This window comes from Magnolia sinica, chromosome 10 (genome assembly GCF_029962835.1).
Source record: "Magnolia sinica isolate HGM2019 chromosome 10, MsV1, whole genome shotgun sequence".
NCBI lineage: Eukaryota > Viridiplantae > Streptophyta > Magnoliopsida > Magnoliales > Magnoliaceae > Magnolia > Magnolia sinica.
The window spans coordinates 19,457,078-19,601,256 of NC_080582.1; the positions used below are offsets into that span (position 1 = coordinate 19,457,078).

The following is a 144,179-nucleotide window of genomic DNA, read 5'->3' on the forward strand; positions in this document are numbered from 1 at the left end:
GTTGGCTGTAGAGTGAGTCTGTTCGAGTATGGGTTAAGACCAGCCCCTATCTGATCAAGTTGTGAGAGAAATTAGAAGGAGAGAGAGAAGAGTAGAGGTTGCGACCAAGTCCCGCTATTGCGCCACACCCTGCTGTCAAATCTGCTAATACAGGTTGCTTCGAGTTATGAGTTCGAGTCGGGCCGAGTTACTGGTCGAGTTTTGGTCCAGTGATCTTACTGGATAGGTCTGAAAAAGGAGAGAAAACAAAGGAGAAGAAGAAGAAAGAGAAGCATAAGAAGGAGAGAGAGAGAGAGAGAGAGTGCGTGTGTGTGTGTGTGCGCGTGTGAGTGTTGGTGTGGAACTGAGTTTTTGTGGTGCACTAGTCAGCCTAGTTGAGTTGTCGAGTTGTGTTGTGTGTTTGAATCTTGTCAGAATTTAGAGAGAGAAGAGATGTGGAGGAGGAAGAGATGAAAAGAGGGAGAGAGAAGTCAACTCGGTTGAGTCGACTCATTGTGTTGACTCAATTAGGTTGGAACTGGACCTCGATTGAGTTCAGTCCCTATTGGGCATTGCAGGGAAGAAAAGAAGAGTGATAGAAGAGGAGAAAGTAGAAAGAGAGAGTAGAAGTGTTGTTGAGTCGTTACCGAGTTGACTCAATTGAGCCATTGAGTCTATGGTCGTGGTTGATCTAAGTTCACTTGATTCAACCCATTTTTATAGATGTTGGTTCATGACATCAAGTTCTCACCGATTCACCACTATGCTCGAGATCAAGTTGAAGTCACATTAAGTCAAATTGAAGCCTATCAAGTTAACTCGGATTCAAGGTGCAATAGCCCCTACTTCTCAATTTGGAATGTTAATTTTAGCGTAAGCAATAGCTAATCTAGAGTTTTTGAATTGCATATTTGATTGGTTAATGTAGGGTTTGATCTTTTCCTAAATAGCAACATTCAAGTCTGGCTAGTTGTGTTCAATTGGATCTAGATCGAGAGCACATTTAAGCTACTCAAAGTAGTAAAAATTTTTGTTTTGATTCTGCAGTGATCTCAGGTTAAGAAAGAAGAAAATCCACTTCGAATGTGAGGATTCCCCCTTTAAGCTTTCCACTTGAGGTCATTAATCTTGATATATGAGATATTTTAATCTCTTATGTTCGGAATCTCTTAAGTTAATTAATCTACTTGTCGCCGTATACGAATATGTTAATCTGTTACGCAATTGACTCTTGAATTGAATAATTGATATGTCTCTTTAATTCTAGTAAACATGAAGATTTGATTGCCATATATTATCTCTAGTTGAAAATTGGTCAATCGATTAGATGTTAGCTACTTGTAATTAGTCAATGATATTTTTGGAGCTCCTCGAACTAGGAGACATTTTGATTTGATGAATCAAATAAAATTTGTTGTGGACTTACCATCTTGCAGATCATTTATGCCTATGTGCTTTTGGGGATGACCCATTGTTATCGCATCCTTTGACGTACTATTTACCCTATGTTGCTTTGATTGAATATTTATCATATGCGGTTTTGATGAAATATTTTTTCTTTTATAGCTTGATGATTTAATTTGTATAAACTTGCTGATTTCTGAGTTATTATGCGGAGTTCTATATGATTTACAGGTGAAGCTGAAGTTCAGTTGTTGATTTTCTAGTCACATTGCGGAATTTTATATGATTTCGAAATAATGTTAGAGTACACGTGTTGATTTTGTATTCACCTTACAAAGTTCACTTGTATTGTGATTTTCGGGTGAAGCTAAAGTTCATTTGTTGATTTCTAATGAGTTCATGAGATTTTCGGGTGAAACTGAAGTTCATTTATTGATTTTCTAGTCAACTTACGAAGTTCTATATATATAATTTTTGGGTGAAACTGAAGTTCGCTTATTGATTTTCTAATCATTTGCGGAGTTTACGTACAATGTGATTTTCGGGTGAAGTAGAAGATTATACGATGATTATCTTATTATCTTGATATGTTCACTCGTATTGCACCTTCTGCTATATTTTCTTAATAGTGGAATTATGTTGGTTGACTATATTTTTTATGTATATGATCATGAGTTAGAATTTTATTGTTAAATATCTCTTTCTGTGTCTTACGAACTATACTTGATTATGAATATTGGATGTGTTATCTTAGAGGGTGTCCTTCAATGTAGTAGTCATTAACGCTATCAAAATATATTAGTTGATGCAGGTGTAAAGTGAGCTGACGCTATCCACCTAGAGGTTGGAAAGGAACGGGTAGTTTGGGAGCTAAACGAAGTTCCAGTGGAACATATTAAGCTTCATCATTAGTTGTTAGATTTCTATTTTTTTATTAGTGTACTTTTGGTATTTGGGTTGTATGATTCCTCTGTGGGCATTACATTTGAATTTTTATTATGAATGGAAAACTTTCACTCAATGCACGGTTTACTCCGCTAGTAATTATTACTAACTCTGATTAATAACAAAATTATTTAAATTTAGACTTGAATTTTAAAGGTTAACATGGATTTTCGGAAAACAAATAATATACTCAGGTTTCGAGAACCGAGGTGTTACATGTTTGCTCTCCTACTCTTGTATGTTGGGTTATTCTCACACAATAGTGTGATATTCGGATCAGTAGTGTCGTGGTGTTAGAACTGAAACCATGGAGTGTGATTGTTATTACATAGTGTGTGAGATCAACGAAGGTGTTTTTCATTCATCTATTGGGTTGTGAAATCGGTAATTTGTGCCACAAAAACACCCTGCCTTGGATTAATCATCCACGTGAATCCTGGGTAGGATTAGGTGCGGCCCTAATTGTGGGGCCCACCCTATTTATGAATTATATATCCACGCAGTACATTTATTTTTCTAGCTCATTTTATGTCATGAGCGCAAAAAATGACGCGTGGAACAAACCACGGGAAACAGTGGTGATGGACCATTAAAAACTTGTTATGGGCCAAGAAAGTTTTGGATTAAGTTGAAATTTGTATTTTCCCTTAATCTAGGTCTATGTGGCTTTACCAATATATTGGATGGAAAATAAACATTACAGTGGGCCTTAGGAAGTTTGAAAGAATGCAAGTCAATCCTATTGGAAGTAAATGGAAAACTAAAAACTAACCTGAGACAAGAACCAAAGATGTACACAATGTGGATGCAACTAGCAGTGAGAGTGATTTATATAATTATCACAGAAAAATATTGAACTGCTAATATTGCTCGAGCAGTTCGTATCATAAAATCTTCAAAAGAATCACTTGGAAGTAGTTTGGGAAGTGGATTGCCTATGACCCAAGGGCATAGAGATATTCCTATGGCAGGGCCCACCAATATGTCCATGATAAATTCACTTCGTTCATTTGTTTTGCGATAAAATAATAGGAAAGGAACTTAAAAATCAGCTGGTAAATCCAAAACTTATGTGAGCCACACCAAATGAAACAGTGGGAATAGAAATGTTGACTATTAAAACCTTCCTGGAGTTGACCATAATGTTTATATGACATTCATACTGATCATAAGGTTATTACCAGTCAAATAAACAGTAGACGGAAATATCATCCTCATACAAAACTTCTGCAGCCTCGAGGTGTTTAATGACCACTGTTTCATTAGTATGGGCCACATTAGATCTACCTCAATTTTACAACCCTATTGTGGTCAGAAGCGGATTGGCTGGTGTACCACACACCAGCTATATAGCTGGTGTATTAACATCAGCAAGTTCTGTGGGTCCCATCATGAGGTATGTGCTATATCCAAACCGTCCATCCATTTCGCGAGCTCGTAGTAAGGCTTGAGACAAAAAATAAGACATATATAACAATCACGTGGACCACATTGCAAAAAGCAGTAGGGGATTGAACGCCTACCATTGAAACCCTTTTAGGGGTCACAGAAGTTTTGGATCAATATGAAATTTGTTTTTCCTCTTCATCCATATATTTTTGACCTTATTAACAGATTGGATGGAAAATAAACATTATGGTGGGCCCTACGAATATTTTAATGGTGAAAATCATTATCCTCGCTACTATTTTTGGTGTGGTCCATTTGAGCTTTGGATATGATTCATTTTTTTTGTAATGCTCTAAAATGATCTTGAAAAATGGATGAAGTGGATATAATAAATACATCATTGTGGGGTCCATATAACTTTGATCTCCTTTAAACCGTTCGTACAACTCGAAGATCGAGTAGCATTGGCACTCATCCTAGCACGACACGTATCTACACCAGCTATATAGTTGATGTTTGGTACACCAGCCAATCAGCTTCCATTGTGGTCTTGAAAAACATATGAATGAAGTGAATTTGTCACAGACATCTCTATGGTCCCCACACAGCCGTAGGCACAGGAATATCTCTATGCCCTAGTCACAAGCAATCCACTCCTGGTAGTTTAATGCATCGTAAGGCACACAAAAGGTATAATTGATTATGAAATTCTCTACCTCATACAAAAGGTATAATTGATTATGAAATTCTCTACTAATGAGGTATCATATGTAAAATAGTTGAGCTCTGTGGTGTAGATCGTGCCAGAGTTCATCGAATCTTAGCTCAACTATTGATTACATGTTTAGTTTGGCATTAGTTGCAATCTCCATGTGTAGTAAAAGTCAGCCCACAACTTCCTCCTTATTGTAAAATAAAGCTGATATAAAGAGCCATAGCAATGATAAATAGGGGCATGTGTGGCTTTGGTAGTTAATAAAGGACTTCAAGTATAATGAAGACTAGAAAGTAAGGATATACTATGATAACTACAGTATAATACTTTCAACAGAGAGTTTACTATTTCATGCGAGAGAAAATATGTCAAAGTGTACCACCGTTTATTTAGAAAAATGTATTGCATGAAGATTAAGTCAATCGCTGCTTTTCAATACAAGGGAGTGAGTATAGATGTGTTTACTGAGGGATTATCTTTTTCAAAGTTCTTATTATTTCAAGGTCAGCTTAGCATGATTAACAGAAAATCGACATTGATGGGGAGTAGTCGTAGAGTCATCTCATACTTTTACACGACATTAGAGAGGTCACACCAGTGTGGGGGCTATGACTGATATAGACGTACCTACTACCATGGCATTGAAATCTTCTCCAAAGGAAACACAAAGGTCACCAGCAGATGGCTATTGTGCTTATGTCTCATAATTCAAGGATGGATATTTATCGTCGACAAGACATATAACATTAACAATAAGGTAAGAGTGTTAAATATTAAAATTGGGCTCTAACACCCATTTGTTTCATGTCAAATCATAGTAATGCAGTTTAATGTGTAGTAATAATTACATTTACTATTATATTTAGAATTAAAACTGAGTACCCACTAATATGTAAAGTACTTTAATTGGTTAGGTATACTTGGATGTAATTTCATCCATGTGTTATATCAATGTGGCCATCCATTTTGCAATATCGTTTTGGGGCATATCCCCAAAAAAGGAAAAAGATCCAACACTTCCGTGAACCCCAGGAAGTTTTCAATAGCAGTTATCCTGTTCTTATTACTAGCTATGGTGTGGTCCATTTCAAATTTGTATCTACCTTATTTCTTGTCTCATTGCATAAAATGATCACACAAGATAAGTGAACCATGTGAATATATATAGCACATACATCATGATGTGGCCTATGAAACTATGCCACATCAACCCACCTATGCTTATTCACACCATGTGGTAATTCCAAAGGACTTTGGTAATTTGACAGTTAGCAATATTCAATCATAAAAAATAATAATAATAATAATAATTTAAAAAAAAAAAAAAAAGTGATGATGTGAGTTTTAGTCCACATTATTATCGTAAGCCATGAAATAAAGGGGGCCTAATCTCTATGGTTCCTGTACTGGATCCCTTTGTGTAAATTCCATCAAGTTTTACTCTTTTGTCTTTTGTTTTGTTTTATGTTTTTAATTACCATCTTAGATTCTCACAATAAATAGTCAGGCGAACTTAGTCTAAAGAGTGCACTTGTGTGGAGGAGTCCTTTTTTAATAAGGAATTTATTTTCTGTCCGGCGCCTTATGCCTCTTCTTCTTCAAACCTGCAAGCATGGATACTTTCACACACGTGTGGTCTCTGGTTCTTGGACGCTGGGTTATTCTTACAGAATAGTGTAATATTTTGACCTATTAGTGCGACCATGTTAATTAGTACCGAAATCATGAAGTGTGATTGTTATTGGAGTGTATGAGATATACGGTGGTGTCTTTCATTTATCCAAAAACACCTGGCCTTGGATTAAAGCTGCCGCCCGATCCAGCTGGAGATGGGCGGGGTAGGACGCAATCCGCGTCCGACCGAACCCGCTGTTACCGACGTCACCGAATCCGCCCCCGCGTAGACATGGACGCCGATTCCTGCCAAAGCCCTATGCTGGGAAGCAGGTTGGGCCCCATTGTGACGTTTGTTTTAAATCCACCCCATCCACCAGTTTTATCAGCTTATTTTAGGACATGATATTACAAAGAAAAGAAAGGAAAAGAAAAAGGAAAAGGGAGAGAGGCGAAACAGGGAAGATTGAATGACCATAGTTGAAACATTCATACGGCCACAAAAGTTTTATATCAAGCACAGTTTTTTGTTTTTTAAGTTCATCCCATTTGGGAATGACCTTATAAACGAATTGGATGGCATATAAACATCAGGTGGAGCCCAGAAAGGTTTCAACTGTAGACATTTGTTTCTCCACTTTCACTCTCGTGTGACCTACTTTAGTTTTGTATCCTACGTATTTTTGGTCTCAGGTCCTAAAATCAGCTGGCAAAACAGGATGAACAAAGTAAATTTATAAAACACATCATGGTGGCCCCACCTAGCTTCCCACATGACAAGGTTATAAAATAGCATCCAATCAGAACTTGTGCAATGTACATATAAACATGGTTTAAGACTCGTCCGAGTCGACTCAGTAGCGGTTTGGTACCACCAGTCAGGCTAGTTGACCCGACTCAGGCCCCTTGGGTGAATCCGAGTCAACTCATTACCGAGTCTTTTAATTTTTAACCCCAACCACCATGGTCACGAATTATGGCCGGACTTTGGTAAAGACAACTGGTCCGTTATGTCTGGATTGATCATGACTATAAAACCCCTTGACAGGACAATCGAAACCTGGCCGACAAATAGATGCACCAACGGTCCACATTCAAATTCAAAAGTTCCAAATATTAGTGGCTAGGATAACCCGATCCTAAATATTTTTTATGCATGGTCTATCCATGCCGGGAATAAAAAGACAACGATCCGGATTTTAAAATGATGGGCTAGGATGATCAGAAAAGATATGGGTGTATACCGTTTAAGAAAAAGACCCGACGCGCATCTGACATAACCTCTGGGTGTTGTAACTATCAAATTGGAGGGTGTAAAAATCAATTTCCATAAACTCCGTAGACCGAAGGACAGTTTCCAGTGCCCATCAAGGACAGGAGACTCTTCCCCGGCTCCATAATCACCGACGTACATCTCACAACATATTCACGTGTTGCAACGGGGATTTAGTAGCCGTTGGATCGGCTTCCTTTTTAATCGGATAAACCATTCATATGATGGACCCATATTCGATGAAGGATAACCCAAAAAATATTTCCGATTGAAATATTTTTATCCTTTGATTATTGAAAAATTACTTAGACCATGTATATTCAGAAGAAAATAGAAAATTATTCAAATAAGCTATAATAAGTAACTATTATAAGTTTTCTTTTTATAGATACCCAATAAAAGGTGGGTCCCATCACCTAAACAGTTTGGATCGTTGGAATATGACCCCAGATTGAATGATTAAAGTGCATTCGATTTGAATATGCGTGGATGTATTCAAGAACACGTCTCTTCATAACAGCTCTCCGTCTAAACTTCAGTAATTTTCTAAAATGTGAAGGTCATTTTCGTATTTTCTGAACCAAAATTGATACAAATAAATTTTAAAAAGAAAATAGAAGGAAAATAGAAGAAATAAAGGAAATGGAAGTTATTTGATACTCTGGAAGAGTATGATAGTTGATACGCAGCCACTAAGAAATTGTACACGCAACTCATATGTACTGTCGGACCCGCTGTCAGATAGCTCATTATCCCAAGATTAACAATCTTAACATCTGGATAATGTAAAATGGTATTGGATCTGAACCGTTAACTAGTTTTCATCTCAGCCATTGCTAAATGCACACAAAAATGCCCATTAGATAATGAAGTTAGTGTAAACATCCATCTAAAAGATACGCCTCCAATTTAGATGGTGTGATTTGAATTAACTTTACGCCAAGTCCACAGCTTATTATAGCGCCTGTGTATCAAGAATCACAGTCTGCCAGAGTATCAAAGTTTCTCTGTAAAGGATATTTCCCCAACCCAAGCATATGGATGTAAACAAACCACTTCTGTTTTCAGACAGAGACTGAGAGTTAGAGAGAGAGAGAGAGAGAGAGAGAGGGAGTCTAACCTCTTTTGCTGCCGAAGCCATTGGAGAGAGGGAGGGAGACAGATGCAGAGCTCTGATCCATCAACCCCCACCGGAAAATCCAGGCCGTCCATTCGTAGAACCTTCTAGAAACCCCCTTCACATCCCAAATTCCCTTCTTCCTTCTTCTTGAGAGAGAGAAAAGAAGATGCAGAGTTCTTATCCATCAAACCACAGGGGAAAATCTAGGCCGTCCTTTTCTAGAACCTTCTAGAAGAGATCCATCTCCGCAAATTCCACTCTCAAGCACCTCCAATTCTCTCCTTTCTCACTTATTCCACCAATCTTCCAAATGCAAGACATCCATTCGATGTCGGGGGCCGCGGGGAGAATCTACGGTGGGGATCGTCGGATAAGGCCCCACCCCCACCAGGCCCTGAAATGCCCGCGCTGCGATTCTCTCAACACGAAATTCTGCTACTACAACAACTACAACCTCTCTCAGCCACGCCATTTCTGCAAATCCTGCCGTCGCTACTGGACCAAGGGCGGCGTCCTTCGCAACGTACCGGTCGGCGGTGGATGCCGCAAGACCAAGCGCTCCAAGCCCAAATCCAACGGTTCAGATGACACCACCACCGCTGCCGATGATGCCGCGGTCCACCGCCGAGATCGCAAGACCGCCCCCGCGTCCCATTCCAGCAGCGAAAGCTCCAGCCTCACCGCAACCGCTGCCGCTGCCACCGCCACCACCGACGCTGCAGCGTCGGTCGCTTCTTCGTCGGCGGCAGCGCTGCTGAATTTCCCAGACTCAGCGCTTTTCCAGAGCCCGATCGCGTCGAATGCGAACGCGCAATTCGAGCCGGCGGCAGTGTCGATGATCGACGACTCGACGATCTTCCCTGAGACCGGGAGCTTCACGAGCTTGATGACTGCTTCGAATCCTGCACTCCTGGGGCTCAATTTCGCTGATCTGGCAGCGTCTGGACCGTTCAGATACAACCAGCAACAGCACCAGCAGCAGCAGAAGATGGCGGGTTTGATGGAGGAGATGAAACTGCAGGAGCTAACGGCAGGGTTTATGGATCAGACGGTTTCCGTTGAATTGCCGCCATTGCAGGGCAGAGGGATTAACGGAGGTTTAACGGCGTTAGACTGGCAGGGTAACGGCGATCAGGGGCTGTTTGATTTGGCGGGTGGGGTCGTTGATCAGGGGTATTGGGCCCACAGCCAGTGGGCCGACATTGATCAGACGCTCCATCTTCCTTGATTTTTCTTTTTTTTTATTTTATTTTCTTTTTCTTTTTTTAACTGGAAAAAATCTGAAATAGAAAAAAAGGGAAAAGGGGAAAATGTGATTATCTCCGTCTCTGTAAATTTTTATTTTTATTTTTATTTTTTGAGTCTTTTTTTACGTGTTTGGTTTGTTGAATTTCGTTTCGTCCACACGCGCAAGTGTACTTGCCAACATGCCGTACGTGTGTAGGATCCGAGCTTTCCATCATGTGGGCCACACCGTTCACATATTCATACTAAAAAATCTATCCGTTTCACTCTCTCCTTATGTGGGTCGCAGTGCACACAGCAAACGAACGGCCACCAACCGTTCTGTACACATGCCGATCACCAGATCCGAACATTGTGGCCCAATCAAGGAAATGTATGATCCATCACACGTGTGCCATGCTAGCACGTATGATAGCGTGTGGATTAGGGAAGGTGTTCGTGTCTGCAACTAACTTGTATGTTTTTTTTTTCTTTTTTTTTGAATTTTATTTATATTTTCCTTTTTAGCTATTTTTATTAATGAAAATATAAAAGAAAGATCGGCGTTTTATTACTGTGTTGTTATTCTATTAATCTGTCATTATCTCGGGATTAGTTCGTTAATCAATGTATTATTATCTTTAAGGAACCGGAACATTGCTGCTGCAGAACTAGATCTCCACCACTGTGCACGTGGCACGATTATTATCAATCAGGGCCGTCCATCTTCTAGGTCTCGGATCTAATTTTCGAAAATAAACTTCCATCAGATGATCCTAGCCATTTGATAATTGGCCTTCGAAAGGACGGTGAAAGTTAAGAAAGTGCAAATTTAAAGAAGATTGATGGTTGGGATTTTATGATGGTAGTCCCAACAAAAGATGGACGGTCCTGATTAATGGATAAGGATGTACGGTAGAGATTTTGGTGTACGTTATCTGGGTCGTCGCGATTCTACTGAATCGCCTCTGCTGCAGTTATCTGTAATCAGTGGGGATGATTACTTCAGACACGTCAGCGTCTAGATGATGACGTGGCGAGGTGTACGGAGATATGGCGAGGAGAGTGGGAGATCGTCCTGTCGCGAGGCGTGGGACCGCGCCTCTCACAACCCCACCGGCCCATGCGCCAGTGACGACCCACGTGGCTCTGTCGCGCTCGCGTTAATGCTCGCTTCCACGTGTCGGTCTTCCATTGGCGAGTGTGGCGAGTCGGTTTGTCTTCGTCCTGACATTGAGTGTTTGGCGGGGCATGACGTCATCTGCCGTGGATAGGTAGCGACGCGTCCCCCCCTTGCATGTGCGGGAGCAGTTGCGCGCTGCGCACGCTGGACTGCCACGTCACAGTCCCTCGCCCATATGTTCGGCTATCCAGACCATCCAAATTGTGCGGCCCATATCCAACGTTCATCTGATCACGAAATCCTATCCATCAAATCAAATGGACGGTTAAAAGTAAGGAGATAATGGTAGATCCATTCCTAACTGTTCAATAGGCCAGCTCAAATTACACGACCACACTTTCATTTCGCTAGGTGTGGCCCACCAGACTGGTAGATGGGGCTGATTTTTGTACCAGATGATCCTGATGGTAATCATATCCAATTGGACAGATTCGATGTCTCGATAACATCAGTGGTTGGAAATTATCCGGACCTGTACTCGTAGCCGTTGGACCAGTGGTCCAATTTCAGAGGCAGCAATTCCGAGGGCAAAATCAGAACCGTTGCTGTCATATCGTGGGTGTCGGAGTTCCCAGGGAAATGAGACGTTATGTTACCCTGACAATAGGGTCAGATTTGGACGGTGTGGATTTCATACAACTATGCCACGTGTACGGTTAAAAGTAACCAGTTAGAATTCGCGAATGTACGCGCGTCATTCTTGTCAATGGAGATTACGGTGGATAAGGGAATTTCTTAGATATTGTGGATAATTTCTTCTTTGTTTTTCTCCTCCTATGCAGCCAGTGGCAGGCAATTCAGGACACCGGATATTGTATTGTGGGGCCCACCTTGATGTATTTGTTTTATATCCACGCCGTTGGTTCTTTTTGACAGCTCGTTTTAGGATATAAGGTGGATCTAAATCTCAGGAGATGGATCATACCGTAGGAAATAGAAGTGATTGAACGTCCACCGTTAAAGACTTTTGGGGGCTAGAAACGGTTTGGATCAAGCTGAAATTTGTGTTTTCGCTTCATCCAGGGCTGTTTGGCATTATCAACAGGTTGGATGGTAAATAAACATTACGGTTGCAGCCTGGGTAGTTTTTAATGGTAGGCGTACAATCACTACTGTTTCCTGTGGTGTGGTCCACCTGAGATTGGGATCTGCTTTATTTTTGTACCCATTTCCTAAAATGAGCTGGAAAAACAGATGGACGGCGTGGATATACAACAGATGTATCAAGACAGGCCCTACAGTCATAGCCTGACCTGACTGAATCCACTCCCTTGGCTGTCTTTGAGTCTAAGGTGGGCCCACACTGCCTCTACTAAAGTAGGGCCCACATTAGATTTAAATGAGAAAATCCCACCAATATCACGTATGGATATTTGAGTTTGGTGATTGAAGAGAAGTCGTCCATCCATAATGGGCCCACAAAATAGTTGGGAGGATCTGTTTTGGGTCTGGTTTTATATGGCAGGCCCAGAGAATAAATGAATTGGAGGTAATGCTTAGATGAATTAGGACTGTGTGACCAACCTAAACATTTGCACAGTACTCTAATCGGTTCTGATAAGTGGGTCTCACAACTCAGTAATCCAGACCATTGGCTAGTTGGACCCTACTGTGGATTGACCATGAACAATGGTAAAAAGAGTCTAAGATTCAAGACTCATCAATCCAACGCTGGGGCCAAGTTGCTCTATGGGGCCCACCATGTTGTCTATGTGAAATCCACTCCATCCATCTGGCGAGCTCCATTAAGCTCTTATTGCTAAAAATCAACCAGGTAGACAACTTGGGTGGGCCACACCACAGGGAAAAGTAGAGATGGTACACCAATCATAGATTTGTATTTGGGCTTATGTATTTTTCATCCTAAAATATAAAAAAAATCAGCCTCATAAAAAACTAAAACAGGCCACACCCAGCAAACACATTTTTACATTGCTCCCAATGTCATGGTCCATCTGAGATTTTTATCAGGTTGATCTTTCTTTTGTACCGTCCACGTGATGGATGGAGCAGATTCAACAAGTTAATTGACACTATGACTGCGTATGCGCTTGATACAAATGTACTCAGATATCACTCATTAGGCATAGCTTGATAAAAATGCACCCGGATATCATTCATTATACATAAGTCAACTCAAACTAAACCTAACCTCTAAACTATGTTGAAGTTCAATTTGAAATCTCAGTGGGTTCCAATAACTGAGTTAAAGTACTTAATCAACAACAATCCCGATATTATTATTTTTAGATTCTTTAATAATAAAATTCTACTTATTTTTCTTTACTGTCTTCATTGCATCCATCTTTCTTACTCTTATTTGCTCTCTTTCTCTTTTTTAGTTTCTTTTACAAAGCCCACAAGTCCACTTGACAAGGGAAGACTATGCTGAAATTTTGATAGCCATCTACCTCTATTACAACTCATTAAAGCTCTCAAAATCACTTTCATTTCAATCCATTAAAATCCTAAAATCAGCTCTAATCCAGGTCATTAAAATTCCAAAATCAACTTCATTCCAGCCCATTAAAAACTCCAAAAATCAGCCATATTCCAACTCATTAAAATCTCCAAAATCAGTCCTATTTCAGCCCAGTAAAATCCCTAAAAATCAGCCCTATTAAAATCCTAAATTCAGCCTATTCAATCCCATTGAAACCGAAAAAAAAAAAAAAAAAAAAAGCTAGTCATATTACAACCACTAAAAACTCTAATCCAGCCTATTTCAATCCATTAGAGTACAGCATCTCAACCCATTAGCATTTTTCTATTCTAAAATAAAAACAGCAATATATCATGCCGATTACTTTCTGACATCATGATGTCTACCCATAGTGTCTTTTGAGGGAGTCTAACCAATCAATGGCGAGACAATTGCATAACCGAATAAGGATGACCAACTACATTGAGAACAACATAGTGAATAGCCTGATCCTATTGAAGATCCTAATGGTGAGCCAAACCACAACAAAGGTTCCAACCAGAATCACAATGATTTGGGTCATCGGGAGGCCGACGCCACAATAGAGACGCCGAATAAATGATACTACCAAGAAAGTATCGCTTGAAGTTTCGGACTTCACTGGTTGCCTTGATGCAAAGACTTTGTTCATTGGATTACAATGCTAGTAGATTATTTTGCAAGGTAAGACATGAATGTTGCCCAATTAGTGGGCTTTGTCAAGGTAAAGTTGAAGGGCCCAATAAGAATTTGGTGGCAAATCATTGACAACAACGATTTCATCATTGGTCATCTTTCAATCACGAGGTGGGTTGATATAATTGAGAAGTTGGAAAGTATTCGCCTTCAGATTACATAAATACTCTTCTTTTAGAGCTTCTTGCGTTCAAACAGAAAACTTTATTAGTGGATGAGTACATTGAAAAGTTCAATGAGCTTTCTGTCCATTGTAAGCTTGCAAAGACTATGTGACAGCTAGCCGCTATCGCGCAAGGTTACACCAAGAGATCCAGTACGAGATAGTCATGTATGATTTTGAATCAATTGATGATATTCATTGGAAGGCTCGACGAGTTTAACAATAGCATCATACTCCCCGACGCTTAAGTTCTCGAGTTAGAGAACCTTTCATGAGAAAGAATTTGAATCCATATCTTAATCAGACTCCACCGCAAAGCTACTGACCACCTCTTCACCATTTTTCAACTGTGTCCAATGCAGATTCTTATGAGGAAATCTCAACCTTTGTAATGCCCTCCGCCACAAAATTCGTACCAAAAGCAACCAACGGTGCAGGAACATGATACCATGGAGCGAGATCCTAATCTTAATCATTCTCTTAGAAGAGAACGGCGAAACACTGATTATTACTATTGCGGACAAATAAAGCACATTTTTAATGAATGTCCGCAAGCCAAGAACCTTCATTACCACGGTAAAACAATCAACACTATGTTGATTGTTAGAAAAGCCCAATAACAAGATTGGGTGGACAATCCTACCTTCTGATCTGTGAATACTTGTTTTGTTGAAATAAGACTTTTGGCCATCATTCACTTTTGAAATGTGCAATGTCCACTAATATGATGGAATAATCAAATAAATTTGTTCATGATACATCTAAATTAAGATATACTTCATTGCTTGTATGCCACATAAGCAACATCTAAGTAATTTACATGTGCCCGCGCATCATTCATTACACTATAATCAAGTATTAAACGGATCCTTGCGCATCATTCATTACACTATAATCAAGTATTAAACGGATCCTTACTCTTGCTCGGGTGGTAGACTCTCAGGGTTTTCAACACCTGGTCAGGGGTTCAAGTATCCATAGGTGGTGAAATCCCACTATGGGGTGAGTGTGTGAGGTGTGTGCGTGAAAAAGTATTAAACTAATTTTTAAAAAAGAAAAAAAAATTGAGAACTCTGATCTCCCCTCTACCATTGCAGTTTAGAGCTACACCTACGGATATCTCACTTCACCACCATCTTCCAAATAGCATGACTCGTCCACCCCATGGTCAGCATCTAGGCTAGTACATAGTCAAAGACTAGACGGAGTCTTTACTTGACTCAAATCAGTATTCAGTGATTAAATTATTTATTGTGTGGCAGTAAATGTTATAATAGTTATCCAAAGGGCTAAATATATAAAAAATAAATAAATAAAAACAGCCATTGGTTGTCATTAGTTTTCGGTCATTTAGATGCAGTGCTAAGCAGCCAACTCAGAAATCTTGCCGACCCACGTTGATTTGGTTGAGTTCGACTCAAGCCCCCAAACTTCAGAGCTACGACCAAACCATTATCTGACAAACCATTAGGGCAAAAATCATACATACCAGATTATCAACCATTTTCTTGATAGTGCATTCATTAAACAGCCACCAGATGGAATGCCAGGTGGGCCCAATTGCTGCCAATCGCCACAACAGGGCCCACCATTAACAAACATGCCACATGCATTGTGGAGAAAGCTTATTTGGAGGAACTGCTGATACTTCACTGAAATATGGAAGTTCACTTGAATACAGCATACTCTTTCATGGGGATAGAGAATACACAATATATAACAGAAATAACGAGGAAAGTGTTTCTTTTGCCTGATTTTGTATATATAGCTACTCTTCTCTACACTCGAAAGCTCGATTAAAAAGCCCCCATTTCTGTGCTCTCATCCTGTATGCTGCTACTTAGCTTTTCCCGGCTGCAATGGCCGCTTGCACAAACTCCTCGCACCGTGAAAACCCACCTGATAATGCATCACCCAACGCCCCCATCACATCAAATGCCTCCTGCAAATCCAGGGCAGATGTCATGTCCTCGAGCCACGAGAGGAGCTCCTTTGAGAACCCCACCATCTCCTTCACATTCACCAATCTATCCTTCATCATCACCTCCCACGCTTCCAAACCGTCCACAGCATCACTGACTTCCCCGGTCGCACCTTTAGCCCTTCCAGCCACTGCATCTGCAGACTTGTTGACCTTGAAAAACCGCTGCAGCTGCTCAATCAGGCCCGTGTAAACGAGCATTGGTTGGATGATGGAAAAGAGGTTGTTGTCGCCGGCTTCCGTGGCTGCGTTTTCACTGCTCCGTTCACCATCGGACCTGACAACAGCTGTTGGATCAGAGGAGAGACGGAGCGTTGAGCGGCCGTGGGTATGCTGCATGTAGGCATGGTATATACCACGCTGCAAGAAGGCACGGCGGTGCTGTAACCAGCCTTCATATGACTCAGAAAGGAGTGAATTAACCATCATGAACTGGACAGTCTCTTCGGTTCCAGCAGAAGAGCGAGCGCCAGATGGGCCAGAAGGCTTAGACTCTGCTGGAGAAGTGGAGGCTATGTAGGTAGAAACGGCCTTCGCCATGGCCCGGCGTTGGTTGGAGCTTCCTTGCTCGAGAAGATGACAGGCCATTTGGATCATGAATGGCAGAAAACGGGAGTTGCTTTCCCTTCCCCCACCTTTGCAATCCGTGCTGAATGAAGCACCGGTGGCAAATCGGGCTAACATCTGCATGACATAAAAACATGAGGATAAGATAAATCGTCAACATTTGGACACAAAATCAAAATGAATCCCAACTTCAAGTGTGACGAAGCACTAGTAACTAGCATGCAATCTCCTGGGCATTCATGTTGTGAGTTTGGGTGCCACTCGCATTATTTTTGAGTTGGACTCGAAAGGAAACATAGCTGCCATTTTGACGGCTACTTCTCAATGTGAACAGTGAGAGACATTATAAATTATGTAACCATTGTTATTCCCAAGACAGATGCTAGTTCTGACAGGAAAAAAAAAAAAACAAAACAAAACAAAAACCAAAAACAAAAGAGAGAGAGAGAGAGAGAGAGAGAGAGAGAGAGAGAGAGAGCCTCCAAGCAAGATTCCTTCAACATCTAAAGCTCAGAAAACTAGCAAGATTGCTTCAACATCTAAAGATGAAAAAACTCACAGAGACCTTTGGTAACATATTAATCCAAAGAAATAAACAGAAATTTAGAAGAGGCACCGTGGTGTACATTGTTTGCAGATGACAGATTTAATTGACGGGACAAGGGCGTAAAACACTAGGGCTGCAACTTGGGCTCAGGTCCAACCCAAACCTGACCGACCCAACCCGAGATCAAGTCGGGTTGGCTTAGGGTTGGAAAACTACAACCCGATTTGAAATCATGTTTGGTTCAGGTTGGTTGGGAATAATCAAATGTATTTGGATCGGGTCAGGTCAGTTTAGGGTCGAGTCTATAGGAATTCAGGTGGGAAACTCAAGTCGGAATTCAGGTCAGGTCAGTTTGGTTCTTTTGAAGTAGACTCAGTCTTGAGTTGATCCTCAACCATGGTATTAAAAAATGGTTTACGGCTAAAGGCCGTACATAAAGAAAACAGTCACCCCTGCCCGTGATGCGGGAGAGAATCAGTCTGTAAAAAATGGGCCATATCGGCACCGTTACAGGCTGATATGCCCTGTATTGGCAACATTATGGGGCCGATACACCATTACAGGCCAATATGACCATAAAAGCCCCATTTTGAACATTTTTATTTTCAATTTTTCTCTTGTTTTTCCACTTTTTTTTCATTTCAACCTCGAAGGAAGTTTAGAAACTTAAACTAGATGCAAAACTATTTTAAGGATCAAAATACAACAATGAGTGGGATTCAACAAATCAAAGCGAACTGGACATTGTTGGGAAATATCGGAAGGGGTAAACTACCACTTTTTTTCATCACTCCATTTTCGTTTTTGGTTGTACTTATATGCAACAACAACTCTAATCCACCAAATCATGCATGACTTGTGTTCGAATTATTATATTTAGTCTTCAAACACAAGTCATAATCGTCAGTAGATGTCAATAATAGATATTGAGAAACCTAAATATAGGAGCTTTACTATTTCAGAGTCGGACTCGGAATAATTGTATCAGGCAGCCCGAGATAGCACTGCTAGGGGCCGTTTGGAGGGGAGTAAATGGAGGTAAATGGGGGGAATTGGGAGTAAATGGATGTAAATGACATTTGAAGTGTGTTTGGATGGGAGTAAATGCATGGAAATGAAATGATATAGGAGTAAATGGGCTTGCAAATGAAATCCTCTCTATGGGTTGAAATGCCTTTTTGAGCTCCTTGGAGAGTCACACGAGTAAACAAAAGTGCCGCTATGTACATGTCTACCATACATGTGGCACACTAATGATACTCCAAAACAAGCTAATTATCGGCTACATCACTAAAATCACACCAACAAAATGATCCAAACTGTCCAAAGGTTGACCATCTAAATGGACGGTTAAAAAATGTTGGCATGTTGCTTGTTCGTGATCCTTACAGTTGTGGCCCACCGAAGCTCAAAATTTCCTCTTTTTTCGGCTTAAGCATATATTTCAATGGCTTATTATAATCATTATATTAAATATCACATATGTACACTGATTTGCGATATTAAAGCTGATTTGGGATATCATATACATTCCAATTGAATATGTTGAAAACTTCCAATGCATTCCAATTCCTCCCATTTTTACTCCCATCCAAATAGAATATTTGGATTTCAAATGCTCATTTACTCCCATGCAATCACAATTGAGTAAGCCCTTTACTCCTAATTCACTTACCTCCAATTCCATTTTCCATTTACCTCCATTTTCAAGCTCCCAATCGAGCCCTTACTAAAAAATGGCCCATTTCACCATCACATACATGTCCAAAACCAAAAAAGAAAACAAATTTGGAATCCTCGCATTCTTCTGATTTTTTCCATTATTTTTTTTCCTTTTGAAAAATTGAACATTACAAGGCTGTAACGAAAGTCAAGGGGGGTGTAAAGGCCCTTGTGGCTCGTATCATAACAGTCACACAGCCAGCTGTCATGCCAGGCGTTACCATTTCTGAATACCTTGTCCTCAACCCGCCCAAGTTGCACTCCTAGTAAAAACAAAGCTAGAACTATGGAGCATGTCCAATCAAGGTTTTAAAAATAGTCGGAATAAGTTCAGATTTAGCGACAGTAGAACTAGAAACAAGGAATTAGTTAAGATTGCTTCCCAAGTACCCCAAAATGAATGTCTAATATCTTGGGTTGATAATTCATGAGGGCGGAGAGATCAAGAAGGGTGTTGCTGCCACGTCGAAGAAGTGGAGGTGTGCCTCCAAGTTTTATGTGACCATCGCCTACCAATCAAAGCGAAGGGGAAATTTCATACGATAGCTATAAGACCAACCATGCCTTATGGGACCGTTGGACTGAACAACATACTCAAAGGACGTGTGTAATTGTCTGATATCAGAATGTTCAAATGGCTGAGTGGCAAGACAAGGAATTAGAAATGAATGCATTCAAGAGAACTAAGGAGCATCACCAGTGGGTAATAAGATGACAAGAAGTAGACTTACATGGTTCAGCCATGTGCAACTAAGACTAAAAAACTGCACCAATTAGGAATGAGTTGAAGGCTCAAAAAGGCCAGCAGGAACACCCAAACAGACACAGGTGGAAAAAACTTGAGGACCAATGGTTTAATTGAGGACATGGTCCGTGATAAAGTGGAATACGCTGAACAGGATCCGCATAGCTGACCCCAATCACTTGGGATAAGGCCTCGATGATGATGATGATGATGATGATGATGTAATAAACATCGATTCCAGTGCATTGGAATATCTGAACATTTCAGGAGAAACAACAGAGCAATCCAAGGATTTCAGGGAATAGTTATGGATGAAATGCTGCAACGCATGGTGACTTACCAATCAAACCTAAGCTAACAATGCTACAGAGTTGAAAATTGAAGAAAATATCACAAAGGGAGTAAACTATTCAGGGCCCCACCAAAGATTCTAGAAACGCAATTTTGAAAAAGGGCAGGGACCAATCATGAGGCATGCTGTTGAGGTTTTGCAACAAGAGGAACTCCTGTCCTTGGATTTGGAAGAACTGCTAACAAAAACAGTAATTCTTGTGTGTGAAAAATCCCTGGGATGTGATTGGACAGGTGCTCACTTCTGCATGGAAGATAAGCCGGAACCACTCATTAACATGCAATGGCAGAAGCAAACCAATCTCTTCTCAAAATCATCACACGTTCACGTGGAATCTATCTCATCCCTGCTTCAGAGGCCCTCATCAACAATATAGAGGTGGAAGTTCCTTATCCAAAATCTTTTGAATAGAGCTGAGGATTTCCCAAATGTGAACTTCTAATCCTCAATTTGCTCATGTCATGCAGAATGGCATGCCCAACTGCAATTTGCATTTTAGCTAGCCACACCCACAATCACAGGATGACCGAATGCTGATGTAGCTAGTTTCACATGCAAAGAGATGAGCAAACTGGATAGAAAAACAAACAAATAGATAAGAAAAATGAAAATTTTCCATACCAGAACAATGTCATAGGTCAACAACCGGAGCCGGCTCCCATCGGCACGCCCAAGGGCATTGAGATTGTCCCAGTACTGGTCAACATAGCGAACATACTGTGCCAAGGGAACAGATGGGCCCTTCAAGGGGAATATACAGTTGCAGAGGGTCTCATTGTTTCTTAGAGTAGCTCCCTCCCATTCTTTCTTCGGATTCTTCAGAGCTGCATCTGCTCGTTTGGCCTCTTGATGGCACTGGAAATGTATGATGTTGAAATGGCTGACAGTTGTGTAAACACACTCCCCACGGGCACTTCCTGAAGTACCCACACCCAGATTCACTCTCTTGCTGTACGAGTAGACACCCAACATGTCTGTAGGCCTCAAACTGTAGCCTTCTCGGCATACCATGCACGCAAGCCCATCCTCTTCCTCTTCCACATCTTCCAAACCTTCGATGACCGGCTGTGAAACAACGATCCGCTCACCCCCATCCGACGCCACCTCCTGTCGCATTCCAAGCCCCTGTTTCAAGATGCAGAAGATAGAATGCATCAATTGGCCACATTCTTGGGAGAGAAGAATTTTTTTCACTGTTCTCTAGCTAGGCAAAATGTAAACTACATAGAACAAAATTTGCTACCGAAAGAACCCCTCGGAGGTCAAAATCTTACTGCTCATGCTAAAAGCAGCCCTCGGGTAGTCTTAAAGCCCACATGGTCGAAGATAAAACAAATCAGTTAAGCCATGATTAAATTACAAAAGAAATCAATTAGCCTGTTCCTGCATATGGCCTACAAATATACAGCTAAAGGATTTTATTTTTTATTTTTTTAAAGGTGATGGTCCAAATTCAATGGCAATCCAAAGATCAAAGAGTTGAGATCTTCCAATATGGACAATTTTTGGGGCAACCCCTTGCAAAACTGGGCTGATCACCAAAAAAAGGGGGAAGTGCTGTAGCCATTGGTTAAGTGAATTAGAGGCCTCCAAATATACAGATAAAAGCAAAAAAGGCAATGGTCCTAATTCAACATAAGTCCAAAGATAAAGAGTTAAGATATTCCGAAGAAGTTTTTGGCATGGCCCCATGTTTATGGGATTCCTTCACAATTCCTCGTGCAAAATTGCTGGTTTGAAATGCTGGGATTATTGAATCATATTCAAATAACATGGGGGTTCTCAAAAAAAAAAAAAAAAAATCACAGTGAGGTTTTCTTCTTCTTTTTTTCCCTTTTTCTTCTTGTGGGATAAGCTGAGATGAATGAATTTTTGCCATAAAATAACTCCCTCTCTCTCTCTCACTTTCTTTTCCACAGATGGACTTCATTGCTCAGAAATGACAGTGGTGCAAGTCATTTGTATCTGGTACATCATCACCATCATCATCATCTAAGCCTCATCCCTTTCAGTTTGTCCCATAAAGCATGGCTGGTCTTATAGCCATCCTACAAAATTTCCCCTTCAGTTGCGGTACACAACAGTCACATAAAACTCCAGAGGCATATCTCCATTTATTCCATGCTGCTTGAATCCTATGGACAACACATCCTTCTCAGTCTCTCCACTCTCATGAATTATCAACCCAAGATATCGAAAGTGATCATTTTGGAAACTTCTTGGTCAGTAATCTTTACTAATTCCTTGTTCTCCCTCCTATTGTTACTAAAATTGCACTCCATATACTGTTTTAGTCCAACTAATTTTATATCCTTTAGATTCTATCTCAATCATCTAGATCTGCCACACAATAAAATAAGTTGAAATTATTCACAAACTACTTTCTGTTGAATCAAATTAATTAATCCAATATAAATTTTGATTTGAGAAAAAGATATGCTACATTTCTGCACCCACAATTGAAATCTTCAACAGAAAATCATCATTAAGTTTTGAAGAAACATCAGAATATTTAACTTTCATGGGCGGTCCAACAATTTATGTAAAATATTGGCAGTGTGAAATATAAAAGCAGAACCATGTATAAGATAGAGAAAGTAGAATACCTGGAGCAACTCTTCTCTCCTCCTCAGAGCCCGACGCCGCATCTCATCCCTGGTAGCATGCCGCAACATATGTACCTTCTCCCCTAGGAACCCATCACCTTTACCCTCCTTATCAGAGAGGGTATCTAATAAGTTCTCAGCCCTTGCACCTATCTCGTTTTCCCCAGAAACCCCCTCCAAAGCATGGAGCAACGGCAGGATCCCTCCCTCATCAATACACCTCTGGGTAGCTAAATGTCCCCTCGACAGTCCCCTCAGCATTGACAACATCAATGGGACTGATGACAATTTCAGTCCATGTGCCCATTCTGCAGTTGATTTAAACCCAGCCTGCCCTGCAAATGCAAAACTCTCTTTCAAGTGTTTAACAGCAACTCCCGTAATTCCCTTTTCTAGAATAATGTCCTTCAGTCTCTCCCCACAGGAGCTTGTCTTGAGCGACTCTGAGACTCTCACAAAGTTCTCCAACGAAGACCTCTGCTTGCCTGCTTCTTGAGCAAGGCTCTCATCCTTTGGATTATCCTGATGTTGTTTCTGCAGCCTATCAAATTCACCCCAGTCTTGCAAGTAAGGATCAAAGTGCTGGATGAGTGCTTCCATTGCGGCTGGTTCTCCATAAGTCAAGTAAGGCAAGATCCTCGCTACCATCTCATTGTTTCGCTGCTGTTTGTTTGACTTCTTGAGGCCTGAAGGGTGGCAAAGTCTCTCTAGGAACATGAGGACTATCTTCTTGGCCTGTTCACCAGCGCCAGTTTCTTCATTTGTGACTGTGAGCACGCTCTGAGTAATGCCGATGTCGCTCTCGTTTGCTTCCATTGTCAAACTCTCGACAATCAAAAGAATGCCTTCAGCTGGCTCCATGGCATCTACCGAGAAAGCGCGCCTTGCTGTCTCAAGGAGAAGCCCCAGAGCCCCTAGTCGTAACAAGGCCCGCCTATTCTCCCGTATCTTGCAGCAATACATGAGGAGATTGAGCACTGAACCCAGCTCTTCTTGGTTGGATTTCAACTCATCATCTCGCAAACGCTGTCCATGTCGATGCAAAGTCATGGTAAACAATGCCAAAGTCAGGGTAACCAATAACTAGATATGAAAAAAAACAAATAGAGAAACAAGCAGCCATTTGAAGCAACAGAATAACACCGTACTCAAGACACTCAAGAGTCTCAGACATACAAATGGAATGTTGTCATGGCACTTGTAGCAAACATAATGTTCCATAGAACTACTACGAACAGAGAGGAAATATATTGCAGAAACTAGGGTTGTCAATGAGCTAGGCCTGAATATGGAAGATTAAATTTCTTAATATGCCGGATTAACTGGTTTAAAATCCAGGTTGAGACCAACCAACACGGGCCAGCCTGTTGCAAAGAAAAACAATCCTCAAACTTGAAAACTGTTAAAAATGATCCAGGCGATGCTAGGAAATGGGTCCTAAAGGTAACTCATAAAATTATTGCTCAGAAATTACCACAAGAAAATATTCCAATAAAAAGGCCCCACAAAAAGCAAGGGCTAAAAAAATCCCCAAAAAAAAAAAAAATGGTCTTTGAAACATAAAGGTCAGCAGGCATGGACCAAAAAGAAAATAGGATTATAAAATCAATAGAACATGAAACTTTTTATACCTGACATAAGGAGGTAAAGTTGTGTACCTGGATCATGCTCAGAATAATTTCTAATCCACCGCACTCCTGGACAGCACCTGCTATTGCAAATTCAACTTCAGGGTCCTGAGATTCCTCCCTTTCCTCCTCCAATTCCTTAATCATAGGCTCAGTAGCCTCACCATCTAGTCCCTGCCAAATAATAACATGACAACAAATTCAGACAGTGTGAGGAATCTTTAATAAGACCTGCTTGCAGTAAAAGCTCTGAACAGAGGTATCTACAAGCAGCAAAGCAAACTGAGATTGAGCGAGCGTATTAACTACTCTTACAGGGAGCAGGAGAAAGAAAGACAGGAATGCAAACATATCCTACAAGAGCTCGCCAAATTCCAAAAATGAACATATGGGAATTTGGGGACCATGAGTAAGATTTCCATATCAGGATACAAAGATTACCCATTTTCTGGCCTCAATTAGCCAGGCACTAATGCCCATGGTCCGATGGAGGCATAAAATGAAAAAACCTTCAAAATTAAGAAAAGGTTTGCAAAGCTAGGAGTAAATTCAAGATGAATTTATACTCTATCCAGAGTCCAGTTACTACTGTCGACCATTCATGAAAAGAAGGGGCCAGAAATCCTGAACGACCAGAGGGATCTATGAATCTCAAGTGTCTTCAACACGCTCACCAATGGGGATTATAACCGGAAGTAATGACAAAAACTTGAAGTGCTGGGAATGACGGTTTTAGTATCTCATGGGATCTTTCCATGAGCCATTATTTGCGGATTTTACCATCTTTTACATGTTTCTTAAGGTCTTTGACAATTGTGTGGACGACCTTTTTTCTTTTCTTTTCTTTTCTTTTCCCTCTCATTTTTTTTTTCCTGAAAGGCAACAAAGTTTATTGAGAAGCCACATCAAGAAGATGAAGGAAAAGAGTACAAGCTCCAAAAAAGTCGGAAGCCCAATTGACAACCCAAGATGCAATCCTCCAAGAAACCGAGCAAAAATATTCAGATTTGTTCTCGAAGCACCTGTGATTTCTTTCACGCCAAATGGCCCATAGAGTCGTGATGCCACCAAATGGCCACACAAGCTGATTGATCAAGATTTAAAGAAAATGCCCACATCCCACACGTGCACACTTTGCATGTGTGTACAAGAAAAGGACCACTTTCCCTTTTTAGCCCATCACTACTTTCCTTTTCTTTTAAATCTCTAGATTAGAAAATTTCCTTTTTCTTTCATATCTTAGCTTTAGGCCGGGAATAATTTTATAATTTTTTTTCTCATCTAAGTATATCTTCCTATTTAGGTTTACAATGCTTTGTTATTTCGGTGCTTTCCTACTTTCACAAATTTTTATATTCTATAGCCTTTATTACAAATTATGAGGGTTGATTATAAATAGGGCCTATGGCGTTATGAAATAAGACAAGTTTATTGATATTATCTTTATGAAACTCTCTTATTTTCTTTACGGTAGTTATTGGGGGGGGGGGTGTGTGTGTGTTTGTGGGATTGATCTCTAGTTCAAGACTAGACTGTTGAGCATGCTCAGTCTTGCATTCATGATCTCTAACATTCGGCTAGAGGATTGTTGGGTCTTTCCCGCAATCTCTTTCTTTTCTTATTGATTTATTTGCTTAACCTTTTGGGATTTACATCAAATTAGTATCAGAGCAAGTTCTACTAGACTAAAATCCCAAGCCCCATAACCCTCATAATCTTAGATCTAAAATCCAAGCCTATAGTTCAGCCCATGTTTTTGTTTGGAGATGTCGTGGATAGAAAGATGTTCATATGCCTTCTTCAATTATCTCCATCTAGACTTTCCTACCCATCCATATCTATCGTGTTATTCTTATCTGGCTCATTCTGACTATTACGATCATCATCCCTATCGTCTCGAGTCTCACCCATCTTCATATGGGTTTTCTAGAGAATCCTTTCAATGGCCCTCCAGATGTTATGAGCAGCAACAACCACATGTCGGCTACTCAAAAACATCCCATTGCACAGAAACATCAATGATGGCCAAGAATGTTCAAGAGACATGGGAAGAGAATTTGCAAGAAGTCGAGAAGGAGATTAGGGCATTCAAGGAAGATGTTGCAAATGAATTTAAGGAACTCAAATGTTGAGATGTGGAGCCACATCTAGACAGGGCCGCTCGACCAGTCGAGGGTTCGCTCGACTCAAAGTCCAGCGAGCTGCAATTTTTGGTGTCTGAGGTGCTCGACCGGTTGAGGGTCCACTCGACTGGTCTAGTAGGCGACTAGTCGAGGAGCCTACTCGACCAGTCGAGGTTACGCAGATTCATTTCCGGATTTGGTGCAGACTGCGTAAATTTGAGGCGGTTTTCGCCAAGGTACGGAAGGGAAGCTGGCTAAACTATAAATAGGGGTCCTAGGGTTATTCTAGGGTATGAGAAAGGGTTTTCTAAGCTAGGCTAAGGGTTATCTCTGTGCATGGGAGCATCGAGAAGGTTAGTATATTGATTGTAATCTCGTTTTTCTTCATAGTGGAAGTTTGCACCCGTAGATTTTTACCCTTGTTGGGGTTTTTCCACGTATATCTTGTCTTGTGGTTTATTTGGAATGCTTTGATTCTTCTTCTAGATTATATTTCTTTCTGTTTATCGTTTGTGAGTGAGACCAGAGATTGGATCTCAGTTCACTGCGTTGTTGGCATGCTGCGCAACAACTGGTATCAGAGTTATTGGTTTAGTTCAAGTGGGAGCAAGGTATCCCGTATCGGTATCGGTTGGCATAACGGTGTCCACCGATACCGATACGGATACGGGGGTGTATCGGCGATACGGGGGCATAACGGCCCGTAACGGTGCAAAAAAAAAAATTTACCAAAAAAATATGAAAAAATATGGATTAAATCCGGAATATTCTAAGCATTCCTAATATGCATTCATTTATAAATTAGAACATGTTTATGGTGGTGTAACGGTCCACTCTTTGGTGAGAAGCTGTATCGAAGTATCTGATGAATTTATGAACCAGACAACCTGGTATTGGCTATAGATATTTTATATTTAATTATTTAACTATATAATATCAATATGAATTAATTAGAATGAATCTAATACCAAAATATCTCATATTTGTAGGTTTGGTGTATTACATACCTTGTGACTTGTGTACATTTTATTTCAACATACAATCTAGGGACTTTTATGTCCAATTATATAATTCATATATCTAACAAATTAATATAATTTTTCCCAATAAATCTTAAGAAAAAATTGAAATTATATTCAAGTAAATAGCGTTGTTGATTTAGAACTGATTTGGTGGACCATTTGATGCCCCAAATCAATGTTAAATTCATGCAATCTATTGGCACTTATCTCACTAATGGATTGGTGGATATTTCTTAAACAGTGATAAATAAAAAATATCAAATGATCCTATTTCAGCAAAACAAGTGTTTGCAAATTAACGGTGAAAATCATTTAAATAATTTAATTTTGGAATTGTGACATGGCAAGAATAGTGCCATAATTTAATTTATTAATTTTGAGATAATGTATGCCTCATGGACAATTTTTATGGCCATGTACATAGGGCCCAACACGAAGTATGTATTGTATATCAATGACATCCATCTGTTTTATCAAATTATTTTAAGGCATGGTCCAAAAATGAGGTAGATCCATATCTAAGGTGGACCACACGGTGGGGATTGAATTCCCACAATTAAAACTTTTATTATTATTATAATATATTTTAAGCTGTGACTTTTGTTTTCCTTGATCCAAGTCCATGCAACGTTATCAGTAGTTTTGATGGTAAATAAACATTACAGTGGGCCATAATAAGTTTTTAACAGTGGGCATTCAATCCTACTGTGTGGTCCACTTGAGATCTGGATCTGCGCCATTTTAGGGACTATGCCTCGAAATGATCAGGAAAAACTAATGGGTAGCATGGATTGGTTGGTGTACCTCACCTATATAGCTGCTATATTGACGTCAGCAAGTTTTGTAGGTCTGATTATGAGGTATGTGTTATATCCAAACCGTGCATTCATTTTGCGAGCTCGTCCTAAGGCTTGAGACGAAAAATAAGACAGATCTAACTATCAAGTGGACCACACTGCAAAAACTAGTGGGGAATTGAATGTCTACCATTGAAACCCTTTTTGGGGTCACAGAAGTTTTGGATCAATATGAAAAAAAAAAAAATTTCCTCTTCATACAAGTCATTGTGACCTTATGAACAGATTGGATTGAAAATAAATGTTATGGTGGGCCCTACGAATTGTTTAATGGTGAAAATCATTATCTCCGCTGCTATTTGTGGTGTGGTCCACCTGATCTTTGGATATGATTCATTTTTTGGATAATGATCTAAAATGATCTCTAAAAATAGATTAACGGTTTAGATATAATAAATACATCACTATGGGGCCCATGTAACTTTGATCTCCTTTGAACCGTTCGTACAGCTCGGAGCTCAAGGAGCATCAGTGCTCGTCTTCGCATGACACGTACCTACAGCAGCTATATAGTTGTTGTGTGGTACACCAGCCCATCCGCTTCCAGCGTAGTGCTCATCTTCGCACAACACATACCTACAGCAGCGATATAGCTGGTGTGTGGTACACCAGCCAATCCGCTTCCATTCTTTTCCCAACCAAGAGAGAGGGAGAGTGAAATGAGAGGGGAAAAGAAAAAATGAGAGGGAAAGAAAGGGAAATGGATCTTCTCCAGTTTGTCAGACAGTTGGGATGGTTTGGTGATTGCTGTGAGTAATTCTTCAGGGTTGACAAAACTGAAATTCGATGATATGGCCGGTTTAATTCTCAGCGAAGAATCTAGAAGAAAGACATTAGGAGTTTCAGGGGATTCGGGGAATGCTCTAAATGTTGAAGGAAGAGGAAGATCGCTGAACAAAGAAGGCAATAAACACGGATGTTCTGAGTTGAGGAAGAAGTCCGAGGGACCGAAAGACAAAGACGGGTGTTGGCATTGCGGGAAGAATGGGCACATGAAACGCGACTGCAGGGCGCTTAAGAAACAAGAAGGAAGCTCTCAAGGCAGGAAGGATTCAGTGAATCTATCTGAGGAGAGTGACACAGAGGCATTGATCTTGTCTCTTGATGCGAGGAATGAGTCTTGGGTCATAGACTCGGGTGCTTCGTTTCATGCTACTTCGTGCAAGGAAGTACTGCGTGATTATATGTTAGGTGACTTCGGGAGAGTCTACTTGGGTGATGATGAGCCGTGTAGTATTGTTGGAAAGGGAGATATTCATATAAGTTAGAAAGACGGAACGGCTTTGAAATTGAAGGATGTCAGGCATGTACAGAGTTTGAAACGGAATTTGATCTCAATGGGGCAGTTGGCCGATATTGGATATGTGACGACATTCACTAGTGATTCCTGGAAAATCACAAAAGGTGCCTTGGTGATATCTCGAGGCAAGAAGGAAGGTATTTTGTACGTGACTTCAAGATCGTATAATTCACTCGCAGTCACATCAACTGGAGCGAATGGGCAGTTATAGCATCAGAGGTTGGGACATATGAGTGATAAGGGGATAAAAGTGCTATTGTCAAAAGGGAAGCTACCAGAGCTAAAGTCTATTGACTTGGAATTCTGTGATGACTGCGTGTATAGCAAGCAGAATAGGGTAAGTTACAAGAAAACAGGAAGCGCTCCAAAGACGCATCTGTTGGAGCTTGTACATACTGATGTGTGGGGACCGACACAGGTATCATCTCTTGATGGCTCACGTTATTTTGTTTCTTTTATTGATGATGCTAGTAGAAAACTATGGGTCTATTTCTTAAATCATAAATCTGATGTATTTGATATATTTAAGAAGTAGAAAGTAATGATAGAAAACGAGACAGGTAAAATAGTAAAATCTCTCAAATCAGATGATGGGGGAGTACTGTGATAAGAGGTTTGAAGAGTATTGGCAGCAAATGGAATCAAACATCAGAAAACAATTCCAAGGACATCACAGTAGAACGGTGTGGCTGAGCGCATTAACAGGACCATCCTTGAGCGCGCCAGGAGCATGAGGTTACATGCAGGGTTGCCCAAGATGTTTTGGGCAGATGCTGTAAATACTGCCGCATATCTCATCAATAGAAGTCCCTCAGCATCATTGGATGGTAGGCTACCAGAAGAAACGTGGACTGGGAAAGAAGTGAACCTTGCACATCTCAAAGTGTTTGGTTACACTTCATATGTTCACATTGATGCAGAGTACAGAAACAAGCTGGATGCGAAGTCCAGGAAGTGCACGTTTATAGACTACGGGAAGCATGATTTTGGCTACAGGTTTTAAGATACAGAAAACAGAAAAATCATCAGAAGCAAAGACGTATTCTTCAATGAAAAAGTGATGCATAAGGATAGTGTGCAGCAAAATAAGGCCGATGAGAAAGAATTCGTAGAGTTGGAAGAGTTACCAGACACGAGTGGTACAGCGCCATAGGATGAACATGCACAGGAGCATAATGAGGCAGAGCCGCAGACACCAGTTGTGAGGAAGTCTACTCGGGAGAGGAGACCCACGGTCCGATACTCACCCTCCTTACATTATCTACTGCTAACAGATAATGGTGAACCAGAGTGTTTTGAAGAGGCATTACAGTCAGATACACGGGTTAAGTAGGAGCAGGCCATGGATAATGAGATGGACTCTTTTAAGTTTAATCGTACATGGGAGCTAGTCACTCTACCAAAGGGTAAGAAAGCTCTTCATAACAAGTGGGTTTACAGACTAAAGGAGGAGCATGATAGTTCGAAACGGTACAATGCTAGATTGGTTGTGAAAAGATTCCAACAAAAGGCAGGCATCGACTTCACTGAAATATTTTCACCAGTGGTGAAAATGTCTACAATTCGCATGGTCTTGAGCATAGTGGCTACAGAGGACTTACATCTAGAGCAGCTAGATGTTAAGACGGCCTTTCTTCATGGGGACCTTGGAGAAGAGAAATATATACATTAGCCGACAGGATACGTGGTACCAGAAAATGAGAACAATGTGTGTAGACTGAAGAAGAGTCTATATGGCCTGAAGCAGGCCCCGAGGCAGTGGTACAAGAAGTTCGACAATTTCATGTCGGGAAATGGTTTTAGGAAATATCATGCAGACCACTGTTACTATTTGAAGAAGTTTGATACGCCGTACATCATCCTTCTTCTGTACGTTGATGATATGCTTGTGACTGGATCAAGCATGAAGGACATCTCAGATCTCAAAAGACAACTGTCGAGAGAATTTGCCGTGAAGGATTTAGGAGCTACAAAACAAATCTTAGGCATGAGGATAAAGCGTGACAGGAAAAACAAGAAACTGGTTTTGTCACAAGCAGAGTACATAGCCAAGCTACTTGATCGATTCAGTATGGGAGGTGCTAAGCCGGTTAGCACTCCATTAGCCAATCACTTCAAGCTTTCTAAGGAGCAAGGTGCAAAGACGCAGGAGGAACGGGACTACATAGCTAAAGTCCCATACGCGTCAGCTATTGGGAGTCTCATGTATGTTATGGTGAGCACAAAGTCAGACATTGCTCAAGTAGTGGGAGTTGTTAGCAGATTCATAAACGACCCCGGGAAGGAACATTGGGAAGCTGTGAAGTGGATCCTTAGATACCTGGTAGGTACTAAGGATGCAGGGTTGTGTTATGGAGGATCAGAAATCAAGCTACAAGGCTACGTAGATTCAGATTTGGCAGGAGATATCGACAGCAGAAGAAGCACTACAAGTTATGTCTTTACTCTAGGTAGTGCTGCAATCAGTTGAGTCTCTCAGTTACAGAAGATAGTATCTATTAGTACAACAGAAGCAGAATATGTTGCAGCTACGGAAGCGTATAAGGAGATGGTGTGGATGCAAGGTTTTATGGGAGAGTTGGGAAAGAAGCAAGCAGATTGCAAGCTGTACGGTGACAATTAGAATGCAACACACTTAGCTAAGAATTCAGCCTTTTATTCAAGGACCAAGCATATTGACATCAGATATCACTTCATACGTTCGTTAATGGAAGATGGATCGATTGCTCTGGAGAAGATTCATACAAGTGAGAATCCTGCAGATATGCTGACCAAGGCGGTCACACGGCAGAAGATGAAGCTCTGTTCAGCTTTTATTGGTCTTCAGGCTTGAAGACGGGGAGGTGGTGCACTCCGGATGTAGAAGAGGAAGGTTTATGGTGAGGTGTCTCCAAGTGGGAGATTGTTGAGATGTGGAGCCACATCTGAACAGGGCCGCTAGACCAGTCGATTGGACTGCTCGACCATTCGAGAGCTAGCTCGACTCAAAGTCCAACGAGCAACAATTTTTTGGGTCTGTTATGCTCGACCGGTCGAGGCCCTTGCTCAACCAGTCGAGGATCCACTCGACCAGTCGAGGTTACGCAGATTCGTTTCCAGATTTTGCACGGACTGCGAATTTTTTAGGCGGTTTTCGCAGAGGTGCGAAAGGGAAGTTGCCTAAACTATAAATAAGGGTCCCTAGGGCTTTTCTAGTGCTATGGGAGTTATTCTAAGGTGTATGCAAAGGGAATTTTCTATACATCCAAGGGATGAGGTTAGTATATTGCTTGTAATCTCGTTTTTCTTCATAGTGAAAGTTTGCACCTGTGGTCTTTTACCCTTGTTGGGTTTTTCCACGTATATCTTGTCTTGTGGTTTTTTTGGAATGCTTTGAATCTTCTTCTAGATTATATTTCTTTTTGTTTATCGTTTGTGGGTGAGACCGGAGATTGGATCTCAGTTCACTGCGTTGTTGGCGTACTGCACAACATCAAAGAGTTTGTGAGGGCTTCCTTTGAGCCCTTGATTGAACAGGAAAAGCTTTATAGGCTTCAATACATTTTATTGGTTTGTCCTTTGACCCAAAAGGTCCTTACCATAGATTGACAAATGACAAGCTAGTTTTTTATTGGTTTAGTGCTAAGTTAGGTTCAAATTTGTAGGCTCGACAACTAATGGTAGTGATGCAGGACATGAAAATTAAATATGATATGTGAGATTTCAGGCTTAAGATCACGTTAGTTCAGAAACAATTACACAAATTCCATATCCCACATGAAAGTCCAAACATTCAATTAAGGGGAATCTGTGCGGGTCCAGGCTTACACATGATAGGGCTGGATCAATAAAAATTATGAACCAAACAATACTCAAAGATAAGAAATAATCATCCACGCATGCATAGTAATCAATCCCTAATCCAAGGGATTCAGAAATTCCAATTCGGGAAACCCTAGGGTAAGAAAATTGGCAAATAACTTACGGAAAACGTAATCTAGGACTAGGATTCATGAAAAACGGCTATGAGAGGATAAAAGATGATAAAAACCTGAGCCAAAAGACGATCCCGCATGTGGACAGCAACAATGGCCCAGGCGGACGTGCGTATGATCCCGGCCGCACGTGTGGGGGGCCCACTATTCAGAAAAAGGCCACCTTGGCCCTGGTCGGCCAGGGATGGTCTCCAAAACCCCCAAATCGCAGCTCGATCCGATGGACTGTTTGTGAGTGATGCTCCGCCAAAGTTTCAGCTCGCCTGCGAGCCGAAATCTGGAAACCTGCTGTAATGAAGAAATATGATGCAACAAAAGGACGAATTCGAAGTACGGATGGTGGGAGAAGATGGAACAAAAGATGATGGAAGATAGGGGTGAATCGGGATCGATATGGCTTCGCACCACGGTAGTTAGACCTTCAAAAAGGGAGGGCTTCGCACCCACTTTTGAATTCTTTCACAACTCACGAAGAGAGCAGAAAAATAAAGCAGGAATTTTTTTTTTATAAACTTCAATGAATCAAAAGAACTACAAGGGGTGCCTATTTATAAGAAAAATCCTATACCCCAAAACTCGCACCATGTGCGCAACCTATTACTTGGCGATGAAGTAAACTAAAATAAAAACCAAACAGAGAAATCTAAAGCATTCACAATGTTCTAAATAATAACAATAAGCAAAACCTAAAATATGAAATCAATCCAACGAGTGGGCCACAATCATGAGATCCCATGATGAAGCTTCTTGATTATCGGGCCCAATCTTTTGAACCAAACTTCGTCTTCTAGGTAGGAAGCCCTCCCTGGACGTCGTTATCGAGACAAATCGATGGTGGGGCCCTCCCACTCTGTGCGTACGTGTGTAGGTGAGGCGGCGTGCGTGCGCGTATGCGCGAGATGTCCCCATCAATTCTCCTCGGCTGCGAAGATTTCGCCACTGGTGAAATAAAACTCATGAACCACTCCAGGATGTCAAGATCAAGTCTCTGAAGCTCCTCCGCAGTGAGCCACATGCTGTCTGAAGCTGAGCGTGACTTGCACTTGACCAGGTACTTCTAAAACTTGCTGTCTGACGTTAAAACTATCTGATGGTCCAGGATATCCTCTATTTCCTCTCTGGGTGTGTGAAAGTTAGGTATAGGAGGGAGTGACTGAGAAGAAATATCAGGAAGAATAGGTATGGGAGGTAGAGGCTGAGAAAATGGGTTGGGACGGGTAGTTATGGGACGTAGATGTTAGAAAAATGGGTCGGGACGGGTAGGTATGAGACGTAGAGGCTGGAAAAATGGATCGGGAAGGGTAGGTACAGGACGTAGAAGTTGAGAAGATGGGTCAAGACAGGTGGGTATGGGAGGTAAAGGCTGAGAAAATGGGTCGGGACAGATAGGTATGGGAGGTAGAGGTTGGAAAAATGGGTCGGGAGGGGTAGATATAGGATGTAGTAACCGGGAAGATGGGTCAGGACGGATAGGTATGGGAGGTAAAGGCTGGAAAAATGAGTCTGGAGGGGTCATGGATCAATGAAAAGGTCTGATGAATCAGGATGGTTAGGCGAAAGGCTAGACAATGCATCAATGGCCCCTTGAAATGCAACTAGATCCTCCACATTGAATGTGGAACTAATTCCCATGGAGGGTGGAAGATTTGCCACATACGCATTGAGACCGTTTCGTTTTATAATTTTGACGAGTCCAGCACTACGCACGTGTAACTTACGAACGGCCCCTGGAAGATACCGCTCGGGCCTGATGCGGACCATCACAGTCCCTTGCATTGAATTCTTTGAAACATTTATGTTGGTCAGCAGAAAATTTGTAATGTTCATTACTAGTAGTGATCTTCTGCCTGATTTCTTGATGCCATGAATGAATGTGATGCACAAAAGACTCTGCAGGCTCTGACGGCTTGTGGGACAGTGACATAGGGACAAGATCAATAGGTTTCTCAGGTTTATAACCAGTAACGACTTCATAAGGACTGAGACCTGTGGACTTATCGACGGAACTATTAAACGCAAACTAGGCTGTTGGTATTACAGTGTCCCATATTCTGGTGTGCTCTATATCCCGACTACGGGGAGACTCATCTGGTAAATCATCAGGAAAGACATCACGAAACTCATCTACTACCGGAATGGCCTCAGTGGGTAACTCTACACTAGCCTCTGGGGCACTTTCTAGCCACAAGGTCGTACGTGTTCTGCCACTCAAAATAGTGGTCTTGGTGCCCCTGTTGGGGTGGGTGCACGGGTGCATGCCCATAACCGATTCCTTGGCCACCTTCATTCATTGGTCTATCCTCCTGGCCACCTGCCTGAGATTGGACATCTACCCCAATGCTGGGATTTGTCCTGGCGGAGGCCTTTAGTTGGGTAATGCGCGCATCAAATTGATCAAAGCGTTGGTCTATATATTGTTTATAGCACTTACCCAAATACTCGATTTGCTGGCACAACTTGTTCATTGACTCTAGCAGTTGCTCCATGTTTAGTGTAGGGTGCAAGCCAAAACCATGACCCGTACGTGTGGGCATACACTGGCTAACTCAACCTAAGGACTTTCTATGACGACTATATGCGTCTAAAAACTAAATGACCCTACGAGACTCTATATGAAGGAGACTACACACCGTTACGAAAATTCAGCTATATATATCAGGGACTACGGTTTTCTAGCAGCTATATATGATACACTGGATGCATGAATGACTCAAACAAACTAAATCCTAAATATGTGGTGAATTTCCCTACAAGAACCCTAGGCTCGGATACCAAATTTGATGCAGGACATGAAAATTAAATATGATATGCGAGATTTCAGGCTTAAGATCACGTTAGTTCAGAAACAATTACACAAATTTCATATCCCACATGAAAGTCCAAACATTCAATTAAGGGGAATCTATGCGGGTCCAGGACTACACATGATAGGGTTGGATCAATAAAAATTATGAACCAAACGATACTCAAAGATAAGAAATAATCATCCACGCATGCATAGTAATCAGTCCCTAATCCAAGGGATTCAGAAATTCTAATTCGGGAAACCCTAGGGTAAGAAAATTGGCAAATAACTTAGGAAAAACGTAATCTAGGGCTAGGATTCATGAAAAACAGCTATGAGAGGATAAAGGAAGATAAAAACCTGAGCCAAAAGACGATCCCGCGTGTGGACAGCAACAATAGCCCAGACGAACATGCGTGTGATCCCGACCGCACGTATGTGGAACCCACTATTCAGAAAAAGACCACCTTGGCCCTGGTCAGCCAAGGATGGTCTCTAAAACCCGCAAATCTCAGCTCGATCCGATATACGGTTTGTGCGTGGTGCTCCGCCGAAGTTTCAGCTCGCCTGCTGGCCGAAATCTGGAAACCTGCTATAATGAAGAAATCTAATGCAACAAAAAGACGAATTCGAAGTACGAATGGTGGAGGAAGATGGAAAAAAAGATGATGGAGGATGGGGGTGAATCGGGATTGATGTGGCTTCGCACCACGATAGTTAGACCTTCAAAAAGGGAGAGCTTCGCACCTACTTTTGAATTCTTCCACAACTCACGAAGAGCAGAAAAATAAAGCAGGAATTTTTTTTTTATTAACTTCAATTAATCAAAATAACTACAAGGGGTGCCTATTTATAGGGAAAATCCTATACCCCAAAACTCGCACCATGTGCGCAACCTATTACTTGACGATGAAGTAAACTAAAATAAAAACCAAACAGAGAAATCTAAAGCGTTCACAATATTCTAAATAATAACAATAAGCAAAACCTAAAATATGAAATCAATCCGACAAGTGGGCCACGATCATGAGATCCCATGATGGGCTTTTCTTGATTATTGGGCCCAATCTTTTGAACCAAACTTCGTCTTCTAGGTAGGAGGCCCTCCCTGGACGTCGTCATCGAGACAGATCGATGGTGGGGCCCTCCCACTCCGTGCGTACGTGAGGCGACGTGCGTGCGCGTATGCGCGAGATGTCCCCATCAGGTAGCATTTGAGCCCTTTCGGATTCATTTTGGTGAGCATTTTTGGCCTTCCCAAATGAGTTGTCGAGATTTTTAAGTCGGGATTAGAGATTTGAATAGAACTTTCAGAAACATACTGATGGGGACATCACGCGCGCACACACGCCCCCCTACGCACGTACGCAAGGAGGAGAGCCCCACCATCGATCTGGATTGACGACGACGTCCAAGGAGGGTCTCCTAGTTAGAGGACTGCGTTTTGGTTCGTTGGAGTGGACCTGATAGTCATGTGAATCCCACCATGGGTTCTCATGATCGTAGCCCACTATTCTAATTAATCTAGTACTTTGAGTTTTGCTTATTATTATTATTAGAAATATCATGGACGGTTTAGATTGCTTTGATTAGTTGTTATTTTTTATTACTTTGTCTCCAAGTAATAGGTTGCGCACATGGCGCGAGTTTTAGGGTATAGGGTTTTATTATAAATAAGCACCCCTTGTAGTCTTTTTTTTCTCAATGAAGATTAATAAAATTGTTGCGTTTTTATGCTCTTCTAAATTCCTGAGTTGTGGAGATTCAATTGGGTGCGAAACCCTCCCTTCCTCGAAGAGCTGACTACTGTGGTGCGAAGCCACATCTATCCCGATTGGCCCCCACCTTCTTCCATCCATATTTCTCCTCCTACAAGCATTTCATCTGCAAATCCATCAATATTTGCAGGCGTCTCTCTCTACAGCAGATTTCCAGAATCTGGCCCTGCAGGAAGGCTGAAACTTTGGCAGAGCACCACACACAAACCATGCATCGGATCAAGTTGATATTTGAGGGTTTTGGAGTCCATCCCTGGCCGACCAGGGCCAAGGTGGCCTTTCTCTGAATAGTGAGCCCCACACAAGTGCGGCCGGGATCACACACACGTGCGTCTGGGTCATTGTTGTTGTCCACACGTGCGGCACTTCCCTGGTTCGTCTCTCCTCTCTTTCGCTCCTCTTTCACCCAAAATCCCTAAACCTAACCCTAAATTACTCAAATCCCCAATTTTATGCCCTTTCTTCAATCTTAGGGTTCCCCGAATTGAAATTTCTAAATCCCTTAGATTGGGGAATTATTTCTGTGCACGTGTGGCTGAACTTACCCTCCTTTGATTCTTGTTTGGTCTATAATTTTGATTGATCTGGCCCTAGCATGTGTAGGCCTGGATCCGCATAAGATTCCCCTTGATTGAGTGTTTGAACTTTTGTGTATGATGTGGAATTTTGTGTAATTGTTTCTGAACTAGTGTGATTTAGAGCCTGGAAAATCTTGCACATCATACTTGAATTTCATGTCCTGCATCACATACCTATCCTAATTCTTATCTCTGTTATAAGCCAGTTCGTTGTCTTAAAGTGATTGTATATTTTAGGCCGGAGTTCTTCACTATTCAATTGAGAACTAGGTTCACTATCAAGGTGTAGAGTTTGAATTTGTCATATGGCATTTCGTATATGGAGTTAAAACTGTATCATAATCTCATCACGTTGATGCTCGATTACATCCAGTGTTGTCATGTGTGATCGCACATTCGCATATGCGATCGCAATGCATACACTTACGCTTGGATCGCATATGCGATAGTGGCATATGCGATCAGTGTTTTAAATATTGACGATATCGACCGATATATCTCACGATATATCTTGTATCCCACCTGTGCGATACGAAACGCACAGGTAGTGTCGATATATCCCACATGTTCGATCCGGAGAGCATTTTCAATTTTCCATCCCCTTTTTTTGTTGAGATTATGTTAAATCAGTGTTAAATGATTATAAATTCATTAGTTCTTCATATTTTGCATGAAAAATCATGGAGTTAAGCTTTGATTTCGATATCCATTGGTTCATGTTCTCCATGTTTGTTTTTTTTCAAAATTTTCTTTCAACCAGCTGTCAATTGAGACTAATTTTGAAGTACTTCGGAGTATTTGATAAAATGATCATCGCAAACACTTCAATTTCAAATTTTAGTGTAGGTGGTCCGATTTGGGGAAATTTTGAAATTTCTCCAAATTGCTTGCAATGTTGCACTCCAAAAATGAAATCAAGCATGTATGAGGGCTGATATATTGATTTGTCAAGTCCATGTCAATTTTTTACATATAAAAAACATTTTTAATTAAAAATTATTTTTTAAAAAAAATTCAAAATTTCCCTTCAACCAACTTTCAATTGAAACTAATTTCGAAGTATTTAGGAGTGTTTGATGAAATGATCATCACATACACTCTAAATGTTATGCATTCAATTTGAATATAGCTGCATTAATTCAGTCAGACGACGCATAGCTTATGACCCAATACAAAGGAAACCTATTATAGGCACTTCTTTTTTGAGATGTTATGATTCAGAAGTGTGTATTAAGGTCTTTTTTTAACAATCCCTGAAGTTCCATCGAAAAATTCAACCATTTCCCCAATGTTTCCCCATGTCTCCCAAAAAGTGTGATAAACTACCTGATACAAACGATATATCCCATGCGATAATCGATACATATTTATATCCCAAAGATGCGATACATAATGCGATACCGATATTTCGAACATTGTATACGATCACTGCACATATGCGATCGCATATGCCACATGTGCGATTATATGCGATCGCATATGCGATGTATGCGATTGCACACAGCATATGCGATCGCATATGTGCCAACGGTCAGAAATCTAACCATTTTCTGATCGTTGGAAATTATTATTTTTTTTAAATCTCGATTTTTCTTCTATAAAAAGGGATTCTAAGCACTCCTACATGCACTCAAGCTCAAACTCTCTCTATCTCTATTTTGTTCTCTCTTTAGTCTTTACACTCTCTCTTACATAATTCCAAGCCCCGAGCTCCACTCCTCCATCCATATTTCTTTCAAGATTGAAGTTTCAATCAAGGGAAGAGACAAGGATTTAAGAATCAAGATTCAAGAGCAAGACAACCAAGCATCATCCATTGAACTCTCTTTCTAGTTTCTAATTTTTTCCAAGTTATAAAGAATTAAAGATCATAAATTCATAATCATATTCACACAACTCTCTTTCTATCTCTCTTTTTAGTTTCTATCTCTCTTTCTTGTATCTATCTCTCTTTCTAGTTTCTATCTCTCTTTCTTATCTCATATTCTAGTTTCTCTCTCTCTTTCTATCTCTCTTTCTTATCTCATATTCTCATCATCTCTTAAAGTTTCAAAATCATATCATATACATATTCATATCCAAGTTCTAAGTTGTAAGTTCTAACTTCTAACATTTTTTTTTTAGTTTGTTACTGTCTTACAAGTTACTTACAAGTTTACAAGTACAAGTGTACAACACAACTTGTTACAAGTCTACAATATTCCACTACTCAGGACTCCAGGGTCAAGGACCAAGGCAAAAGTGAAGACAAGATCAAGAAGACAAGAAGTGAAGAATTTTATTTTATTTTTTTGTAAATTTGTAAGTGTTGTGTTCGTGTGTAAATCTCTCTCTCTCTCTCTCTCTCTCTCTCTCTCTCTCTCTCTCTCTTATCTACTACTAAGTGTGTAACTCTCTCCCCTCTCTTTTATCTACCACTAAGTGTGTAACTCTCTCCCCTCTTTTATCTACTACTAAGTAACTCTCTCTCTCTCTCTCCCTCTCTAACCCCCCCAAGTCCCATCTCTTTAGTCTCTCTCATCTCTTTACTCTTTTAGTCTTTAGTCTTTTACTTTAGTAATTGTACTTAAGTTTTTAGTTTACTTTTTATACTAGCAATCAATACACACACACACCACCAAGACACCAACATAATGTCTTCTTCCCAATCCTCCTCTTTGAAACCCAAGTCGAATGACCCGGGTTGGAAGTATGGGCACTATCGTAGTGTTTCGGATAAGACTCACATAGTGTGTAAGTTATGTGGGTATGTGGGTTCCAGTGGCATTGCGAGGCACAAGCAACACCTTGCACATTTACCAGGGTCAAATACAAAAGCATGCGACAAAATTACTCCAGAAATCCGAAGGGAGATCATGGAGTATATGGAAAAACAGTCAAAAAAGAGATGCGATAGTGCCCTACGTCAGGAGGAATATTTGGAACAAGACGCGTATGAAGATATAAACATAGTTAATGTAGATGAAGCTAGTCCCACTCCCCCTACTTCGACAGGCCAGTCTAGACCACAAACGGCCTCGAAAAGACCTCGAGGGCATGGGCCCATGGATAGATGGTGCAGACCACACCCCGAGGATGTGATCGACCAAAGAGGTCGAGGCAAGGGGTCGGCTCAAACAACTTTAGAGAACTGGTATAAACAAAAAGATAGGAAAACCACTATTCAATATATTGCTAAGTGGTTTTACCAAACCGGCATTGCTTTCAATGCCGTTAAATCGAGAAGCTTTAAAGTAATGGTTGAGGATATAAGTCAATTTAGACCTAGACTTAAACCTCCTTCATATCATAAAATTAGGGAGACATGCCTAAAAACCGAAGTTGAATATACACAATCCTTTATAACTGAATATACGGAATCGTGGAAAACATATGGGTGTTCACTAATGGCCGATAGATGGACCGATAAATCCAGTCGGTCTCTCATTAACTTTTTGGTAAACTGTCCAGCTGGGACAATGTTCTTGAAGTCCGTAGATGCATCGGGTCATTCACACATAAGAGAATATTTGTTTTACTTACTAGATAATGTAGTTGAAGAAATAGGTGAGGAATATGTTATACAAGTAATTACAGACAACGTAGCCTCGTATGTAATAGCCGCTCTTCTTCTTATGGAGAAGAGGCAACGTTTATTTTGAACCTCCTGTGCGGCCCATTGTGTTGATCTTATGTTAGAAAATATAGGTAGGTTATTTATAAATGTGATTGCAAGGGCTAGAAGAATCATGATCTTTATGTACAAACACGCCCTTCTTTTCAGTCGAATGAAAAAACACATTGGGGGTAACTTGCTACGTCTAGCAGTCACCCGTTTCGCTACAGCCTTTTTAACACTACAAAGATTACATGCAAAAAAATCAGAACTTAGAAGCTTTGTAGTGTCGGCCGATTTTACAAGTGGGCCTTGATCAAAGAAGGTTAATAGGAAGCAGGTTTAACAAACAATCATTTCGCAAAGTTTTTGGACACAAGTTGTAAAGGCGCTAAAAGCATCCGAGCCCTTAGTCACTATGTTGCGATTGGTGGATGGGGATAAGAAGGCTGCAATGGGCTACATATATGATGCGATGGAGAGGACGAAGAATAAGATCATTGACCATTTAAACTATAGAGACCGTAATTACAAGCCAATTTTAGATATTATAGATAGAAGATGGGGCAGCAAAATGTCATCTCCATTGTATTCGGTTGCTTACGTCCTTAACCCAGCCTATTTATTCGCTTTTGCTGATCTAGCAAAAGCACTTACTATACATATGGTTGGATTTATTGATGTCTTGGAAAGAATGATTCCAGATAGAGAAGAACAGGACAAGATCTCAAATTTACTGAACTTCTATACAAAAAAGTTAGGGGATATTCTCAAGGGATATTGTAACAAGGCATCAGACAATGAAATTACCCAGTAAGAGATAATGTACTATGAATGTCAGTCCTAGTGTCTTACAAATAGTTTTTCTACAAAGTGTGTCTAACTTACTTAAACTCTTTTTCTCAGCTAACTGGTGGGCTGCCTATGGAGTGGACCCGAACAAGAAGGATCTAGCTCTAAAAAAGCTGACTATGAGGATTCTTGGACTCATGTGTTCTGCCAGTGGTTGCGAGCACAATTGGAGTACGTTTGAGGCGATAAGTTTGTTTAGTAATTGTAAACTTCATTTTTTTAGTGTAAGGCATAAACTAAATTAATTACCTAGGTCCTAAATAGCTAATGTCAAATGCACTTTCTTTCATGCAGATTCATACCAAAAAAAGGAATCGCCTTAAGCAAAAAAAACTCAACGACTTAGTTTTCGTTTAATACAATCAAAAATTGCGAGAACGATTCCAATCTAAGAAAGAGAAGTCTGGTTTCTTTGACCCTATGTGCTTAGATGAGTTGAATGCAAATAACGAGTGGCTCGTAGAGACGGAGGACCCGGTATTTGCTGGAAAGGACCTCACATGGGCGCAAGTTGAAGATGTTGCATACGGATCAACACCTGGAAAAGGTACCACTCGCAGACGAAGGATTGGGGGGGGGAGAGCCGGAGGGCGAGTAGTAGCTGTCAACCCGTTGAAGAGATCGACGAGATGGTGATAATGATAAAGCCGCCGAAGATCATCAACCATTGAATGTTGATAAAGTATTAGTACATACAGATGATGAAGAAACGGAAGAAGAAGAAGTGTATGTGAAAGAAGGAGATGACTCGGATGATGATGGTGGTGGTGATGGTGGTGGTGGTGATTCGCCACAATGGCAAATAGATCAATGCATATAGCATATGATTAGATGAATAATAAATAACTTCTTCATTTTGTTTACTACGTGCCTTGATGTTAATTGTTGATTGTTGATGACATGTAGTAGTGTAAGTTGAATGTTGATATTTCATATTTGTTAACTATATTGTAGAATGTAGAATTGTTGATGAATGATGACTCACTCAATATTTAATTCATTATGTAATTGGTTTTATTTTACTTAAATTAAATGTATTGCAAGGGCCAAGGGCATATAATAATTTATTCATTTTTTTCTTAATTTCTCCCTATTTTTCTGATTTCTTTTAATTTTTTGAGAAAATTTATAAAAATAATAATAAATAAATAAATGTGTGACCGCATATGCGATTGTGCGATCGCATATGCGCACAGGCATATGCAATCGCACACGATCACATATGCGATTTGACAACATTGATTACATCGTCTATATTGGTCAACAACCTGGAATATATTCCTACAACAACAGAATCTATTCATGCACACATTAGAGCGATGCCATTGATCATTGAAACAAGTGGCAATCACAATCAAAGAAAAGGGTGGAATGTGCGCGATGTGGTGCACTTTGCTACTAATCTTCTTCAGCTTCGGTTTATATATTATTTTTTATCAAACCTGCATTTGTTTTTGGATTGTTGTTGACTTTGTATTACTTTTGTGAGCTTGTGGAGCATAGTATATTTTGCTTGTGGGACAGAAGACACAGTGGTGTTGACAACTGTGTCATAATGCATCAATTTTACATCATACAACTTTTTGGACACTGAGTTTTCATAAGCTTCGTTGTAGGATAAATAGAACGGAAAACATTATCATCCAAACGACATTTCCAGATAAAATGAGTTTTCAGAAACTACTTTCCTAGGATCACATTACCATGAAATGGATTTTTCAAATACCAATGTCTGGACTGTCAACCAAAGGGGCCCAAGTTAACCCACCCCAGAATGTCGGTGAGTACTGAGTAGTTCTTACGTACAAACATAGATACATAAATAAACTAATTTCTGAACTGTCATCCAAATGGAGCCCAAGTTAACCTACAGTGGATTTTAGGTGATTAATTCTCACATAACATGCATGCATACATACATATATACATGTTCTCAAATAAGTACATACATAAACTAATTTCTGGAGTCTCATCCAAACAGGACCCAAGTTAACCTACAGGTGATCAGTTCTCACATAACATAACTGCCAGCCAAACAAGACCTAAGTTAACCTTACAAATGATCAGATATCACATAGCATAGCATGACATACATACAGACCAGTGTTTTAAATAGTAAATAGAATGTGGTGTAGCATTCACCCTGCTGAAGCGTGAGGTGTAAGTTACATAGCATGGAGCATAAGCTACACAGTACTTCCAGATTTTTATCAAGGCTGCACTTGGTTGAACCAAATCATGATATTCTGCAACAAATTAGATTGATTAATAATGAAATTTAACAAAATTTCATGATATTTGGTGCAACCAAACACAGCCTAAAGTAATAGGAAAGGGCAATGATTAAGTATGAAGGTAAAGAAAGAGCAACGAAACTGATTTAATACTGTTACATGTATTATTTTACTGAAAGCATTAAAAAGATTAGGTAATTTTTATTGAAAATAGAAAATTGTAACAAATCATTGAAAGCATTAATTGATTTTAATGTTTTTTTTGAAAAATAACTTGTAATGTGAGCTACGTAGCGTGTAGCATAGTCCATGTAGCATGCAACATAGGCTACATGTGACTTGAGCCATTTTCATGAGCTACATAGTGTTAAGGGCTTAAGGCTAAGCTATGCTGCATAGCATAAGCTACAAGCTAGATAAAGTGGCTATTTAAAACACTGACACGGACATACATAGGCTATCATGATGCTAATGATGATGATAATGTCAGCAGTAGTGTAACCACAAAACTAAACACAATAAAGTGCAACTTCGAATGGGATAACTAACCTGAAGCCTGTATGTCACTGTCATAGGCGGGAAATCTCTGACTGGTGTGAATCCACCAGAAGGCAGTAAAGGAGAACTGGCTACAGTATTTGGTGATTGACTGTGTGACTTCTTCCAGACTTGCTCATAAACTTGAGAGATGCTCAGATCAAGGGAAATTATATTGCCAGCTACTAGTAACTCCATTCCATAGTCATCTTCTAGAAGACCTAGCAGATCCAACTGATGGCAAATTTTATTTTTGACATCTCTCATCAGGGGACCTATCTCAGTACTAGAATAAGGGTTCTTAGTCATTGATCCCCGGATGAACTCTTCTTGCGTGTGTGCCTTGTTCAGAATCAAAAGATAAACGGGCTCTGGCTTTGAAGGACAAATCATGTTACAAAGTTGCTCCAAAATGAACTGCATATAAGATTGAAACATGGTAAGACAAGTACAGTTAGACCAATACTAATATAATATTCTATATTTCATATGTTTGATAGAAAAATAATGCAGATATAATCACTTTTAGAAAATTCAAGCAACTTCTAGCAAAATTTAACATTCTGTAACTGAAGAAAAAGACCCATGTTTCTCATGGTTTAAAATATTGATTGATGCCAATTCAACTCAACCAACATAGATGAAAATTTAGGTGCCCAATTTGGAAAAGAGGCCTTTACCAGATGAGTCCCAAGTCACAATGCAACTTGTCTGTATCAGTGATATACCGTGTGACTCATTCATTTAAGTAAATACTCACAGTGCTATTCATCTGTATCAGCTATGTGTACCATCCATAGCAGCAATATGCACAGCGCAAATTGACCGTATCAGCTGAGTCACACAGGAACCATGTATATCAAAATTTGTGGGATGACTCATCCACGTCATAATGGTATCATCAATAAGATCTGGATTTGGCAGAGTTGAGCACCGAATTTGGTATCTTAATCCATATGATGCTTCTAGCTAGCAATTTCCAAGGAATGCAGAAGCATAAATAAATAATTTTAGTCGCACAGATCCCCATACCAGAGATGTCCGTCCCTTTCTCTCCTCTCCATGGATTTGCAGACCAGAAATACAGGCCCGGATGAAATGACGCTTGTTTTCACTGCTCTCAAGCAAAAGACTATCTAGAAGATCTTTTAGAAGCTTATTGCAATCACTTATCAATTTTGTCTTTTGCACTATCAGGCCTCGAATAACCAGAAGAGCCTCCAGTACTTCAGATAGCAACTCATCTCTAATGAATCTGGAAATAAAATCATTATGGTTAACAAATGGAGAACAAATCCAAAGGTAACATTCATCACAATTCACAGACAGATGGAAGTGTATATACCTGGATCGGATATTGGGCACCTCTAGAAACTTGCTGAGGAGTTCAATTAGCTTGTGAAGGATAAATCCCTGTGAGATATCAATATGAAGACTCCTCTCTTGCGATTCAACATTGCCCACCTCTTGTGTAATCAACCTACAAATTGTAGTTAAACATCCTTTTGCAGTCAAGAACAACCGTGCCTCTTCTGAATCTATCATTTTGAAAAGTAATTCAAAATACTCTGCTGCACTTTCACCAACAGATAGTGTAGCTGGCAGCAGCACCATTAATAAGTTGAGTAACCGGAAGCGTCTGGATGAATTCTGCGAACACAGTAAATTAATCAGCGTGCATATCTCCGATCTGATTGATTGTGAACAAGCACTCAACACCAATTCCGAGACCCAGGACCCCAGCTCAAACCCTGAGAAGTCACTCTTAGCCGTCCTTCTACAAGCACGGCGCTTCCATCGAAGTGCATATTTAAGAGCTAGGTAGTCAAACCTCTGTGGATCTCGTCTAGATCTCTGCATGGTAGCTTTAACAGCCTGGGAGACCTTGTACTGTCTCCTGACAAAATCCAGATATGAAGCTCCCGTTTCCCACTCAGAATAGCTCAATAGTTGAATATCCTGACCCTTTCGAGAGCTATCCCAATGTTTTTCTGATAACTCGGATGGAGACTTACTTCCATTTGAAAGGCCACTCAAAGATACAGATGGGCTTGTATTGTTCTCATCTTTTAGTTGGGGATTGGAAGCTGGCTTTCCCACTCCTTGATCTTTGTCTGTTGTGTCAGGTTTTGGAGGAGTGCACGCTTGAGATATAATCCTCAAACAGGGAAGAATAACATGCTCGGAGATGGCAGGATGCTTAGCACCTAGTTTAATGGAAGAAAATAACAACTGAAAAGCAACACGTAGCCTTGCCTCCCAAAATTCATCTGCTACCGAACACGTCTCCGAAAGTAACAACAACTCCTCACGGGTGGCTACTGCAATGTCCATGGAACGATGGTGCTCGAGGCAATACATGACTTTCTTCTGTATTAAACTGTTTAGCTCAGCCACTGCATTCGTGTCACCCTCAGAGAAGGCACAAAGAACCGCCCTTGCCTGAACACGAGCTGTTTTAGGGCCTTGATGAATATTGTTCTCAAACAACTCAGACAAGATGCCAGCAGCTACGAGCTGTTTCTTACAAGTTGGATGCTTTGACAACACTTGTAACAGCTCCAGACACTGTGTAACAAATGTAGTAGCACAGCCATAGCAGTTATTTGGTGACCGAGGAACAGCAAACCTTGATGAAGCCACAGCACTGTCAGAATGTTTCTGATGAAGATAGCTCATCAGAACCCGACGGAGCCCTTGCAGAGTCTGGACACTTTTGCTGACAGAATCAAAAGCAGCTTTGCATTTCTCACCATATAGAACACCTAGAAGTGCAATTTTGCGGTTTATCTTACATGAAGGACCAGGCATGGAGACCATCATTTGCTGTACAGAATCCTTCTGTTGTGAGTCTATCTCATTCTCACCTATGCTTGATACCAGCTTAAGCAAAGGTTTCTTGAACCCCAAAAGCTGCTGATACCTCCTATGAGCATTTTCTGATTCAGATTCGATAGCTGCCAGCCCTTTCTTCATGTCCTCATCATTCTCCATGTTATCAAACAAGAAACTCGGCTTGGCCATAAAATTGAACTCGAAACGACCATATTTGCTGTAACCACACTCATTGCAAAGAAATGAATCCAGATTCTCATAATTTATATTACGGCATTGCCTGCATTGATATGCATTCTCATGACAGTTGCCACAAATACCATGCTTATCAGTGACAGACCGGCTGCAACGGGGGCACTGCAATGACTCAAGGGAGGAAGCTTGAAGGTTTTCATAAAAGGAGTCCAGCTCAATCATGAAATTGCAAGCAGTGATTGGAATTGGAAACTCCACTTTCAGCTCCGTTTGGTTGAAAGCAAGATGACAACTCTTTGCACGCTTCCACAAGGACCAGTTGTTCTTCAATTCTGACAAATCAGCCACAGGCCTGTTGTTATAATACAAGTTCAAAACTTTCACTGATTTAGACTTACGAGCATCATGAACATTCATGGTCACAGTCTGAATGGTGTAGCTTCCAGTGCATTTCACTATTATACGGTTGTCAGTGAACTTTGTCTCAGATTTCAGACTTTCCAACTTCATCCGGCTGTAAGGCACCTCTGGGCAGCTACAAGCTACACAAGGCTCACTTTCAAGATAATACCCATCAAATTCAACCAAACAACTCAAAGTGTTGTATATTCGGGAATTCGGATGATTGGCCAAAAGCTCATTTTGAGAGTGAAGTGTCTCAAAGATGCACTTTATCACATCAGGAGTTAAACACCGCATCACAAGTTCCTTATCCTGCTGCTTTGAACTTGTATCAGGCACCTTCCCCAACAGCCAGGTCAGTAGTTCAGTGTACTCCACAATATTCTGACCATACATAGGCAGACTCTTCACTTTCTCTAGGAGAGCCACCAACATGGTCTCTTTGAAAGGCTGCTTTCCGTGATGCCAGATACCATAAAGAACACACTTGGCTTCGATGCGCACAGCAGACGAGTTCCATTCCAGTAGAAAAGAATCAATGAAATGCCTTAAAATGCTGGCATCCTTGTCGCTGAAGATTTCAACGGCTTGCTCCATATCCAAATAAGATTTCTCTGAACTGGTTTCATTCCCATCCTCACCTCTTTTCTTCTTCTTTGAGTCTAGTGATTGTGTACCTGCTTTATTAGAGCTTGTTCCTGCATCTCCAGCTTCAGCTTTCTGTACAAAATGACCCATGTCTTTTCCTGTGTAGAAGGCCAAATTCAAAAGTTTAAGAGTCTGAATCACCGACTCTTCTCCAAAATAGAATATCCCACTCATCAAAAAGGACAGAACATCTCCATGCCTTGAGCAATATTTTTGCCAATTCCGAGGCCTAGCCCCAGCTACATCAGATATGGCTGACAAGCACTTCACCAGTTTAACACTTCTCTCATATGGGACAGGGTTTTGAAAGCCGCCAGATTTATCCACAAGTTTGTAAAGCTTCTTAACTTCACTTGACAACTGCCAGGAATCTCTAACACTGTAATAATGAGTCTTGCTTCCACACAAATGCAGAAATAGTCTTCTCGCATACCTCCGTACAAATTGTGTGTGTGGATTATTGATATAGCTGCAGAGCACATCCTGATATCCATCAAGCTTCAAATCCTTACCAACAGAAGTTTTGTAAACCTTATCCTTTTCCACGGACTTGTCTTGCTTTTCTGGTCGAACCAGGCTGTATACCAGACGAAAAGTATTCTCTAGCAACAGCCTGTGGTAGTCCATGAAAAAATCTGCACGGTGAGCTTTCGCATATGAATCCGAAAAGAAAGGTGAAGAGTTCCCTGCTGGTAACTCTCTTCGAATTGTTAATAGAGCACCACACCCTGAACCTGGAGTTAAACCATGACCTGAGTCAAGATTTGCAGGTGGAGACTTGAAAACTTGCACCAGCTGCTGCAAGATGTCCATCAGGTAATTCACAAAAGCTTGCTGCCTTAGAGCACAGCAGGCACGAAGCAGCTGAGAAGCAAACTCATTTTTCTCCTGATCAGCAATGGATGGAGAAGCTGAAGTGGAAGATGGAATTTGGACAATGCCTTTATCTTGTGTATCTGTAGTCACACCTGATTTTGGTACAGAGCTGTCACTGCCAGGCTGATGCCAGTTGCGAAGCATTAAGGTGAAGAAAATGAAAACTAGGATAACGACCTCCCCGAAAGAAGAACGGGTTTTCACTGCAAGTGGTTTGCTCAGGTTGATCTCATCCAGAAACCATTTAATAAATTTTTCCAGATCCAGGTTTTCAGGTTTCGAGCTATCCATAAAAGGCCCACCAACTGCAGAGGACAATCGGTAAAACAGTTGCATAACAGGGATTGCCCGAACTCCAGAAGTTGTCTCCATCCATCCTTTAAGCTCACCAACCAGCTCACGAAGTAGCAGTGAATTTACTGTCCGCTTTGAGGCAGATATTGATACGATTCTCTGGTCAATCGTGGAAGCAGGGAATTCTCCAGATTCATTGGACTCCAAGAGATGAATTGAAGGAGGTGAATTCTGGATGCTGATATCAGCAGCAGCTCGTATTAAACCTGTGTCACTTAACTCATCCATCGAGAATTGAATTTCATTGCCATCTCCACCTACTGAATCAACTTCAATAGGAATTGCTGACATGGGATGATCCCGAGAATGTGGTGGGGGAAGCCGATCTGCATCCATTACTTCATAACAGGCCTCACATAAATCAAAATCTGGGCAAATATTACAATGCCAACGGCGTCGAAGTATAGGAACAGTTGAGCAGCCATCACAGCAGTATTGAACAGATGATGTAGCAGCATCTTCTTCAATCATGACCTGGGTATTTCCACCAGTTGCACTGGTAATATCAGGAGGAACAGTTGCCGATGAGGTGTTCTCCATTATGTCATCTGTAGCTAACATAGTCTGCTTTGGAAATGGAACCTGGAGCAACCTCGAAGAAATAGCCAAGCTGAAACAAGAAAGAAGTCAGAAGTCTTCTGAGAAGACTCGAAGAGGAATTATAGGGTCCTCCATATCAGCAAACCACACAAGGTTACAAAGCGTATTCAGCATGAGGGACCAATGGTTTACTGATACAACCAACCATAGATCTCATGGGTTCCCTTGCGGATGGGGATACCCCAAAAGATTAGAGGACATGAGTTGATCATATGAGAAGTAGGAACTCAAAAGAGTAAACATTCCCCTCGAGTGTCAACCCTTCTAGCTTCAGCATTTTCCAATTGAGTTAACTGTTGCAGTGTCGCTTCTTTTCTTTTTTCCCTTAAACATCTATTTTCAGGTAAGAATCTTCAAAAAAACAAAAAATCTATTTTCAGGTAACTAATCTAAGGGTTGATTCTGCAGGCATCCCCCACAATGGTGGAGCCCACCAGATCTGGATCGCTGAACTATGGGCCCAACATATATGGAATCCTGTAAAAAAACAACAAACTTGCTGATGCACAGGACCCTATAATTCCTCATCATGGAAACGACAAAGTATTAAAGAAGATATACTGAATAAAGAATAGAGTGGCAATAAAAACCTGCTGGAAGTCTGAACAGCTTCATATGGAGCAAAGAGCAGTTTTCTGAGTAATACAACAGCAGGTGCAACAGAGCGACTGGATGCATCATTTCCATGCAAAGCCAAGCATTCAGCATAACTATAGATGAGTTCCACAGAGGGTACAACAATGTTGTTTATAGTTTGTGTGTCAGGTTGCTCCAAGTCCAAAATCCCCCACAGGACTTGCATCAATCCATCCACTACTCCAGAACCTAAAGCAGAAGAAATGACAATCAATGCGCTATCCACTGAAAAAGCAGGATTAACAGCACTCTTCAATACTGGCAGGATAAAGCATCTGAAATGTCGTTTTGATGGGATAAAGATATCAAACTAGAAGGTGACCTACAATTGAAACATGATTTAACGTAAAACCTAATAATACTTTCAATTAGATAAACATCTAATCATACATGTGGCGGAGGTCCCAATGATCTCCCAATACATATGAAGGATACCCGTTTTTTAAAAAATTAACCAAGATTTCAAACTCAGGGCCTGTTTGGTAAAACTTATTTTCAGCACTTATCAATGAAATAGGCTATTTTCAGTGATTTCCCTCATTCATTTCAGACCATTTGGCAAATCCAAAAAATTAAGTGCTTAATTTGGATTCTCATTGAAAAAGTTGGTTTTTTTTAAGCTCCCATCTTTCAACTTAAACTTAACATAAAATGCAGCAAGTGATTTTGATTAAAATCTTTAATCACTTTTGGCCAAAATATCCTTAATTTTTTTTTTTGCAAATGACAAATTTACCCTTTTTAAGTGACTGTCATGGAAGCTTTGAAAGGACTCGGATTGCAGAACACTTGGCAAAGTTTTGTAGGCCCCATCATAATGTATGTGTTATATCCACACGGTCCATCCACTTTGCCAGATCATTTTAGGGCATGAATCCAAAAAATGAGGCAGATCCAAAGCTGAAGTGGGCCACACTACAAAAGGCAGTGGGAACAGTGACATCCACCATTGAAACCTTCCTAGGGACCAGTGACCACCATGCTGTTTATTTTCCATCCAACCTATTCATAAGGTCACACAAACCTGGATGAAGGGAAAACACAAATATCAGCTTGATTCAAAACTTCCATGGCCCCCAAGAAGTTTCAATGGTAGGCATTCAATCCCCACTATTTTCTATGGTGTGGTCCACTTGAGCTTTGGATCTACCTCATTTTTTGGGCTCATGCCCTAAAATGATCAGACCAAATGGATGGACAGTGTGGATATAACACATACATCATGGTGGGGCACACAAAACTTTGCCACATCAACACAATATCAAGGTGCCTTCTAGACTTGCAAAATCCAGTCCGCTTTGAAAGGGAGCAGATTAGGTGTCACCGGTGGCACTCACCTTGATGTATGTGTTGTATATCCACGTTGTCCATTAGTTTTTCTAGCTCATTTTAGGGTGTGGTCCAAAAAATGAAGCAGATCCAAATCTCCAATGGTCGGATCATTTTAGGGCATGAACCCAAAAAAAGTGGTAGATCCAACGCCAATGTTGTCAAATGGCATAAGCCATCTTGTGAGCTTACTAAGGCTTCCTCATGAACAAATCCCCTAAAGGCTTCCTCAAAGCATCATAGGGTCTTCGACAAGGCGGCCCGCTCTCCACGTCCCTTTTTGTGGTAGTAACTAAAGCCCTAGTTAAAATGCTTGAGAAAGGTGTTGCAATTGGCCTCATCAAAGGGTTTAGGGTGGCAAACATTGGAACAAAAATCACTCACTTGCAGCTTGTCAATGATACTATCTTGATTTGTGAGGTTGATGAGGTCATGGCATCCTAGTACTTTATTTTGTTGCTCATTGAACCGTTGACTACTTGCCTCCATCATGTTTATTTCAGACTTGTTGTGGATATGATTTCATCGAGCTTCTAGCTCACCGGAATTTAACATCTTACAGGTTTACAAAAGATGAAGAATACTTAGATGGCTACTTTCATTCGAAGTTAGGTTCTAGATGTTTTTATTTTATTTGAGTATTGTAATAGACTTAAGTAAGAAGTGAGAGTAGTTAAGTGAAAGTTGAATTCAAACTTGAATTTAAATGTTAGGTTTAAATTATCATGGTAGACGTTTTAATTATGGTTTGGTTTAGATCAAAGATGATTTGGATGTTAGTGTGATGAATGAATACATGAAACATTAGTTCACACCCTAGAACTTGGGATTAGGGTCACCGTGCTTGGGTTCTGAATTTTCAGGGCGTGACAAAGCTCGTTGAAAGAGTCGAAAGGAAGCTCTCTCAGTGGAAGAGTCGTTATCTTTCCTGGGCAATCAGTTAGGACTTGTAAAGTCGACACTCTCAAACCTCCCAATCTATTTTTTGTCCCTCTTAAAATGTCAAAAATTGGTTCTTGGTAGATTGGACAGATTCCAAGGTATCCTGATGCGGTAACGATGGGCGTAACGGTGCCCACCATTACGAATACATTGAATCGGCATAACGATCGATACACCCTTGCATCCATAAAAAAATTGCTCCAAAAAATCTGAAAAATTATTCAGAAAATCCAAAGAAAAAAAATTTGTAAATATTCCAAATATGATCATTTATAATTTTGAACATGTTTATGGTAGTGTAACAGTCCAATCTTTGGTGACAATGTTGTATCAGGCTGTCTGATGAATTTATGAATTTGACAACCTAGTATTGGCTATAGATCTTTTATATTTAATTACCTAACTATATAATTTCAATATGAATTAATTAGAATGAATTTAATACCAAAATATCTCATATTTGTAGGTATTGGTGTATTACATACCTTGCGACTTGCGTACATTTTATTTCAACATGCAATCTAGGGACTTTTGTCTTCTATTATGTAATTTATATATCTAACAATTAAATATCATTTTCCCCAATAAATCTTAAGAAAAAAAAATTGAAATTAAATTTAGGTAGATAATGTTGCCGATTTAGAGCTGATTTGGTGGACCATTCGATGTCCAAAATCAACCTCAAATTCATGCAATCTCTTGGCACTTATGTCACAAATGGTCCTATTTCAAAAAAAAAAAAAAAAAAAAAGAAGTCTTTGCAAATTAACGGTGAAAATCATTTAAACAATTTAATTTTGGAATTGTGACTTGGCAACAACAGTGCCATAATTTAATTTATTAGTTTTGAGTTAATGTATGCCTCATGCACAATTTTTAGGACCATGTACGTAGGGCCCACCTTGATCTATGTATTGTATATCAATGTCGTCCATCCGTTTTATCAACTCATTTTAGGGCATGGTCCAAAAAAATGAGGCAAATCCATATCTCAGGTGGACCACTAGGGGGTGAAGCCTTGAAATTGGGGCCCACCTTGATGTATTTGTATATGCATGTCATCAATCTATTTTGCCAACACATTTTAATGCATGGTCCAAAAAGTCAGGCAGATCTAAACCTCAAGTGGACCACTAGTGAGTGACACATTGAACATAGGGCCCACCTCGACACATTTGTTGTATATCCATGTCATTCATCCCTTTTGCCAACTCATTTTAGGGCATGGTCCAAAAAATGAGGCAGATCCAAATCTCTAGTGGACCACAGTAGGGATTGAATTCCCACAATAAAACTTCTATTATTACTATTTGGATAAGTTGCGATTTGTGTTCTCTCTTAATCCAAGTCCATGCGACCTTATCAACAGGTTCAATGGCAAATAAACATTACAATGGGCCATAGGAAGTTTTTAACAGTGGGGATTCAATCCTACTGTGTGGTCCACTTGAGATATGGATCAGCTTCATTTTAAGGACCATGCCCTTAAATGATCAGGAAAAACTGATGGACAGCATGGATATACAACACATAAATCAAGGTGGGACCCATGCACCAAAATAGTGCAAGTGCACTAAGCAGCATACGCCACAGACTACTTAAAAAAATAGTGTGGTTGTTTTACAGCCACGCCACCCATTCGTTTTTTTTTTCAAGACAGGCAAAGAGAGAGAGAGAGAGAGAGAGAGGTAAAAAGAAAGAACGAGAGGGAAAAAGTGAGAAGGAGAAAACTAGAGGGAAAAGGGGGGGGGGGGTGGTTGTCGCACCAGAGGGGGAAGAAGAAGAAGAAGAAGAAGAAGAAGAAGTAGGAGGAGGAGGAGCCGCAACAGCGCCACGAAAAAAGAAGAAGAAGAATTGCATTTTTTTTTCTTTCGTTTTTTCTTTTCTTTTCTTCTAATTTCTTTTAGGGTTATTACACGAAACGACTATTACAGGACCATAACAACCATTACATAACGGCCTTTATGGCCTCATAACAACCATTTTGGTTCTTTGTTTTTCTAGACCTCCCCGTTTCAGCCCCGTATCATGTAACAGTGACCATCATTACCGTTACATATAGGTTGTTACGACCGATACATAAACGATTTGGGACACCTTGACAAATTCAAACGAGACTTCGTATGGCGTGGTACTGAAGAAAAACACAAAGTCCACCGCCTAAATTGGGAGGTGTGTAAGCCTCTAGCGGGAGGGGCAAGTAAAAGGGATGTCTTCCATGAACACTGCTTTGCTCAGGAAATGGATATGGCTCTTTGCTGCATAAGAAGGTGGAGAGAAGTAGTAGCTTGCAAATACGATGTCCATGATCGAGGATGGCGAACATAACATTCCTCCCTGTATAGGGCTTCGTTCTCATCGAGGGCGATAATGAAGGTGGCCCCCCCTCCTAAAGGAAGGCATATCCCTCTCTGTTGGAGCAAATGCGCAAATTCAGTTCTAGAAAGATGAGTGGTGCACTGATTGCTTGTTCTAATCAAAGTTCCCTAGATTGGCCCGAATTTTGACAAATAAGAACATTCTTGTGGCTCTGTTGTCTCTTTATTCCCAACCCCCCGAAAGGTACCTATTGCATGATGAGGTGGATGAGCTAATTCATCACCTGGAACTCCTAAATGGCTATCACCCCTCTTGTAGAAAAGGACGTGATTGTGTTGACTAAAGATGATCACTTCACAATCTACTCCTACTACAAGATGCTTGAGGGCCCTATCTTGAAAGACACTCAATTTAATACATCACGGCGTCCCTCTACAAGATACAATATGGCAACTTATATTATTTTCAACCTGATAAATATCTGGGTGAAAGGAATTCTCGTTGCCTTTGAAACTCTCTCGGTTTGGTAGTCGAAGTGGTTAGGAAACAAGACGTGGTGGGTTGGGCATCCTGCTTAATGGATGTTGATGATTGTAAATTGCGTTTCCTTTTAGGCCTAACATTCTTTTTCTTTTTTTTTCTTTAAGAGATTCTTTTTCACCTTTACCGGTGGCTTTCTAATAAAAAAATTTGTCATCTTTCAAAAATAAAATAAAATGTTAGGCCTAAAGCTGAACATTCAGAATAGTAAAAAGCTCAATATCGATATCCATAAGGAAGAAATCGAGGAGCTTGCAAGGGGTGTTCAGATGCAAGGCAGGATGGTCTCCTTCTTTATACTGGAGCTTACGATTTGTATTGGCTAGTTTATGCTTTCAGGTATATCTCCTCGTCAATGGATTCGGGTTCATTAATATGGCTTCAAGATAAATATGGGCAATTACAGTTTGAACTTTTTATAACTCAATAGGTCATCTTCTACAAAGGAAACGGTGCATACTTTCTTCTCGTGGTCATACAGGGGCCACTCACAAGGTAGCAGCGCTGGCTTGGTTGGTGGGATGGAAAAAAAGGTGCTCAAAAGTAATAATCTCGAGGAGCGGGGGAAGGGCTTAAACAATATTAGCTTGCTTTACATGCGGAGTGAGTCGTCGGTGGACCATCATTTCATAAATTGCAATCTTCACGACGAAAATGTGGCAAAGATTCTTATGCATGTTCAAAACGGCCTGGATGATGTCGAAATCCATTGAGGGCCTTCTTCGATCATGGCATAGAGGTGGATTTGGCAAGAGAGGGAAGAGATTATGGAAGATGGCTTTCTTGGCCATCTTATAGGCCTCATGGGGGGAGAGGAATAATCGATGCTTCCACATTCTTAGCGTGTATGCATCAGAGGTGTTCAGATGAGCTAAGTTGGACGCGGTGGAGTGGGCTTTGATCTAAATTTTTTTCAACATTTGTCATCTTTCTGGTATTTCTCGGGCTTCTTTATAATTCTTTGGCCTTTTAGGACCTAACTTTCAAAAAGGAAACAATACCAAACATCTCAAAATGCTAATACGAAGTTAATGTGGAATTATCTCTCAGAACAATGTGCATCTCCCCCCTCCCAAAAAAAAAAAAAAGGTTAGCTCCAGTGTTGTCATGTGCGATCGCACATTCGCATATGGGATCGCGTATGCGCACAAATGTACATGGATCGCATATGCGACCACTGCACATGTGATCGCATATACCATATATTTCATAATATGCAATCGCATATGCAATGTATGTGATCGCATACAGCATATGCGATCGCATATTAGCCAACGGTCAAAAATCTGACCATTTTTTAACCGTTGGACATTTTTTTTTTTTTTTTTTTTAAAAAAAACCTAATTTTTTCTCTATAAAAAGGGATTCTAGGCCCTCCTACATGCACTCAAAGCTCAATCTCTCTCTCTCTCCCTATCTCTATTTTGCTCTCTTACACTCTCTCTTACACAATTTCAAGCCTCAAGCAAGCTCCACTCCTCCATCCATATTGCTTCAACTTCAAGAATCAAGATTGAGATTGAAGTTTCAATCAAGGGACAAGTACATACATCCACAAGGATTCGAGAATCAAGATTCAAGAGACATTACAACATACAAGACAACCAAGCTCTCCATCCATTGAATTGAACTCTCTTTCTAGTTTCTAATTTTTCCAACTTTCCAAGTTACACACAACACCACTCTCTTTTTCTAGTTTCTAATCTATATTATTTATCTCTCTATCTCATTCTCTCTTAAAGTTTTATAATATCCAAGTTCTAAGTTTTCTAACAACTTCTAACTTTTTTTTTAATTTGTTTATTTGTTACTTTACAAGTTACAAGTTAGTGTTGTGTAACTTGTGTTAGTGACTCAAGTCAAGGGTAAAGGACTCAAGGCAAAGGTGAAGAGAAGACAACTTAGACAAGAAGTGAAGATTGAACTTTGAAGAATTTGGAACCTCTTTTTAAATTTGTAATCGTAATTTTGTTTGTGTGTAACTCTCTCTCTCTCCCCTCTCTTTTCTACAAGTCTACAACTACAAGTGTAACTCAACTCTCTCTCTCTCTCTCTCCTTTTCTTTTCCCTCTTCTTCTCCCTTTCTACAAGTGTAACTCTCTCTCTCCATCTATCTCCTTTTCTTATCCCTCTCCCTTTCTAGTTTCTACTAGACTACTACTAGTCTACTGCTAGTGTAAGTGTGTAAGTGTGTGTGTGTGACTGTGTGTCTCTCTCTCTCCCTCTCTCCCTCTTAGTCTCTTACTTTAGTTTTTACTTTATAGTTTTTAGTTTAATTTCTAGTTACTTTTTAGTACTAAACTACTAGCAATCAATATTCAATACACACACCACTACACACACTACTAATGTCTTCTTCCCAATCTTCTTCTTTGAAACCCAAGTCGAATGACCAGGGTTGGAAGTATAAGCACTGTCGTAGTGTTATGGAAAATACTCACATAGTATGTAAGTTATGTGGGTATGTGAGTTCCGGTGGCATTGCAAGGCACAAGCAACACCTTGCACATTTACCGAGGTCAAATGCAAAAGTATGCAACAAAATTACTCCAGAAATCCAAAGGGAGATCATGGAGTATATGGAAAAACAGTCGAGAAAGAGATAGGATAGTGCCCTGCGTCAGGAGGGATATTTGGAACAAGATGCATATGAAGATATAGACGTAGTTAATGTAGATGAAGCTAGTCCCACTCCCACTACTTCGACAAGCTGGTTTAGACCACGAGTACAACCAACAGTCTTGAAAAGAGCCCGATGGCATGGGCCCATGGATAGATGGTGTAGACCATACCCCAAGGATGTAATCGACCAAAGGGGTAGAGGGAAATGGCCGGCTCAAAAACTTTAGAGAACCTGTATAAACAAAAAGATAGGAAAACCACTATTCAATATATTGCTAAGTGGTTTTACCAAACCGGCACTGCTTTCAACGTCGTTAAATCGAGAAGCTTCAAAGTAATGGTTGAGGATATATGGGTCAATTTGGACATGAGCTTAAACCCCCTTCATATCATGAAATGAGGGAGACATGCCTAAAAACGAAAGTTGAGTATACACGATCCTTCATAATTGAATATAAGGAATCGTGGAAAACATATGGGTGTTCACTAATGGTTGATGGATAGACCGATAGATCCAGTCGGTCTTTCGTTAACTTTTTGATAAATTGTCCAGTTGGGACAATGTTCTTGAAGTCCGTGGATGCATTGGGCCATTCACACACAGTTGAATATTTGTCTAACTTACTAGATAGTGTAGTTGAAGAAATAGGTGGAGAATATGCTATATAAGTAATTACAGATAACGCAGCATCGTATGTAATGGTTAATCGTCTTCTTATGTAGAAGAGGCGACGTTTATTTTGGACCCCCTGTGCGGCCTATTGTGTTGATCTTATGTTAGAAGATATAGGTAGATTATTTATAAATGTGATTGTTAGGGCTAGAAGAATCACGGTCTTTATGTACAAACACGCCCTTCTTCTCGGTCAAATAAGAAAACACATTGGCGGTAACTTGCTATTTCCAACAGTCACCCGTTTCGCTACAGCCTTTTTAACACTACAAAGATTACATGCAAAGAAATCAGAACTTAGAAGCTTTGTAGTATCGGCCGATTTTACAAGTGGGCCGTAGTCAAAGAAGGCTGAAGGGAAACAGGTTCAACAAACAATCTTTTCTCAAAGTTTTTGGGCATGAGTGGTAAAGGAGCTAAAAGCATCCGAGCCCTCAGTCATTGTATTGCGATTGGTGGACGGTGATGAGAAGCCTGCAATGGGCTACATATATGATGCGATGGAGAGGGCAAAAAATAAGATCATGGACCATTTTAATTATAAAGACCGTAATTACAAGCCAATTTTAGATATTATAAATAGAAGATGGGGCAGCCAAATGTCATCCCTATTGTATTCGGCTACTTACATCTTTAACCCAACCTGTTTATTCACTTCTGCTGATCCAGCAGAAGCACTAACTATGCATATGGTTGGATTTATTGATGTCTTGGAAAGAATGATTCCAAATAGAGGAGAACAGGACAATATCTCAACTTTGCTGGACTTCTACACAAAAAGTGAAGGGATATTCTCAAGGGATATCGTAATAAAGCATCGGACAATGAAATTACCCAGTAAGTAGTGTACTACTATGAGTCTATGAATGTTAGTCTTAGTGTCTTACAAATAGCTTTTCTACCAAGTGACTCTAACCTACTTAAACTGTTTTTCTCAGCTGAGTGGTGGGCTGCCTATGGAGTGGACCCGAACAAGAAGGATTCAGGTCTAAAGAAGCTGGATATGAGGATTCTTGGACTCACGTGTTTTGCCAGTGGTTGCGAGCACAATTGGATCACGTTCGAGGCGGTAAGTTTAAACTATGTTTAGTAATTGTAAACTTTAGGGCATGTTTGGGGCATTGTATTGGGAAGGATTAGGTGGGATGGGATTCAAAAAACATAATTATTACCTATGGCAGGGATTGTCCCCCGTTACCATGAGATAAGCTTAATTCCATGCTTTATTTGTAATACGGTGGTACATTGAATGGATATACCCACCATCATTTGAAATTATTGAGAATAACATACATGTGTTATATCTAAACCGTTCATTTGTTTTGTAACCTCATTTTATGGCATAGGCCTAAAAATGAGGCAGATCCAAAACTTATGTGGCCCCAAAGAAGTTTTCAACAGTAAGTATTCAATCCCCGTTGCTTTTTATGGTGGGGTCCACTTGAGCTTTAGATCTACCTGATTTTTTGGCCCATGCTCTAAAATGATCTCAAAAAATGGGTGGACGGTGTGGATATAGCCCACACATCATGGTGGGACCTACACAACTTGCTAACATTTGAGTGAAATTGGCACAAGACCCAATGCAATTCCATCTCATCTAATTTCAAGCTTTTTCATTCTTCCCAAACATGGAGTGGAATTGGCATAGGACCAGATGCAATTCCATCCCATCTAATACCATGCGCCAAACACCCCCTTAATTTTTTAGTGCAAGGCCTAAGCTAAATTAATTACCTAAATAGCTAATGTCAAGTGTGCTTTCTTTCTTGCAGATTCATACCAAGAAAAGGAATCGCCTTGAGCCGAAAAAGTTCAACGACTTGGTTTTCGTTCAATACAATCAAAAATTGCGAGAATGATTCCAAATTAAAAAAGAAAAGCCCGGTTTCTTTGACCCTATCTGCTTAAATGAGTTGGATGCAAATAACGAGTGGCTCGTAGAGACGGAGGACCCGGTATTTGCTGAAGAGGATCTGACATGGGCACAAGTTGAAGATATCGCATACGGATCGACACCTGGTGAAAGTAGTATCACTTGAAGGCGAAGGATGGGGGGAGCCGGTGGACGAGTAGTCGCCGTCAACCCGTTGAAGAGATTGAGGAGATGGAAGAAGGAGATGGTGATAATGATGATCAAGCTGAAGATCATCCACCATTGGAGGTTGATGAAGTATTAGTACGTACAGATGATGAAGAAACGGAAGAAGAAGTGTATGTGGAAGAAGGAGATGACTCGAATAATGATGATGATGGTGGTGGTGGTTGTGGACCTAGTGGTGATATGCCACAATGGCGACTAGATCAATGTATATAGTATATGATTAGATGAATAATAAATAAATAACTTCTTCATTTTGTTTACTAAGTGTGTTGATGTTGATTGTTGATGTATATGTAGTGTTGAATGTTTAAATTAATGTTGATATTTCATATTTGTTAAATGTTAAATATATTGTAGATTATAGAATTGTTGATCAATGATGACTTAATATTTAATTCATTATGTAATTGGCTTTATTTTACTTAAATTAAATGTATTTCAAGGGCCAATGACATATAATAATTTATTCATTTTTTTCTTAATTTATCCCTATTTTTTCTGATTTTATTTTTATTTTTTTGAAAAAAGTTATAAAAAAAAATTTGTGCGATCGCATATGCGCACAGGCATATGTAGTCACACATGATCGCATATGCGATTTGACAACATTGGTTAGCTCTCTACCACACCCTTTAGAGACTTTAATTTGCCAATTTAATTACTATGCTCCTAGCCCTTCAAAAGGTTGACTTTGTTCTGTTACACAACTTATTATTGCATTCTTTTCATATCAACCAAAGCCCCAAGCGCAAGATAAGGCAGCATAGAGAGTTCTTTTTGTCATCCGAGCATTTGGAAGAAAGTATCAAGCATCATCATCCTAGCATCACCCAGTATTCTGAACAGATAGAAACATCTCCGCCAAATGAATCCGCAAAAGTTGCTATGTAGGAATGTAAGTTCCAGCATTTCTCATTTTAGAGACCAAACATACATAATTAGGAATGACTTCCAGGGTGATTGATAGTAAGCACCATATCTCTCCCAATAACCAATCCTAAAGCCATCGCCCTCAAGGTCCAAGATGGTTCCATATGTGTGTCATTGGACAAAAATCTGCCCGCTGGAATCCCCTGAAACCTTGAATAGCACAACTTCAATGAGAAATTCCCTCCCCCATTGAGAATCCAGCACCATTAATCTCTCAACACAGAGCCCCACTTCAATGATCCAGATATAAACAAAACTGTAATCTACAACATGATAAGAAGCAAAGACCTGAATCTTAAGAAATGATAAACAACTATAAGTGAGGAAGGTGTGACATGCAAGCTGAAGAGCAATTAGTGGTTCAGTGACCAATGGGAAGGCATCCATCTGTTATTTATGCGTAGATATATAATTGTTCCTATTCTTTTTTGTCCAAAGTTTGATTTTACAAAGACCTGTTTTTACCCATCAAAAAAAAAAAAAAAAATCTAAAAATGCTTCTGAAGGCTTTGGAAGTGTATATTCACTTCAATCGTATGCTATCCATGTTCCTGAAATTTAAAATAACATGTAACAACACAACTAGCATTTCAATGAATGGCTGAATATTTAAAACCATAGGCTTCCAGAAAATACCATGAGTTTCCAGAAATGTGGCCATGTTAGATCTACGCTGTAAAGCAATCTTTGATACTGCACGCATTTGGGTTGTAAACTCCTGAATCACCCATCCAGCTGTTGCACCACCAACTCCTAACCTTGAAGCAAGCACTGGAGAGGAACTTACCACCCCAAGAAGGCGCATGGTGTCTTTCACCTGAGAGAGACTTCAAATTATTGCTGATCTTAAAATGCATAAGAAAGCTCAGATTAATCATACAAAATGAAAGCATAAGGATGTTACATGGTAGTAAATCTCCCTTTTTGGGAACACAGCCTGAAGAACATGACAAGCAGCAGACTGCAATAATGGTTCCCTGTCACTTTCAAATATTGTTTCTAATATCTTCCTGCATTTAAGCTTATTCAGCTCAATTTTTGCTTCCTCGATTTCTGAACAGGCCTGTGACCTGCACAATGAATAAAACCTAGACAGAAGCTTGAGCCCATCTGCGACCACTTGCTCCTGAACAGGAGCAGTTTGCATGGACCGACACTTCTTCCCAGCCCCTGCAATCCCAGAATTAGAACCAAGTCCATGGGCTTCCATATCGAGCACTGCATCCATTTTCTCTTTCCATCCGAATTCATCCTTAGCTCGACCGTAAACTTCCAATGAATCTATTCTGGGCAACGCAGAGCCATTGAAGGTTGGACCGACAGAGATGGTAAACTCTTCATCGGCAACAAGTGACTCGGCAATGGTAAAAGGAATATCATACCATGACCTCATGCCTTCATCCAGTTTGACCACTCTCTGGAATATGGTAATATCAGAAGGAATATGGCTCGCTGACGTATTACCCACATGTACACGGAAACCAACCATGACAATATCAGGATTTGGATTTGATACAGTAACCTGACAAGAGCAAATAATTGTATCAAGTTAATATTTCATGATAATGTTGCCAATGAGAAGAAAACTCACAGCAGATAGACCAAATGTGGTCTATTCTACATGCACATAAGACAGAGAAAGCAAACAGATGAAGTATGAAACAAATTACAAGTGGACTGGAAAACCATTTAGCCAGGTTCGAAGTAATGATACCTTGAAACCTGCAGGGCTGGGACTCTCTAAATACCCATCATCTGATGCCAAGCTTTGCTTAGTTCCTTCGGAGTCACTGTTTCTGATGGCATCACCACTCAGCTTCACATCCGCTGTAATGCAAACTGTCTTCTCAAAAAAATCAAGAGGAAACTCTGGGTTTGTACCAGCATAAGCTCTGTTGCTAAGAATGCCAGAACCCAATTTCTTTGCTTGATCTGAAGTCACATTCGCTCCAGCATCAACCCCCACGGGAATATGTGAGAATACCTGAAGACTGCCATCATCGTGTAAAACAAGACAGTGAGTTTTGTCCTTGGATAAAGGCCTGTAGGAAGTGATTCCAACCAACGGCACAGCTGAACCTACTGTATTGCGCACGTTCTGTGCAAATACCTCTTGAGAACCCAAAGAAACAGTAAGTACAGCATTTGATTTCAGGCTTGAAAAACAAATAAAGGCCCCGCTGCCAGCAAGCAACTCCTTCCAATGATGCAGTCCAGCCGGCCTCAGTTTACCATCTTGCTCATCTTCATAGACAGCAGATATCTCACTTAGAGATGTAGCATTGGCATCCAAGCGTCCAATCAGCGTAGTGCCATCTTGATAGGACAAGAAAAGTAATCTGTAAGTTGAAGAAAAATACAGAGACAGGCCTTTCGACTGCATATCTTTTCCCTGCACCTGGATGATTTCTTTCAATGGCTTTGCCCCAACATCGCCTTCAATTGACAATTCTAGCCTGAATAAGCAACCAAGCTCTGATAGAACAAGAAGAAACATCCTTCCTTGAGGAGCTATAACCAGTGTTGCATCCAGTATCAGATCATCTGGCAATGTGAAATAGTGCATGGGACTAATGTTATCCTGGGACAAGTCATAAATCTTGACAAATTTGTTAGTAACCACCATCAGTTGAACCTGAGAACCTGGAACCCAGTCCACCCGTCGAATATAGGCACCTTGCAATGCAAGTTCAATGGCAAGACGATCAGTCACTTCTCCACGAGGATTCACCGTTAGGACTTGGCATTCTTCATAGCCTGCCACGGCAAGATAATTTTCTACAACAGGGTTGAATATAACATGAACTATTTCAAAGCGAACGACATTCTTGGAGAGAGGCTTAAAATTGGTCTTATCTGCCGTCACAGGTGCAACAGTGGGCTGTCCAATTATCTGGTCTACATCATATATGGTAACTTTGTCACCCTCTCCAGCTGCAAGCTTACCTCGAATACTGATGCTGAGTAAGGATTTGATCAGAGAACCTGTAGTCAGATGAGATTTGAGTTCCCTGCCATTTGAATAATCTGCCTTAATCTTCAGGTCCAGTGATCCACTCTTGTATGGCTTCTTCAATTGCAATAGATCAACATTGTAAGAAAGAATCTTATCTTCACCCAGTAGTACTTTCTTATCTTTTGAAAGGTTAGAGTCTCTTCTGCTAGTTATTGCTGGCAGCAGTCCACTACAAAGCTCATGCACCCGACCCTCCACATCAAGATCTTCAAGTAAGGATGGGAGTTCCTCTTGCACTTCTCTTGGAATACATAACTTGAAGGAGTTCTCAACGTCAGCATATACATCATCATCCAGATCAGAATCACTGTCCGGCAGCTGCTCTCCATCTTCTGCAAAGGGCAGGAAAGCCTGAAAATTACTAGTACCATGGGCAGGTGCACTGTTGCCTCCAGTAAACTTTCGAGGCTTCAGGCACTGACAACTGCTTCCTCGGACACCACCTGCCCCACAGTCACAGAAAAAGCGGCTTGAACGAGAATAGACAACACGATGACCTCGGTGACAAACCTTGGCACATACGGAGCAACAGCCTTTCGAAACAGTTAGATCACAAGTATAACAAAAATACCAGTGCTGTTCCATGAAATTGCTGCCACTGGATGTAAATGTACAAACTTTGGAGGCAAGTGCCTTTTCACTGCTACTATCCTCCTCATCATCCTTGTCTATGCTAGCCAACTCCCCATCAGATGTACCATCATCTTCATCATCATCTACAGATGTTGCATCACAATCAATTGAGGTAGAACCACTTTCTTGGTTAGCAGGAAGAACCAATGTCTCTGAATTTTTCCTGGATCCAACTGATCTAGAAATAACAGACCCTGCCCCAAAACTATTGCTCGACAGATGCTTTCCTGAAAGCTTATCCGAGACACTCTTATTAGCCCCACAAGCACTCAAAATTGCCCCAAGAAAACCAAACAGAAACTTCAGACCCTGAAGCAGGCTCTTATCACTGGCCAGTTTCTCCATTAGCATCACTGTTCTTTCCATAAGCTGCTTTATTGAAGGTTCCCCATTTGAAAGCTGAACTATAAAATTGAAATATGCCTGAGCTGTATGAATATCATACACGATAAATGCACTATCAAGAGAAACAAGCAATGCTTCAATAAATCGACCCTTGAGTTCTCTTGATTGCATTTCAGATGTTGGGGACACAAGGCATAAAACAAAGTTCATGGTCAATTCTCTGAGCGAAGCAGAACTTCCTTTTGCAGATGAAGCTTCTGTTGTGCATCCTAAGAGCCTCTTTGCCAGCCACTCAGACAGACATGGCAATTCCATTCCAAGGAATTTCTGTTGTACCTCCTCTTTGAGGCCAGGACAAAGCTCTCCAGACAAAATATCAACAAAGAAGTTAAGAACCTTTAAGTTCACAGATTCGGAGTAACATTTATCCAGTGCATTGATGAAAACCAACAGATCACCACGTTGCCGACCATAAAGCTGCCTGTCCTGTTCGCATATATCTTCCTCAACACCAAGATAAAATTTGAAAATGCCAGCTTTGGAAGGGTCTTTCTTGAGGCCCTCAATAAAATCAACTGCACTGCCAATTATCATTTCATGGGTAACACTGTCAATTACCTGTCTTGAATAGACATTTGTTAAAAAGCCTTCCATGTGCTTAATTACAAACAGATAACTGCAGTCTAACCTGTCCTTCTCTGATGTGCCCAATTTATCATAAATAGCTTCACATTTACCATGTATGGATTGAAAGATCCGGTCAGATTTAATGGCCATTACCGAATCAAGAAGCTGGCGGCGTACCTCAATCTCCACATGCAACCCTCCGGCATCTTTGACTTTAAGAAAACCATGCAGAGTGCCAATGATCTCCCATATAGATAGAATGCAAGAAACAAGACGCCCACTGCTCGTTCCAGGATGAGACGGAAAACCATGCAACAGAAATCTCAGAATTACTTGAGTTGTGGTTCCTGAATCATCTTTAGTGAGTATTTCATCCAACTTTGGCAAGAGACCATAGACAGATTCCAGCATAGAAGAACTGGACCCACACTTCTCAAGCAGGTCATCCTGCGTGCATATGTTAAATCCCGTGTGTTTAAGAAGCAACAGAGGAGAAAATTTATCTGCACTGCCCCTGCTGTGATCGAGGGTAGAAATAAAAGCTTCTTGAAGAGCCTGCAAGTAAACCATCAACAAAGATGACAGTACCTTGAACAGCCATGCAACTCTATTACCCTGAAATACAGCTGCAACAAGGCTCTCAGCAAGAGCCAAAAATTCCCTATCCTTAGAGGTGTGCTCAGTCCAGAATGGCTCCACTCCAGCGATTGAATTCTTCACAGAAAACCCCCAAACACCTGCATAAAGCAGAGAAAGTACTAAAGACAGCCAAGCACCGTTCCGTAAAAAGTCCCACCCTTGTTCTTCATTTTTGTGTGGCACATTCATGGAGTGTAACTGCTGCAGTACACTAACTGTGACTTCTAAGAGATCAGCATCGGGACAGACAACACCACTACTGCTCAAGAGAGCATGGCTGAAGCAGAAGAAAGATTCTGTACTTGATATATCAACATTCTGCAAGCTAACGCCCAGAGGGAGCAGATGAGATGATGTGAAGGTAATGCCACAGGTGTCCCAACAAAGCATAAAGATGTATCTTTCAACCATGAGGTCTTCCACTGCTTCAGCTTTCTTGCCCCTCCAGAAACCAAGGGCCCATGAAAAGGAAGCACACAAATCATCCAAGCGCAGGCCCAAGAATCGGGATGCTTGATCATCTCTACACAGTGAAGCTGGAAGCATAGAACTATCAATCAGCTGAAGAAGCAAGCTTGTAACAACTGGCTGTTCTTTCACCCATTCACCCATAACATTCTCTATTGCAACACATGCCCATGATGACAGATGATCATTCCCAGAATGAGAATGGCATGATTTTGAGGGGGACTCCCTCATCTTGGACCTCAAACGAAGGAGTAACCATGAAGGGCAAGTAGATGGGTAGAAAATCATATGACGCAGTATCAAAACCAACCTCGAAACTAGTAATGACCAGCACGACAGAACCATGCTGTTACATGCAGCAGGAGGAGCATCGATTGCTTTGAGTGAAGAAAACAAGAGGTTTGCCAAAGTAGTCTTTTCAGCCTCGGTAGATGAATGGAATGCCATAAGAAGAATTTCTATGTGGAAGATCCTAGGAAGAGTCACAAGAAATTCCTTGAGGCTGGGATATTTTGAACAGGCATTCTTTGCCTTCTCAAGGATAAAATGAATGAATCCCTCATAAATTTTGGTTCTTATATGGCTACCAGCCAAACCCATCTTGCAAATAAGAGCATGAGCTAACAGAGAAAGGGTATGATCATTGTAGATAAAGATGCCATTCTCAACCTTCAGGACTTGTTCAACAAGGTGTTCTTCAAGAGAATCAGACAAAACATGGTGCACAAGAATACTGTGTAGCAGTTCAAAGCAGACCTCATTAATATGCCCAAGTTTCCTCGGGGAGGACAGAACTGCACCACTCTCGGAGACCCTTTCATCAGATAAACAAGCTTCACAAAGAAGTACCGAGAGTAACACATCGATATGGCTCTTGGTTAGCTTTTTGCAGGCATCCTCATAGACCGCTGAATGCCATTCAGGAGAAAAGATGTGCACTTTTAGAAAGCTAAGCAGTTCAGTTGCCACCTGAATAGGCATGTTGCAACATGTAGAGGTACTATTAACTGCACCAGAAGGTTGTTCATGCCCATCTGCGATCCCCACAGCACGACCTGCTTCAGAAAAAAGGTTGCCAAAAAGGGCTTCATCTTCATGGCTAACTACACTGTCTATGTCTGATGCAACATTAGTTTTTGCACAACTTGGACGTGATCTATCAACTTTTGGCCTCAACTTTACTCCTTCTGAGTGAAGGAAAAAAACAAGATGTATTAAATTATCCACCCATTGATTTGATGCTGGGAACAACATTTTAAAGTTCTCCTCACTTGTGTACTTCTTCAGCAAAGAAACCTTCTCTGAACGAATATGGCATGAAGGAGCATTAACCTCGGGATCAGACCCACCAACACAAGGATCTATGTCCAAATTCTTCCAATTAAGAATCTGACTTGTCCAATTTTTTACATTTCCGACAAGCTTTAACAGATATGTAACAATTTGAGGAAAGTAAACCACCGGAGGCTTTATGGTAGCACTGGATTTGTCATACCTCCACACCTCAGCATCCAAAATGTCGAGTATAGAAGCAGTAATGCATGTCTGGATATTCTGAAAGATGTTTCCATCACAGATCACAACTTGGACAAACTGAAGAAACTCTTCCAACAGTGACAATAAGAGGCTCTCAAATCCAACTTCAGCTGCAGCAGAGTCATAGATAACAAACTCAAACCTGAGTCTGAACAAGTTAGGCATCCTATCAGCATAGCATGCGACTGCATGTAACAGCTCAGAATCATATGCAACATAAGGCATGTCCTTTGTAAGACTTCCAAGTAACCTTAAGATCCTTAAACTCAAGGATAATCTTGAGCAAAAATGAGGATTCTCCGTCTGCTCTTCAGACAACTGCGGTGGGTGGACCAATTCTGTACAGAGCGCAAGGAGGCGGGGTATACATCTCAAATGAACCACTGCCCAATGTTGTGCAAGAGCCATCATGCTATTTAAATCCTTGCGAAACTCAAGTTCAGTAAACCGGGTAACCTGAATATCTGGTTGCAGACTCTCAGAGGCTAAGGTTATTAGAACCCTGTCCACTGCCTTTGGTTCCTTCGAGCAATTGATCCCTTCACCAATCAGTCATGCAAAACTAGCAGTTAGTTTCAAAGGAAAATGCTGAAAAAATAAAGATGAGCCAAGCTCAAACAATGTTTGGTGTTACCTTGCAGATTGCATTTCATGTTCTTGTCCAAATTAACTGCTGATTTAATGGGCACAGCTGGCAAAGAGCCTACAATTGTGTTTAGTGGATGTGATACATCGAATTCTTTATCCACTCCATCAACTGATGCTATTTCCAATAGTTGAACAACGTCATTCTGTAAAGTAAAAAGAAGATTAAAAACTGCCTCTTCAGGACTTCAGAGATAAATGCAACATGATAAATATTATCCTAAACAGTGTCCACATAAAGAAAAGAATTACAAAAATACATTGCAATTAAAACTTGTGCTTATACTTTTACTACAGATACTCTAGGTGGCATATGGAGAGCCAAGATATTTCAATTACAAGGTACTGCAATATCATCAACATGTTTTCTTAACATCTTGGAACATCCGATTGCAATAGTAATACCTGAGAACATCTTGGAACAGTCTTGTGTGCACATGCAAATGCAGGACAACATACTGGGGAGGCTGTTCCATAACAGTATTACCATCCGATGCAGCTCCTTTCTTTTTCTTTTGAAGCTAATGAGCCATTTTTTTAGTAACAACAATTAGGGGTTGCTCCATAACAGTATTACCATCCGATGCAGCTCCTTTTTCTTTTGAAGCTAACAAGCCATTTTTTTAGTAACAGCCAATGTTCACAATATCGATACTATCGGCTGATATTATCGTTATCGCGAGCCAGCGATACGAAACCCCTCAGAAGCCCTCAGAAATTACAAGAAAATCCCGGAATTCTTTGTATCGTGAGATATATCACAAGATATCGCATAATATCGTCAAATATGGCTGATATTGACGATACATCGCACGATATTAGAAATTCCGTCTTCCCATCCAGAAATTCCAAAAAAAATATCGAAAAACATTCTCTTACATTGGAGTCCCTTTCGAATAGATTTGGTGGGCCACGGTAAGAAAAACCCTAATCCCCCTTTTTTTCTTTGAGGATAATTGTTTTGGAAGGAAACCAAATTTTCGCCGGGAATTACAGGGATTCGAGTTAGGATTTGAAAAAAAAAAAAAAAAAAAAAAAGTGGAATTTTGGGATAGATTTTTAGTAATTTTGGGTTGGGAACTACAGATTTCCGGCAAGGATTTCGGTTTGCAGACTTCGGACTACCTTTAACGGAGAAGAGGAGTCTCTCTCTCTCTCTCTCTCTCTCTCTCTCTCTCTCTCAAATTAGGGAGCGGATTAGGTGTTACGCGGATAACAGCTTATTGGGTGCTAACCTTACCGTGTGAGGCCCATATTGGTGAGTGTGGTTCAAATCCACGTCGTCCATCTGCTTTTTCATATCATTCGAGGACTCTGTGCCAAAACTTTAGCAAATCCAAATCTCAGGTGGACCATACCACTGGAAAAAATGGTGAATGACCATTAAAAGAATTTTGTAGGCCAAAACAGTTTTGGGTCAAGCTAATATTTGTATTTTTCTTTCATCGAGTTTTGTTTGACCTTATAAATGGGTTGGGTGATAAATAAGCATTATTGATATCCTTAAAATAGGCCTTGGAAAGTTTTTGATTGTAAGCATTCAATCATCATTATTTCACGTGGTGTGGTCCACTTGAGATTTGGATGTGCTTAATGTTTAGGACCAAGTCCTAAAATAGGCTGTAAAAACGAATGGACGGAGTGGATTCACAGCATATCATCAAGGTGGGCCCTACAATAAGGATGACACCCATTGAGCTATTACCCGTAACACCGGATCCGCTCCTAAGAGTGGGTTTAGTGTGACTCAATTGCACTAAAGTTGGTACGGCCCTTCGGTGGGGCCCACCTTCATGTATATATTGTATATCCATTCCGTCCATCCATTTTTAAAGATCATTTTAGGTCCTGAGACAAATCCAAAGCTCAAGTAGACCCCACAACAAGAAATAGTGGGGATTGAACTCCTACCTTTAAAAACTTCAGGGGGCCACAGAAGTTTTTGATCAAGCTGATATTTTCATTTTCCTTTCTTCCATATCTGGTTGAACTTATGAATAGGTTGGATCTCAAATAAATATCATGGTGAGCCCCTAGAAATGGTTTTAAGTTTAAACGGTAGGCATCACTATCCCCATTGTTTTCTGTGTTCGGGTCCACTTGAGCTCTGGATCAGTGTCATTATTTGGATCATGCACTAAAAAGATCTCTCCAAATAAATGGATGGTGTGGATACAACACAAACATCATCAACATCATAATGGGGCTCGTAGTTAGGCTCTCACTCACATTCCATGTTCCATTTTGTGCGTGGATTGGGTACTACCCCCACCAAGATGAGCGTGACTTCAGCGGAACCCCGATTCACCAAGGTGGGTGGGATCACTAACCGTAGGACCCACCTTGATATATGTTCCTTATATCCACGCCATCCATTGATTTTGAAAATTCATTGTATGGCATGATCCAAAAAAATGAAGTAGATCCAAATCTCAAGTGGGCCATAATAAAAGAAACAATGGTAATCGATCATTGAAAACTTCTCAAGGGCCGCAAAAGTTTTGGATCAAGCTGATATTTTTGTGGTCTCTTCATCCAGGTCTTTGTGACATTATCAACAGCTTGGATGGAAAATAAACATTTTGTTGCCCCCATGAAGTTTTTAATGGTGAGGATTCAATCACAATTGTTTCCTGTGGTATGGTCTACCTAAGACCATGGACTTGCTTCATTTTTGGAATCAAGCCCTAAAATGAGCCACAAAAATGTATGGACAATGTGGATGTAATACACATACATCAAAGTGGGCCCTACAATTAGGAATCCACCAATCTCTATTAAATAGTTTGTTGGATGGCAAATAGAATTCCGTTGGATACGGGTTACCTACTGACAGCTCATAGCTTAGGATACTACCAGTGCATAGCTTAGGACCCTTTACAAAGGAAACCTATTATGTATACTTCTTTTTTGAGATTTTATGATTTAAAAGTGTGTATTAAGATCTTTTTTAATAATCCCTGAAATTTCATTGAAAAATTCAACAATTTTCCCAATGTCTCCCCATGTTTCCCAAAAAGTGAGATAAATTACGCGATACAAATGATATATCCCGTGCGATAACCGATACATATTTGTATCCCAAGGGTGCGATACATGTTGCGATTCCGATATTTCGAACACTGATAACAGCAATTACATAACCCTTTTGAATAACTACACCCCTCCTCTCTTCTAATACAAAGAACATTTACCCCATGAAAATCTAATTGATCTCTCCAGAAATGATTTTTTTTTTCCTTCCATCAAAGCATTAGAGAGCCTTCCAGTGGAGATCTAGCAGCGGTAGCATAACCACGGGCCATTTTCGGCACTCCCGGCAGCACCAGCTGTCAAATCCAGCACCCTCAACCGCACCGGCAGCCAGATCTAGTGATGGCAGCACTACTAGAGAACATTTCTTGCAAATCCGGCTGAGGTAGCACCACTGGGGACCATTTCCAGCGCCCCCAGCAGCACTGATTGTCAGATCCGACACCCTCGATAGCACTGGCAGCCAGCTCCAATGACATTAGCACCTCACATATGCAACCGCATATGCAATCGCACAACCACATATGCGGCCGCATATTTTTTTTCTCTTTTGAAAAAAAAAATAAATAATGAAAAATAAGGGGAAATTTATATATATATATATATATAAGAACTTAGGGGAAACTTCCCTAAGTTATATGATAACTAATATAGTAATTTGACATCTATAAAATTAGATTGTGAGAAATAAAATCAATTAAAAAATGAATGAAGTACATCAACATTCAACAATATAGTTAACAAAACAATCAATAAGCTATTTATTGAACAAATATAACTTTTGAAGTTACATCTTAATGTTTATTATTTACACACTAACACTACTCTTTTTTTTAAGCAATACACTAACACTACTTTCAAGTTACAAAATAATACTAATAGTCTAGAATCTAGATAAGAATGAATGAAGAGATGTAGAATGAACAAACGAAGAGATGTAGATAGGAATGACTGAATGAAGAAGAAGAAAAAATAGGATTAGGATTTAGGATGTAAGAGAGAAAGAAATGTAGGATAGAAAGTGCTTAAATCATGAATCTTGCTTGAAGCTTGAATCTTGATCTTCCGAGAGAGAGAGAAACTTCTATTCTTGATTGATCTTCTTGCTTTAATCTTGTAGAGAAGTAGGAACTTGGTTGGAACTAAGAACTATGTAAGAGAGAGATTATAATGGCACTTGGAACTTGGAAGTAAGAATGTAAGGAGTGAGAGAGAGAGAGAGAGAGAGACAGAGAGACAGAGAGAGGTGGAGTGATAATGTTGCAAACGAAGGAGGTTTGGGTGCCTTTTTATAGGCAAAAGTTTATTTTTTGAAGAAAAAAATTAATGCGCCAACGATCACTTGGTTGGCGGGTAGGAAGCGGATCTTGTCGTTAGATAATCTTCAAAAGAGGGATTTGATACTTCTGAACATTTGTCTTCAATGTATGAGCAGTGCGGAATTCGTAGATCATCTTCTCATCCATTGCCCTTTCACTAGCCAGCTGTGGAACCATATTTTCAAGTTATTCGAGATCAATTGGTCCATGCCCCAATCAGTTTTGCAACTCTTGTGGGCTTGGGGTGGCGTTCTTATGGTGAAAGAAAGGTTAGTTGTGTAGCAGTTGCTCCTTATGGTTGGTATGTGGAATCTTTGATCCAAACACAATGCTCGTGTTTTAATAACCAGTGCAAATCTCCTTATCAGTTCGTGAGGAGGGTGAAAAGAGTCGTAGTCGAATGGGCTATCAGGCATCTTCAGGAAGATCTTAATGTAGTATGTTCTCTGTTGGAAGTGTAAACCTTTTTGTTGGTTGTATTTTGTCTTGTCTTTGGCAAGCTGTTTTCAATAAAATCTACTCATAATCCCTCCCAAAAAAAAAAAAATGTGTCAAAGATCAGATTTCTGACCGTTGGCAAATATGCGATCGCATACATCACATATGCGATCACAAATCATCGCACATTTTTGCATATGCACTACGATCGCATATGCCATGACATGCGATCTGCATATGAATATTCGCATGTGCGATCACATGTGCGAATATGCGATCGGCCGATCGCATTTGAAAACATTGTACTCAACATACAGGTGTGGCCCACCTAGCAAGCAGATCAACCTTATTTTAAAGAAGGGTGGTCTTCATGGCGAGGTCTTTAGTCTACATGGTACCGATTCCCTAACACATCTACACGGCACGTGTGGGGAGATCATCTCATCAATCACTCCTCGCATGAGTCACCTTAGCATTCCCATTTATACTTTAGGAAGTTATCTGCTCGTTCTTCTTCTCACTACAAACCAATTGGATTGGCTCTATTGGTTTTTGGCAAGTCAGCATTTTAGTGCCTATTTCAAGTGGGTTAAAAAGGTGACTGCAAAAGTGCATCCAAAGGCACAACGAAACCTACTTTTTTATTATGAAACAATGGTTTGTTCCTCAAACAGGAGTTTTAGGGTGTGTCCAAATGGCCTTTAATCCTTATCGACCAAAAAGACACCCTAAATCCTAATAAATCTTTAATTGAGACCCCCCAACTATTAGATTAATTTCAAATCAATCTAATCAATCTAAGATAACAAAAAAACTCACCTACAAAGATGTGGCCCTATGGTAATGGCCTAAGAATAATAAAAACACATCTAACAAATAATCCCAAAAATCTTCAAAGAATTAACAACCAAATTTTCCAAATCAGTCCCCCTATCTTCCAAAATAGTAATTGTCATCTTTGACATTCAGCCCAAAACTAGCAACAAACAGCCCAAAATTCAGCACATGTAGGGCCCCATGGTGGGCCTTAGGCCTACATCATGACTCCAACCCCATTTAGAGATGAAACTTCTCTAATTAATTGGTTTGACTCCAATCTTGAATTATAGGTCTAAGCTAAGACTCCAAAGACTCCAATCTTGAATTATATGATGCAAAACAATTAACCACTTGGTCTAAAAGAGCGAACTGATAGAGCATGGCGAATTAATCCATTTATCTCATAGCCCAGGCCCCACATCCATGGATTAAGTTCTCAGCCGAACCCTCCTCGTGGGCCCCAAATCCATGGGTTCTGCCTCACACAAGCCCCAAATCACATGGGTTCCGCGGGCTGCTCACCCCGAATGTGCCCCCGCATCCCACAAGCCACCCCGCTTGAGCCCGGTGTGAAAATGCCACTACATTAATCACCTCCGATGAGGAGTCTCGAACAAGACACCTCCCGCTTTGATACCAATTTGATGCAGGACAATTAACCACTTGCTCTAAAAGCTTAAACTGATAAAGCATAGCGAATTAATCCCTTTATCTCAGAGCCTGGCCCCCACATCCATGAGTTAGTTCTCGGCTGAACCCTTCTCGTGGGCCCCAAATCCATGGATTCCGCCTCACACGGGCCCTAAATCACATGGGTTCTGCAAGCAGCCCACCCCGAGTGTGCCCCCACATCCCACAAGTCACCCCACTTGAGCCCCGTGTGAAAATGCCCCCGCATTATTATAAGTCTAAGCTAAGACTCCGAAAACAATTTGAGGCCGTATGACTTTGGCCCGTTGGCCTTCTTTCTTAATCTTGCCAGTTTTTTTCTTACTCCCACCACCTAAATACCTCTTGTTCCACCAGTCATAGACCACATTTAGCACCAAAGCCTAAATTTTATACTAGTTCCCTAATATTTCCTAAAACAATCTAACTCATCTAAGTCAAATTCTTTCTAACCCACGCAAAATGATGCAAACCTCACGTCCACCACAAGGCCCAACGTGTTGTAGTTGTAGGTTGTTTCCTCATATTTTTGGTCTAAATGTCAAGGTCAACTACTATTCTAGTTAAAGATTGTGCTGATTCTTTGAATATCTTGGGGATCAATTCTTTGAATTTCCATAATCTATTTTTAGGCCATTACATTTTAGCAAAACTTCTACAAATTCATTTTGTTGCTGTTTGGATAGAGTTGATTGATATGGATTCAATCTAATAGTTAGAAAATCTCATTGATGATTTGATACGGATTTTAAAATGTCTCTATAGGATATTTAAATTGGGGTTGTTTTACACCTTTCTGAGCTTTAGGAAGTTGTAATTCAAGTTCTTGTAATCAGTTGAAGACTGATATTAGTAAGTTATTTATTCGCTACTCAAATACTATTGTACTTTAATGTGATTCAAATATGGAACTTCTCATTCATTCAATAACCAGATTGCATTATAAATTTTGATAAGCACCCTAATGAAGAAGTTCACGGGTGGATGAGAGTCCTGGAGATACACTCATGAGATGAACTTAGCAGGAGGATTGCATCCAGGGAGTGGATTAACTACAATTATGGGAAGCCAAGAAATGAAATACCAGTGGCAGTAGCTGCAATAATCAGATCGCCCCTTCCTCATGTCAGTCTCTTGGATTTCATTGAGAAATTGCAAACATGACTTCCAATTTCCCAAAGTATTTTTGTTTCATTCCTTCGGGTTTTCTTTGAGGAATCTGAGCTTCTGCATAGTCATTCAACCAGCTTTCCCTTTGGCCTGGAATTCTTCCCACCACTCTACACCCTTTGTGCAAAACCTTTCCACTTCCAACCACATATAGAGGTGGCAATGGACCTGGATTCAGCATAAGTATAAGCATTCAAGCATCTTTCCCTTCGGCATGAAATTCTTCCCACCACTCTTCGCCCTTTGTGCAAAACCTTCAACTTCCAACCACGTGTAGGGGCAGCAATGGACTGGGCTAGGGCTGAGCTTCCTGGCCCTAGCTCCTAAACCCTGGCCCCAACCTACATGGGCTACTCCCACAAAAAATATTAAAATGTCAAACGTCCAATCAATTTTTTTTCTTTTTCTTTTCCTTTTGGGTATCCTTCACAAGGTATTCCGTATCAGTATCGGTTGGCGTAACGGTGCCCACCGATACGGATACGGATACGGGGGCATAACTGCTCGTAACGGTGCATTTTTTTTGGCCAAAAAAATATGAAAAAATATGGATTAAATCCGGAATATTCTAAGTATTCCAAATATGCATTCATTTATAATTTGGAACATGTTTATGGTGGTGTAACGGTCCACTCTTTGGTGAGAATGCTATATCGGGCTGTCTGATCGATTTATGAACCTGAAAACCTGGAATTAACTGCAAACCTTTTATATTTAGTTTTCTAACTATAATATATATATATATATATATACACTATAATGAATGTAATACCAAAACATCTTATATTTTCAAGTTTTCCTTTTATATATTGTGCTAGTACATTGCATACTTCGTGACTCACATATATTTCAATTCAATATATAGATTTAGGGACTTTTGTTATCCTATTATGTAATTCATATACCTAACAATTTGATATCATTTTCCTCAATAGATCTTTTTTTTTAAAAAAATAAATTAAATTGGGGTAAATAGTATTGTCAATTCGGAGCTGATTAGTGGACCGTTTGATGCCCTAAACTAGCCTCAAATTAAAGCAATCTATTGGCACTTATCCCACTAATCGATTGGTGGACATTTATTGGACAATGAAAAATGAAAAATATCAAATGGTCCTATTTCAAAAAACAAGTGTCTGCAAACTAATAGTGAAAATTGTTCAAACAATTTAATTTTGGGATTGTGACTTAGAAACAATGGTCCCAAAATTTAATTGATTAATTTTGAGTTGATATATACCTCATGTATAAATTTTTAGGGCCATGTACGTGGGGTTCACGCGATTATGTATTATATATACATGTCATCCATCCGTTTTGTCAACTCATTTAAGGGTATTGGAAAAAAAATAGGTAAATCCAGATCTTAGGTGGACCACTAGTGGGCCAGGTGGGCCACCTCGATATATTTGTATATCCATGCCGTCAAATCCATTTTGCCAACTCATTTTAAGGCATGGTCCAAAAATTCAGGTAGATTTAAATCTTCAGTGGACCACTAGTGAGCATGCCTTTAAAAGTGGGGCCCACCTCAATGCATTTGTTGTATATCCATGTGGTCCATGCTTTTTGCCCACTTATTTCAGGGCATGGACCAAAAAATGAGGCTGATCCAAATCTTAGGTGGATCACAAAATGGGCCTTAAGAAGATTTTAACGGTGGGCATTCAATCCCAACTGTGTGGTCCAATTGAGATTTTGATCCCTTCATTTCAAGGATCATGCTTTAAAATGAACTTCAAAAATTATGGATGGCATGGATTTACCACACATAAATCAAGGTGGGCCCCACCCCACGTAATAAAATAGTGAGTGTGCACTATGCAGCGTGCATTGCAGATTATAAATAAATAAATAAATAAATTTTTTAAAAAAAAGAAAGAAAGAAAGAAAACTGTGTGGCTGTTCCATTCATTTTTTTCTGGAAAAAGAAAAGAGGGAAAGAAGAGAGAGGGGACCGAACCGAGAGAGAGAGAGAGAGAGAGAGAGAGAGAGAAGAAGGCGCCGCAGCCCCATGATAAGAAGAAGAAGAAGAAAATGGAAAAAAAAAAGTATGTTTTTTTTCATTTTTTTTTAGAGTTATAGACCGTAACGTTTGTTACGGTACCGTAACGGCCGTTACGAACCCAAAAAACGGGGTACCTGAATCGCGTAACGGTTGATGCCATTACCGTTACGTATCAGCCGTTACCGCCGAAAAATAACCGATTTGGGATACCCTGATCCTTCATCTATGGCGAGTCCTATCATACGTAACCGATTTGGGATACCCTGATCCTTCATCTATGGCGAGTCCTATCTTATAAGCCATTTGGATGTTGGAAAATGGCCCAGAACCAATGAGTGCCACATGTATGGTGAATGGAAGATGCTCACAAGTATCTTTAAACTCTTAATGATTAGACCAGACCAATGGGCTGGGCTGGGCCAGGCAGGGCATTCATCATTGCCCAAGGCACGGCCCAGCCCAGACATGGGCCTAGATTTCAACCCCAGCCCTCAGGCCAAGTTTAGGGGCCCAAGCCCTGGCCTTATAAAGCAAAGTCGGACCACCCAACCAATGAGACCAAACTAGAAGGAACAAGACTCCACTAGCTCATCATAGAGGATAAGATAATATGGTTATGACCAGGTATAGATAAGGCCCACCACTTGCAAGACTTCAAGATACAAGGCCTCACACTCCACCAAAATGAGAAAACTATCAATTCATGACATCACCAAACTAGATTGATTATTGGTCCACGTGAAGGATGCATTCGAAATGGCAAAATCAATATGTGCATTTTTGAGATCCATTCAAAAAAAAAAAAAAAAAAAATCCTCGTGCTTCTCGTTACCTTGCTCCCTCTCTTTGGAAAGAGAATATGATAGATGAGTTTATTAAATTTCTAGTTGACTTTTATTGTTGATTTATGGTTGTTTAACACGTGATTTTCTACAAAATTCAGGCCATTATGTTTGCCTTAGAATATATATATATAGAGCACTAGTCTCCTGCGAATCGTACCGCATGAGATTTCGTACGCACTAACGCATTCATATAAGTCGTAAGAGACTTCATGCACATTGAGGCCAGCTTACTAGCTTGTAGGCTAGGGGTGGGCCCCACCACAATAATTTTGTGAAATCCACTGTGACCACAAGGTCTGTGATGAAAATTTAGCCACATAATTCAAAACCCAGTTAGACTCATGATTTAGGTGGGCAACACTAAAGGAAAAAGTGGGAGAAGGGAATACTTACCGTTGAATTTTTTAAGGGCCCACGAATCCACTCCAACCATTGCCTGTCTCATGAATATTCATGCATGGTTATAAAAAATTAGGCACATATATAATTTATGTGGGCTACAACAAGTGAATTAATTTGGATGGTAAGCATCCTCCCACACTATTTCCATTAATGTGCCCTACCTAATTACGGATCATGCTAATGTTTGATCCCTACTGATAATTTTTTATCACCCACCTCATGGCTGGAGTGGATTTCACATACACGTCGAGGTGGGCATCCCCAACACATCCTATTGGCATAGGATGGTAGGACTAGCAGGACGTGGATTCCGTTACGCATGTGAACGTCTACCATTAAAAATTTCTTAGGGGCTACAGAAGTTTTGGATCAAGCTTATAATTGTTTTATTTCCCTCCATCCATGTCTTTAAGATCTTACGATCAGGTTGGATGACAAATAAGCATCACTGTAGGGCCTAGAAAGGTTTCAACGGTGGAAATCATTATCCCCACTGTTTCCTATAATGTGATCCACTTCATCTTTGGATATGCTTCAATTTTGGGTTCAACCCTTTAAATTGGATGAAAAAACGGATGGACGGCATGGATAGACCACATACGTTCAAGGTGGTCCCAAATGAGTTTACTCAGTAAAATTTGAGTAACTCAGTACGCAATCCGATTTCGCCAATACCGACCTTGTTATTGGTTGTGCTCGTGGCCACAACAATGATCCATGTGTTTTATGCAAGTCCATCCACTTTCCTAGCTCATTTTATGACATGAGCTCAAAAAATGAGGTAGATCTAATCTAAGGTGGACCACACCTCAGAAAACAACGGTGATTAAACGTTGACCATTAAAAACTTCCTAGGGTCCACTATAATGTTTATTTGATATCCAACTTGTTGATTCTGTCATACAGACTTGGATGAAGGGAAACACAGATATCAGCTTATTCTAAAACTTTTGTAGCCCCTAAAATTCTTTTAAGGGTGGGCGTTCAATAACTACATTTTCATGTGGTGTGGTCACATCAATAGTACATACATATAAATTTTTCATTCCCATGCATGAATTTTAACAAGGCAGATAATGGTTGGAATGGATGTCACAAACGAATCACAGTGGGGTCCACCCTCAACCTACTATCTAAGTAAGCCGGCCTTAGTGCGCACTAAGGCCGGCTTACTTAGATAGTAGGAGACCACTGCTCTCTCTCTCTCTCTCTCTCTCTCTATATATATATATATATACACTTTTATTGTTGATTTACGGTTGTTTAGCACGTGATTTTCTACAAAATTCAGGCCATTATGTTTGCCTTAGAAGTTAGAATGAATATATATATATATATATATATATATATATTGGGAAGAGCACTTTGGTGGGTCTTGAGACAAATGTAGGGGATCAGGAGCATCTTGCACCATTAAGTGGTTGTAAAGTCACTAGCGATGTTTTAAGTAGCTTGCGCTACATAGTGTAGCTTAGCCTTCGCACAATGTTAACTCATGAAAATAGCTCAAGTCACATGTAGCCTATGTCACACACTAATTAGCATATGCTACACACTATATAGCTTACACTATAAATTATTTTTCACTAAACATTAAAACAAATTAATGTTTTCAATGATTTGTTACATTTTTTATTTTCAATGCAAATTAGTTAATGTTTTCACTTTTCAATTATTTTAGTAAAATAATCTAAGAAACATTACAAAATCAGTTCTGTTGCTATTTCTATATCTTTATACTTAAATCTTTGCCCTATTTTTCCTCTTTGCCCTATTTTTCCTATTATTTTAGGATCTATTTGTTTACACTCAATATCATGAAATTTCATTATTAATTGGTCTAATTCCAAGATATTTGGTGCACCACGTGCAACCTTAATTAAAAAACTAGAACTAGTTTGTAGCTTATGCTACACACTATGTACCTTCTGCCTCACACTTCAGAGGGGTGAACGCTACATTGCATGCTATTCACTATTTAAAACACAAGTCAATACAAGCCACTTTCTTATTTATTTTCCACTTGGAGTAGATTACTAAAAACATTGAGAAGTAATTGGCTTCTTGAAACTATAGCTGCTTTGCTAGTAAGGGCCACATCACACTCAAAACTATACATTTTGAATCTCCAATGTAAATATCTTTACTTATTCAAAAAATTTGATGCGGTGGAGAAATATATATGGAAAATTCAACGGGATTCATGGTGGCAAGGGAAAGAATTAAGCTTTGCTTTTGAAATGGTGGAGTCTTGAGCATGAGCCTAAGGCATTGCCAAGGAAAAAATGACAGATAAATAAGAATAATGATAAAGAACTAATAACGCTTGGTTTAGAGAGGAGGGTGGGTGTTCCCATGGGATTTCAATGTACAAGCCTATCTAAATATAAGGAATCCATGGAAAAACAATCAATATTTCCTTGACCTAACATTTACAGTTTTTTGGTTTGCAAAGGAAACCTTGGGTTCCATGTAATAATCATTAGACTTATCCACACTTGGTGCAAGATACAATGTAACCATTGTCTACAGAGAAATGGGATTTCCACTTGCCATGCAAGCAAGACCATTGTTTTTTGGAATTCGGCATACCACTGTTTTTGGAATCCACTGTCGGATAGTGATGGAAAATGCAATCAAGTTCATTATAGTTATCCACGTACACGCCATAGATTCCTTGTATCCAAACAGGCCTAGAAAATATATTTGTAAGCTGGATGATACTATTAACATGGGGAAAACTTTTGAGAGGAAATTATTTCGAGTAGGTGATGGCGGGAGCATGAAGTTTCAGGAGGATATTTGGCTGGGAAAGTCTTTTGCATCTTCTTAGCCTCACGACCATAGAGTGAGTGGAAAGGTGGTTTAGGTGAGGGAGTGATATGAGGTGTTCAGTAATATAGTTTTTCTTTTCTTTTTTATTTTAATAGCATTTGACTAACATTGAATATTATTTTCCGAAGAAATTTGGAAAGAGATGTTGATTTTGAAAGCCTTTCATCATTTTTATAAGAAACGTCTACTTCTAGAGGCTTGGAGAACAAGAGGTTGTGAAAATGGTCGCACAACAACTTGTTCTAATCCATTTCATTCTTTGATGCATTTCAAAGAAAAAAAGAAAGATATTGTAGGAAAGAACCCGACAATCCTCTAGCCGAATGCTAAAGACTATGGTAAATCCCCTCTCCAAATCTTCTAGCATATAGAACCAAAAAAAAAAAAAAAACTGAATACTTATTCCACAATTATAATAACAATGTATTACACCTCCATAACATAGCCTTATATAGGTTTTTAAAACCAAAAAGAGAAGCCCTAATAATAGAAAATGACCAAAAGTACCCCTAAATCCCGTATCTACCATATTGGCCTTGTGTAAATGGGCCATATCTCACCCACACAACCCCAGAATTGCATGATCTTGGGCTCGTTTGAAAGCTTACTCAATAAGCTATCAAATGGAACCAATTTCATGACATTTGGACATTGTTTGGTGCCCCAAAAGTGGCTCACCAAGAAAGTAACGAAAATACAAAAGAGATTAACTAAATCATGACTCAAATCTCATCCTAAAGACGAATTACATAAATACAACCTATGCATTGACGACCATATGATTAATCCCATGGGCCTCATAATTTAGGTAGACCATTTATCCCATCCAGTTGATCACCAGATCCATGATTTGGTCCAGATTATCAATCAAGGCATTCTGAATGGTTGGATTGATCAGAACTTAGATCACCAAGTTTATGTCGCCATTTGGTTGCATCAGAATCACTACTTTAATGAGTGGTGAGTTGGAATGCCCGCCATTGGGAATGTGCAAGTTGAACTTAGGTGGTGTCTCATCAACTAGTTCAGCCCCTCTAGGATGGGTGGCATCAGAAGATGTTGGAATGAAACATAACAATCTCATTTTTCCAACTGCAATTATAAAAACTATGAAACATATTCAAGCTGCATCCAGACGCAGATCTGAATTGAACTGTGAATATACAGTTTAATCACAATGAAACGACAATAAATTAACAATGTTTCCTGGCATTCATTGTGGGGAAGTAACGGACAAAAAAAAATTTAAGTCCGGCTACTACAAAGGAACATAATTGCAATTTGTATCAAAGGCACTCAATATATCAATGCTAACAAAATTATGACTGGCGCATTTCCACTTCATCAAAATATTCATCTCAATCCATTTCAGCATTGCAACCAAACAGCTAGTTTTTCACATCCACTTCATTAAACTGAACTATTGAGATTCAATCCAATTGTGCACCCAAACACGGCTAAACTAAAACCATAATCAATTGCAGTAAATAAAAACCTGTAAATTCAAATCATCGCTGCCACCAGGCACGGATCTCTCCAAATAGGAAGTGCAAAACTCCAACGTCTGCTTGACAATCGCAACGACTATCAGCTCCGCATGCTCAACTGCATTCACAGGCATCGGAAGTTCAGTATGTCAATCCAAAAGCCCTTCTACTCTTTTTTATATAATAGAAGAGGAAAATTTGATACCTGAAAGGGAGCGGGCGGCCGAGACGATCGATCTCGCGACCAAGACGACGGCTTCGATCTGATGCTGGTTCCAGGTATCTAGCCCTAGCATTCCGTCCTCGATATGCTGGAGTCCTTGATCGAGGATGGAGTAGAAGGTGTGGAGGGATGGTTTGAGGGAGTCGGACCGAAGAGACTTTTCGTCGCGGAGGGATTGAAGGAGGGCGGATATTTCGTCCGCCATGGATGACAGGGTTTTAGATTCGATCAGAGCATAAAGAGGATTTTCCGATCGGAAATGGAATGATAGAGGAAAAAAACCCTACAAATCGCAGGGTGATAGAGAGAGAGAGAGAGAGAGAGAGAGAGAGAGAGAGAGAGTTCTGGAAGAATTTGGTGAGAAAGGAGGGTTTTAGTGTCATATACGAGAGAAGGAGAGCAGAAATGGAGAAGAAAAGGAACAGCTGACGGTGCTTTTTTCCTGTTTGTGGAAATTCTCAGAACATCGCGCGAGTAAATGTTGAAGAAGCGAGTCGCGGTACACGTGCTAAATTGGAACATGTGATAAAATTTCGCACGTGCTATAATATCAGGGTCCATTGGAGAGGCTGATATTGACGTATCACTGTAATTTAGTTAATATTTTTGAGCGATCTCATCAGGTCGAGACACTCATAAATCAACGGATTGTGTTGAAGATTTAAGTGTGGCTGAATTCATGGATGGACTATCTGAATTTTTTCTCAGAGAGTATGGAGATAAAACCCCACCTGATAAATGGATCGGATCTTGGAAATATCATTTGAATAATTATGAACATTGCGACTCACCTCTTCAGGTTGCAACAATTGCTTTATTACTCGTTCTATTCCTTCCTGGGCAGAATACTGACTCGGATTCGGAAGTGACCCTCAAGCACTTGGGAAAGGTATATAGACTGCATCATGATGTATGTGTTTCATCCACACCGTCCATCCATTTTTTATTCTCATTTTAGTTCTAAATCCTGAAAAAAAACCAAATAAAAATCTCAAATGACCACACCATTGGAAGAATCGAGGATATAATTCATACCGTTAAAACCTTCGTACAGACCAGCGATATTCACTTGCCGTCCAACCTTTTTCATAAAACCCCGCAAACCTGGATGAAGTGAAAACACAATATCCAAAACGTTTATAGCCAAAGAGATTTCAACGGCAGGCATTCAACCCCCACTGCTTCCTTTGATACGGTCCACTTGAGCACGGTGTCTGCTTCATTTTTAAACTTGTATCTAAAACGAGGAAGGAAAATGGATGGACGGCATGGATAAAATAGATACATTATGGTGGGGCCCACAGTACCATTGGTTCGTTCTACAGGGGTCACTGTCAAATACGAGTGACCACATTACTTATATCTACATCTCAAGTGGACCACACCACGTGAAACAGTGGGAAACTTCCCAGATCCCACCTTCGTCCTTATCTAAATTCTTCATTATATAACACCCATGAGAATGAAGGGACCACATAAATATTAGCTTTATCAAGAGCTCATGTACTTTCCAAAAAAAAAAAAATGACGGTGGCTATTCAATACTCACTGGTTAGTGTGGTGTGGTCCACTTGGGCTTTAAACTACCTAAAATAGGAAGGCAGAATGGATATATTGAGTGGATATAACACACATCGTGATGGGCCTGTGCATGCACTCCCTTTGCTTCCAATTGCACACGAACCATGGAAGGGGATTATCAGGTTAGATGCAATTTGGCAGCCCATGCCTAGCAAAGTTTGTGATTTAAAAATTTAGAAAATTGTATAATTAATCAAATATTTTTAAATTTATGTATTTTTCAAGAGGAGAAAAAAAAAATGTATATAATTAATCACCTTTTTATTTTTGAAAAAAGATGTTTTAATTAAAGAAAAATTTTGATGGTAATTTAAGAAATAAAGACAATTGAACATAATCATTAATACAATTAAATAAATGATGGAAGATTTTATGACAGATTTGAGAGCTTGTATTTAGAATACATTATGATCAAAGGCACAATTCCATTGGAATTCAGGTGATTGTGAATCCTTCATTATGTTCTGTACTAACACGCTAGATTCCAAATCTTTGGTACGAGGCTTATATTTGAATTGTATTGAAATTCTTCAATACATTCATAGGACCTCCATTTTGCTGATTAGACTAACTTTAACATCTTAAATTTGTGTGTCTGAGATATTTGATAAAATGGTTGTAATGAGACAACTAAAATATATAATTTAGTTAAAAATGATGAATTTCAAAGCCTCGTGTGGGCTACAAATATAAGAATTACAAATGAGACATAAAAAATGTCTACCCTCTTAAGTCAAATAAGCTTCAAAAGAAAAGGTGACATTCCAAATATTTAGTTTTAATAGTTTTTTTAAAAATAAGTCCAAAATTAGAATTTTACCAAGTAGTCTGCTTTCTAAATAATATCTTACTTTTGTTTAGGATAAGTAAATGAGCTCTTATTAGTAGATATATCAAATAGCTCATTAGTTGCTTCCTCTCAAACAAACATCCTTTGAAATAATTATTAATTATTTATCGCGTGTTTATATATGCAATTGAAAAAACAATACCCCTCAATAAATATTAGCCATTTTCAAAAAAATGAGTGCAAATTGGTGATGAATATTTACCATTGCGCTTGACTACAATAATGATCTTACTACATTATTTATTCACTCCCATATAACTCTTGATTTATGACCCATAATTAGGTAATCACTTAACAATAATAATGGTTGTTAATTTATTTTGGGTTTCATATTAAATTGAAAAACTGAACCCACCCTTATCTATTTCCTTACAACATTTGCATCTAACCATTGATTCTAGTGTTTGATTTATTGACAATAAAATCACAATGATGACATTTGTTTTTTTATATTGCTTTGATATTAAATTATCATAACAATACATTAATATTGTTATTCGAATTCAAGATTTTCATAGTAATTATTATATGGAAAGTTATAATGATTACAAATTCATATATTTATTTCCTGGATATATTTATATTTGACCAAAACGAATGTTGTGTTTGGTTTAGTGGTGGTAAAATTCTAATGATAATAAATTAATTCCTTTACACCATGAATGTAATTGATGAAAGAAAGAGGCCTTTAGCTTGATCTGTGAAAGGAAAGTATAAATTTATAATGTAATTATTACATTTTTCAATTTTCACAACTATTAAACATAAAATTCAAGGTAGTTCATAGAGGATGAAGATAAGATTTTCAATTTGAAACCAGACATTTCACTTAAAATGGAATCTTTGGGATCCATTATGCAACAATGATTGTAAATTTCTTCAATTTCTAGTGGATTATCACTTATCCATAAAGAGTTTAAATCTTTTGAGTAAAAACCTACACACATATGAGTGAAGGAGGGTGCATCACACTTTCAAACCTGAATTTCGAGATGATCGGGTGACTTGACTCTTTGGAGACTACTTATGATCCATGTGTTTTATCAACATCGTTTATATATTTTACCAACTCGTTTTAGAACATGAACTCAAACAAGAGGCATGGTTTGATTTCAAGTCGACCAGGCTACCAAAAAGGAGAGGAAAATAGTACCCATGGTTTTAAACCTTGCTAACCAGGCTACGAAAAAGGAGAGGAAAATAGTGCCCATGGTTTAAATCTTCCCAAACCAATCATGGTGCCTACTTGCCATCTAACCCTTCATAAGGTCATACATATCTAGATGGAGGAAAAACACAAGTATTCGAGAAGTTTCCAATGATAGGTATTCAATACCCATTGTTTCATGTGATGTGTAGTTAACTTGGTATTTAGATTTACTTTATTTTTAGACTAGTGCCTTAAAATAAACTGACAAATAAGATAGATGGCATGGATAAAACACATACATTGTGGTAGGCTCGTCAAAGTCAAGTCACCAAAAGTAAAAAAATAATTAGATAATCAAATCTAGCAGTTTTAAGGATTATTTTAAATATATGGTTGCAGAAACAAAAACCCATATACTTTCCGACTGGCTATACACACTTTTTAAGAAAAATTTAAATAATTTATATATATTTATTTACTTACTAAAAATAACTTTTATTTTTAAAATTTATTTTTATTATTAAAAACACAATAATTTGCACCACACACTTTCCTTATACGTGATTGAGATCCTAAGTCACAAGAAGTTATTAAAGTCCAAGTTGTCCTATTTTTCCACGCGTGTCACATAAATCCACATGCTTGAACTTTCGGTGTGCGATGTTTTCTCAAGTCCTTCCTATAAATATAGGTACTTGAACTTTCGGTGTGTGATGTTTTCCCAAGTCCTTATTATTTCTTCTTGCAACATGGTGAGTCAACTCCGTGGAGCCTATTGTGATTTATATGTTTTATCTATGCTATTCATCTTCTTTTTTAAGCTTAATTTAAGGCATTTGTTTAACATTGTAGCATATCCAAGGGGAATTGAACCATACCAAAGGAAACAACGGAAATTAAACACCTAACATTGAAAGTTTATTGGGGCCATGGAAGTTTTTGATCAAGTTGTTATTTGCATCTTCCCTTCATCCTTCATCTATGTTTGCGTTATCATATGAACAGGCTGGATGACATATAAACATTACCGTAGGCCTTAGGAAGGTTTAAACGGTGAACATTATTATCCCCCATGGTTTTCTGTGGTGTGGTTCACTTGAGCTTATATGGTCCACATGAGTTTTGAATATGCTTTAATTTCAGCCGGGGACCTAAGATGAGCTGAAAAAACGGATGGACCGCATGGATAATGACACATACATCAGGGTGGGACCCACAGAGTTTACTCACCACGATGAACCTAACCCGCGTCCAAAAGTCCACAGTTAAACTTGCAGTCCGTTTCACAAGAATTATCATGGTCAATCATGGGAGTATGCCAGCCGTGTAAAACCAGGGCTGCTGTGGCCATCCAGCGGCTTAGATGCATGTGTGGCTTACTTGATCACCTGCCCTACTGATTTTCAGGCCGTAGAAGTTACTAAGTGAGGCCCTCTTGATGGACGGCTTGGATATGAGGAGAGTAGGATTACTTGCTATAATTCTCATTTTATTCTTTTCTTCCTTCCCAGGAAAAGGGTAATAGCAAGACCACTCGACAAGACGCTTGTGCAAGAAGCGATCTGTTTATCCCTTATCTCTCCATCCACTCATCAGGTGGGTCCGCGCAATGAATGGCGTGAATACTGCAGATGTACCATAATGCGGCAGGACCCACCATTTAGATGGGCATGAGTCTACGCAATTCAAGACCATTGACTTGGTGACCCAGTATTTTGATGGGCCATGTCTGGCACATAGCAGTGATTAGACGATCATAGCCGTCCAAAAGGTACATTTTGTTTTCATTGAACTCGGTCTGTTGATCAATATTTAAATACACTTTTTCTAGCCGTTCATCTGTAGGCAAGCGAGACGCTGATATAGAGTGTCGTGGTGGTGTGGTGATGTGTTCGGCAGTCTGGGACCTAAGGTGATGTATATTTTTTATATCCACTCCATCCATCCATTTTTCCAGCTAGTTTTAGGGCATGAACCCAAAAAACGAGCAAATAAGAAGCTTAAGTGAATCACACCACAGTAAATATTTGTGATTGAATGCTTACCATTAGAAACTTCTTGAATCAAGTTCATATCTGTGTTTTCCTGCCTCGGGGACGTAATCAACCAGTTGGATGGCAAGGAAACATTACAGTAGGCCTGGGAAGGTTTCAACGGTGGTTGTTAATGTTCCTAGTGTGGTGGTGTAGTCCACCTAGAGCTCTCGATCTGCTTTGTTTTTAGGTTCAAGCGGACCACATCACGGGAAACAATGTTGAATGAACGTCGACCATTAAAAACTTTTTGGTGGCCATAAAAGTTTTGGGTAAATTCCATCTTTGTTTTTTCCCTTAATATAAGTTTGTATGACCTAATCAACAGATTGGATTTCAAATAAATAAAAAGTGGGCCTTAGGAGGATTTTAATGGTGGATATCCAACCACTATTGTTTTCCTGTGATGTAGTCCACCTGAGATTTATATCCAGCTCATTTTTGGGATCAAGCTCTAAAATGATCCGTAAAAATGTATGAACGTCGTGATTGAAACACATACATCATAGTGGGGCCCACAGAGCACTGACCATCAGCCACCGGGCTAGTGGCAGGGGAAGTAGCCAATCCGCCCCTAACATGAGCTGGGTAAACGGATGAACCGCGTGGACAGAGAATAAATCAGAGAATAAATTCATTATAGTGGGCCCTACAGCGCCCAATGCATCCCCACACCACCTGATCCGCGTCCAGCGATGTGATGGCTCATGTAGTCGAATCTCTCCGGCTATCGCGTTGCCACATGGCTGATTGCGAGATCGTCAGTCCAGCTTCCTTAGACGTATATTCATGTACGGTCGAATGATAAAGGAGAGTAAAATGCAAACCGACTCGGAGAGAATGTAAGTGGCCATTCCCCGCACGCAAACCAACATGGCCCACTTTTCGTAGGATCCAGGTCACTCAGATCTACCAAACGTGTTACATCTGCGAACATCGTTTCTGTAACTTTTTTTTTCACAAAAATGAGTCCACCCGATGATTGGAACAGTAAAATGGTATAATTTTTAGGGAAAAGCATTTTCATGATGGTTTCTAAGTGATGAACGGTCCAGATCTCGTATTCGTATGTCAGTCTGGCACGTTTTCTGCGAATAGTATATTCAGCTCCTCATGCGACTCGCCCTACTACTTCGCGATCGTTATCAGCTTTTCGCGATATCTTGCGTGGAACCAAGAAAAAGGAAACCAGCACTAAGTTGGATCGCACCTCACCTCCTTTGCTTTGGAATGATGAGGAATTGTTTGATACTCTGGCAGGGTGTGATGGTTCATACGCATGCGCTCGGGAGTTGTAAATCTGGCACGAAATTAGCTCAAAGTAAACTGTCCGAAGCATAAATTTTTTTAATACTTGTCTTAAATTGCTTTGCTTGAATGAATTTAACCACTGATTACTGACACTAACTCATTGAATTTGGACCATTGAGTATTTTCCGTCCATTAATTGGCCACCAGTCATCAAGATAGACTATCTCTATTACTTTGTATTTTCATCTGTTAATAATCAGAGTATGGCCCACTGTTTTGACGGTTCTTAGCTGAACATACGCCGAATAGTCGTCTTCTGAGTACGCATGTATGAATTGCCACGCTGGTATTGATGCTTTCTTTATCCTTTTGCTGCCTGCAGTACGGAATGCTTCACCTCAGCGGATTACGTGTTGGAAACGGATTGGCTACTCCCCTCGCCACTAGTCCGGCTGATGGTCGGTGCCCTGTGGCCGCACAATGATGTATGTGTTTCATATATGCCGTTTATCTATTTTTTAAAATCATTTTAGAGTTTGATCCCAAAAATTAGAGTGGTATAATTCTCAGGTGGTATCACCCTTCCCACTGTTTTCTGTGGTGGAGTCCACTGGAGCTCTGGATGTGACTCATTATCTAGATCTCATGCTAAAACGATCTCTTCAGATGGATGGACGGCGTGAATACAAAACATACATCATAGTGGTGTCCACAGAACTTGGTAACGTTACTTCAGTGTCAGTTTCACTACTCAACCTCTCAGTAGCTAATCCGCGGCCGCGCCACCTTACCGCGTGGGGCTCAAATTGTTGAGTTTTTTTTAATGTCCTGTTTTCTTGTATCATTTTAGAAGTGATTCCAAAACTTTAGCAGATACAAATATCCCGTGACCATAAAATGGAAACAGATCTGTTTAACCTTATAAATAGGTTGGATGGAAAGGAAATGGTGACGTGGGCGTTGACGTGTGCCCTAGGAAGCTCTTATTGATGGACGTTAAATCACCCTTTACGGTGCTAGTGTGTTAAGGAAGTTGAGATGGTATTTTGAGAATGGGGGTGTGGACACCACTAAATTAGTGCTAGGCTATACCTCAATTAATGTAATCATTTTACTTTAATTTGATAGATGCAAACCCATGGTAGAGTCATTTCTATTTTTTTGGAGCTGTTCGTGCCCCACGTTGTATTAATACTATGTTAATTTTGAATTGTTTCTATTAGTGTGGTCCATCCGTTTCTGCCTTTAAACTTCGTCTGATTGCCTGAAAATAAAACTCCTTTCATGTGGACGGCTTGAATTTGATACAAGACTATCCAGTGGGCCCCACATATGGTCTGATGTGAGGTTCAATAGGTGAGTCCCTTGTGCCAAAAATGTTATTTCGCCATTTTGTACTTCTCTTTTCTTGGTTTCTTTTCGCAAGTGGGGATGGCCCCGAAGCTCTTAACGGCAATTCAGTGAGCCATGGCATGAGATTGGTTCAAAAGGTGAAGCCCTTGCCGTGGGAGGCCACTTTGCCTTCTTCGATGTTTTTTTTTTCCGAGTAGACCACGCTAAGAGCCGAATCTTATTTGACTGTTAGTAGTTATACGAATAGACACCACACTATCTCGATGGTGTGGTGGTTACATTCCGTTCAAAGTTGTCTCTGTTTTAATTCTTCTTCTTTTTCTTTTTTTTTGTTTTTTCCTTTGTACAAATGGTTGGAATGTGTGAAATGGAATAGGATTTGGTGTTTGTATAAATGGTGAAGAGGGTAGTGGCCCCATATCGAAAGTCGGGGATTATTCATTTTTTTTTTAAGGCCAGGCCGTGAAGATCGTTGATAGGCGTCGATCCATATTGACTATCAGCTATCCATAGTGTGTATCGGTGATCCACATTAAATGTCCATTATTCACTTGCATTATATGTTTTTTAATCATAAACCATTTTTAATATCATCCTTTCAGCTTGCTAATCTTGTTGAAGAAAGTAATCTCTTTTGTTATGGCTTCCAATACTGCTCGTCGTGCAGTGAGGACATCTAACCGTCATTATCCATCAATGTGGACATCTAACCAACATTGCTCCTAAGGAGTGACCTACATAGGGCCAAACATATAGTGGGCCCATGGCCTCACATACAATCACGATGGGCCTCATTTACATTACATTGGCCTCATCATGTGGGCCAACATACATCACTTTGGGCCTCATACAAGGGCTATAGACACATAACTATGGGCAGCATCACATGGTCCTAATACACGTCACGGTGGGCCGCATCTCGTGGGCCTAATACCCATCACAGTGGACCCCATCTCATGGGTCTAATACACGTCACAGTGGGCCACATCTCATGGGCCTAATACACATCATGATTGGCCGTATCGTATGGGCCTCGAATACATCACAATGGGCCACGACATATGGGCCGAAAATACATCTCAGTGGGCCGCAACTCATGGGTCTCATATACATCAAATGGGCCGCATTATATGGGCCGAAAATACATCTCAGTGGGCCGCAACACATGGGTCTCATATACATCAAATGGGCCACATTACATGGTCCGCACCAATGGGCCAATATACAACAAGTGGGTGGGCCTCAAATATACAACAAGTGGGCCTCAAATATACATTACAGGTGGGCCCTATCACATGGCCGGGCGGTGTGGATGAATCACATCCATCAAGGTGGGACCGGTAGAAGGATGGCATGGACATAAAATACATACATCATGGTGGAGTCCTCATCACTGTCCAAACACGTCTAGCACTGTCTAGATCATCTGGACGGTGTGGATGAACAAATTCATCATGGTGTGGTCTACCGTCCAAATCATTGGACGGTGGAAATAAGACATAAATATCCCAGTGGGTCACGCCGTCCCACACAGTGGACGGTGTGGATTAAACTCATACATTACATGGTAGGCCCCACACGTGTGGTCCTCACACGTGTGGATGGATGGATACAACACATAGCTCGAGCAGGGACCCACTGAGATTGCTGCGTCAAAGCAGCAACTATAATGCTGATGTGGGGACCATCGTTTGGAGGGTGTTGATGAAATACACATAACATGGTGGAGTCCACACGTGTGTGGATCCTACGGCTACAATGCAGCAGATATATATCATATATATATATATATATATACATATATAATATAGATATATATATATATATAATAGCATAATATTATAGTATATAACGGGTGGGAGGTATATCGCGTCCCACCATCCAGGAATTGGACGGTGAGGATGCAACACATACATCATGGTAGAGTACACAGCACTGATGTCTTCAGCGGCTACAAATGCTGATGGATGGTTGGATCTCGTACAACGGCAAGTGAGGCCCACGGCTACACAGCACATACATCACATGTGGGCTCCACAGATAGACGGTACTTGATAAGGCACATGCATCTCGGTGCACCCCACTGTCCAGTGATCTGGACGGTGGAAATAAAAACACATAAATCATGGTATATATGGCCCACACATCACACTTGTACAATGTGCAGGGTGGCTCCCACCTGCTGGAAAAAGAGGCAAACGGTCTAGATCAAAATACATCAACGGTGGGTTATATGGACGGACAGATTGGATATAACAAATACATCTAGGTGGGTCCCACATGGGACACACCACACATGTGCATATATATATATATATATATATATATATATATATATATATATATATATATATATATATATATATATATATATATATATATATATATATATATATATATATATAACGTCCAGTCCATACATATGCATACAAGGTGGGTTGTCACCGTCCATGAAATCTGGACGATACAGATATGATAAATACATCAATGTGGGTCCCACCTACCCACACATGTCACAGGTGTGGGGTGGGCCCATGATTCACGACAGATGGACGGTGAGTGCAAAACACCTACGTCAAGGTATGATCCACGGAACTTGCTGGCACAAGTGAAGAACAGATGGTCAGCTGAGGTTTTCTTGTACATCAGGTGGGTCCCACGTGGGGTCCACCACAACGTTTATTTTCCATCCCAGCTATACATAAGGTCACAGGGAGGACTCAGATAAAAAGGAAAAACAAATTTCATAATGGTCCAAATCGTCCGTGACAACCCCAAAAGATTTCAATGGCAGACGTTTTATTCTACTCTTTCTTGTGATGTGGGCCATCTGAGCTCCTCATACAGCTGATTTAATGGGGGCCTACTGTCCCAAAGGGGACCCAACAAATGCACGGTGTTGATGATCAACACACATCATGGTAGGGCCCACGACTGGGACCACTGCCTTCAGCGTCAAACGCAGCAGGACGCTGCTACGTGTCCTCTGACGGCAGAAGCACATAATTTTTATTTATTTATTTATTTATTTATTTTAAGAAAGGAGGTTTTTCTGAGGTTTTTCTATGGTAAGGCCCGGATCGGGTGGATCCACCCCACCCATTGGATTCTACCGCCCATAACAGATCCAACAAGCCCAATATTGAGCATGTTTCGGTCCATATAAACATCGGAGTGATTTTCAACGGTAAAAGAACTGTTTGCTATGCTATGGGTCGCCAGAACCTCGGATTGACTCCATTTTTCGGTTCAACGCCTAGCATGAGGTAGGAAAAGGGATGGACGGTTTGGATTGAAAATATATATCAAGGTGGGGCCTACACAATTGACCCACCCAAATCTTTTTCTTTTTTTTTTGGCGTTAGTGCATCCACTGTCAGCTCACACTTTATTATGAAGCGCGTCCAGCGTATGTTGGACGGCTGCATATAAAACATTTAAGGTGGGCCCCACCCATAGACGTGCTACTAGGGTGGGCCACCAAATGTTTGGGTGGTGTGCATAAAACACACATCAAGGTGAGGTCCATTTGATGAACGGTTTAGACATCTCACAACTCATTAAGTGGGCCACACAATCACATCTTCACACATAAAACAAATGAAAAAGAGAGGGAGAGAGAGAAGCACCTACCTTTGATCTTCTCATCCTTCCACCGCCAACACGATCTAGAGCTCCAAGGGAACGATTTCAACGGTCAAGATGTTCTTAGGATGGTGGAGATAGGAGGTGGGAAGTGGGCCACACATGGCTTCTCATGTGGAGGCTTGGACGTTGGAGTCTCATGGTTTGCTTGAAAAATGAAGAAATGAGGGAGAGAGAATGAAAGAGAGAGATGATGGGAGAGGAGTGATGGGGTGTGTAAGAGATGGGATGGAAAGGTTGACTTTGGGGATGGTGTAGTGTACTTGGGGGATGGGATAGGGTACTTGACTTGATGGGTGTACTTTAACAAGTGAAGTGATTGATGTGATGGATTCTCTACGGATTTGCAACACGTAACGTTTTTCTCGAACTGAACGCGAGCCCACATCTCCTGGCCTGGGTACCGGCTCGGCCCGTAATACGCAACATCAGAACCGCGGCGACGGCGCGGTCGCAATGATATAAGTTTCGGGTCGAGCCAACTCAGATCGAAAGGATCTGACTTAAGATCGCGGGCAGATGCCGTTTACAGATTGTAAGTCGCCGGAATTCGACCGGGAGGACCGCAAAGGCATACGGAACGGTACGGGATAGGATACAGGTCTTACATGCTCTCTCTCTCTCTCTTCTTCCCTCATTTGTCCCTGATGTATGTGGCCCATCTGATGTGTCCATAAATTCCAGACCGTCCAGATTTTTGGGACATCCAGGCCCACCTGCTGGATGTCCAGGCCCATCCGGTTTACATGGGTTGGATGGCCACTACGACCTGATTTCTTGGTTGATTTTGTAAGGGGCTTGGGTATGGAGTATATGTGGCCCATCTAGGTGGACCCCATTTTACTGAATCTAAGCTTTAATCCCTCCATTTATTTTACAATGAGCTGGAAATGGACAGCAACATGTTGCTGTCCAGATTTCAGGCCCATTGTTATATGGTTTTGTATGTTGTTGCAAGGCCTGTTTACAATGCCTTTCTTCCAATTTTTTTTTGGTATTCTCTAAGGTGTGAACTCCACCTTGATGTAGGATGGAGCCCACACCATCCACCCTTGATTTGAGCTCCATGGAGTAGGCCCAATAGGGTTGGATGGTCCAAATTTTTTGGACTGTCCAGCAGTCCTGCATGCAGAAAATACTCATGTATCATCTTAGTTTTGGGGATATTGGGCCACTATGGTGGGCCCCATTTGTTGTCCATATATGGGTGCATGAAATCCACCCATTTCCCCTTTGATTTGGCAAGCTTGGGCCCACCCCATTGGGTGTGCAAGATGGGATTAGTAATATTTTTTTTTAGCAGCAGAATTTTATTTACAACCTTGCTGTCCATAAATTGCAGGAGTTAAATAAAATGTTTTTACCATTCCAAAAATTCTAAATTTTTGTAGGGTGGTGTCCCACCCATGGTAGGACTTACCTACAAAATATCAGGGCCAAAGGATTCCATTTGGGCATCCCAAAGGGTGGGCCAATATACTGGACTGCCAGAAATTTCTGCTATGCAGTCTAGTAGCATAGTCCCACAAAAAAACAAAATTTTAAAATGCCTCCTAAGAAAATGGGTCATATTTTTGGGTCCCACCTTGTTATAGGCCTGATGAGGGACCTTGGGTCCAAATTTCAGGAATTATGGAGGCCCAAAACCTACCTATTGGATGGCCCAAATTCAGGTCAGTTATATTCCAACAATATTTCTCCCTGGACAGATTGTATTCTTTAAATTAATTAAAATACTTATGCATATCCTAAAATCGTGAAATTTTACAAGGAGGTGGTCCACCCATGGTGAGACTCACCTACAAATTCTTCGGCCAATGGACCCCTGTGCACACCGTGGCAAGGGCTGGACTGGCCCACTTAGTCCAGACGTCTAGATTAACCAGATTTTCTGGATACCCTATTTTATTTAAATGAATTAAAATACTTATGACAGTCCAAAAATCGTGAAATTTTGTGGAGTTGTGGCCCACATATGTAAAGACCATCTTGCAAATTTTCAGGGCCATCGGGCCTCTGTAATGACCGTGGTGCGTCTTACAGTTTGGATCAGTTTTGGGCCAAATACCCAGCCCCGTAGGACTAACCACCATGGGACGCCCCTCCCTTGGGCTGGTGTTGGGCCTGTATTCCAGTAGCATGGCCTACTTCTAGTGTGTGTTGTGTATTTTTCTCTCATCTAGTGGGGCCCACAGTGATGTGTGTGGGTCATCAGAAAATAAATACTATAAATTAATTCATTTGCTGGACTCCAACAAACCCATAAATCGGGTGGGCTGGAAATTCAGCAATGGGCCCAATGTTGCCGACCCATAAATGTCTGTTTTGGGGCAGTATGGCCCACTAGATTTGAGGAGAATTTAAGTCAGTTACCTTACCATTTTAATTTTATTTTTGGGCTTAATTAGTGCATGATTAAAGGCCCATTCCAATTGGATTCTCCTTGGCCTAGTATTCTAGTTAGTTAATGGGCCTTATAACCTTGGTTGGGCTGGAACTTTTGATAGGCCCGTTGGACCCTTGGGTCCTATATTTACCACGCCATTGTGATGGGTCTTATGGGCCAAATATTCAAGTAGTTGGGCCCTTGCTTGCCCACTATAATAAATCCATGCTTGGGCCGGGATGTGAGGCCCAACTTGTGTTAAATATAAGGATTTCTCATATGTTAGGATAATGGGCTGCCCATTAAGCCCACCACAATGAGTGAACCTATGATCCTTATGGTTGGGCCCAAACCTCACTCGAGGGCCCACTACATGGCCTATGATCTAGGTTTGGGGTGTGGCCCATTAGATTATACATTTCTTAGACCTTAGATCTCTTATCATTTGCATAGTGGGCTACCTTTTTGGGACCCAGTTGAGGTTAGATGTCCTCCTTGGTGGTCCTAAGGTAGGCCCATAGAGGCCTTTATAGGTGGTTAAAAGCTTACCTTGAGCCTGGCTAGGACCGTTCCTCTTCAGGGTCATGACTCTCTTAGTTGTGGGTCGTCCCAAAGTACTGGGTCCCCACTAGAGAACTTCTTCTTCTTGAAATACCTGTCTATATGCCTGGACCTAGGCCCTCCTTAGGATGGAGGATTCTATACCTCATAGGTAGCACACTTACATTTTGTGACATATATGCATCATCTGTATGAATTGGTTGTATTATGTGGTGGTCATTGAGGGATGGAGTTTCTCCCCTCGTGCACATTGTGTACCTGCAGCTAGTGTATGATTTGTGTATGTGACTTATGCATTGCCATCGCATTTCATGATGATACCGCCCTTGCTTCATCAGGGCCTTGCCTCCACAGGGACGTTCGTGGATGGCCGTATGTGTGGACACTGGAAATATTATTTGAGTATATCGGGTGCATAGGATGCCTATGGGTGAAATTCTCAAAACTTCCATGGTACCAAGGGAATGCTGTAACACCGTGACCGAGTGGAAACTATGAGCGCACAAGAGCCTTATACCGTTAGGCCGCGACTCCCACTGTCGTGTAGTCGGTTGGGTAGGGATGTGGCCTTATCCGCCTGTGAGTGAGGGCATTATTAGGCTGAGTCTGACCAGCTTGTGAAATGGGTTTGCTATCGCCAGGCCTTGTTGGTGATTGGTTGTCCACAGGCAGGTAGTGAAGTCTCTTACACTCGTTTGACTGTGCGGGTCTGTAAAGCAGCAGTCAATCAGCAGTGTAATGGACCCCAGTGATTTCCTTATGATTGAAAATGTACTTGATATATGGTTTGGATATGAGCATTGACATTACTTGTATCGCATTAGCATTAGCTGTGTAAGCCCTTTCATACGTTGCCTTGGTATGACGTCCAGTATTCATTGCATCATATTCATGATAAGCCTTGGTAAGGCTAGTGATATTCTCTTTGAGCATGTTTCTTTCCCTGTACCTCCTGCTATTCTTCTGTGCAGCATTATCACACACTTACACCACCCTCTAAGCTTTTATAAGCTTATGCACGATTGATGCGTGCGGGAGACTCTAGGCAGGCGACGTAGCAGCAGAGCATGAAGTAGAGTTAAGCTTGAGGACTCCAGTGTTGTTGACCTTTTTCTTTCTTTTCCCATCATCTTATGTATGTCCTTTCGGACCTGATGTAAGCTTGTAAAAGTTCAAATTCTTAGTAGATTTTGTGATGTGTATTCTTTGTTATTTCCAGATGTACTTGTTGTGATCTTGGGTATGTCGCATCGAACATGATTATACTATTATGAAAATCCTCCTTTTAGGATCCCAAGATTGGAACATGCCTCAGGAGCCGAGAATGGGGTACTACGGAGGCCATTGCGGCCAGAACTGGCCATCGGGTTCCTTGTGAGTCCGGTTACCGAGTCTGGGGTGTGACAACAAGTTTGCGTAAATTATATCGATTTCAATAAAGCCTGTCCAAAAGATAGCTTCCCTATCCCAATGATCGACCAGTTGGTGGACAACACTATTAGGGACGCACTCCTTAACTTCATGGACGCGTATTTGAGGTACAATCAAATCACCATGTATGAACACGACAAGTAGAAAACAACTTTTATCAACGCGGCTCGTTGTTCCTTCCCCTCTCCTACCTCAATGGCGAAGAAGAAGGGAAGGGTACTAGCAACAACCGAGCCTGTGCAAGAGGAGCAACCTGAGAATCCCTCGACTCACATCCTCATGATAACACAAAAAGATAACGAAAATTTGAAAGATTATATTATTCAATTCAACGTGGAGGCCATCCAGGTGGACAGATATTCTGATGAGGTTGCCCTCACAACCATGATGGTCGGGCTCAAGCGAGGAAAGTTCATTTTCTCGATCGAGAAGAATCTCCTGACTACTCTTGCCGATCTCCTCAATCAGGCTTAGAAGTACTCTAATGTAGAAGAGTTATTCAGTGCGTACAGAAACACTCAAGGTGAAAGCAATGCAGTAAGAGACAACATAAAAAGGAAGGGAGGGAAGGAGGCACCCAACGCGAGCTCCGAGAGGGGGAATGATGATGACTAGAGCAATATCCCCCGATCCAGCTGACCTTCGGAAAGCTAAGTCCACAGATATACCTCATTGAATACCACACCGGAACAAGTACTCATGGAAAGTCAGAGATAAGAGGATCTTGAGGTAACCAAATAAGATGAGAGTTGACCCAAAAAAGATCGACAAGAAAAAATATTGTCACTTTCCTGGAATCATGGTCATAACATGACTAAGTGTTTCGGCCTCAATGAGGATATCGAATCCCTTATCTAGAAGGAGCATTTGCACAAATTTATCGACACAAGCGAAGAAGACCGACCAACCAAACAACAAAAATGATGTGATGAGCAAGCCGACAATGAAGCAATACGTGAAATACGCACCATCTTTGGGGGACCTGCCTGGGGTGGAGACTCAAACGATCTACATTGAGCTCACGCACGGAGGTCGAACAGTAGTGAAGAAGAGCATCAGGTATACCACACCGGGCAACTTAGGAAGGAACTCGGGATGAATTCATGCAGCATCACCTTCACTGAAGAAGACACGTGGAATTTAACATCCACATGACGATGCCCTAGTGACAGTCATGACCATCGCTAACCACAAAGTACACCAAATATTGGTCGATACCGGGAGCTCGGTGGACATCCTATTTGCGACCGCCTTCAATAAAATATGAGTCGGGAGGTTAAGATTGCAACTTATATGGACCCCTCTGCTCGGCTTTGTAGGGAAAAAGTGACCTTATAAGGGAGTGTCCTTCTGCCAGTGACAACCAATGGGAGAACCAACCAGGTCACCACCACGGTCGACTTTATGATAGTAGATTGCCTATACATGTACAATGTGATCTTAGGCAGGCCATCCTTAAACATCATGTGAGCCGTAGTCTCCACCTATTACATCGCTATGAAGTTTTCAACTAAGCATGGAGTTAGGCAAGTCTGGTGTGACCAGCACCAACTCGACAATGTTATTCAATGACTCTTCGGGGGAAGGCGTAACGACAACGAACGATGCAAGTCACCTCTCTAGACCTTCGAGAAGATACCATCGAAAGAGGATCACCGGTAGAGGATTTCGTCTCAATGCAACTCTTTGAGGTCGACCTATCCCGCATCGTCCAGGTCGGTCACTACTTGAACCACGCCTCCATGCAAAGATAGCTGACTCGTTAAAGCAGCACATCAATGTATTTGCCTGATCACACCAGGACATGCCCGGAATAAACCCGAGAGTCGTGGTCCATCAACTAAATGTAGACCTTGACCACAAACCCAAAAGGCAGAAGAGACAAGCATTTGACCCGGAAAGGTATGTGGCGATCAATGAAGAGGTCAGAAAACTCCTCGAAGCCAGATTCATCGAGGAGGTGCATTATCTTAATTGGTTGGCTAATGTCATGCTAGTAAAGAAAGTCAACAGGAAGTGGCAAGTCTGCGTAAATTATATCGATTTCAATAAAGCCCATCCAAAAGATAGCTTTCCTCTCCCAAGAATCGATCAGTTGGTGGACAACACTATCAGGCACGCACACCTTAATTTCATGGATGTATATTTAAGGTATAATCAGATCGCCATGTATGAACACGACAAGTAGAAAACAACTTTTATCACCAATAGGGGCCTGCACTGTTACCAAGTTATGCCATTCAAATTGAAGAACGTTAGAACAATGTATCAACACCTGGTGAACAAGATGTCCGCCAACCAGATCGGGAAGGCAATGGAGGTTCGCGTGGACGATATACTCGTCAAGAGTTCCATGGAAAAAGACCATGTGGCAACCTATAAGGAAATGTTTAAAATCCTTAGAAAATATTGAATGAAGCTAAACCCGAGCAAGTGTGCCTTCGACGTCAGCTCATGAAAGTTTCTAGGCTTCATGGTTCACCAGAAGGGAAGAGAGGCGGACCCTGACAAAATCCAAGCTCTCCCAGAGATGAGTTTCCCCAGTATAACAAAAGAAATTCAATGCCTTACGGGCAGAGTGATGGCTTTAAATAAGTTCGGCTCTCGGGCCACAGACAAATGCTTGCCCTTTTTAGGCAATTGAAGGGAAGTATGAAACTGACCTAAATGGAGGAATGTGAGCAAGCATCCCAACAGATTAAAACATATCTAGGGCCTTCACCATTACTCTCCAATCTTGAACCTTGAGAAGAGCTTTTGTTGTATCTAGTTGTATCGCCCACAACGGTCAGCTCAACCTTGGTTTGAGAATAAGGAAGTGTCCAATGACCAGTATATTATGTGAGCAAAGCAATGGTTGATACAGAAACACATTATCCAGAAATAGAAAAGCTAGCTCTGGCATTAATTATATTATCCCGACGTCGTCAACCCTACTTCTAAGCCCACACCATCGTGGTCCTGACCAATCAGCCGCTTCGTCAAGTATTGTAGAAACCTAAAGTGTCAATGCAACTCACCAAATGGGCAATCAAGGTAGGTGAATTCGACATCGTATACCAGCCAAGAGAAGTGATCAAGGGCCAGGCCGTTGTCGACTTCATCGCAGAATTCACTTACCTTGCCCTCTACCGACAAACAGAAGCCGAGTAAGACGAAGGATCACATGCATGGACCCTTCATGTGGATGGGTCATCAAGGGAGTAGAGTGGGATTGATCCTCATCTCACCCGACCAAGCCAAGATCAAGTATGGTCTAAGATTTGGTTTCTTAGCCTCCAATAATGAAGTAGAATATGAAACACTCATCGCTGGCCTGAGATTAACCAAAGCAATGGGAGGTAGGACATTAAAAGCCTATAGTAATTCCCAACTGGTGATAAACCAAGTCACTGCAAAATATCAGGCCCAAGCTCGACCCATTGACAATCCTAATCACCACAGGTGAAAAGGTACATCCACCACGTGGGTGTTAGAGTGGACCAGGTCCTCTGGGATGCAGATTATCTGCGACCGTGCATGGCTCGAGCTTTGAATAGGTTGAGGCTATGAGGGACCCACCGTTGACTTTTGAATTTCTTTGCATGGCCTGTTTATTTTACCATATTATTTTAGGATATAACTCTAAAAATCAGGCAAATCCAAGGCTCAAGTAAACTGCACCATTGGAACCATGGAGTGGTGATAATAAATCCTATGTACCATAGAAATGTTTCCAGCCCACTTTGAAATTTATTTTCCATCCAACCTATTCATAGGGTTACACAAACTTGGAAGAAAGCAAAATAGAAATATCAGCTTGATCCAAAACTTTTATTGCATCCAAAAATTTTGCAATGATAGTTGTTTAATCCCCACCACGTGGTCCACTTGAGGCTTGTAACTGCCTCATTTTTTGACTTGCACGCATATGGACAACGAAATCGGATTGCGTTACTCCCTATGCTTTTATCGCACCAAGTAAACTCTTTCGCGCCCACAGTGTATGTATGTGGTTTATCCATGCCATCCAACTATCTATTCAGTTCATTTCGGGAGTTGAAGTCCACTCTGTTGAACCCACAGTGTATGTATATGGTCTATACATGCCATCAAACTGTTTATTCATGTCATTTTAGGGCTTGAACCCAAAATTAAAGCATATCCAAGGCTCAAGTGAACTACACCACAGGAGACTGGGAATAATGATTTTCGCATATGAAACCTTGATAGGGCCCACGGTAATGTTTATTTATCATCTAACCTTTTCATAAAATTACATGGACATCGATGAAGGAAAAATAAATACCAGCTTGATATAAAACTTATGTGGCCCACCACAAATTTTCAATGGTTGATAGTTAAATTCACCCCTTTTTCTCATAATGTTGGGCTTTGGATATGTTTCATTTTTTGTCTCAAGTCCTAAAATTATATGATAAAATGGATAATTAAAGTGATGAAATACATAAATCACAGTGGACTCCATGTACGACTCCATGCGAGTAAAAGGACGCGGATTAGGTACTACCTTGCTTGCCCAGGGCTCGGAACATACTAGGGCTCTGAGTGGCCACCATGATGTATGGGTTTATCAATGCCATCCATCCATTTTGCCTTATCATTTTAGGATACAAATCCAAAAATGAGTTAGTTAAAACCCTCAAATGGACCACACGGTAGGGATTAAACAACTACCGTTGAAAATTTTGTGGATGCTACTAAAGTCTTAGATCAAGCTGGTATTTCTGTTTTTCCTTCATCCAGATCTATGTGACCCTATTAACAGGTTGGATGATTTCAATAGTAGGGGATAATGTAGATAAACCCATTAAATCAAGGTGGCCCCTCAGACCCAGCTTGTTTCGAGCTTGGGACAGGCTCGGGACTAAGCTTAGAGATGATGAGATTGGCCATGCTGTCAGAGATGGAGCCTTTGCGTGGAAAGCAGATTAGGTGCAGGTCAGGCTGCACCGTGGGACCCACCTTGATGTATGTATTTTATATTTACATGGTACATCTGATCATTTCAGAGCAGGAGGCCAAAAAGATATCTAATTCTCAGGTGAACCCTACCACAGTAACAATTGTGATTGGCGATTATGGGCCACAAATTTTTGGATTAATTTGATATTTGTATTTTTCCCTTCTTGTAGGCTTATGTGACCTTATCAACAGATTCGATGGCAAATCAAAATCATTGGAACATTTTAGGTGGGCCCTAGGAAGTTTTTAATAGTGTAGTGTCCGATCACCACTGTTTCATGTAGTATGGTCCACCTGACTTTGATCTTCTTCATTTTTAGGCTAGTGCCCTAAAATGATCAGGCAAAATAGGCGGCGTGGATACAAAATAAATACATCAAGGTGGGCCCCATGGATTGGGCCACACTGCCTTGGGTGAGGCCGGCTGCACCTAATTCGCTATCTCTGCAGGTGGGTGGGAGTGGATTAGTTGGGGTCCTTCCTAAGCCCAAGCATGATGAGATTTAATTGGGCTACATTCCGCTGTCAGAGACCTGGCTTTTTCATGTTTTGAAAGTATTTGGATTGACCATGTGCTCGTCCAATGGGGCTAGACCAATCAAGTCTCACCAGGCCGAACCTCACTAATCCACTCTGCTCCGTTGGTGTATCATGCGTGGGACTAATAGTGAAAAAGTAAAAATTTCCTATATGAAATGACCATTTGGTTATTTTCATTGTGGATCCCAAGTTCATATAGCCACACATGATGCTTTTTCATTAACATTAGACTAAGTGCATATGTATCCTATTTAAAGGAATCCACATTCTAATTCCAGAGAACGATTTTTGTAAATACATCACACTATCCATGGAATAAGTTGTCCCATATTTATTACTAATCCAAAAATTAAGGCACACCTTGGTTTTTAAATGTCCTGATTTTAGGCATCCCTTCATCTTAATAGGATGCATCAAATGGACATGGTACACACCGTAGTGGGCCCGACACAAAACTAATGGGAGGTGTCTCTATCCCAACCATTCTCTATAATGGTGGTCCAGTTTTAGATGAGTAGAGTAGAACATTTAGGCTCCAAGGTTAACATAAGCAACCATGCATGACGGATGGTGGATTTCATGCATGTTATCCCCTTCGCATTACCATGAGAGGCTCATTAAAAGGAACCTTATTAAAATAGCCGAATTCTCTTTTACACATAATCCAATTGTCAGCATACAGCCTATTAAGGCTCAATATATGTGAGAATATCTCGTCGAACTGGTTGGACCACAAGTTACAATACACCCATCTTATAACTTCCCACCTAGTGAGTGCATGTGACATCCAACCCATCCAATGACTTACCCAAACCATAAGGATCACCTAGTACAAAAATCATTCATATCCAATAATCTATCAGGCCACAGTTGCATTTTTCTATTTATCAGTGGTTAGACATTTTTTTCTATGGTGTGGCCCACTTGATGACTGGATAGGAATGAAATTTTTTCATAAGGTGGTCCTCATGGTGAGGCCAAGCTATTGGATGGGTTGGATGTCTATGCACACACCACATACAACAGTTGAGAGGGGATACCTCCCGTTAAAACATTCATAATAATTTATTGGCCCACCAAGATGGTTCATAGATCCAGCCCATTAATTGTGTGTGTCCCACTTGGATGAGGGATCAAAACATCCAAAACTCAGGTGGGCCCAACCAAGTGCCTTTATATGTTTTACGCATGTCTTCACATAATTTTAGATGGTATGGCCCACCTGAGTTTTGTATACAGTTGATTTTTTAGATATCCCATAACCTAAAGGGGACCCATCAAATGCATGGTGTTGATGTTCAACACACATCTCGGTGGGGTCCACACACCTCGACCTCATGGGAAGTTCCCATGAGGTTGACCTTATAGTACCATTTCCTGTACATGTGTGTGTGTGTGTGTGTGTGTGGAAATGGTTATATACCTCATGAGGTCAAGCTGTGTGGGCCCCAACATGATGTGTGTCGAACATCAACACCGTGCAATTGATGGGTCCCCTTTAAATTATGGGATATTCCAAAAATCAGCCATATATAGAACTTAGGTGGGCCATACCATCTAAAATCATGTGAATATATGCTTAAAACATATAAAATCACTTGGTTGGGCCCACCTTAAATTTGGATGCATCTGAAACTTGGCCTAACCCCTCATCCAAGTGGGACACACATAATGGATAGGCTGGATTTGTGACCCACATCTCGATGGGCCCAATAAATGATTATGAATGTTTTAATGGGAGGATAACCCTTCTCAACTTTTGTATGTGGTGTGGCCCACAAAAGTGATGGATTGACTTGATTTTTAAGTACCATGCCCACCATAGAATGGTGCATCTGACTGATGAGGTAGATGTTCAACATGCATCATGCTGGAGCCCACTAGCTTGACCTCATGGGAAGTTCCCCGAGAGGTAGGCAGTATTGAACCATTTCCCATTTGGTTGACCTCATGGGAACTTTCCATGAAGTCGAGCTGTGTGGGCCCCATCATGATATGTGTTGAACATAAACACCGTGCATTTGATGGGTCCCATTTAAATTATGAGATATCCTCAAAATAGCTATATACGGAACTTAGGTGGGCCATACCATCTATGAAGTGACCTAAACAGGACTTATAAAAACAATCTATTAGAGCATAATTCTTTATGTAAAGAAACAATGTTTGAAACATGGACTGTGATTATAATTTGAAGTTTGAACGCATTTCCTTGTTTTCCTGAGTTAGAGAATCTAATTATACTTGCAAAAGCAAAATGACTTGGTAAGCCATAGTGGACCACCATGTGAAAAGCAACCAATCAACCAAAGCCAAATGACAAATAAAGTTGCTTTCTAAAATTTCTTTTTCAAGCTTTCATAGGCGATAGGGCATGACTTTCACTACTTTGGATGGGGGACTTATGGTTAGGGGTGGCAATGGGCTAGGCTAAAAGGCTAAGCTAGTTTAGCCTTGACATGACCTTAGTATCTTGAGTGCTGGCTTTGGCCCAACTCTAACCCTAATTAGGTTAAAAAGGCCTCGGCCCTAACCTTAGCCTTATAGAGTTGGACTAGTTCAGGGTTGGACTTATAAGGAAAAGAGTGATACAGTAAAATAAATAGTCTAAATTTTGAAAAATAAAATTGTAATATCCCCTCCATCTATGATGAATCCCATCATATAAGTTGTTTTGATCATAGAAATAGAAGCTCAAAGTCAAAAGCACTTTTAAACTAGACATGTTAGTTGAATGGTTTCACTCACAAGTGTCTTCAAGTCCTTCATATAAGGGCGAACCACTTGATGATTGGACCAAGCCAACATGCACTTAGGCCAAGTTTAGGGGGTCAAGCCCTGCCTTACAAGCTGAGTTGGTAGGGCCGAGTCGGGCATCCTGGTCCATTACCGCTCCTACATAAGGCCCATTTAAATAGCCAATTATGAAATTACTTATAAATTATCAAAATACTGTATCATATTATAATGCATTATGTTAATGAAAAGCATCTAGAAGACTTATTATGATTACAATTTTGATACATCATACTTGCATAATGCATTATTTTCTTAAATTTGGACAGCGTAATTATAATTATAATCTTAGGCTCTATTTGGCTAATCTCTAAAAACGAGTTTATCTTATTTTAGTTAACAATAATCATATAGTAGAGATCTCGATCTTCAATACATAATAAGTTTATGTTGAGAGAGATTTTACTAATGACTTTCCTAAATTCCGCTACCTCTCTCTCACTCTTTCCTCTCAAAGGTGGCAATCAAAGGCGGGCACATTATGTATAATCCAAATAAGTGATTTTGCTTATATAATAATTAGTATGCACATTTTATTTTCCTACCCATGATCAAATAGTTAGGATAATCAGCTCTAGTGACTTTTAAGAATAATTGGTCCCAAATCGGACCAATATTGAAGATCATCGGTTTAATTGGGCTTGCCTGTGGCCCAAAGGCACCGCCGATAGGTCCAATTGGGTGATCTACTCTGGAGATCTTTCCATGAGAGAAGCGTGAGAGGGTCTGCAACAAACCACATGATCTTATTCGGAACTGCATCGTTGCTGACTCTAAAACTCTGTTGCGGCATGGCCGACCTGGGTTGTTTCCTGCATATTGCAAAAAGCTACTACCCCCTTGAAAATCATAACAAGGAAGAGCAAACGGAAAATGACCATCAAGTAGTTGAACACTTCGTCAATTCCACCTCGAATTTCAAAGAATCCAAATCAAAATTGTGGAGGCTTATTATAGATGAATGGTTTGATCGTGCTAATATTAAAGATCAATGGTTTGATTGGATTGATTTTGAAGTTGAATGGTCCTGTTAGAACATACCAAAGATGAATCGTGTGAAACAAGGAATAAAAAAGAACAACCTGGTTTGGTCAAAATTGGAAATTAATACTCCAATAGGGTCAATATTAAAGTTTAAGTCGAATGAGCCAATACAGAAGATCAATGGTTTCATTGAACTCATATTAAGGACGAACAATCTCGTTAGATTGAAACTGTAGAGGGATAGTCCGACTAGGTGATATTGAAGAATAAAGTTTGCTTGAAATGTAGATAAGTGGGTCATATCTCATGATATAGTGATCAAATTGACATGAAAATTGATCTGAACGATGTTGTTAATGTGCTCTTCAGGTAAGCCACGGGGAGGGGAATCAAACTCACATCCTTGAGGAGCAAAGGTTACTTATTTTTTATCGATCATCCCTTTATTATGCATGTTTGTTGGTTCATAGGTTGTGTTAGACCCAACCATGATAATCCCACGGATGTTAATGAGAGTTGTGTCCTAAGGCCTCACAAATGTCGAAGGTGCCTTGATCGCATAGATGGATGTACGATGGAATGCACGAGGAAAGACAAGACAGTTCAAACAGATGCCTTAATATTCGTGCATTTGATTATGCTATATACCAATTGGTGTTATGAGATGCTTTTGAGCTGAGTTCCATGTGCTCTATATTGATGAATATTGTTATGGGAAAAATGGACCGACCAACTATCTGCAAGCCAGGTCAGCACTTCAAACAGCAGCAGGTGCAACCCAATGATCCGACCCTTATCTCCTCGACCAAAGTAGACAAAGGCCGAGGTTGACCTCTGGGTATAAGGTCGGGATAAATGTTGACCAACCATGATCTGAAAGAAACGAACAACTACTCGCCTTAGGTCGGCAAGACCCGTCCTTTGACAGATATGACCCAACCTCAATCGAATGAACCAGGTCGGATCACCTCAAGTAGGCAAGACCCACCCTCCATGGGATCCGACCTGACCTCTATCTGGTCTGTCTGTGATCTCAGCCGAAGATCTAGGAAACCGACCTCAAGACGGCTCTACCCGGGATTCTAGCGAAGGATTTAGAAAGATCCTCCCACCAAGCAGGGAGTCTGAATCCTACTATAATTCATCCCTACCAAAACAAGGAGAGACCCTCCATGCCACCGCCTCTCCCCACCTATAAATAAGAGGACCCTCGATGGTGAAAGGTATGCATAATCTCCAACTCTATGTTCTCCTTTCGACTAAGACCCAAATCCATGACTGACTTAGGCATCAGAGGGTCCCCTGTACGAGTCAGGGTCTTCCTTGTTTGTTCTTCGTGCAGGTTCACTAGTCCATGGAGGGCTAACCAAATTTCTGCATCAACAAATATTATGAGACTTTGTTATGTTACCCTTAGTTGTTTCATGCAGTGGGAGCCGTTAGTTGTGTTAAGGACATGATAGGATGGACTCTGCGTTTGTGTGCCTAAAATAATACATTCATGGGCAAATAATGAATGAACACTAAATCTAAAGTTTATGGACATACAACTATATCGAAACTTAATGCAATTTTTGAAATTATCACATCTAAGAAGCCCACTAGAAGAATTATATCAACTCATCCCAAAAGCTTGAGTTAATGCTTACACTTGAGCCAACCCTGACTTTAATGATGAACCCTTGACCATCGCTTCCAACTATGCCAAATGAGAAATAAATGCTGAGGTTGCTAAAATGTACATATTGGCTTCCATATCAAATGTGCTCTGTAATCAAATGTCGAACATGCTGAAGGCTAGAGATATACACCTTGAAAGGCTTGTTTGATGCCCAAGTGATTGCTCTATTTTAGACCATTGAAAGACAACTATATTGTCGAGACTCGAGGAAGGCGCCTTGGTTAGTGATCACATCATGAAATGCTCTAATTGGCCAATGAGTTAGAGTTAATTAGACATGCCAAGGATGATGAAACTATTATAAATGGCATGTTCATCTCATTGACACCTATGTATGATAGGTTCATTGACAATTATAATATGATGAATGTTGAATATGATGAGGAAAAACTTCACACGCAGTTAGTCCTTTCTAAGGCTAAGGATTTGATATGTAAAAAAGGGGGCGAGTGGTGTAGTTGGTAGAAGACGCCTCTAATTGCAAGTCTAATTCTCCTAAAGCATGAGAGAGATGATGAGAAAAATGGCTAGGACAGTAACCTAAGGAGACATGCAATTCTGCCGGTAAGAAGGGCAAAAGGAAAGGAAGAGGCAAGAATAAGGAATGTTGGGAGTGCGGAAAGCCAGGCCACTTCAAGGCCAAGTTTTGTGCCTACTAAAGGTGAGTTGCTTGGGAGGGCAATGCGGGAACAACCCCCTCCTCTCACCTTCTATGGAATTTGAGGAATGATACTTAACATATCATTTAACAAATTGCTAACCTACTTGTGCAAAAGATCAAAAGAGACATGATAGAAAGTAGAGGACGGGTGTGCATTAGCCGAAAGCAAATGAGCATGTCCATAGTTTTGTGATTCATGTCAAGATGTTATGTGATTGACTGCCTTTATCTTCACTCTCTAAAGTATCTGATGTCAAGGAAAAATGACATTGGATTCCATCTAAAAATCTAAGAGAGATACCGTGCAATAGTCGCTAGAATTCTACTAAAGGCATTGGATTACTAACCACTATTGTAGCTTCTTCGATGTTTGATTAATTGAAATTCAGGACGGGTACTGTATGGTTGTGGGGAAAGCCAGGCCACTTTAATGCCAAGTGTCATGCCTACTAAAGGTGAGTTGCTTGGGAGGGCAATGCGGGAGCAACCCCCTCCTCTCACCTTCTATGGAATTTGAGGAATGATCCTTAACATATCATTTAACAAATTGCTAACCTGCTTGTGCAAAAGATCAGAAGAGACATGATAGAAAGTAGAGGATGAGTGTGCATTAGCCGGAAGCAAATGAGCATGTCCATAGTTTTGTGATTCATGTCAAGATGTTATGTGATTGACTGTCTTTATCTTCACTCTCTAAGGTATCTGGTGTTAAGGAAAAATGACATTGGATTCCATCTAAAAATCTAAGAGAGATACCGTGCAAGAGTCACTAGAATTCTACTAAAGACATTGGATTACTCGCCACTACTGTAGCTTCTTTGATGTTTGATTAATTGAAATTCAGGACGGGTACAGTATGGTTGTCAATCAGGTGCATAAAATTATCCTTGATTGCCACCACCCATGTGTTAGATGGTGGTAATGAGAGCAATGGCTCTGGGCATGTCACTTGGTGATGTGTGATGAATCACAGTTTCTGAGATGGCTTCCACACTTACTTTGCATGCACATGCATGTTATGAAATGATCTATTTTATCTCGTTGAATTGTGAACACTATGTGATGAGATGTTTTATCACCTTAACTTGAGGGTTGATTGCTTATGTTTTCCTGACAGATTAATTGGATCTAAAGCATCACTCAGATGATACTAATCAAAGGTACACTTAAGGAATGTGGACCAATAGGTCCTTATTTGCTCATGAGGATTCCCTTGGTTAGCCTGTGCATGCAAGGTGTGACTTAAATAGATGTCTTATTCAATGGGAGAAAATGAACACGGTAATGACTCGTGTGGTAATTAGTTTCCACTCTAATAGGTTAGAAATGCTTTTTATGTTTGTGATTCAAATATCATGTTTGTGTCATGTCACTTGTATGGTAATACTGTCAGTTTGGCATATGATATGCCATGGGATTCCCTAGTGATTCAAGTGTGTGATATACACTGAAACTCTTTATCTCTTAGATCAATTGAAGTTCTTAAGTGAATTGTGACAGTTGGGTGATCAGTTTTTCAATCACAAGGATAAATGACACAATGCATAAAAATGACAGTTATGAAAATCGAATGCACTTGGTTGAGTGTGCTAGACAGTGAGAGTTAGTATTAAAGAGTTTTCATCAACTTGATAGAGGATCGATACGACTCCTTAAATCTTCTGACTCATAAGTTCTTTAGTCATGTGTGCTTGATTGAATTTGAGTATGCATTGATTTTAGGACAAATGAGAGATTATTGGAATTAGTGCCCTGGAAAAACAATGTGTGCCCTAATCTATTGGTCATGTGAATCTAATAGGGCCGATCTCAACCATTGATCTAGATGGCTAAGGGTCTTACTTGGACATATATTATATATACCTTAGACATATTTAGTGTTTCATTAATCTAATATTCATTGGGTTGTATGAGGAGTACATGATATATCCTTTAGTCTTAGAAAACTTGAGTTGGACATAGTGGTCACTGGCTGGGGAGAATTGTGTTCCATGGAACTCAGTATCTAGACGAGTCATAACCGGCACAGATACTTAGGACACATCCATGAATATTGTTTTTGGAGATATACAATCATCGTATGTGAGGGGGCTGACTAGGTGAGGATGGAAGGTTTCCACCATCGAGAACTGACTTGGTGTCGGTTGTGCTTTTTGCCCTAAACCTACACAGGAGGATGAGTATTGCATTGATATGGGATCCTAGTATAGACCCTTAGACAGTAACAATAGTGGACTGAAGTACATGTTAATAATTTAGGGATCCATTGGCTTGGGATGTAACCATGTGATTGATGGTATAATTGTGCATATTCATTAATCAACCTTTGAACCTGAGGATGTGTAGGGTCTTGAATCTTGACTAGGCAACTTTGACTCACTTTACAAGGCTACATAGAGGCCAGAAAAAGAAGGTGATTTTGGATACATTCGTTAGGGTTCATTGATTCTTACACGGGCCAATAAGAATTTCACTTAGTTTACCATGGTACTTGTTGAGGATAAGATTTGGATAGATAAAAAACCAATCAAGTGATTTTTTCACTGGGCCAAGCGCTTAAGGTTTTAAACGACTTTTAAAAAGTTTTCAACATCTGAAGTTCTGTTTTAATTGTTAAAATTATTTTGATCATACTTGATGATAATATGTTGGCCCGGATTTGATGGTTCATTTCATAATCAACATTGGATCTAAATCATATATGGATAACCTTGATAGTGGCGGGATTGGACCATAATATGTGTCTGATAGATGCAGATTGATGGGCTCCCTTAACAGTATGGTACACCGAAGTCAAGTGTATCATTCAAATCCTAACCCCTCCTTATTTATATATCTTATTGTAAAGGGAAAACATTCCTAGTTTGAAATAGGTTAAATGCGAATATTTTTAAGGTTGTGGTGTGAATTTTCATGGCCATTTTAGATTTTCTTAAACCTTATAATCATAAAGCTTAATTATAAATTTTTACTTTTACGTATACCCTAGAAATTATATTTAATGGATTTTACCTCTAGACTCTATTTTTCTCCGATCTAACCATAAAGATGACTTAATAAGCTCAGATCTTGTAATCCATCGGTTCACATCGTATAATGGGCCACCCAATCATAGTAAAACAACCCAAAATATATTGTAACCATCCATATACTTGACTCTATGATGAAGTAAACCGACAATCTTACTCCTTAGTATTGTATGAACTGTTTCTACTATTAAAATCTCTATCTAAGAACCCTACACATGCATACAAATTACCTAAAAATCTAAGGGTATATACAACCATATCCTTGGACCATTCTTGAAGACATATTTGCATGTCTAATTATAGCGAAATTTTAACTTAAGGTCACTTGATTTATTTAAACCACACATCCTTAATTTTCATACTTAGATCAAGTTATTTGATCACCTATCCTAATTTTTCATCATATCCATTAGATGGCCTACCTGATCATCAAACAAAAATTATCATTATGATCCTCACATTTTTTTCAATGAACTTATCGAGTATTGGGATATGATTAGACCCGTTTGTAATTCTCGTATATCACAATCTCTACCTATTCCTTAAAGCATATGACTAAGAAAACCCCAATTCACAGGATTGTTTGCCGTTTGCCTTTTTCCAAGAAGAGAAAAGAAGTACGAGTAAAAAATTTCCTCAACTAGCAGCAAGAGTACTCTCTCTCACTCTCTTCTGGCATTTTTTTTTGTAAGAGCCATTACTAAGGTTGATTGGTTTGAAATCTTTCAAGCTTTCAACACTTTGTTGAGAACAAGGGCAATGAACCGCGCGCACCCATTAGACAACTTCCACTCTCATAAAATTCTGAAGTAAAACTTGTCATCTTTCAATTCCTTTCAAAAAGACTAGGAAGAAAATAGAAAATCCATCTGGGCCTCATGCTTTATCTTTACCCAAATTTGACACAACACAGTTGCCTTCACCTCACCCTCCCAAAAAGACAATCCAATAAATCCTCTTCCTCTTCGAATTTCTGTCAAAGGAAGGTTATCAAGCTTCAGTCAATTCCATATATCTATTGTCAACAAGTCTAAATAAAACCTCACAATAGCTTCACAAACCTGTGATCATCCTTCAATCCTCTCTAGACTCTCTCTAATACTCTTTGACATCAATAGCATACTTAGGGGCTTCAAAGGGATATGCATCTGAGGCAGGCAAAAAGTAGCAGCAGCCCACCAGAGATATTATTGTTTCCATGAATATATACCTTTCCCGAGCAAGGCGTATCATAGGACTAATTTATTAATTCCAATACTTACCATATATTTTAATAAAATATGCAACAATAACTAAAACATCCCTAAATCCCATCAAACCCATATAGCTGTTCTCTAAATCTGGCATGACACTCTTTTAACTGATGCGGGAATTGAATGTTCTCGGGCTCATTCGAAATCTAAATGGACTTCCACATGGGACTGATTTCTTGTTATTGTAGCATAATATGACAACCAAAAAGCAGCCGCAAGATGAGTGTCAAAAACATTCCAACATCAATTAAGGGGAAAAAAAGGGGGGCCGACTAGATGAACCCAACCATTGTGCAATCTAACATGGCCCAGTTGAACATACATTTGTGGGTCCCCATATGATTTAGGGCTGTTACATTCCACTACTATCAAAGAACAAGATTTTATGTAGTTATTCATTTCAATTTGTAAGATCATATCCATAGCAAATCATGGTTTTCGTATTCGGTTCATCTAATGCTCTCTTCATCAGCTATAATCCTCGAGCCTTCTTCCCCATAACACCCATACTTCATTGTTATCTTTGATGTCAGATTCCAAATGAAAAGTCAAGAGAAAAAAAAAAGAAGCTAAGAAGGAATGCTTTTTTATAATTAGATGATAAATCCAGCCCAATGGTTTTTCAATTTTTTCTTGCATTAGCAGCGGGAACATAAAACTGATCATTCAAACTCATCACTTTCATCTTTGCTTTATAATAAAACATACTATGTGAAATTACTTGCTCGTCGCAAATATAATATTATTACTCACATACCCAACAAATAAATACAAGGATTTATAATAGAATAAAAAATGTGGATAAAAGAAAAAGAATTTCAGAGTATAATGGCAATAACTAGCTTATATATATACTTTCCATGCTTCAAACCATAGGGACTCTACTCTTTTGATCTATCACACAATGCACACATGGGCGGCGCTGAAGATGAAATGCTTATGAGAAAATTGACATCGAAATATAAAAATTTTGACGATGTGTGTGGAGGGAAGACTGGAATGTAAGTAAAGAGCAGCATTCAGAATCTACAGCATAGAGCCACCTTCCAACCACGGTGCTTTCGTAAATGCCTCCGGTCGGCCTTTGCCATTTTTACTGGACTGCTATTCCACTCTGAATGTAATCTGCAGACGCCAAAATCCAAAAGAAATGCTTTAGTCAGTCAAAATATACAGGCAGAAAGATGGATGGGTAGATGCTAATTAGAATGGATGGTAAAAAGCATCAAGGTTGTCTGTCTCCTCCAGACTACACATTTTGTGGGTTCTCATTTACTTATGCCCTTGACAATCTGATTACATCCATTGAATTTGGACCAATCAAATTTTCTTTTCTCGCCATCCATTAATTGCCAGTGACTGGATAGTTAGGATCATTTGATTGGGATAACTTTCGGGCTGTGCTCCATCTAGAATAGGGCCCATGACTTGGATGGTCAGGATTGGTATACACATGCTATGTACGGGGAGGACAAGTCAGCACAATTTCACATGATATGGCAAACACAAGCCAGGGTCTAGCCTTGTAAAAGAGCACAATGTTATAGAAAAAGGCATTCAAAATTTCTGTTCATAGGAACTTAGAAAATCTAAGACTGGAGAAGGCTAAATGATGTAGAGTGGGTTGCGGACACTTTCATGTCCAAAATGGATCAGAGAAGGCCCGATCAGAGGCAGAAGTCATCAAGACCGTCGGAACCTTAAAACAGTCATATCTCGCAAACCGGAATGAGTTACTCGACGTACCATATATGATTTTGGGGTAGGACGAGCTACTTTAGCCAACCAACCCGGCTACGCGGGGTTGCCCACGCCGAATTTGCAAGATTCCATCGTATCGACGGCCGAATTCCATGTTTAATTTCATTTTTACTACAAATAGTAAGTTTTAGTTTGATTATAACTCTTCGTCTGTTCGGCTCGGCTTTAGGAGTTGTGTCCAACATAAAAAGCATTTAGAAAAATTGGGAGAATAATGTGGTTAAGCCACATAGGACACATGCTACAAATCGAAATTTACTACTTATAGTAAGATGCGAATTCTAGGAGTTTTAGTTATAGTTTGATTCTGATTTCTCTCCTTGCTTGGTATCCCTATTTAAAGGGTTGTGAACTCGTTTATTTCATTCATCAATCAAATTATGAATTTATTAGAATTTATTTCTATTCTTCTTGCTTTCTTTCCTCGTGGATTAGAGAAGTCTCTGTGAGGAGTCCAGAGAAACTCCGTGGATTTGGAGTAGTTATCCTTGAGGAAGACGGTGATCGACCTCATCACGTTCATCCCTGCGTCACTAAAACTGATCAAGGAAAAGAGTCTAGGTGGAATTGTGTTAGTTGTGGTTGATGGTAGCAGCGAAAAGAGGCGTGTAAGCATTTGTGAGAATGGCACCTTGGATGGACATTGATTGGTAAGAAATGGGAATGGCACCTTGAGTGGACATCCAATCAATCATTCGCGGTTTAGAAATGTTTTACACGATTTCTCCAAAATCCAAGAGCCCCAATTGCATTCAAGCAACTATTTATGTACTTCAGAAATCACCAAACACACATCTCAAAGAAATTTTCACATACAGACGCATGTGAGAAGGTATAGGTGTGGCATTCTCCACGGAGAATGTGCCACAGCCCAAACAGTTGCGGGGTGGGCCACCCGTTCACCCAAAAATGGAAGGTTAAAAAAGATAATCAACCATCCTTTATTCAATGCATACCAGCTGCTTACCTGAAAGGTGGACCAGCCTGACTTTCAGGCTCGAGCACATTCACCATAGAAGATGAAAGGCCCTGATCAGCACATGCAGGCAAATGCAATAAGAAGTATTTCATGGCCTCTGATTTCATTTGTTTCATCCCCATTTTATGTGGATCATCAAAGGTTTGTTTGTAGTAGCTACTGTGTGTCTTGCCATAAAAACATTTATTAATTGGCATCTTTTGTAGTTTTCCCCATTTTTAGTTATTGCCACATAACCTTCCATTTGCATTCATGGCATATACATCAAAGCCCACCAAAAACACAGGCATGCACAAGTAGAGCAGCTTCACAGGAAAATTCTTGTATATATGAAAACACAAGTATTGCCACATAAACTTCCAATTGCACTCATGGCATATACATCAAAGCCCACCAAAAACACAGTCATGCACAAGTAGAGCAGCTTCACAGGAAAATTCTTCTATATATGAAACACAGGTATGGATGCATAAGTTATGAGCTTTGCTAAGCCAACACCATGTACAAATCAGCTAATGCACATACCACCATGTATGCCACCGGTACAGCGGTACTTGATCCAAGCCATCCATCAAAAGGTACCACTATATAGATTCCCTACCCCAAGAATCTGGTGAAGTCTGCTGGTCAGGTGGGCCTCAATTAATTCAACATAAGGTTGTAAAAAAATCGGCTGAAGTTTCCTATGCTGTCAATTTATTTCTTATAATATGGCACACCTGAGTGGACCACCTTTATCTCCAGGCAATAACATATACAAGGTAAGATCCACCTGATTGATGGATTGGATATTTCACGTGCCATGCTGGGGCATGTGCACTAGCTAACTTGTACACGTGTGTGGGCATAGCAAAGCTCATAAATTATATACAAAGTCCATTCATGCATGTTTATGGAATCAAACGTAAGATGGAGAAAGGAAGAACAAACCTAGTTGAGAATTCAAAGGTAAATACATGAAATGAGTGCAAATAAAACTTTTTAAAAAATGCTAAAAAATGCTTGGTCAGAAGACTCTACTCACATTGGGAAAGCAAAGGAACGTGTGCTTGTTGTACTGCTATCTGATCGAAATGAGATGCTACCAGAACATGGCATCGCCCCTGAGTATGCTATTGGACCAGAGACCAAATCTGTCGCAGAAAAACTAGATTCTCCGAGGCCATGTTGAATAAAGAAACTCCGTGTAGAACCTGTCAAGCTATCCAGTGCTCCATCATCGAGCACAGATGCAGTTAACCTCCGACCTGAGTGCTGACATTCTGCATTTTCTTTGTTCTCGTCTCTGCTGCGAATCATTTCTGCTGGCAAAGGATCGGAATTCATAGCGATGCTTCCACTTTCCACCTTACTATCAGTAGCTAAATCTATCAGATTGCTGCTGTTGCTGAATGCTTCAGAGCAAGAATGTGATGCTAAGGTTGCCTCTTGAGTCGCATCCTGCGATCTTACATCCATGGATTCATTTGAATTCAAAGCATGTCCCTGACAACCAACATATCAGGAAATGTTTGCCATTTATTAAAAAAGAGGTCATTTGCCAGTGGAAAAAGGAACGTAATTATCAGCTTTTTCCATGAACAATCTTAAATGAGGAGCTATATGGTTCTTGACCCCAGGTGTATGTATCCTCAATTTATACAAGTGGAGCTCGGTGATCCAAACCCTTCATCTGATGGGCTCCACCATGAATGGACCATGCTCTGAACGTATCCCAGATTAGAAGATGCTAACCTTTCAATTTGCGGTCATCAAATAGACACCAAAGAAATTTAAAACAACAGTTGACATCCAAAAGAAAAAAGGATGAAATTTGAGGGTTAGAATCTTCGTAACCAGGAAATTTAGTCATGGTCCATTCCCAGTGGGCCCATCAGAAAAAATCAGTTTGGATCAGTTAACCATGACCCCATATATACTACATATAATGTGAGCAGTTTTTTGACATTTTTGCCCCTGCAATAAGTTTCATGGGGATGGAAAACTTTGAATATTCAATGGTCATGGGAAGACATCTTAAATGAAGTTAGCAGTATTTTGGGAACTGGAAGGTGGCAGGTTTACACCATCCTTAGATTGATCTGAACTGATGTCCATGTTCTCAACACCACCATACAGAAGCTATAGTCCTATAATCATATTTCATTGTTTATCTTTACCTTTAATCTTGGATTTGAATATGAGCCAAGGAATATTCATATTCATACACAATAACCCATTCAACAAATGTTTCTTTCCATAGTATGGGTACACCATAGAATGCAGAATATGAATGGTTCAGATCATCATATAAAATGCAATCCAGGGGTGAAAACCAGCCACTGTACTATGGTAGGGGGGCCACTGGATCCTAGCAAACTCCATCTCCAAAATTTCTCTCCCGGATTTCTCTCCCTTCTCCACGTGCCCCACCAGCTAGTTTGCATAAATTGAAGACCTAAGGAGACAGTGCATATACTACATACCCTCAGATTTTAGGATAATATAAATTCACTTAGAAAATAAGGGAAAAAAATACTGCTCATCTCTCTACCTGATCATATGGTTGTTGATCTTCATTTCTAGCACAACTGGAAGACTCATCCTGCAGCGTTCCCATTCTTGGCTCTTGAACCAAGAGCAACTCTTCGTTTACAACCTCTTCTGTGACCAAAAGCGACTCTTCCGATGGTGTCCTCACATCTGTGGTAGCATTTACAATCTCTTCTGTTGCACCAACATTCTGTCCACCTTCCTCTCGCAAGCTTGCAGTACTGCTTTTAGCAGCAACTTCCTCATACTCGCTAGAAATAAGCTGCCCCTTGAAGACAAGTGATTTCGAACCATCTGCAACGGGTCCGCCACTGTCCTCCATTTCTTCGGTCATATCAACATTTTCAGCTAATTCTGATTGCAGAAATCCAACTCTCTTCTGGCCCACCTCATCATTTTCTACCAAAACTTTGTCCATGGTAGGTATTCCATCATCGATGCAGATGTCCTTGACGACATTGTCTTTGGAATAAACCATCAGTTCTGAAAGTTCAATTTCTGTGACAGTCTTATCAGTATATAAATCTGCATCCTTTTCAGACAACCCAACTTCACCAGATGAATTAGAATATGAGGCATTTTTATCTCCGCTCTCATTTGTGGTCCCTAAAATTGAATCTTCCATGTCCATATAATCCTGGGTTCCTGGTGAGGCCTTGTGTCCATCTCCATCACTGGTAGGAATAGAATCTGATGCAATTTTATCTCTGCTCTCATTTGCATTCTCACAAATTGAATCTTCCATCATATAGTTGCAAGGTCCTGGTCTGGCCTTGGGTCCATCTCCATCACACTTCTCAGATGGTAATGGATCTGTGTCCATCTCATAGTTTTTGCTTTCCAGAACAGATTGTTTTACATGCTTTCCTTCTCTTATAGCCTCATAGTCTGCCTTCAATGGTCCAGTCTCTTCAGTCTTGTCAGCATCATATTCAATGGTCCTGGGCGCTGGTTCGTGAGCCAGAGAAGAATGACAATATGCAGCTTCACTATCTGCAAGCATGTGTAAATTCTCCACACTTGAGAACATGTGTAATCTAACATATCAATGAAGAGCTAATCAGTGCGCCACACTAAACTCCGACATATGGTATGACGGTTCTTGATCCAGAGTGCTCATGGGATGGATCTCACAGTGGACGCCACGTCAAATGAATCACATGGGTTGGACGACCAAAACCATCCTATTGGTGAACCATTTGCAGTTAGATGGTCCATTATTCTTTTTCACCATCCACCTGTAGGTCACCAATCAGATGGTTGAGATCATTCAATGGTAAGAATTTTTGCTGCTGATTCAAGGTGAGAGATCTTCTTCTTTCTTTCTTTTTTTTTATAAAAAAAAAAAAAAAAAAAAAAAAAAAACATAGAAGTGGGAAAAAAGTTTTATGGCTAACCATGGAACAAAATACTAATGCTGCATACTCTACCAAATTGCATTTTCTCAAATTCAGATGGAAAGCCAACAGAACAGTACAATAAACATTCTCTCATTAATCTAAATAACAAAGATATTAAGTAAAGAGAAATAAAAGAACAATCAACAATGAATTATTCCTTTACGTCAGAATATGTTTTTTCAAGTTGAATTGATTGATCCATTACAAGTTCATGGGGGATTTGGGGTGAGAGGAATGGTAGATGCTTTTGCAATGATTCCAAAGAGTAGAGGGGGTTGTCTCTCATGTCTGGGATAATGTTGTTGAATGGGCATGGGGTAAGGGGCGGTTGGACAAGTAGTAATTTTCTTTTTTGCTTCTTCTGTTTTTCTTGTTGTTTTTGCATCTTAGCATGACCTCAGCGCTTTTTCAATGAAAGTTCTCGTGATCTTTCCAAAAAAAAAAACCCACTACAAGTTCTGCAACTGTGCATCAAAAGGCAGAATGTTATTTATACAATACAAAATAATCTTCTGAAAACAGGCATACTCTTTTGGCCTATTTAATCAATCTAACTGTTGCCTACGATTGGATTACTGAAGAATATGAAATGGCATCAACCATGAAGTCTCTATTAGCAGATGTGTTAAACATACTAAAATTAGAAAAAGAAAGCATATGGGTGTTGTGAAATAAATGTATTTCCAATAAATAATGGTGTAGTCTGTACTCAAGGTAGAAGAGAGCTACAACTTGAGAAATAAATTTCAAAGACAGAAGCAGATAGTAAATGCTTAGTGTGACTTTGACTATACGACATGGAGATAACACAATAAATGAGAAGGTCCTCCAACCACCTGATTAAAAACAGAAGTAAACAGAGAGAGAAAAAAAAAAACACACAACACATGCAAACAGTAATTCCTCTCTGTCATAAATCCAGAAGTAACACAAAAAGCAGCCTCATCATGGTCAGTCACGAAATTTCAAACTCTATATGAGACGAGGAATTTGAATTTTACAAGTGAGAATGCTTGGATTATATCGCCATCATTTTCACCAGAGATGGCACCCATTTGAATGAGAATCCCTTTGATTAAACATTTTCCATTTTTGAAAATTTCCATAGAAGATGCAGGGAATGACAACATTGTGAAAAATCAAGAGCTTTGCTTAGGCCATATGCGTGTACAAGTCAGCTGCACACTACCACATATGCCAGTGTGGCAGACAAGTGAAAAATCGAAGCCATCCACCAGGTGGACCTCACTGCAACTTTCTGCCCAAAGATAAAGGTGGTCTACTCAGTCGGTATGACATAACATTAGAAATAAGTGGACAGATTAGAAAACTTCCAGCTGATTTTTTCACAACAGTACATTACTGAAATGTGGCCCACCTGACTAGTGAACTAATCTGATTCTTGGGATAGGGCGGTACCCTTCTGTTAGATGGCTTGGATATTGCATCATCTGCCATGCTGGCATATGTAATGGTGCGTGTGCATTAGCTGACTTGTACACGCATGTGGGCTAAGCAACACTCGAAAATCAATCCCAAGATAGAAAACAATTTGTAAGCTGTTGTACATAAATAGAAAATCAAGGAAAAACATCCCCAGACAAAGATGCCTGAAACTCGAATACCCCATCAAACAAAACAATTGCTAATATCACTATTCAGTGGGAGATGAAACCATGCGATGATAAATATAGAAGGCAATCATATCTAAATACTAAATGGCGTATTGAAGCCAGCAAAACCGTGCAGCAATAGAGTATCCTCCACACGTGATGAAATTTAGCATATTTTCACTCTGCTTTGGAAAAGGAAAAAAAAAAGTGAGTGCAAAGTCAGGAAGCAAGAGCAAAAGAATCACCTAGTTTCATGATTTACATGAGTTTGGAAAGATTGAAAGTGTAGTTATAGCACTGCTGTCCTGATGCTATAAGCAATTTCTTTCTGGTAATTGATACCATGCGCAATTATATCCTATTCCAGCATGTATCAGCAATTCAGTCTATTCATCTGCCAAAAAGAATATAGTTTGTCATACCACTGTGAACGCTACTTGTCATTATCAAAATCAAAAAGAAAAACAAAGAATTCTGCTTCTTGCATATCTTCTAAATTTAAAACATAAGATGAATAGATAAGATTTTGTTTGCAAAAATATCATCGTCATCATCATAACTAGAAAATCTCAGTTCAATTAAACAAATGAATTTCCAAATATGCATATCTATATCTAGCGACTATCTATATACACGTGTGTACATAAGCTCAAAGTCTCAAACACAACAAGTTGTGTGTGAGGCCCACCATTTGTATAACATCCAATCCATCATGTAAGGTAGCCCCACCATGAAAATGGGATGCCCCAAAAATCAGGTCAATCCAACTGTCCACACCATAGAAAACAATGAATGACCACGCAAAAACCTCTATGTTCCTATGGGTCCCATCTAATGGTTGGAGCAACTTGATTTTTAAGGCATCCCATTTTCATTGTGGGTACCATGATGGATGGGTGGGATGTCATACAAATACCATGATAGGGTCCCACACACCAACTAGTTGGACATGCAACTAATTGTGTGTGAGCATTCCTCCCTCTTCTCCCCCTCGCTTGTAGGGCCCACCATGGTGCTTGTATGACATCTTGCCCATCCAACATGATTGTCCCACCACGAAAATGGGATGCCCCAAAAATCAGGACAATCCAACCATTAGAAGCGGCCCCGCATGACTGTGGAGCTTTTTTTGTGGTTGTTCATTATTTTCTATGGTGTGCCCCACTTGATAGTTGGATTGACTTGATTTTTGGGGCATCCCATTTTCACGGTGGGACAGCCTTGCTGGACGTAAGAGATGGCATACAAACACCATGGAGGGCCCCATTTGCCAACTAGTTAGACATAGACTGGTTAGAATAGATAAGATTTTGTTTGCAAAAATATCATCGTCATCATCATAACTAGAAAATCTCAGTTCAATTAAACAAATGAATTTCCAAATATGCATATCTATATCTAGCGACTATCTATATACACGTGTGTACATAAGCTCAAAGTCTCAAACACAACAAGTTGTGTGTGAGGCCCACCATTTGTATAACATCCAATCCATCATGTAAGGTAGCCCCACCATGAAAATGGGATGCCCCAAAAATCAGGTCAATCCAACTGTCCACACCATAGAAAACAATGAACGACCACGCAAAAACCTCTATGTTCCTATGGGTCCCATCTAATGGTTGGAGCAACTTGATTTTTAAGGCATCCCATTTTCATTGTGGTACCATGATGGATGGGTGGGATGTCATACAAATACCATGATAGGGTCCCACACACCAACTAGTTGGACATGCAACTAATTGTGTGTGAGCATTCCTCCCACTTCTCCCCCTCGCTTGTGGGGCCCACCATGGTGCTTGTATGACATCTTGCCCATCCAACACGATTGTCCCACCACGAAAATGGGATGCCCCAAAAATCAGGACAATCCAACCATTAGAAGCGGCCCCGCATGACTGTGGAGTTTTTTTTTTTTTTTGTGGTTGTTCATTATTTTCTATGGTGTGCCCCACTTGATAGTTGGACTTGATTTTTGGGGCATCCCATTTTCACGGTGGGACAGCCTTGCTGGACGTGAGAGATGGCATACAAACACCATGGTGGGCCCCATATGCCAACTAGTTGGACATAGTCCCCCCCCTCTCTCTCTCTCTGTGGCTAGTGCTCTACAAGCTGCGCTGCAGGAACTTACATGCGAGCAAAACCAAGAGGCAGTCCCCTACAAGTTGTGCCACAGGGAACTTACGTGCGAGCAAAACCAAGAGGCAGTCCCCTAAGAGTTGTGCCACAGGGAAGTTACGGGCAAGGAAAACTGAGGGGGCCTTGGGGTGGGCCCCATTGTGTTGTGCATGCGAAATCCATTCCGACCATCTATCCTATCACCACATTGTAGGCCAATGGGCCGAAATCAAACTGGCCCGTGATTCAGGTGGGCAACATGATCGGAAACTATGTACAGGGGATGCCCACCCTCCAAAATGTTTCCCTTTGTGTGGCCCACCTGAATCATAGAACAATCTGATTTTTGGGCCGAGGGCCTAATGTGCGATGACTCACCTGATGGTTGGAGTGGATTTGATAAACACATCATGGTGGGGCCCACAAAACCTGATTGACCACAATTGTGGTGAAAACATTTGCACTAGATCAATTCTCTACACATACAAGGGACTACTATTTGAAGCCTGAAAAGAAGGAACTTCCTTACCAGTTCTGTCAAATAAACTACAAAGAAGAAATTTTTTTCCAGAACAAGCTCAATCAAACAAACCACTATATTATGCAATAAGCGGATAAGGTGCTATCAGATGTCAGTCAAGACAAAAGGAGTTATTGTCTGACACAACATTGGTACAGGTGGGACCCATCTTTCGGCAATCTAATTTGTTAATCTGATTGGCAGCACCATGGAATGGGTTGTGCCCACCTGGCAGATGATCCCAGTGATTGATGAAAATGGACATTTACAACCAAGTGAATGACAGCCAACTCGGATGGCTAGGATAACCCTATGGAAAGAATCTGGGGGCATCTCTCATCCAGCACAGGGCCCACCATATGAATGGCTCGAATCATCATAAGTTGGGCAGCTCCATCTATGTAATTTGACCAAAAAACACCAACATTTTGACCAAAGAGCTTTGCTACACTGCCACACATGCACAAGACAGCTAATGCCCACCCCACCATAAGTGCTACCATGGCACATAGCTATGAGATCCAATCCATCCATCAGGGGTTACCACTATACAGATGATCCTGAACCAAGAATCAGGTCAGTCCACTAATCGCATAGGCTGCAATTTACAGATCAAATGTATGAGTGACGAGAACTTGGCTGAAGTTTTCTAAGCCATCTACCTATTTTAAACATCATGACCCACCCGATGATTGGATGAGCCTGATTCTTGTGTGAGATCATCTTCAAGGTCAGACCCACCTGGTGGCTGGCTTGGATACTCTACTCTACCTGTCTGCCATGCCGACACATATAGTTGTGTGCACATGGGCTTAGCAGACCCTTCACCATATTATCTAAAGAGAGCTGTGATTATGGTTTTGAAAACCAGAGTACAAGGTATCATGAGCAATCAAACTAGGCTGAAGACCCTACCACAACAGATGGTAATCATCGTTTCAAGAAAACTATCTTTATCCAGGGAAGCAGAGGTATGGAAAGTTATAAACAGCTAGAACTGAGCTGAATTCCATTGCCAATGCCATAAAGAAATGTTCGCCAACTTGCTAACTCTTATAAAATAATTCAATGAAGAAGGTAAAGCAGTGAAAATCGCTGAAAATAACCAGAAACAGAAAATTGAGAAATCTTGATATGGAAGCAAGATATTCAAGCAATTAATGCTACCGAATACTAAATTGGAATTCTGTTACCAACCAGAAGGCACCTAACGAATCTGCAAGCCGGTAAGAGGCTTGAAAAGTCAGCAATCGTTTAGGAGATTGAAAACAAACCAAGAGGAGTTATATGATCATCTATTTGACGACATGTAGAGTGAGCTCATGTTCTGATATGGCACAGGTGGAAACTACAGTTCGGCGATCGTTACCGTTAATCTGATGGGCCCTACCGTGGTTCGAGGACATCCAAAAATCTCCGAGATTGGAGGATCCTGGGCATCCAAAAATCTCCGAGATTGGAGGATCCTGGGCATCCAATGTCCGTACCTAGTCCTTTTTGCCACATTCCTTCTCAGACCATCATTTCGCAAATTGAGATTCCTCCATATCAGGGATATTTCTGAGGCGTGGTCCATCTGGGTGGTAGGGCCACCAGATCGAAATGACAACTTGGTCACTGAACTGTGGGGAAAAAAAAGAGCTTATGACTGCACAAAATGGTGCTGGGCCCACCTAAAATTGGTTCATGAAACCTTCCTGTTCATTTGCTAACATCACACTTATAAGAAGGAAAAAGAAGAGGGAGAAGAGGAAGAAGAAAATAAATAATATTCAAATTTCCAAAAAAGAAGAAAAAAACGGTAAATCATCTGCAAAAGGTAAGGAGATCTCGAACAAAGGCGATCTAACAAACAAAAGATTACACTTGCAACCAAACTCAAAATTCAAAATTTTCAGCACTCAGACTGCAAATATTTTTATTTTGTAGCATTGAACAGAGCCAAAAAAAGAAGCTTTTGACAGCATAAAATGGTGCTGGGCCCACCTAAAATTGGTTTATGAAATCTTTGCTAATATCATATAAGGAAAAAAGAAAACAAATAATATTCAAATTTCAAAAAAAAAAAAAAGGAAAAAAAAAAGAAAAGAAAAACAGTTTCAACCTAGTTTTTGACGAAAAATCAAAAAATCAAAAGGGTTCTCCCAATTCTAGTAGAAAAATGAAAGAAAGAAAGAAGGAAAAAAAAAAAAAAAAGATATATCAGAATCAAACTATCTACCCCTTTGTTAGATGCCTCAAAATTTAATCTACTAGTACAAGTATTTTATGGTGCGTTTGGTTGCACCAACTATCATGAAATTCAGGATAGTTTGCACCAAACTAAACTGATTAATCACGAAATTCATATTTGTTGCAACCAAACACATTCTTAGCAAAAATTAAAAATCAAAGGTATCTATTCCATTTTCATAATTTAAAAAAAAAAAAAAAAAACTGAGTCCAACAATCTACCAATATCTAACCCATTGCAATCAAGGTCTTCTGCAACAGAAAAAAAAAATAACAATGTCAAAAGGGTGCTCCCCAATTTCAAAAATAAAAAATTGCAAAAAAAGGAAGAAAAAGAAGAAGAAAGAGAAAAGAATCCTATTATCTTCCACACCTCAAAATCTAACCCATCAAAAATCCATACAAGAATTCCAAATAAATAAATTAATTAATTAAAATAAAACCCATTTAAACCAAATTCCTCTCCAACCTCAAATCAAAATTCAAAAAAAAAAAAAAATCCGAAAAATCTAAATATCAGATTCATCACTTCACCACCATCTAAAAACATACATACACATCTACAATGGTATCCGACAAAAGTGGGCCCCACGTGATGCATTCATGAAATCCAACCCGTCCATCAGATACGCGACCTCAAAATACCAAACCTATCGAAACTCAACTCGATCCAAAACTCACGTGGGGACAACACAGGAAACAAGTTAAGAGTGCACGCCTACCATTGATTTGAATAGTGGGCCAACCGTGTAATTTATCTGCAATCCAAGCCATTCCCACCATTCATCTGCCTTGGATAGACGGGTCTGGCCCAAAGCTAGGCTGTTTTGCAACTCAGGTGGGCCCCAGTGCCAATCAAGGGTGAGAGAGAGAGAGAGAGAGAGAGAGAGAGAGAGAAATCTCGCTTATATATATATATAAGAAAAAAAAAAAATACCAGATATTCGAGACTACTATAGCGAAAGAGACAACCATACTAAGATTCGTTGCAGACGAAAAAGAGAACAGAAGCGAAAGTTGGAAGAGAAGGGGTGCGCATGGAACTAATCCTACGCACCCATGGAGTAAAATAGCCAACTACCCCACACACACAGAGCTCCTGATAACATAACATTCATAAAAAGGGCAGGTTTTCGCATTAATTACCACGACGGCAAAATAAATACCACCCGCGTGTATTGACAGCGAAAATTGCCACGAATACGCGAGTCTGAGAACCGTCTGACCTGAAACCTTTCCATTCTCTTCCCGTCAGAGGCCCGAGTACAAAAGGCGATCTCGTATTCGAGCGGGATTTTCTTTGTTTTTTCCTCTTCTGGGGTTCATTCGTTCGCCGTCGTCGTCTTCTTCTTATTTAAGAGTGCAGAAGCGACGGGGAAGGGAGTTTTGAGATCTGATCTGGACCGTTGGATCTGTAGCGAGGGATCTGGGATTTTGGATTTCTCGGGGATGGGAGGAGAGAGAGTTGAGGTATCAAGGGTATGTGGAGAAGATCTGCATCGAATTGGATTCGGGTTTGGAAGTTGTCTTTCTGTGGGTGATGATGAGAAGAAGATAAAAAGAAAAAACTAGGATTGGAAAAAAAGCTCTTTTTGTAGTGGAGTGGTTCGCGATTTGTTTTCTTCCGAGGCTTGTTTGGGCTACTCGCGCGAGTTGGGTTCGATTGCTACTCGCATGCACACGTGTCGGAATGGGTTGTGTGTGAGATTGAGGGCGTTCAGAGGCAGATTGCCCGTGACCCTGGGCCAGGGCTGTGTGGGCCCACAGAGATGTACTTTACAAAGGGAAACGGATTGGCTACTTCCCCTGCCACCAGCCAATGGCTGGTGTTCCGTGGTCTGTGGGACCCACCATGATGTATGTGTTTCATCCATGCCGTCCATCTATTTTTATATATCATTTTATGATATTATAAAAAAAATGAGGTATATCGCAATCTCAAGTGAATCACATTATAGGAAACAGTTTTGAATGAACTTTGACCATTAAAAACTTTTCGAGGGCCATAAAAGTATTGGATCAAGCTAATATTTGTTTTTTTAACCTTCATTTGGGTCTTTATGACCTAATCAACAGATTGGATGTCATATCAACAGTACACTGGGCCTTAGTAGGATTTAAATGATGGATATCCAATCACTAATGTTTTCCAGTGGTGTGGTCCACCTAATACTTATATCCCTCTTATTTTTAGGATGAAGCCCTAAAATGATCTTAAAAAATGGATGAAAGGAATGAATGAAACATGTACTTCATGGTGGGGTCCATAGACCACCGAACACCAGTCCACAGGGCTGGTGTCAGGGGGAGTAGCCAATCCGTTCCCTTTACAAAGGAGACGGATTGGCTGCAGAAGGCTTTCGCAGGAAATTCGAGGTGGGTCCACCGCGATGTTCCTGATAAATTTATCCTTTTTACTAGCTATGTAACAAAAAATGAAGAGGATAAGTGGGTAGGGAAAGAATACCCCACTGTTGAAAACTTCTTATACTCTACTTTGATTTTTATATTCCACTCAAACCATTTATAAGGTTATTTTCATATGAATGAAGTGAAAACATGAAAAACTTACTCTTGTACGGAACTTTTGCGGGCTGTATAAATGTTTTAATAGTGGTCATTAAATCTTTACTATTTCCTCTAGCGTGACTCATTTGAGCTTTTGATACACATTTTTTTTGCCATATATCCTAAAACGAGTGGGCCCACCCAAAATCCATGTGCAATAACTTGAGAAAGCTTTTTTCACAATAAACTTGCAAACTTTTACAGTCATTTGGCACCATGGATTTGGGGGATTTTAAATCCTCAGGTTGCTTGGTGGCATAAAGTACCCAGGGGAGTTTCAAATCGACACGGGGTTTCAAAATCTCCTAGAGAGGGGGTTTTAAATCTACAATAAGAGATTAGATTACACCTAAAATACTTTTTACAATTTTATTAGGCACATAACCCACTAATGATATAAAAAAAACAATTAGATTATCCATTGCTTCATTATAATTATTTTAACATAATAATTAGCACCATCCAAATATTATCCATGTAAATCAACAGCTAGAAATCCTTAGTCACATAGACATGATTTTGTTGCTTGTGGCCCATTCGAGACTTGAAATTTCATCATTTTTGGGCAAAGCATATATTTCAACAGGCTTATTACAACCATTGTGTCAAATATTACATATGTCACTAATTAAAGTTATTAAAGTTAATTTAATAATTAAATTCAAACCCCTACACACACACACCATGCATAGCTACTTTTAGATTAAAGTTAATTCTCAATACAAAGTGCCAAACACAATGAGAAGGTTTCAAATACAGTGGGTTTCAAATGCATGAGGTTCCTAATCAACCAAACAGCCTCCTAAGTAAATCTGTTTTAAAAGATCCCAGCAGGATAGGTTTCTAGGAACGGAGGATCCAAAAATCATGTAAGCCATACCACACCAAACAGTGGGGATTGAACGGCTGGGGTGATACAAGTTTTGTATCAGGATGATATTTGTTCCTACAGTTTATCTGAGTGATAATAACCCTATGAACGGTCTGGATGACTTGTAAACATCATGCTCAGCTCCATGAAGGATTCAACGGTGGACGTTTCAGTTTCCACTGTTTCGTTTTGGTGGACCACCTGAGTTTTGAATATACCTGATTTTTAGATTCTTATCTTATTGTAGTCTTTAAAAACAGATGGATGAAGTCGATTCTTCACGGACATCGATGTGGACCCCACATAGCCCAAGTCACAGGTGTATCTCTCGGCCGGGGCACATGCAATCAGCCCTCGTTAATCGTTATATATATGGGAGCGATTAGGACCTGGGCACTCTTGCTATGTGGGGCCCACGTTGATGAATGTGTTGTATATCCACACGGCACATCCGTTTTTTCAGCTCATTTAAAGACGTTAATATCAAAACTTGAGGAGATCCAAATCTCCAGTGGACCACACCATTGAAAAAAGCAATTAATGATCATTAAAAAATTTTAGTAAGCCATAAAAGTTTGGTTAAGCTTATCTTTGTATTTCTCTCTTATATTTGACCTTGTTAAAATGTTTGATGTTGGCAAAGGACTGAATGGCAAACATTAAGAATATTCTTACGGTGGGCCGCGGAAGTTTTTAATGGTGAGCATTCAATCACCACAGTTTCCTGTGGTAGGTTCCACCTGAGATATGGATCTGCTTAATTTTTAGGACCATGTCCTAACATGTGCTAGAAAAACGGATGGACGTGGTCCTTAATTTTTAGGACCATGTCCTAATCCACTCCTTGTGTACGTACACATGTGAAATGACTTTGGAAGTTCCTGTGGTCAGAAGTCATGTGTGACCCTAAAAGATGCCCTTGATCACTCCACTCTGTTAATTAGTTTCTTAAGACCAAAATAGGATAGGATTCCAAAAATCAGGCAGATCCAAAACTCAAATGAACCACACCATGCGAAAGTAGTGAGAACACAAACTTCCACCATTGAAGCTTTCCTGGAGCTAGTATGATGTTTATATGTCACCCAAACCGTTCACAGAGTTAATCGCAAAGAGGCACAAATATCATCTTGTAGTCCTGTCTTATTTTGGTCTTGAGAAACTGATAGATGGAACTTCCTTTTGCTGAGGCATGGGAAATATGCAAAGGGCACTCTAAATTTACATGCTCATGTTGCATTTTGACACTTAGCTAATCGAATCCATTGATATAAACTGTTCATTTAGGTCCAGTGGCACATGTTATGGGCAACCATGCAAATATCTACCCAATATGATAATTATTAACCACTTGATCATTGTCCCTTAATATGGATGGTCATGATTAATTACAAAAGAGGTCCACTCAGCAATTTGATTCACCCGTGTGCTAGGGCTTGTGTGGATACCATCAAATAAGTTACTTTTTCTACTTACAAAAGTAAATAAATAATTTATTTAAGTTTAGTTTATAATCAATTATAAATAAATCTTCTATTTAAAGTTAATCACTCCAATTTAATAAGAAGAAACCAAAATTAATTTAAGTCATTGTCTCAATGGTAGGCTCAAGAGTTTCAATACGAAATCTGATGTTTAAATTCTCATAAGTAATGAAATCTTACTACGGTGTGAGTGCGAGGGTATGCATCATCTACCATGCTCATTTTTCCAATACGAGAATTGAGGTTTAAATTCCCGTAAGTGGTGAAATCTTACCATGGCGTGATTGTGAGGGTATGTGTCATCTATTATGCTTATTAATTACGTCTTCTTATACTAAGACGTGAACCTAAAAAGGAGGTATATTAATAACTTGAGTGTACTATATCTTGGAAAATAATAGGGACAGGACGACAAGCCTTGGATACTTACTGTAGGCCAAGAGATGTTATGGATTAGGCCGGCCCGGGACTGATTGTGACTGTCATATTAGCGGGACCCACCTCATGCACAAGTGTTTAAAATACCCAAGAAGGTATTAATGATGTGTCCTCATCTCTTTTACTTCTTGCAGCGGGGATCATTTGAATTTACTTGATTTTTGGGCCATCTCTTAATATAATCTGACAAAGCTGATGGATGTGTTCAACTGCGGTTGGAAATTATGGCAGTCGTTGATAAACACGTAGTAAGAAATTATACATGTGGCAGTCATCGTAACTCAAATGAAGCTTTTCAGTTTGTGGGCCCAATTTAGATGGTAAACCAACTTAGATTAAGAGTAATTAAATACTTTGGTCATATACGACTTTTGTTAGACAGTTATTTAAAAACTATGCAGTTGGAGATATTAACTTAAATTAAATTGTGGAACCAATGTCACCAAGTTGCAATTTAAAAATCCAATTGGTTGAATAATCCTAATACATGATTTGCAAATACTTGCTTTTTGAACCAAGGCTCACTGCATCAAAATTGTAATTTTAAACTGGACATCAGACATTTCAAAGTCTATGCGACACCATATTCCTTAAATAGTTTAGGAATGATTTTAAACCATTCTTAAATAGGAAATTTGGTGTAGTGGCTGTTGGATTTTTTTCATTTCTAACCGTCCAATAAATATCTAAAAGTCTAATTTCTAGGTAACAAAATAAAAGTAATTTTTGGTTCATACTCATCATGTGGGACGGTTTAGTTTGAAATAATTATAATCCATAGTTTCTCAATAATTTCTAAATTCCTGCGCATCATCCATCACACTCTGCCAGAGTATCATAGTATTTCTCTTTAGACGGTGGGACCTGATAGATGAGCAGTCCGAATGTGTCGTATGTATGCCACTCTGGCAAGTGTGTTCGCGAGTATTTGTTTTATTGTACTCGCGTGAGTAGCTTATGCCTTTCTTTTTTCTTTCTCCCCGAGCAATTCTCCGGGATACATCGGCACTGGACATATTCTAAGATCTAAACCGTTTTTATGAAAAAATAAATATATATATATATATATATATATATATATATACACACAGAGATTAAGCGTCCGGTTTTTTTTAAAAATTAAAGATTAGAAAATTATAGAATTTTGAATTAATGGCCCACAAAGCGACGGATAAAAAGAAAGTTCACATTTATGGAAAAATATTAAATTATAAAATTGATAAAGTATATATATATCTGAGGTTGTATTATTAGCTTTGAGCCATCGATGGCGATGTCCATCTTTTAAACGGTTTGAATGGCTCAGATCCAACGGTGTAGTATGTATGCTTGCAGTACGTCGGTATGTATTGTAGCAAACTTCGTTCTTTTTTATTTTTTGTTCACGTGCAGTTTCTTCCACGTGGCAACCGCGTTGACATTTTAATTGTGGGAGATTTGGCCTCAGTAAAAGTGGTTAATACAAAGTGGAATCGCGCGAGTGAGATAGATAAGGGACCTCGCTATACACGTGCCGATTTGGCGTACTTGTTAGAGATCCTGTCCGTTCCTATTAGTCAAGCATGTCTTATTATGAACATGGAATCGACCAAAGAATGCTGGTCAACCTAATAGTTAGGCCACACGTGTACAATGCAAGTCGAACGTACGATAACTGTTTCCAGCCGTGAAGTTTCTCACACGATATGATAGTTAATACATAGATTGTAAACGATGGCCCCTACACGATGAATGGTGCCGATCTTCAATTAGGCACGTGTCACCTGTGTCCATTCACCATCTTAGTCGCCCGAGTAAACTTACAGTAATACCAGACTACTATTTTGGATCAGAAGTATTTTGATACTCCGGCAGAGTGTGGTGGATGATCCGCAGGCAGTTATACATTGCCAAGAAATTGCACACTTGGAATATAAAAATTTAAAATAAACTATCCAGATTATGTGTACCTGTTTAGATGTTTGACCTTAGTTAGTGGTAAAGTTGTACACAAACCGAGTTAGCTCAGTTAACTCACCCAACTCGATTTGAAAAAGTTGAGTTCAACTTGGTTTGGAACAGAGTCGAGTTGAATTGATTTTTGTAGCTCAAGAAATTTCAAGCCGAGTTCAAGCCTAGCTGAACTCAAATTGAGCTAATTCGATGACTTGGTTATTTTGATATTGATGTTGCTTACCAAGTATTTGATATAATGACTCAACAAAGCATTGCTTCGGGTGGATATATTCTTCATGGAATTGGCTGGTGGCGAGGAATATATGGATATGAAATAATTCATTGCTAAAAAAAAACGAACATTGCATGATAATACTATTATTGGATCCTGATTTTAATATTACCTGTACATGTAAAATGTTGCAACTGTTTTCCAAACTATGGGAAAGTGAATGTGCACTTTATGCATTTGAGAAAGTGTCGCGTAGTTTCAAACTCGGCTCAAACTCTGCTCGAAGTGGCTGAAGCAGCTGACCAAACCGAGTTGAGCTAGCCAGTCAAGCTTAAGAATCGAGCCAAGCCGAGTTCAATCTAGGGTCAGCTAGTGGCCGAGCTGAATCGAGGTGTGCCAAGTTCAACTCGATTTAACTTATGCATAGAGCTATTTAGTGGTCTTATTATTAGATTTTCGGACAATTTATTGGACAATTAAAAATGAATACCTTCCAATGGTCTTATTTCTGAAAAATAGCTTCCTTCACTATGAGGTTAGGATTGTTCAACTAATCTGAGTTCTAGCAAGTTCTTGATAGTTTATTATTTTGATTTAAGATTTCACACGTATGCTTTTTTTAAGTGCATGTGCATCAAGCATCAACGTCAGCCAGACTTCCTGTGTTTGTTTAATTAGTTAGTTCCGCTGGATAGGCTTCAACCGCGTCTGCTTACGATTACTCATTTACTCTATAGATATGGCAGCCTGCGTGAGTACTGAGTCTGTTTATGGATGGCTTCCAACACAGACGTTTGTCATCTAATTTCCGTAGTCCTGCAGACTACCACGTATTTCTTGTTTCATGACTCATGCGAGCTGGACTGTAGCGAGTCACAAGAGCCGGCCTACACGTCAACAAAAATCCGAAGGCGATTCACTCAGAGAGAGTTGAAGAGATTAATAGCCATACACATGCCAACTTAGAAAATGAATACAAGATCCATTCCATTCATAGGGTGGGCCCCACCTATATTATGTTAAATAAATCATTCTGGAATTATACTGATGTGGGTAATACATAAGAAAAATGGATGGTTCGAAAAATGATCCACTGATGTGACGTGGGGTCCACCTGGTGAGTGAACCTTCATGAATTATGCCACGTCAATTTCAGTTTCCTTACGTTCCAGATGAATGGTTAGGAGATACACACGTGTTCCATATTGGCGTGCAGGCAGCGATTCTCCTCTTCATTATCTTCTCGTGAGAATCGCCTTCACATTTCCGGTATTGATGGAGACAGTCGAAAGAGGACGCGGGTTGCGGGAGCGGATTAGGTGAGGCCCCGGACTCACCCAAGAAGGTGTGGCCCACCTTGATGCATGTATTCCATATCCATGCGGTCAATCCGTTCTATCAGATTATTCTCGGTCATGAAACAAAAAATGAAACAGATGCATTCTCAGGTAGACCATACCACAGGAAAGTGGCTATTGACCGTTAAAAACTTATCACGAGCCACAGAAGTTTTAGACCACAACCATATTTGTTTTTCGATTGATATAAGTTTAAATGATCTTATCAAAAGGTTGGATGACAAATAAATATTACAATAGCCCTAGAAACTTTTTAAGGTGGAGCATTCAATCATCACTATTTTTTGGAATATAATGCACGTGATATTTGAATCTGCTTCATTTTTTAGATCATGCCTTAAAATTAGGGGTGTGCATCGGGCCGAACTGAGTCGAATTGGGCTTAACCCGGCTTGGCTCGGTCACCTGTCAAACTAGCCCGAATCCAACCCGACCTGGTCAACGGGCCAACATGTCCAGCCCGAACCCGGCCTAGTCAACAATCGGCGCAAGTTCAGGCCATTTTCGGACCCACGATTTGGATGACCTTGATTTTTTGACTCTTTTCCATCTACTCCATGTGAAGGGCTTTGGCAGGTAACTTGAATGGCTTTAATTTTTGCAAAGGACTTTTGTCATAGATTTTTGGGACTTTACTCCATCTACAAGGAGACCGACGATTTGGACAGCGTGGATTGCTGTAAATGGTTAGAGTAAGAATTTAGGAAAAATAATATATATATATATATATATATATATATAAAACGGTCGAGTCGGGCCGGGCCGGGTCAGGTCGAGTCGGGTTTCGAGCCGAGTCGGGCCAAGCTGGTACTTATTCGAACTCGGCCTGAACTCAGTTTCGGGCTGAAGAAAATGGCTCGTCCCGACCCGAACTCAGTTCTGGGTCGGGCCGAGTCGAGCGAGTTAATTGGGGTAGCCCAGTTCATGTCCAGCCCTACTTAAAATAATATGAAAAAAATGTATAAAAGGTGCATGGAAAGAGAATAAATAGGAAATGGATTGGCTACTCACTTGCCATCATCCCGGTGGCTGCTGGTTAGTGCTTTGTGGGCTGAACCATGATGTATGTGTTTCATCCATCTTGTTGATCCATTTTTACGAATCATTTTAGGGCTGATCCTAAAAATGAGAGGTATATAAATCTCAAGTGGACCACACCACAGGAAAACAATAGTGATTGGAATCCTTTTTAAGGCCTACTGTACTGTTCATTTGACATACAATCTATTGATTAGGTCATACAGACCAAGATGAAGGGAAAAAACAAAGATCAGCTTGATCCAAAAGGTTTATGGGTCCCCAAAAGTTTTTGATGGTCAACATTCATTCAACACTATTTCCTGTGACGTGGTCCATTTAAGATTAAGATATATCTCATTTTTAGACTCATACCATAAAATAATCTATAAAAATAAATGGACGGCGTAGGTGAAACATATACATCATGGTGGGGCCAACAAAGCACCGACCACCAGCCATTGTACGGTGGCAGGGGGAGTAGGCAATCCGAATAAATATATCAAGGTGGCCCCAAGGGAAGCGCCACATCGTCTTGGGTGAGGCCACAGCCGCCCCTAACCCGCTACGGGCGCGGATTGGCTACCGACAGGTTCTATAGCGACCCTTGCTATTGAAGTGGCGTCACCAAGTTCTGTGGGCCCACCATGTTATATGTGTTGTATCCGTACCGTCCATATATTTGGAGAGATTATTTTAGTACATGATCTAAAGAATGAGTCAGATCCAAGACTGGAGTGGACCCACCACAGAAAACAGAAAGGAGAATGACACCCACCGTTGAAACCTTCCTAAGGTTCATGATGATGTTTTTTAGGATCCAAACTGTTCATATGTTAACTCAGACATGAAAGAAGGGAAAAATCAAATATCAGGTTGATCGAAAACATTTATGGCCCTTGGAACTTTTTAATGGTGGCATCACTCTCTCCACTGTTTTCTGTAGTGGGGTTCACTTGAGCTTTGGATCTGACTCATTCTTTGAATCATGACCTAATATGATCTCTCCAACTGGGTGCAAGGTGTGGATACAAAAAATACATCATGGTGGGGCCCACAGAACTTGGTGACGTCACTTCAGTAATGAGTTTACCCACTCAACTAATCCGTCGCTCCCGGCTAAGCTTGTGGCCCCACTGTGACGTTTGCGTTATATTTATACCGTTCACTTGTTTTACTATCGCATTTCTGAGAATTAATGAGAGTTATCCAAATCTCAGTCGACCACACCCAGGATAATGACACCAGCTGTTGAAACCTTCTCAGGTCCTACCGCCATCTTTATTTGAATCCAATCCGTCCGTCAGGTCACCCCGACGGGATAAGGGACAATATAAAAATCAGATTAATCCAAAACATGTGTGGCTCAGGGAGTTTTCAATGGTGGGCATTTAATCGTCCACTTGAACTTTGGATGAGCCTTGGGGTCATCTCCTTAAATGAGCCGTTGAAACCGACGAAGAGGATGTATATAACCATACATCACGTGGACCATCCAAATTCCGTGCCCATGATGTAGACAGAGGACTGCTTACGTCCGCGCCTGTTCTGGCGAGAAGTCGTCAGAACTTTTTCACGAATCGTTACATGTATGTGGGCAGAAAAGCTGAACCGTCCATGTAACGCAGAACCCATAAAACCCTTGGAACGACTTTACTCTAACCCAAAACTTTGGTGGGCATATAAAACGAGAGAGACTAATTAAGGGAGAAAATAATTTCATTTTTTCATGTCCCACCAAAGTTTTGAATAACAATGAAAGTCGGCCTCTAGGTTTCATGGGGCACTGCATCACATGGAGAATTCAGATTTTGGATAGACACCGTGTATATATGGAAATGATACTATGAGTTCGAG

The 144,179-nt window shown here is 40.2% G+C and overlaps 3 protein-coding genes across 9 annotated transcripts; 1 reads left to right on the plus strand and 2 right to left on the minus strand.

Annotated features, from left to right (window-relative positions):
• Positions 1-8,359: 8,359 nt before the first annotated feature.
• Positions 8,360-9,811, plus strand: LOC131258124 (dof zinc finger protein DOF5.4-like). Its single transcript, XM_058259215.1, has one exon. The coding sequence runs from the start codon at positions 8,750-8,752 to the stop codon at positions 9,665-9,667; it is 918 nt and encodes a 305-aa protein (XP_058115198.1). The 5' UTR covers positions 8,360-8,749; the 3' UTR covers positions 9,668-9,811.
• Positions 9,812-15,791: 5,980 nt separating this feature from the next.
• LOC131258126 (auxin transport protein BIG) lies at positions 15,792-87,460 on the minus strand. The gene is made up of 14 exons (XM_058259216.1): positions 87,094-87,460; positions 86,897-87,006; positions 71,853-72,009; positions 65,669-71,757; positions 64,859-65,476; positions 64,591-64,771; positions 52,450-52,684; positions 47,295-51,869; positions 46,982-47,204; positions 45,962-46,366; positions 24,345-24,488; positions 22,687-23,712; positions 20,702-21,205; positions 15,792-16,831 (listed from the first exon to the last, which is right to left on the minus strand). Exons 1-14 carry the CDS (start codon positions 87,314-87,316, stop codon positions 16,007-16,009), a joined length of 15,315 nt encoding a protein of 5,104 aa, XP_058115199.1. The 5' UTR covers positions 87,317-87,460; the 3' UTR covers positions 15,792-16,006.
• A 32,513-nt stretch (positions 87,461-119,973) lies between these two features.
• On the minus strand, positions 119,974-133,984 carry LOC131258127 (uncharacterized). 7 transcript variants are annotated; one of them, XM_058259221.1, is made up of 5 exons: positions 133,646-133,984; positions 127,792-127,940; positions 124,535-125,526; positions 123,026-123,486; positions 119,974-120,386 (listed from the first exon to the last, which is right to left on the minus strand). In XM_058259221.1, exons 2-5 carry the CDS (start codon positions 127,799-127,801, stop codon positions 120,281-120,283), a joined length of 1,569 nt encoding a protein of 522 aa, XP_058115204.1. In that variant the 5' UTR covers positions 127,802-127,940; positions 133,646-133,984; the 3' UTR covers positions 119,974-120,280. The 7 variants fall into 7 exon arrangements, with proteins under 7 accessions (XP_058115204.1, XP_058115200.1, XP_058115201.1 ...); XM_058259217.1 differs by having other exon boundaries at positions 133,566-133,984; XM_058259218.1 differs by lacking the exon at positions 133,646-133,984 and adding an exon at positions 133,357-133,512.
• Positions 133,985-144,179: the final 10,195 nt, after the last annotated feature.

Coding starts and splice junctions, on each gene's coding strand:
- LOC131258124 (XM_058259215.1), top strand. CDS start 8,750: ATGCAAGACATCCATTCGATGTCGGGGGCCGCGGGGAGAATCTACGGT.
- LOC131258127 (XM_058259221.1), bottom strand. Junction 123,487..124,534: donor ATCAACAACCATATGATCAG/GTAGAGAGATGA, acceptor GTTGGTTGTCAG/GGACATGCTTTGAATTCAAA. Junction 120,387..123,025: donor CGTTCCTTTGCTTTCCCAAT/GTGAGTAGAGTC, acceptor TGGCGTCTGCAG/ATTACATTCAGAGTGGAATA.
- LOC131258126 (XM_058259216.1), bottom strand. CDS start 87,316: ATGGCGGACGAAATATCCGCCCTCCTTCAATCCCTCCGCGACGAAAAG. Junction 24,489..45,961: donor CAGTGACATACAGGCTTCAG/GTTAGTTATCCC, acceptor ATTATTTGGCAG/GGACTAGATGGTGAGGCTAC. Junction 23,713..24,344: donor TTATTCTGAGCATGATCCAG/GTACACAACTTT, acceptor CGACATGGACAG/CGTTTGCGAGATGATGAGTT.